Genomic DNA, 144,179 nt, shown 5'->3' on the forward strand with positions numbered 1-144,179 from the left:
TCCTTTGATCAAGTTACTCCAAATTCTAGGATTTTTCCCCTCAAGGAAATGATCCAAAATATATAGAGAACTCTGTGTGAATGAAAACTCATCGCAGTTCTAATAGTGAAAAAATGGAAAAACCTGTGTGATACATCCACTCCATGTAAACTTTAAAAAAAAAATTATCCTCGTACATACTCTCTCATCTTGCTGGGGTATAGGTTACATGGATGTATGTATTTGTCAAAATTCATCTGTATAATACTTAAGTTCTGTGTATATCACTGTTTACCAATTGTATACTCTCTTTTTTTAGATTTTATTTATTTGTCAGAGAGAGAAAGAGAGGGAGAACACAAGCAGGGGGAGTGGCAGGCAGAGGGAGAAGCAGGCCCCCTGCTGAGCAGGGAGCCTGATATGGGACTCTATCCCAGAACCTGGGATCATGACCTGAGCCAAAGGCCCACGCTTAACCGACTGAGCCACCCAGGCACCCCATAAATTGTATACTCTTGAAGAACATGGTGGCCGGGGTGGGGGGGGGGCTTCCCCTACCAGATATCAAGATTTACTAGAAAGCTTAAGGGGCTCCTGGCTGGCTTAGTTGGTAGAGCATGCCACTCTTGATCTCAGGGTCATGAGTTCAAGCCCCACATTGGGCATGGAGCTTACCTAAGAAAAAATAAAAAAAATAAAAGATTTACTATTTACTGTAAAGCTTCAGTCATTTCAACAGGGTAGAGTTGGCATAGATCAATGCGTCAAAATACAGAGTGCAGAAACAACCATGTATTTATGGACATTTAATCTGTGATGGAGATGGCACTATAGGCCCCTGGGGAAAGGATGCACTCAGTGGCACTGGGACAACTGCTTATTCATATGGGAAAAAAAATGAAACAGAATTCCTACCTCATACATATTTGAATCATAAAACTTTGGGAAGACAATACAGGAGAAATTCATAAATCATAAACCCGGAGAAGATATCTGCAACATGTTCAATTGGTATGTACCCAGAATATGCAAAGAATTCCTATTAATTGAAAAGGAAAAACAAACCATCTATTTTTAAATGGGCAAGACACAAATGGAACTTTTACAGAGAAAGGATCGCAGATAGGATTCATATAAATGAATAGCATATGAATAAGTGCTCAACCTCATTAGTAGTCACAGACATCCAAATTAAAACCACAATGAGAGATCATTTCATACCTGCCAGGTTGGCAAAAAATAAAAATTGATAACAGGATATGCTGGTAATGGGACAGAACAATAATTTTTATCCAGAGTTGGTGGGGGTATAGACTGATGCAACCACTTTGGGAAACAGTTTCGTATTACCTAAGTTGGACATGAGCATACCTGAAGAATGTTAGGGCAGCATTATTTGTGGTAGAAAAAACTGTAACAACTCAGGGCCCATCAACAATTTAATGAATTGTAAATTGTGGTGTATTCATTCATACAATGGATTATACAGAAAATAAATGAACCATAGCTACACCATTTACACAAATGACTCAAAAACATGTTGAGAGAAAAGCAAGTTGCAGAAGAATATATACAGTATGATTTCATTTATACAAAAGCAAAAAGCAGTCAAAACTAAATTGCTGTTTAGGGATAGTCACATAGGTAGTAAGGCCCATTAAGAAAAGCAAAGGAAAAAAAAAAGAAAAGCAAAGGAATGATTAAGACAAAATTCACTGTAGCAATAACTTGCAGGGTGGGGAGAAGGGGCACGTGATTGAGAAGGGAAACAGGTGGCTTCTGGCATAAGGCACTGTTTTAATCCACGGACACATGGATCAACTTGACACAAATGGTCACAACAGCCATAAGTGTGGGTGAAATGGCAGAGGAAGGAGCAGAGCAAGAGGAAAAAGGAACATCTAAAGGCACTAGAGAAAGAGGAAGCTGCTAAGGTCAGAGAAGGAACTGAGTGAACTGGAATAAATACTGGGAGGAGAGACAGGAAACAGAAAGCCAAAGGTCTATTGTGTTGCTGCAGGGGGGTGGGAATGCAGGCTGAGGCACATCTGTTGGATTCAGCCAGGTTTCCTGATGACCTTGGCTGCAAAAATTTCAGCCAAGACCTGGGGGTAGAGGCCACATAGCTGAGAACTGAGTGGGAGGTGAGAAGTGCAGATCCAGAAAGGGACAACTCTGAAAAAGTTTGAGAAGGGGAGGAAGAAAATGGACAGCAGCTGGGGGGTTGGGTGGGGGGGTAGGGTTCCTTGAGAGATGTTAAAGGGTCTTCAGGTGGCCAGTTAAAAATACAAGGAGATGCATTTTCACATCCATCAGGGCAACAAAAATTTGCTAGACTGACAAGTGGTCACAGAGATATGGAAAAACAGGCCCTCTCAGGTAATACTGGGGGGGTGGGTGTGGGTGGTGGTAAATGGTAAAACTACCTTGGAAAGCAATTTGGCAGTATCTAGGAAAGTTACAAATATGTCAGCCCAGAAACTCCACCCCCGGGTACATTTCTGCCCCAGAGACACCTACACGTGTGCACTATGAGACAAGTACAGAAATGTCCATTGCTCCATGTATGCAATAGCGATAGACTGTATATAACCTGCACATCAGCAAATAGAACAGATAATCATGGAACATATATATGAAATGCTGTCCAGCAGCAAAAGTAAAAATAAGTACATTTTTAGCTATATGCGTGACTCGTACAAATGTAATATTGACAGAAAAAAGCAAGTTGCAGAAGGCTAAGTACAGTATGGTACCATTTATATAAAGGTCTTAAATACAGAAAGAATTCTATGACACGTTTAACGACACACACATATGTAGTAAAAGTAGTAAAATGCATGCAAATTTACCTAAACTCATAATAGTAGTTACCTGGAGGGGAGGGTGGAATTATCTGGGATGTGCTGGGTACCTGACATATTGCAACTTTACGTATAATCCGTTTGGTAGGTATCATTCGGTCCATTTTACTAATGAGGAAATTGCGGCTCAGGGAGGTGAGCTGGTTAGAATAGCAGTTTCACTAGGTTTTGACTATGGATTTCCCGGCTGAACGAATGAAAGAAAGGGAGCCTCAGGTTTGCTCTCAGGCCTCTCCCGGAGCTCTCTTCCAGACCCACCGCGGACAAAATCGGGTTTTTTTCTCAGCAGGATTCGAAGTCTGTTCCAGCCCCTGCGCCCTCCCACCTTGCGTTGGGCCCCGCCCCGGACCACTCAGCGCTAGCGGGACTCATGAATATGCAAGATAGAGGAGGATATTTAAAGGCGCCAGCGCCTACCGCACATCCCTGCCCAGCGCCGCCCTTCCTGTGCCAGTCCCTAGCCCCAGGGCCAGCTCCCTTCGTCCATCATTCTGTGCGGAAACTCTGCCAGCATGTCGGACAAACTGCCCTACAAAGTCGGTGAGTTCCAGGAGTGCAGCTAGCTGGGTCGGCTCCGCGCCCGCCGGGGGTCTCTCGGGGAGGCGGCCGCGGGGCCCTCGCGGGGCGCTTAAGGTCCCCTGAATCTTTGGCTCGGCAGATCTTGGCCGCGCGAGGCCGCCTGGGGGTTGGAGTTCTCGTGTTGCAGCGAGCGGGTCGTCGGAGGCGGCCGTGGACTACAAGTCCCGGCGTGCCGCGCGAGGCCCGGTGCACGGGCGCGGGCTGCGGAGCCGCCAAGTGGCGGCGTGTCGCGCTGGAGGAGGCTGGGCCAGCCGGAGAGCGCGCACCTGGCCGCGGCCTGGGACTGTTGCCACCTGCAGGGACCTACTCCAGGAGGCCAAGATCCTGCCGTCTGGGCCTGGACCGGCCCCTTGGCCAGCTGGGTGGACCCGAACAAGTGCCTACGCCGGTCTGGGCTTCCTGTAGGGAAGGCGAGGGCACTGGAGTCCGTAAGGCGTGTGCGGAGGAGAGGCCTGGAGAGCGAGCCAGAGGCCGGCACTAGTCCACCCACAAGGGACTTTGGGCTCGTTACTCAACCTCTGGGGTCACTCTCCTGGTCAGCAGGGACAGTCGTGCAGAGAATCTCGAAGAAAATTGGGAGTGCTTAGAAAAATCCTTGCTGTCCTATGGATTGAGGTTGATAAACTGGCAGTTAATGTTTCATGGGCGTTTACTATGGGATGGGCACCACCTTTGACCTTTATTCTACATCAATTCATTTTATTCTCACGGTTTTTTAGGGAAGGGACTATTACTTTCTCATTTGATGATGAATATGCAGAGAAACAGGAATAAAGGTAGCTTGCTCAAGATCGTACAGCTGGGAGGTGTTGGAGCAGGGTAGGAAAGTAGGCCTTGAAGGCCTCTAAGCACACGTTTTCACCACTGTATATAAGTGAACACACTTGGAGCAAACCTAATGAACTCTCAGCACGAACCTGTTCAGGCTGCTAGCAGTTTTTAAAGTAAATTCAAGACACCATTTAACCTAGAGAAAGGCATCAGTATTTTTGGAGCACTTGCAGTGTATTTGGTGATTTGCATGTGTTTACAAAATAGTCTTTGGAAGTGGACTTTATCCCATTATACAGAGGAAGAAACTGAGGCACTAGTAGGAAGGACTCGTAAAGATTCTGTGGAAATAGGGCACCTGGGTGGCTAAGTGGGTTAGGTGGCTGCCTTGGGCTCAGGTTATAATCTCAGGGTCCTGGGATGGAGCCCCGAGTTGGGGTCCTGCTCATTGGGAGTCTGCTTCTCCCTTGCCCTCTGCCCCTCTCCTGGCTTGTGCTCTCTCAAATAAATAAAATTTTCAAAAAAAAAAAAAAGATTTTGTGGAAATAGTAGCTTATCAAGTAGCCAGTTGCCCCCATGAAACTGAAGCCCAGAAAGGTTAAGTCAAGGTCTCATCAGTGCCTGAGCTAGAATGGGGGCTTGTCATACTGTGGCGAGATCAGCTGGTTAGGGTTGAGGGCCCATTTGGAATGTTGCTGATGGGCTGGAAGAGGGGGAGGCAGTGAAAGGGGAAAAGAGGAATCAAGAAATCTTAAGATTTTGGGTGGAGTGGCTGGTCAAATGGTGGTTTCATTTCCTAAAATGGGAAGATTGGGGAAGTAAAAGTTTGAGAGGGAGGAGGAGTCCCAAGGGCTCAAATGTGACACATAGTAGATCCAGCTGGGTGGGTATCCAAGTAGAGATGCTGAGTAGATAAGTTGGATTATAGGAGTCCTAAATCCCGGGGAGAAGTTTGGGCTGGAAATGACATAGGAGTTGTTGCCGTAGGGAAGGTATTTAAAGCTGTAATGTGATGAGCTCATCGGTAAGAGAGGAGAGGGAGATGATGGAGCCCCGAAGTCTTCCAAACATTAGAGTCAGTTATAGGAAGAGGAGGCAGGAGGGTAGGAAGAAAACCACAGGACGATAGGCATAATCCTCAGGAGGACATAATTAGTGGGAGCATTGCTTCAGGGAGAAACATGAACATAGATAATTGGCCTTTAGATGTAGGATCAGGCCAGTCTTGGGAGACCTTGAGAACAGATTCAGCGGAGTAGTGAAGTTCTGAAAGGTGAGAGGACAGGGGATCAAGCCCCATCCAGCAGAGACTGTTCTCTTAAAATAAGAGTGCTTGATGTATTGTTACGGAGGAGGAGGACTAGTGGATTGCATGAAGGAAATATGGCATAGTTCTGAATTCTTCTCAATGAATTCTGAAGTGAGGTCATTAGTTGATGAGGAGAGGTGTTAAGGGTTTGGACAGAGTAGGAAAAGATTAAATTTTTCTTTTTTTTTTTTTTTTTTTTTTTTAAGAGAGAGTATGTGTGCACGCAAGAGAGTACAAGGTAGGGGGCAGAGGGAGAGAGAGCGTCTTAAGGAGGCTCCACGCTGAGCATGGAGCCCAACGCAGGGCTCAGTCTCACAACCCTGAGATCATAACCTGAGCCGACCTGAGCCGAAATCAAGAGTTGGAAGCCTAACAGACTGAGCCACCCAGACGCCCCCACATAATGCATTTTTTAAAACAACTTTATAGAGGTATAATTGACATACCATAAAATTCACCCGTTTAAAGGTACAATTCAATGATTTGTAGCAAATTTATTGAGTTGTGCAACCATCATCATACGGTTGTGATTTTCCTCCTGCTGGGCTCACTGGCTTGGGTGCAGTGGAGGGTTGGGTTTAACTAGGGTGGGAGTTTTGCCGAGGAGTTTTCAGAGGGAACAGGGGAATCTTAAAACTGTGGAAGAAGTTGAGAATAGAAGGTGGTGTGGTGAGGGACTGTGGAAATTGGTAGGATTAATGCATTAGAGGTTCTGACCTGATCAACTTTGCCCTTATTGGAGTTGGGGCTCCAGAGGGAGAGGATTGGAAAATGGGACATGGCCAGAGTTGGTTTTGAAATCAAGATTTCCAAAGAGGGGGGGCGCCTGGGTGGCTCAGTTGTTAAGCAGCTGCCTTTGGCTCAGGTCATGATCCCAGGGTCCTGGGATTGAGCCCTGCATCGGGCTCTTTGCTCTGCAGGAAGCCTGCTTCTCCCTCTCCCACTCCCCTTGCTTGTGTTCCCTCTCCGCTGTGTCCCTCTCTGTCAAATAAATAAATAAAATCTTAAAAAAAAAAAAAATTTCCAAAGAGGGGTCAGAATTGGTGATGGCCTGCCAAGGTGGATGGGTGGGGGTGGGGTGGGAGGGTGAAAGGGGAGGGGGTGTATATTGAGGCACTGTGGGAGTCGTCCCTCCCATGAGGGAGGAATATTTTCTTCTCTGAAATTGTTTAGAGGTACAGTAGGAAGCGGACTTAGTTTTATTTATTAATTTATTTTTTAAAAGATTTTTATTTATCCATTTAACAGAGAGAGAGCACAAGCAGGCAGAGTGGCAGACAGAGGGGGAGGAAGAAGCAGGCTCTCCACTGAGCAGGGAGCCCGACGCGGGGCTCGATCCCAGGACCCCGGGATCATGACCTGAGCCAAAGGCAGCCACCTAACCGAATGAGCCACCCAGGCGCCCCATGGACTTAGTTTTATTATTTGTTACTATTAAATTCTCTACGGTCCTTTCCCTCCCACCCACCACCTCTTGGGGTGATTGGCAGGATCTAAGTTTCCCTAAAGATAAAAATCACCAGGAGTCCCCTCATCCTAGAACTATTGAATCTTTTTTTCCAGGGGAGATTTACAAGTATGCCTGATGACTCTTATCAGGGAAGTTTGTAACCACTGACCTAGGGAATGGGCTAGTGTGGCCTGGGAGAGAGAAAGGGTGAGATTATTAGAGAGAAGAGTATTGAGATGGTGAGAGAGCTCATTATAGTATTCTTCTTTCCTGTCTGAGAATTTGGACAAATTTGAGACATTTGGGGTGGCAGATAGAAGCCAAAATATAACTCTCATTACTGATAACATCAAAGCCAGAGGCTTTGTAGATGAGCGTTGCAGTCCGATGATCCTGCTACCAAACTGCCAAATTCAGCAGTTACCCTCCGGGTACAGGCAAGGGGAGCTTAGGTAGGTCTCCAGAATGATGACCTGGAAGATGGAGCGCCGGGAGCCAAAATCTTTAGGGAATGAGGGAGTTGGTAGGTGACATCAGAAAGGGTAGTGGGGGGCACCTGGGTGGCTCACTTGGGTGACTGCCATCAGTTCAGGGCTCCCTGCTCAGCGGGGTGTCTGCTTCTCCCTCTGACCCTCCCCCCTCTCATGCTCTCTCTCGCTTTCTCATTCTCTCTCAAATAAATAAATAAAGTCTTAAAAAAAAAAAGGGTAGTGGGAGGTATGTTATAGGCTGATAGCTATTTTTCAAGGGGCACTTACTTGTGTTGTAATTTTCATATACCTGTGTGATTCTTTGTTTACATGTGTTCTTCCACAAGGCTGTAAGCTGGGGTTAGGCAGGGACCGTGTCTGTCTTTGACTGCCCTGGCTCCGTAAGTCCTTGTTGAATGAGTGAGAGTGCGGTGACCAGATGGCTCACTTTAGTGTTTTGTGTCCACAAGTGGATGAGTGAGATTGGTGGTGGTTTGTGGTTGGGAGGAGGCGGCTCATGGAACTCCCATCCATCTTGGCCCTGCAGCCGACATCAGCCTGGCCTCCTGGGGACGCAAGGCCCTGGACATCGCGGAGAATGAGATGCCGGGCCTGATGCGCATGAGGGAGATGTACTCGGCCTCTAAGCCCCTGAAGGGTGCCCGCATCGCTGGCTGCCTACACATGACTGTGGAGACAGCTGTCCTCATTGAGACCCTCGTGGCCCTGGGTGCAGAGGTGAGGCCCTCAGCATTTCCTGTGGGGGGTGGAGAAGTCCAATGTGGTGCCCCTGGGGTCCAGCAGGGGCTCCAAGCTTGTCACAGTGCCACCACCCTTTGTGGTGACTATTCTTATGCATATTTTCGCCCTGACTGGAAGATAGTTTGAGTTCCTTCAGCTCACATCCTCCTGACTGAGGAGCTCTGGGTAGCAAAAACTCAACGGTGATGTCCCACTGAGTCATCTAAGGACTGCCTCTCATTGGCCCTCCCAGGGTCACATGCCCGCCATGGAGCAATCATGGTGCCAGAAGGATGGTGCGCTCTCCTTGTTTCAGCCTGGGTTGTAAGTACCAATGGCTGGCAGCTCTTCTAAGCTCTCTGGGAGTTTTGGAGTAAGATGGTTTCCCAAGACGGGGCAGGAAGAGCAGCCAAAACCAACTAACAGAGTATACCAACATTCAGTCCTTGGACCTCTTATTTCTTTTCAACATTCACACTCAGTGGTCTGATTTTATGGCTTTAAATACGGTCTGTATGACTCCCAAATATATGTGTATATATGTAGCCTGGACTTCTCCCTGCAACTCCAGACTTATGTATCCAGCAGCCGATGTGTCAGTCATCTCCACTTAGAGATCTAATAGACATCTCAACCTCAACATGTCCAAACTCATGATTTCCTGTTCCCCTCCTTTTCCTGCAGTCTTCCTCATGTAAGTAAATGGAAACACCAGCCTTCTAGGTTCTCAGTTCATCCCCGACTCCTTTTTATCTCTCACCCCAACAACTAATCCCACAGCAAATTCTGTCATCTCAACCTTCAGAATAGACCCATCATCACCTCCACTGCTACCATTGCATTTCTGGTCTGAACTCTTACAGCACCTTCTTCACTTGTCTCCTTGCTTCCTTGTGGAGCCCTTTGCCCTCCACACAGCACCAGGTGATGTTTTAAAACCTAAATTGGGTTTTGTTAATGCTCTGGCTCCAGTCCACTCACCAGTTGTCCCCCAGCCTATGGTTGAAGAACCTGCTGGGCCTCTTCCCCCTCGATGCAGGGCTTTGCTTGATCTCTACCCAGTGGATAAGCTGTCTGTGACCAGCAGCCGTGTCTTGTTGGCCATTCTAGGTGCAGTGGTCCAGCTGCAACATCTTCTCTACCCAGGACCATGCAGCTGCTGCCATTGCCAAGGCTGGCATTCCAGGTGGGTCCTGTTTGCTGCCGAGGGATGTGGGAGTGCGTGCTGGGGCTCTGCTTCTCCCTGTTTGCTTCACTGACCCCCACTGCGACAGGTTTTCCCATGGCGGGGGAGAGGAGTCATGGTTGAAGAATTCTAGTCTAGTAATTTAAGGAAAGAGTTGTTTTGTCCCACTGTCATCTAAAATCCTATGAAATGCACTTATTGGCTCATCTCAAATCATGTATCCAGGGAGGGTGGGATCTTATGATTGGGAACCACATGATGTTGAGGAGAGGAAGTTCCTTAAAGGAAGATGTAGGCCTATTTCCAAAAGAATCAGGGAGGGATACCGGGCAGAAAAAGAGCCTCAGAGGTCCGCTGCCTAGGGTCTGATGGTCTAGGGGGCTGAGGAAAGACTTTATCACAAGCTGCTAGAGAAACAGGCACACGTCTGCTGGGATTTGGGGAGGGAAGTGGTTAGCTCTGATGGTGATTAATTAGGACATTCACAATTCCCTCTAACCAGCCACAGGTTTGGGTGGGGGAGGAGCCTTCCAGAGCCTGGACTGGCAGGTCCCCCACTCCTTAGCCTTATTTGGCTCCATGACCCTTTTCTGGGAAAGGCCTTGTTTTCAAGACCACTGTCTGCTGTAGTTTGGGGGAGGGGGCAGCTGGGCCTGTTTGGCCAGTTTCATTTGCTCACAGGAGATTCATGGGAGCCCAACATCAATGACCCAGTCTGGGCTGGCAGTTAGGAGTCCTGGATTCTGGAATGCCCATGCTGAGTGACCTGGGCACCTTTTAGCCCCTCTCTGGGCATCTGTGAATGATAATGATGGTCATGCCTGCCTCAGAGTGTTACTGTGAGGAAGGATGAGATGGAGCATGAGGTCGTCGGACTAATGTCTGGCACAGAGAAAGTGCTCCATGCATAGTAGCTGCTATTAATAATTCTTTGGCCAGACTTAGCCCAGGACAACCCACCACAGAGACTGCTGGGCCCTCAAGTCCTTCCAGTGCAGAATGCATCTTGGATCTTGGCTCGTGGGTCCACTTAAGTGTGGCTCACTGATCCTATAGCACCTTCATTCCAGCGGTAGACATTGTGGGTGGGAGCCCCGGTCACTAGGCTGATGTCCCAGTCCTTGGGGCCCAGACAGAAGCGGGTAGGGAAGGAAATAATTATTTCCAGATACCTATATCTGGGGGGCTGTACTTGGCTTCCATCTCACTTAAGCAGTACTATTGGAGATGAAGAAACTGAGGCTCGCAGAGGTAAAGTGATTTGCTCAAAGTCACACAGCTGGTGAATGTAGAACCAGGATTTGCACTCAGATCTATCTGGTTCCAAGTTCTGTTCTTTTCACTGCCTGAGTCCTCAGAGGGGCTGGAGGTGGCTGGGGATGGGAATTTGGTAGGAGATTGAATTGGCTGTGCTCAGGTGGTTCCCTGGAGCAGGCATCGGTGGGGAGGGCCAGGCCCTGATGTACTGTGCCGCTCAACCTCCAGTGTACGCCTGGAAGGGTGAAACGGACGAGGAGTACCTGTGGTGCATCGAGCAGACGCTGTACTTCAAGGACGGGCCCCTCAACATGATTCTGGATGATGGAGGCGACCTCACCAACCTCATTCACACCAAGTACCCACAGCTCCTGTCAGGTACATGGGGTAGGGTAGGTGGGTGGGCAGGGTGTTGATAGTCTAGATGGGGCCTGCTTGCCCATGTGAAAGCAGCAGGCCTGGCAGAACTCCACTGCCTAGAGCAGCCCATTCTGTGGAAAATGGGAAGATGGCAGGCTCCTGCAGACATGTTGGGGCCTGTCCTCCTGATTTCTGATGGTGTGGGGCTGAGGCAGTGGGGGGAGGCCTGGCTCAGGTCTGGTTTGAGGGCAAGCATAAGGCCAGGGCTGGGAACAGCTGGGAAGGAGTCAGCTTTGTTAAATCAGGGTGGGAAGGAATGTAGAGGGGGGGTAGTGAGTACAAAGGCCCTGAGGCAGGAAAGGATGGACTATTCCGGAAACTGAACGGAAGCCAGCTTGGCAGCTTCCTTCACTGGGGAGAGTTGCAGGGTGTGGCTGGAGCTTTAATTAAGGGCAGATGTGTAAGGACTCAACAGGCCAAGAGAGAAGAGTTTGGCTTGATTCTGAGAGCAAAGAGAAGTAATTGGGTGGTATTAAAAAGATTTATCTGAAAATATATACATTAAAAATGGCTGCTGGCTTCTGTGTAGAAGATGGGTCGTGGCTGGGAGACCAGGCAAGAGATGATGGTGGCAGGGACTAGGGCGGGGGCAGTAGGAATGGAGAGCTTAGGGATTGCTGGGAGACAGAATCCTTAGGCCTGGTGATGGTGGTGACTCGTCTTGCATGCTGGCCTGGAGGATCAGGTGACTGGTATCAGTCAGAGATGGGAACCCAGAAAGAAAAGCAGCTTTTGGGGGCAGAGATGAGGAATTTGGGTGAGTTGAGGTGTGGGCTCTTTGAGGCTCTCGGGGTCTCATCCCAGAGGCACCGCCGTTATCCCTTCCTGGCCTTAGCCTCATCCCCTCCTCTCTTGTCCAGGCGTCCGAGGCATTTCTGAAGAGACCACAACGGGGGTCCACAACCTATACAAGATGATGGCCAACGGGAAGCTGAAGGTGCCTGCCATCAACGTCAATGACTCTGTCACCAAGGTGAGTCTGTGGGGCAGTGTCATGTTCAGCTGTTCGTTCCCAGTGCAGCTCAGGAGTAGGCCTCTGAAGAAAGGCCCCTGGGAAGGCTGTAGGCTAGGGACTTGAAGCCCTCATTTGAGGGGGGGTAAAGGGGTAATAAGTGACTGAGGGTAATAAGTGCATTAAAGAGGGAAGAACTATACCATGAGTTTTAGAGCTGGGCAGCAAGAGCTTGAAAGTGAAGCAGATTCTAGGCAATCTGTCTTAGCAGTTGATCCTTAGGAAGCCTTCTAGACTGGCATAGAAAGGCGAGGGAGAACGTCTTGGGCTGATCCGAACAAGGGGCATATGAGCACATTAGCTGGTGGGGAGAAGTCACGAGAAGTGATCAGCCCAAGACCCGCTAGGCCAAGATGCTGAGAGCAGGTCCGAGGCCCCAGGGCCTTGCCTGCCCCACCACCCCTCTGCCCCCTCTTCTTTCAGAGCAAGTTTGACAACCTGTATGGCTGCCGGGAGTCCCTGATAGATGGCATCAAGCGGGCTACAGACGTGATGATCGCAGGCAAGGTGGCGGTGGTGGCAGGCTATGGCGATGTGGGCAAAGGCTGTGCCCAGGCCCTGAGGGGCTTTGGGGCCCGCGTCATCATCACGGAGATCGACCCCATCAATGCACTGCAGGCTGCCATGGAGGGTATGATAGGGCAAGGGTTGGATGTCAGCCACTGGGGCCAGAGGGGCAGGGCCACCCTGGATGACCCGTGGACACCGTCTCTGCACAGGCTATGAGGTGACAACTATGGATGAGGCCTGTCAGGAGGGCAACATATTTGTCACCACCACAGGCTGTACTGACATCATCCTTGGCCGGTAGGTGCCACGTTGGGGGTCACAGGGAGCGAGGAGGAAGGCAGGCTTGGGGCTGCTCTTTGTCCCTGACAGTCTTCCATGGGTCGGCACTCCCCAACAGGCACTTTGAGCAGATGAAAGATGACTCCATTGTCTGTAACATTGGACACTTTGACGTGGAGATTGATGTCAAGTGGCTGAACGAAAATGCTGTGGAGAAGGTGAACATCAAGCCCCAGGTGAGAAGCCCCAGCAGGGTGGGCAGATGGAAGACGGGGGGATGTGTTTGTGGGCTGGTCACCAAGGAGGGTAGATGAGGAGGCTCTGCAGCCTGGGCAGTGGACTGGGGGAGGACGAGGGCCTGGTTTTAGGGCCACTTAAATCAGAATCTTAGAGTGACACCAAGGCATCCCCATTTTTTTTTTTTAAAGCTCCCAAGATGATTCTGCTGTGCAGCTAAGGTTGAGCACCACTCCAACTTTGACTAAGCATGATGATTGAGAACATGGGATTTGTCTTCAAAATGTCCAGGCTCAAAGTGCAGCAACTTAACCCTTTAAACTTCAGTTTCTCTATCTGTGAAATGAGGATAATAATAGTACTTAAATCATAGGGTTGTTAGTAGAATCAAATGTGATAATTACACACACACACACACACACATATATATATATACATATAAAATTAGTTTGTGAATGCTCTTAGCCCAGGGCACATGGCAATAATAATAACAACATTAGCTAATACTTACTAAGTACTTAGTATCTGCCAAGCCATGTGTCAAGTACTTTACACGTGTCAGCTCATTAAATTCTCACAGCAGACCCGTGAGGTCTGTAGCTCAGAGCTACAATAAATATTAATAAACATTATATCTTAATAAATATTAATATTCTTAATATTAATAATATTAATATCTTACTAATGGTGAGTGCCAGGCCCTGTGCTGGGGGTTGTTCTAGGACAGTCCAGTCCCTTCACAGACACTGTTGGAGGCAGGAAGGCCTGCTGGACAAGAAGGTAGGATGAGGCAGGGATGGACATTGGGAAGAGTGTCCCGCCTACCCTCACTGCTGCTCTGCCCATTGCAGGTGGACCGCTACTGGCTGAAAAATGGGCGCCGGATCATCCTGTTGGCCGAGGGCCGGCTGGTCAACCTGGGCTGCGCCACGGGCCATCCCAGCTTTGTGATGAGCAACTCATTCACCAACCAAGTGCTGGCACAGATAGAGTTGTGGACCCACCCAGACAAGTATTCTGTTGGGGTCCACTTCCTGCCCAAGAAGGTGGGTTTGCATTTCTGTCCTCTTAGGGGTCCTCCCAGGGTCCTCCATAGGGCAGAAATCATTCTCTCCATTTAAAGGAAGAGGAAACAGGCCCAAAAGCAGGGAATGACTCCCAGAGAGTGGCTGTTGTCATCTGAAAGCTTGACTGGGGCTGGAAGATTCACTTCATGTCAGTGTTGGCAGGTCTCAGTTCCTCACCGCATGGGTCTATCCCCATTGGGCTTAAGTGTCCTGATGAGGACCACCACATGGGTTTGTCCCCATGGGGCTGCTTAAGTGTCCTGACGAGGTGGCAGCTGGCCTTCCCCTAGAGTGAGTGATCTATGGGAGAGCAAAGGAGGAAGCTGCAAGTGCCTTTTAGGACCTAGTCTCCAAGTCTCACAACATCATTTCCGCTTTATTCTATTCATTAGAAGTGAGTCACTCAGAGAGTGAGGAATTGGCTCTACCTCTTGAAGGAAAGGGTATTATCAGTTTATGGACAAAGAATTTAAGGATATATTTTAAAACAGTCACAACCATTTTAATCTAAAAGGGAACTCTTGGCTATATAACAGAGGAGTCTAAGAGTCAGACAGTGGACCTAGGGATTCATCTTCCTCTGTGTCTTGGCTGTTTTCTTTATGTTCACTTCACTTGTCAAATAGACTTGCCACTGACGAGCTGAGACCCATACCTTCCCTGTTTAAGATTCACTCCCTGTTACAGAAATTGAAGAATCCCTGTCTCTGTCATAGAAAATATGTTCTGTCCATAGATAAATTCCAGAGCAGCATTTGGCTGGTTGCTTGGGTTGGTGGAGGGTGAGGAAGGAGATGTAGTTGATGGTCTCACCAGGGCTACTTGGAGGGGGGTACGTTGCATGATTCCCTCGTGAGGAAGGGGATCTGGGCAGCCAAAAACCACATCCACTGAGGCTGGCTGTGAGGATAGAATGAGGTAATATGTACACATACGTGTTACAACATGTATGACAGATACTTCAAGAGTAGTTCTTGTCTCTGTTGGTAGCTGGATGCAGGTAAGGGGTCCCAGAGCATGGCACTGATTCTAGATCTTCCTGTGTTTCTCTCCAGCTGGATGAAGCAGTGGCTGAAGCCCACCTGGGTAAGCTGAATGTGAAGCTGACCAAACTGACTGAGAAGCAGGCCCAGTACCTGGGCTTGTCCCGTGATGGCCCCTTCAAGCCTGATCATTACCGCTACTGAGAACCAGGCCTATTGTTTGCCTTATAAGTGCTGGCCTTGCTGGGGTCCCACCTCTCTTCCCCAAGAGCAAATGGCACCAACTTTGAGATAGTTTTGTTAATGTCCCCCACTTACTGCCCAGAGCTAGTCACTCTGTCTTTGGCCTCTGGTGCATCCCTCATACTGTTGTAAGTGTGGCAGAGGGAATTGAGAAGCCCCTTCTCAAGCCCTGGTCATGATAGAAGTACACAGGAGATACCCACAGGGCACCATGAGCTCAGGGGTTTTGGAACTGCTCACTTAGTCCTTACTTGGGTTGGAAGTCAGCAATGGTGGTCACAAAGTGCATGCACTTTACCATCTAGGCCCTCACCTGGCCTATGGACTTTGTACACATGTTCTTAGTTTACTGGTTCACTGGTTCCTCAGCCCATGACAGATGAGAACAGGGAGGAACTTTTGAGAGTTTGATGCCCCTGAGAGCCCGCCTTAGTGCTGGGGGAGGTTTCACAGAACAATGAGGTTAGTACTTTCAATTTCTATTTTACAGAGGTTAGAATATACTGTTAAGGGACAGCCAAAAAAGGATAAGAGAAGTGACAGCCAGAGGTTGAGAGAGGCCAGAGAATCATTAAAAGCAGGCATAGATCTACCACCTCTTTGTAACATGATGGTTCCTATCACAACCCTGGATCAAAAAGATTAATTTGGTTTATAATGTTTAATTAACGTTTATAATGTTAAAAGAGAGCAGGAAGGTGGGTAAATAAAAATTTTGGTGCCTAAAAGAATTCTGAGCCTTTATTATGTAGATAATCTACAGCCAACAATATATGGCATGAGTAAGAAGTAATAGTTGCGTGCTGATGAAGACAAGGGGTTGTCTGCAGTGTGGGGTGATAAAGGCTGCAGGCAAATCCTTGGACTTGGAAGAATGGGTAAAGTGAAGAGAGAATTCTCTCTTTAGGTATGTCTTGTAAACAGCCTATTTTTTAACCTAATCTATCATTTAATAGGTGAATTTAGCCCACTTATATTTACTGTAATCCCTATTCAAATTTTTTCCTCTACCATATATTTTTGTGTGTTCCATTCATATTTTCTTTTTCTCCCCCTTTATACTTTGGGTTGATCCAGTGCTACTTGCCGGGGGGGGGGGGGAGCTATTATTTATTGAGCATCTATTGGATGCTAGGTGCTTCATAATTGATTTTCTTTATTCTCACAATAAGCTTAGTAATAATGTTACCCTAATTTTATAGTCGAGAGTGGAGACTCATAGAGATTAAATGTCTTTCCTAAAGTCCCACAGTTTATAAAAGGCCACTTACAGGAAATTGAGGTCCCTCCTATTTGCTGAAATGGTCATATATTGAACTCTGTGCTGGTCTTGGAAGTCAAGAACCCACCTGGAAAGGGTAACTGGAGACTATTCTAAGGGTCATTCACTGGATGGAGGGCCTGATGGGGATATTGGGATATTTGAGACCTGACCCTAGCCTTCTGGGATCTCAAGCTAGAGGGAGAATGCACTTCCAAAACAGCTGCCATCTGCTGGCATTCCTTTTTCTCTGCCCAGCTTTAGAATTCAGTCCCTGCCAGTAGTAGGAGAAAGGCAGCAGGGAAGAGGTGATGCTTGAAATGGATTTTGAAAGAACTGATGATTTTTAACAGGAGGAATTGATGGCAAGGGCATTCCAGGCAGAAGAACCGCTAAGCAAGAGTGAGTTGAGGGGATGGGGTAGGAAGGAGTTGTTTGGCTGTAGTTAGGGGGAGCTCTGAGGTAAAGGGCTCGAAAGGTGGCCTGGGGGATAGGAAGGATAGGCTTTGAACACTAAGATGAGATCTCTGGTTTTAATTCTTGAGCGGCACGGACTCCTGAAATGTCCCTACTTGACTGAACATTCCACAAATGTGGTTTGTTCTTTTTTTGTATTCTCAGCCTCTGGCTATGAGGTGGTATTATTATTCCCATGTCCTCCTAATGAGGGCAGAGGTTCAGAGAGGCCAAGTGGCCTGACTCCGGATCATAAGACGTTGTATGCATATATGATATGACTCCACTGTAAATAATTTTACGAATTTTGGTACTTCAACGATTACCAGTAACAAATGACATAGGACCCACTTCTCAACTGATTGCGACACTAATGGTCAAACAGAAAGATCCATTACCATGCCCACCGCTGTTTCTTGCATACCTAATTGTTCATCAGGCATTGTGCTAAGAAAGTGCTTATTTATTCCTTGTGATAACCTCGTAGGGACTTGAATTCCTGTTTTACAGATCAGGAAACAGGCTCTGAGAGGGGCCATGAGAGTGAACTGGCTTTTGTACTAGGTAGGATTCTGAGCCCCGATCCAAGCCCTATCCATACCCACGATCCAAGCCCTATCCATACCCACAGGCCCAGATTTAGGACTTCCCAACATTTGGATCAGTAACTCTGGAACTGTAATACAGATCCCCTAAAGGCAAGACTTCCACTAGAGAGTGCTGCCCACAGCACCCACCTCAGCAACTCTACCATGGTGGTGGTCTTTGGGACAATGACTTCTCAGTGGAAAAGAGGGGCAGGCCACTGTTGCTCTGAGCCAGAGGTTAGACACGTGGCAGTCATGCTGCTCCCTCCAGGAAGCCCCTGCCTTTGTGTAAGCACATTCCCTTCCCTCAAGTGGGCCTCCTCCCAGACCTAGGAAATAACCTTTCTAGAGTTCCCTCCTGTGAGAGCCCATGCAGTCCCCCACCTCCAGTCTCCCAGGAGTTCTGGTTTCTGTTATCCAGGCCTTTTTTTTTCCCTTTCCTCTTTGGAAATGTCCTGCCAGTTCTTAGAATCTTTCTTCTTAAACACCCTCTCCTACACTGTGTATAAGTATCTTTCGAGCAACATCCTCACTCATTAAGACACAAATGTTTGTACACTTACATGTAGAAATGGGGATGGCCTCAGGTAAACTCAATGAAACTACACTGTGTATAAAAACAACCCCCTCCTTTTACATCTGGTCTCAGCCTTGCCTCTGATCTCAGGTCTGCTAATCTGTCACATGTCTAACACTGACCAGGTACCTAGAGTGAAAGATGATGTGTCTCTTATGTCTCCAATCCCCACTCCTGATGTCTGGGCTCCACCATCAAAGCTTCATGGGGAGAAAAGGAATTGGCTAAGGGTCCTGTAGTATTTAACCTGGTCATGGCTGTTTCCGCATCCCCCCCCCCGCCCCAGGAAATGGAGAAAGGGGGTTAAGGCATTTGGGGGTTGGGTGGGGGTTGTGGAGCAGGGGGCTGGGCTTTGAAAGGAGGAGACGTGGGTCTGCTGTTAACACCATGTGACTTGGGGCAGGGACAAGTATCTACCTCAGGTGGCTGTTTTGAGGGTCAAATGATGTAACATGTATGAAGAGTTTCATGTCAAGTTTTTAGTGTTGTGTCAAGCCCAGTGGGTGTGAAGGAGCAGTTTTGAGGGCAGAGAATTTAGAATACTTGGAAAATTAGACAACACTTTAGAAAAATCATAGGCTCTTAGAACCAGGAAAGGCCTTAGAGCATCTATAGAGCCAAATCCAGCATTTGTATATAGAGAAGTCGAGGCTCAGAGAGCTTAAGTGACACGCAAAGTCAATCTGCAGATCCAGGTGTCCATCTTGCCTCCAGATCAGAGCTCTTTCCTGAATACCAACCAGGCCCCTCTGCCCACATCCCTGTGGTGACAGGGCCCTACTAGGCTGGGGTCTAGCTGGCATCCTTTTCAAGTCGTGTTGGGGATAAGTAATGAGCTTGGAGGGGTCATGTGGGCCTGTTGATACCAGTGGGAACTAGAAGAGACAGCAGGCAGGGGTCACCACTGTTTTTTGGGGGGCTCCAAAGTTTCAGGAAACCTCAGGAATCCAGATTCTTGTTCCTGAGACCCACTCAGGATATTCAAAATAGAATTACCACATAATCCAGTAATCCCACTACTCAGTATTTACCCAAAGACTACAAAAACACTAATTCAAAAGGATACTGCACCCCTATATTTTATTGTAGCATTATTTACAATAGTCGTATTATGGAAGCAGCCCAAGTGTCCATCAATAAATGAATAGATAAAGAAGATATGGTACACACACACACACACACACACACACATACACACACACACCTCAGAATATTTCTAAGCCATAAAAAAGAATAGAATCTTGGCATTTGCAACAACATGAATGGATCTAGAGGGTAAAATGCTAAGTGAAATAAGTCAGAGGGAGACAAATGCCATATGACTTCACTCATATGTGGAATTTAAGAAACAAAACAAAAAAGAGGCAACCCAAAAAACAGCCTCTTGACTATAGAGAACAAACTGGTGGTTACCGGAGTGGAGGTTGGTGGGGGGAAGATGGGTGCAACAAGTGAAGAGGATTAAGAGTACCCTTATTTTGATGAGCACTGAGGAATATATAGAATTGTTGAATCACTGTATTGTACACCTGAAACTAATATAACACTGTAGGTTAACTATACTGGAATTAAAATTTTTTAAAAATTAAAAAAATAAATTTCATGAGATTGAATTTTTATTAAAAAGAGAGGGGGAGGGAGAGAGAGAGAAAGGGAGAGAGAAAACTTTCCCCCAAAGTCACAAAGCTCTGCTTTTTGATTTGGGGAAGAATCAGTTCACCTAATGGCTTACAAATGTGATCTCACCAAATTAGGTGACTTGGAAAAGTTATTTTTTATCATCATCATTATCATTATATCAGTATTTCTGGAGCTGTCTAGTATTGTTCTGGCAGTTTATGCAGCCACTGGGTCCAGGAATTCTAAAGAGGAGTTCTGGAGAGTGTGGAAACCTTCAGGCGCTTAAGGAGTGAAGCTATTTGCTGGGCTCCCCAGGCAACAGGAAGGCACCACCACCACCATCATCATCATCACCATTAGGTGGTGCCACCTCCCAGATTCTACAACTCCCATAGCCAGTTGGGAGAGCTGGCAACAGGAACTGTCTCTCTGCAAGCCATTAAGGGAAAGCTTTCTGGAGTGAACATAAGCATTTGATGATTTTTACCAATAAAACAAAGGACATTCCTGCCCCAGCTTCAACCCCTTCAACACATACACCCCACTCCCATTGTAACTATATTTGGTGCATGGTGCGTGGAAGAAGAAAGAGGTGAGCAAGTTTATTTCAGGCTAATCTGAAATTTACTACAAATGATTTGGCTAATTCAGTTAAAATCAAATTCTTTTCTTCCCCTATCCTGCCCCGTTCACACATAGAATTTAGCTCTTGAAGTTAGAATCCTCCATAAAGTTTCTATGGTATGACTGGGGGGTAACGTCGTGACAGTGGGTGGAGATGCTACATCTGCGGTTGTTCATACAGATGAAGGATCTTATAATAAGGAGCCAAAGATTGCCAATTAGGTTGGCCTATGGTCCACAATCCAGGAAGGGGTTTGAGGCCCTGAAGGTCATGGTTTTTGAAGAACATTACTTCTGTAGAACCATAAGCTTCAATTTCTACTTTTAAAAACATTGAAGGGGCGCCTGGGTGGCTCAGTTGGTTAAGCGACTGCCTTCGGCTCAGGTCATGATCCTGGAGTCCTGGGATCGAGTCCCACATCGGGCTCCCTGCTCGGCGGGGAGTCTGCTTCTCCCTCTGACCCTCCCCCCCTCATGCTCTCTCTTTCATTCTCTCTCTCTCTCAAATAAATAAATAAAATCTTAAAAAAAAAATAAATAAAAACATTGAAGACTTTTAGAAGATGTAAAAACTTGCATGTTTTATTATTGTTCTGGCAGTTTCTTCTTTTATTATTGCATCCAAATTTTAACACATTGGAGACCCCCTGGATCAGATTTTGAAATAAATTATTTGCTCTTTCTCTTTAATAGAAGATTGTTTAGCGATCACAGGGTGAGCTGTTAAAACCTTTTTGCAGTAACTTCTCTGTGTGAGTTAGATCTTTCTCAGTACTGTGCAACCAAAACAAGACAGAAACAAACTGGTTGCTGAGGCTGACATAGGACGCAACTGTTAATCTCGAATCCCCAATTTCAAATTTTTGTGTGCATCATTATCATGTTTTACTAACTTGAAACTGCTTTATTATACAATGAGGATCCACCTTAAGATTTCAACTGAGGAAGGGTACGTCTTTAAAATTAAAGCAAAGCAAAGCAAACCATTGCTTCAGGTTATGTTGCAGAATTTCTGGCGCTGGAAGTATCCTCAGAATGAATCCGGAGTCTAGCTCTCTCATAGTGACCAGTTGCAGATTTTATCCCCCAGCAAGTCTATCTTTGATTTTTCTCTTGGAGAATTACCCCTCCTACATTACAAATAGGGTTTGTGGGACTGTTCATCAAAATGGACCACACGTTCCTGGGCACCACTTCAGGTCAGTCAGATCCTCTCTCCTGGGAATTGGAATTATGCGTGGTCCAATGCAAGAACTGAAGTGGTTGGAGCTGACTTGTCCTATGGCCTTGCCCTGAAGACATTGTCTGCTGGTTTCTTTGACCTGGCTCTCTTAGCACCCCTTAGGGTACTGTCCTTTCCAAGGCCTGTCATGTGGCTTTTCCTTTGATTCTTTGAGGTCCCCAGGTCACTCCAGTAAATTACTGCCCCCCCCCCTTTATTGTTTGCTTAGGGTAGGCAGAATTATTTCTGCTGTTTGCAATCATAACACTGAATGATTTACTCTTCACTTTGCAAACGGCAAAGTGGTAGTAGCGTCAAGAAGTCAATAACTTGTCCAAGGCTATATTGTGAGAACTTTGGGCACAAGTTTAAGGCCATGTCCTAGAGGAAGAAATTATTCTGAATCAGTAACCACAAAAGTAGAACAAATCTTCCCAGGACAGAGTTCACCCTGTGTCTGTATGAGAGACAGAAAGAAGATGTGTGTATGGGTCGTGGAGGGGAGGATGAATGAATAATGCTGTGTTAACTTGGGGAGGGGCAGATCTTCACAATGCTGGCATCATAAGTCTGAGCCACGGATGTGTTTCAGTTCTGGTCATTCAGATAGGGTTTTGCAGAAGCTCAGAACCATGTTATCAGTATCCTAAGGTTTGAGGAAGAATTCTGAAAAGGTGGAGGAATCTTAGGATCTCAAGCTGAAGGAGCACTTGGGTGTATAAATAATTTACCAGGGATCTGAGACAAGGGAAGTGACAATTGAGAGTCTGAGGGAATAGACCATATATGCTAACAATGGTTCTAACCTCTAATAAAGGGACAACGGTTAGAGTATTCACAGCACCTGGCACAATGCCTGCACATAGTAGGTGCTCAGTACACATTCGCTAAATGAGTGAATGGGTTGGACTTCCATGGAGTTGTCTAGACCCAGCAGCCAAGTGATTTTGTCACTAATGGACTGGATCTCTGGCTTTGCATCCCTGGCCTCAAATGGTGCCTGGCTGGTGCCTGTTTTCCAATGTCTGGAAAACACAGGTGCCGCAGCTGCAACATGTTCCCAGTGTTCTCATTACAGATGACATTTCCTCAGTGGCAGCTGTGGTACAAACAGAACGTTCTTGCCCTGTGGGTTTGTAGCCTAAATAACAAAACAAAACAAGCAACTGACAGCTTTTCTGTGTATATGTGTGTTTCTTGTCTTTTTTTTTTTTTTTTTTTTAAAGATTTTATTTAGGGCGCCTGGGTGGCTCAGATGGTTAAGCGTCTGCCTTCGGCTCAGGTCATGATCCCAGCGTCCTGGGATCGAGTCCCGCATCGGGCTCCCTGCTCCTTGGGAGCCTGCTTCTCCCTCTGCCTCTCTCTCTCTCTGTCTCTCATGAATAAATAAATAAAATCTTTAAAAAAAAAAAAAAAAAAGATTTTATTTATTGGGACGCCTGGGTGGCTCAGTCAGTTAAGCGTCTGCCTTCGGCTCAGGTCATGATCCCAGGGTCCTGGGATCGAGTCCCGCATTGGGCTCCCTGCTCCGTGGGGAGCCTGCTTCTCCCTCTGCCTCTGTCTCTCTCTCTGTCTCTCATGAATAAATAAATAAAATCTTAAAAAAAAAGATTTTATTTATTTATTTGAGAGAGAGAGAATGAAAGAGAGAGCACATGAGAGGGGGGAGGGTCAGAGGGAGAAGCAGACTCCCTGCCGAGCAGGGAGCCCGATGCGGGACTCGATCCAGGGACTCCAGGATCATGACCTGAGCCGAAGGCAGTCGCTTAACCAACTGAGCCACCCAGGTGCCCTGTTTCTTGTCTTTTTAAGGTATAGGAAGCACCAATATCTCAGATTTATAATGAGAACAGCAAAAATGATTATTTCCCATTTTACACACAAGTAAATGGAAGCCCAGAGAAACACAGAAACTTAGTCGGTGTGCAGAACTGTGTCACCAGCCTAGCCTGGAGTGTCCACCTTTTTTCTTGTGCTCTCTCCAGTCCAGGGTCTGCGGTTTGCCTCCTCCATTCCATACTCACTATATCACTACCGACACAACCGGGGTCTCTAGTTGGGAAAAGGTCCTTGGAAAGGAGAGAGTTTTAAGGCATTTGAAAGCTGGAAGGTTCCAAGTAGACCAGTGGGCCAGGAGGGGTAGCCTCACCTGTGCTCACCCCACTATCCTCATGTGTTAAGGACAAAGAAACATGGTAGTTATCAGGGCTGAGGCAACTGCTCCACATTATTCTGTCACATAGGATCTTTCTTGTGCACAGGCTTTTTAAAAATCATCTTCTTAGGCCACCATTGTTTGCTGCTTCCTCTTTCTTGCTTATATTGATTTCTTGTTGGAAATCACAGCACAGCACAGATAGGTGACAGCTCAGCTTTTCTCCCTAGTGGCAGGGATGCCCCCAGCCATGAAGTGCAAAGTAGATGTTGTCATTTGGAGCCCTTGCCCCTCAAGCTTCCATGTGACCCCTGACCTTGGCTGGGCCTTCCTCATAGACCCTGCTCCCACCTCTACCCTCTCTCTCCCCAGTATCTCAGGTGCTCCTGCTTCCAGGGTCTTTCTAAAGATACAATGCTTCATTCAGTTTCTCACAGATTCAAAGAATCTCTAAGGACAGAATTTCAGGCAACAGCTTGGGACATTTTAGGTGACAGCGCCTCTGATAAACCAGGACAAAGTTTGCTGCCAACTCACCAAGCCTAGGCTCATTGCCTGGTTACTGGGCTGACAGAGCTGGGGTGAGGAGTGAGGAAGTATTCCTGAACTCCTGCTTCTTACTTGGGAGTACACACTCTGGACCATCAGGGTTAAAAATGCCTGGGACGAATGGTCAGTGTTCATTTTGCCTTGAAGTGGGAGAAATTCCTTCCAGCCCCAGAATCTCTGTAAACTCCTAGGAGAAAGGGAGGAGTGGGCACAAGTGGTACTTTTGTTTAGGAGCCTCCTAAAACTAGGATTCTCAGGCCAGAGACTTCTGGCTGCAGGGACTCATGTCACAACCAGCCACCCCAATTTCTATCTGCAGACCTCCCAGGACAGAAAGCCCAGTGAGACTGTGTAAGGAGTTTTAGCCTTTCTTGTTTTTTAGGGGGGAGGGGCAGGCAGAGGAGCTTCTTAAAAGGGGGAAAGGGTAAGGGACTGGAGGGTCCTTAATGTTTATTTTCTGCCTAGCTGGTCTGCATTCCCTGGTTTTGGAGGCAGTGTACAGAGCAAGATGGAGTCACTCATGTCAATCAAGGGACTGTGTCAAGCAATGATGCAAGCAGCTAAAGGCATTGCAGCTATAAGTCCAGTCACCTTAGGTCCTTTCACACCTACAGTGTATAAGACAACTCAATGGCACATACAATGCTACCTTAATATCAAAATCTGAAGTCAACCTATACTACATAACAAAGGAAGAGATCATACCGATATGTCCATTATAACAATTACGTTCAATACATTTTTACTATCTTTTGGTTAATAAAACCTCAATCATACAAGGAAAATCACCAGCATGGTGGGAAACATTGGGAATTGATTTTAATGCAAATTTAGTGACACATATTGATCCAGATATGCAGCAATATTTCTTTTCATTGATCCAACCATCAGATGCACAAGGCATGGAAAATACATGGTCAGCACAGCACCATATCTATAAGAATATAACCAGAACTGATTCATCTATACCAATTTACACAGCTAAAAGAATCACCTTTGACAAATGTGGTGTACTACCCAATAGTTCAGGCCCATGTATTACTGAGAGAGGATGTTGGAATACTACACGGTGTGTATGAGAATTTTCCATTGGAAGCCACAATGGATGCATGACATGCAACACACCACCAAAACTCAAGCCAATATGTTTGAACCTAATTACTTAACCCTCTGAGAATTGTATACAAACCTATGCCACAGAGATTGGAAATAACCTTCCAAAAGGAACAACTCAATTTGTTCTATTTACAACCCGAATGTAAAATTTATGCCAACATAGGGAGCTAGGAACAACCACCCATGAATGGCCCAACCAACCACCCATCGATAGAAAGCCTACAATCCTGGGTGGGGCTAGGCATTACCTCCAACTTAATTTTCTCTGGAATTCAGGAAGCAGACATCTAGACTCTTAAGCAGGAACTATTTGCATTTAAAAAACATGTGAACCGCTACTAAGTCCAGTAGGATGTTTAGGTTCCAAGATCTCCTCAGCATTCAGAGAACCACATTCCATTGTCTCAACCATGCATGATCATCATGCCCACCAACTGGAATTTGACTATAACATTGACCATAAAGTTCAGGCCCTCCAGCAAAATTTACTTGATCTTAGACATTTCTACATAAGAGAACAACTAAAAAATAATTGCTGCAGAATCAATAACCTACTGGAGAGAGCACAGAATGATATCAGAAGCATTTCGTGAAGCAGGAAAAAGTATTCTTCTGACTGGATGGAGTCTCTCTTACAATTAGACACCTCCAGACCATCAGGTTGTGACAATACAGGACAATGTAAACTTTCATTGTTAAGAAATGAAAGGGGGTCAGGGCGCCTGGGTGGCTCAGTCAGTTAAGCGTCTGCCTTCGGCTTGGGTCATGATCTCAGGGTCCTGGGATCGAGCCCCTGCATCGGGCTCTCTGCTCAGGGGGAGCCTGCTTCTCCCTCTCCCTCTGCCTGCTGCTCTGCCCACTTGTGCGCTCTCTCTCTGTCTCTCTGTCAAATAAATAAATAAAATCTTAAAAAAAAAGACTTTTAGGGGGTCAAAGCTTATTAGCATATGATACAGATGCTGTACCACAATAAATACATTATAGTACAGCACTTCTGGCAACACATACACCCTCATGGATTAATGGATATTTACTATCCAAAGAGATGGTATTTCAATGGTCTAATAACATGTATTATACCTGCCATGAATTGGAAATCAATGCTAATCTTTTTCCTTTAACAAGAACATCTATTGAAAATTCACTTTTGGACATGGGACACTTTAACTGGATAACTTGTGGTAATAACTTCTTAGAGGTCACGTTCTTTTTCTTTTATTTAAGGTTTATTTATTTATTTGAGAGAGAGAGAGAGCATGTGAGCAGGGAGAGGGGCAGAGGGAGAGGAAGAGAGAATCCTCAAGCAGACACCCCGCTGAGTGTGTAGGCCGACTGGGGCTCTATCCCAGGACCCTGAGATCATGACCTGAGCTGAAATCAAGAGTCAGCTGCCCAACTGACTGAGCTACCCAGGTGCCCTTCAGAGGTCATGTTCTTTAATCATAGCAGAATGAATGATACTATCATAACCGCAGACAATGAGTGTGTTAAAATATTGTATGCTATTAGTGTAACATTTAGTAATGTTACCAAAATGGGTACCTTTGTCTCAGAATATTCATATAAAATTTTTTCAACATTTTATACTAATATAACAGAAATACCTTGGGTGAAAATTAACAAAATTGATAAACTTTTAGATGAAAACTTAGAAGGGCTCAAAGCAGCCCATAAAACCTTACCAACAAGCTAACCCACTTTGAACATGATACAAAGGCCATTCAAGCAGCCTCAGCCGTCATTAACACCAACTTAGCTGCATTGAACAAAAATATACAAAACTTATGTAATAAATGTTCCTTTCTAGAGTTGTTAACAAAACCCTTCAAACACATGATTTGTTCTGGCTCATGGTCTGACGATAACCCTTTAAAATATTTAAAGGAATTCTCTCTCTACACGTTTCAGAATCCATTAGGGAAATCCTTCTATTGTTTTTAGCTATTATTTTTGTTATAGTTCTTATTAAACATGCTATTAAAATGTTGTGCTCCCTCAAGCTTAAGTAGGAAAAATTACAAAAAGACTGATTAACCATACCCTCACCGTTCCTTTCTAGATGTGCCGAGAGCCTATGTTGAAGATTCCATATGTATTTCTGTACTTCTATCTGCCTGTAGTTGGCAATGTGATTCTTATTTCATTTATTTGACTGCTTTGTTGATTCGTTAACTTACCTTAATAAAGTTTAGATTTAGTTTTTCTTCTTTTTGACTTAATTCTTATTAGATGTGACTTTGAGTTGGAGTTTTAAAATTTAATCCTTACTTAATTTTGCTTTATTTGACTCAGTTTAATGTATCTAACTTGTTTGGATTTGATGTGATCTTTGTTTTCTGTCAATTGACATTTCATATGATTTGAGATTTATTTGATTTCGTTTGATTCTCACTGAAAACACAATTGAATGATTTGGATTTACCTTCTTCCACGTTAGCAAACTAGTACTGCTGACCCTAGTTTAAGACGTATTTGATTCCTGTATGACCCTTAAAGATTTGTCATGAGGAATCATGGGGTAGAATGTAGAGAGCAAGATGGAATCACTCATGTCAAGCAGGGGCCCGTGTCAAGCAGTGATGCAAGCAGCTAAGGGCATTGCAGCTAAGACCAGATATCACTGAGACCAGCACCAGCTTTTGACACATTCAGAAGTGATAACCAATGGAAACAGAGGAGGTCTGCAAAGGCTCAAGACTGATTAAATCCCTTTAAAAAAGAGGATATTTGCAGCAAACTGTCAGATTCCTCAGACACTGACCTATGTCTGGTCACTTCAAAAACGCAGCTGCTGCTGCAGGCTGCCTGATGTCCAAACAGAACAGAGATCCTTCTTGTGATGTTATGCTTGAACATAATAAGCAGTAAGTGCCAAGAGCTGACCCAGACCGGAGTGAGGCCTTATCTCAATGCTGGCTCACAGATTTTCACCTTTGGCTTGTTAACTTCCTGTCCTCTGTTCTATATTGTTTGTTGTGTGGCTTCTGCTTTGCGTGACCTTTAAGAAGCCAAGTTAAACACGTGGTGAAATGTTACTGCGTTTAGAATACCAAACCTGCTTTATAATTGTTAATCTTGCTCTATGACTGAAAAAGCTGACATTGTGGAAAGACACAGCTCATGTGGGAGCCTTCATAGCGAGCTCCTGACAGGCAGCTTCGTGTGTTCCCAGTTTTATTTTTTTAATTTATTTTTTATTTTTTTTAATATTTTATTTATTTATTTATTAGAGAGAGAGAATGAGATAGAGAGAGCACATGAGAGCGGGGAGGGTCAGAGGGAGAAGCAGACTCCCCGCCGAGCAGGGAGCCCGATGTGGGACTCAATCCCGAGACTCCATGATCATGACCTGAGCCGAAGGCAGTCGCCCAACCAACTGAGCCACCCAGGCGCCCCTTGTGTGTTCCCAGTTTTAAAGGTAGGAAGGAACATCTGGCTCCAGCAGAGAAGCGCTTAAGGAGAGTGCAATCCTAGGGCCGGGGAAAGCGGGTTTCCCAGGCCCAGGAGACAGAGCATGCGCAGTCCACGGGTTTTCGGCTGTGAAGGGGCCAGGAGGAAGGGAAAGGCTCTTTGGGGTCCTTTAAAGAAATAGCCACACACCTTGGAGTAGCCTCCATATGTTTGGGTTTTAGCCCTGCCAAAGCCAGGTCTTCTTGAAGTCCCGCCTCCTGAAAGCTCCGCCCCAACCTAAGTAACTACGCGCGCGCCAGGGTACCGGGGAAGCCACACCTATTAGAAATGACCCGCCCTCTGCGGGCGGCTGGGCGCGCTCAGCAGAAGGGGTTGAGCACGCGGCAGGAGCAGACGCTGCGGAAGAAGCGGCAGTGGCAGGAGGCGCAGGGGTCGCAGCAGGCCGGCGCCGGCGCCTTGCAGCTGTCACGAGTGGCCACGCAGGGGGTGGGCGGCGGGGGCCGGGGCCGAGCCACTTTCTTCATGGAAGCCTCTTTCTGCGGGGAAACGCCGGGGCTGCCCAAGCCGGCCACGCCCACCCCACCCGTCCTCACGTCTGCCTGGGAACTCCTTGGGCAGTGGAGGCCCCAGACCAGACATCCCCACCCGCTGCACCACTGTCCCCTGGACTTCATGTCCACAAGTGGCCCCAGGGGTCCCTGCCTCCCCCAGTCATCCACCCTCTGCGTCCAAACCCATTAACATTTACTTACCTGGATGGACTTGGCCCACTTTTCTCCCTAGGGGATCCCACTCAGTTCTAGAGTTTTCACCACCTCTGCGTCTTCCCCCTTCCAGTGTATTCCCCAATCTCCTGTCAGTCCTGCCTTCACATTAAATCCGGATCCACCCACTTCTTCACCACCTCGCTACCCTAGGCCAAGCCACTATCTTTGGTCTGCTGCTCTGGCCCACGTACAGTCCATCCTCCGTTGCACCAAACGGACCTCTCCGAAGACCTGTGATGGCAACCACTCTGGCTTAAAGCCCCCAGTGGGTTTTCTTTGAACTTAGAATAAACCATAAACTTCACTTTGGCTCTTGAGGCCCTCAGGTTTGGCCCCGCCCACCTCTATGAGCTGAGCTGTTGTTCCCACACTGCCTTCTTTCCGTGCACCAAACGCAGAAAATGAGTTCCTGCTGCACGGCTTTTGAACTGGCTGCCCACTTTCCTGAAACCATTCTTTGCTGTGCTGTTCAATCCACGTAGCCATCAGCCATATGAGGCTACTGAGTACTTGAAATGTGTCTAGTGCAACTGAAGAACTGAATCTTCAAATTTTATTTAATTTTAATTTACATTTTAAAATAGCAGTGTAAAATTTTTTCTTTAAACAATTTTTTGTTAGCACTACAGTTGACTTTATTAAAAATTAGCATCGGAATTGAGACGTACTGTGAGTGTAAAGATGCACCACCAGGTTTCAGACTTAGCACACACACAAAATAAAATATATCACTTTTTATATTGGTTACATATCAAAATGATAATATTTTGGATATATTGGGTTAAATGAAATATTACTAAAGTTAACTACACGTACTTTTTACTTTTTTTAATGTGGCTACTAGGAAATTTAAATTTATATATGTGGCTCACATTGTATTTTTTAATTTTTTTTAAAGATTTTATTTATTTACATGAGAGAAAGAGAGCACAATCAGGGGGAGCAGCAGAGGGAGATAGAGAAGCAAGGTCCCCACTGAGCAGGAAGCCCGGTGTGGGGCTCCATCCCAGGACCCTGGGATCATGACCTGAGCCCAAGGTAGACACTTTAACCCGCTGAGCCATCCAGGTGCTCTTCACATTGTATTTCTATTGGGAGTTGCTGCTTGAGATTACTGAAGTTTTCCATATGTAAGTGCTGCTTCCTCAGGGAGGGCTTCTGAGACCACTCTTCACTTTCATTACTATGCTTTAATTCTTTTACAGTGTTTATTATTATCTGAATTTATTTTACCTATTTATTGGCTTACTTGCTCTTTGTCTATTTTCCCCACAAGAATGTAAACTCCATGATAGTGGGGATATATCTCTCTTGTTCACTTCTATAATCCCCATACCTAGCATACAAATATATTTGTCAACTATGTATTCTTATGTCAATCATCTGATCTGCTTGTTTACAGAAGGTCTAGAGAGGAGCAGGGACTTTCTCAAAATCACACAGTGCCAGGTCTAAGACAGGAATAATGTGTGCATTTCAACAATGCCTTAATCCAGTATTTCCCACAGTGTGGGAACCTGTGCCATGGTAGTATGATTTTAGGTGGTACACGAGTATTAAATGACATTAAATCACATAGTGAGAAAGGATTCTTTTTTCAATCTCTTTCAACTTTAAAGGCTCCGTTTGGTGCCAATATATCATTAATGCTTTCCCAACACTTTCCTATTTTCTTTCTTTCTTTCCTCCCTTCCTTCCCTTCCTTTCTTTTCCTTTCCTTCCTTCCTTCTTTCCTCCCTCCCTCCCTCCCTTCCTTCTTTCTTTCTTAAGATTTTATTAATTTATTTGACAGAGAGGGAGAGAGCACAAGTAGGGGAAGTGGCAGAGGGAGAGGGAGAAGCAGGCTCCCCACTGAACAGGGAGCAAGCCCCAGGACATGGGGACTCTGGGATCAGGACCAGGATCAGGACCTGAGCAGAAGGCAGACGCTTAAGCTTAACTGACTGAGCCACCCAGGCGCCCTTTCCCAACACTTTCTAATCTGACTTTTAATACAGAGAACAAGCCTCAGCTTGAGAGCATTTGGCAGGCAACCCCATCCAGCTAAAATCCACTAATAATGTTTTATTTTCTTTATACTTATTTTTATGGTTACCTTATATTTACGGCAAGTGATATTGACTTTCTATCATACTTACATATTTTGTAAGTTTTAATTTAATTTAATTTTTTAAAAGATTTTATTTATTTATTTGAGAGAGTGAGAGAGAGAGCACAAGTGGGGGGAGGGAGAGGAAGAAGAAGACTCCCCAACTGAGCAGGGAGCCCACTCTGGGGCTCCATCCCAGGACTCTGGAATCATGACCTGAGCTGAAAGCAGACACTTAACTGACTGAGCCACCCAGGTGCCCCTTAAGTTTTAATTTAATTTATTTTTTTTTACTGACTGAGCCACCCAGGTCCCTTAGGTTTTAATTTTAAACAAATATATTAAGTAAATAAGTGAAACTCGGTTATGGCAAAAATTGTGGGGGGGTGCCTGGCCGGCTCAGTCAGTGGAGCACGTGACTCTTAATCTCGGGGTTGTGAGTTCAGGCCCCACGCTGGGTGTAGAGATTACTTAAAAATGAAAGCTTTCAAAAAAAAAAATTGTGGGAAGTGGTTCCGAAATAACTGAGCTTTAGGAAACAGTGCATTCATTCAAAAGAATGAGTGATGGTGATATTTCAGTAAGAGGGCTAGCTCATATAAGATGCTTTTTAGCAAGTAAGCTATTTTGCTTAGTGAACCTTAGCTCTCTGGGCTTCTGTGGGAGTCTGATTCAGGGTTTGAGGCCAGGAAGCCTTTAGACAGCTTTCAGCTTCTTTTGTTCATGTAAGGCTGGAAAATCTTTCATTTAGTTCCCAGCTAGAATTCTCTTTTAAGTCCAGTCCCACCCCCACAATGAGAACTCCCAGTCCTACCTTGGAAGATCTCTTCTTTTCCGCCTCTTTTCTGATCTTTTTGGGTTTCTTGTTCAGCGCTTCAAAGAGAGACAGAGGGAGCAAAGCCAGATGTTTCTGGAGGCCATGAACTGCAGTAAAGTGGGAGGAATCGGAGGGGGCTCCAGGAAGTCTCAGGGTGGGGGAGAAGAAGGATTGGCTGGATAAATCACAACTTGGGACTTAGGCCAACAGGTTCTTGTTAGCCTGGCTGCTAACCTGGAGCCAGGGACTGAAAGAAAAGTGTCCTCTGAGGGAAGGCAAAGAGGAAATCCAAGAAGGCCCTGAAAAATGGATTCAGTGTCATGTACATGGATGGACCTGTGTTTCCTGTATTCCTAATTTTCATTTGTCAGAGCTATGGAGCCAGGCACACCTGATTTGAATCCTGACTCTGCCATTTAACAACTGTGTCTCCTTAGGCAACCTACTTAATCTTCTTAAGATCCAGTTTTCTCATTTGTAAATAGGGTACTGTATTATCCACCTTGCAGGGTTGTCTTGAGGATAAAAAAGATATGTTTATAAAGTGAGAAGTCCAGCACATCAAAGGTGATCAAAGGTGATACTTACTTTCCTGATACATCTAGAATATTCTCTTTTCGTAGTGAGAGGCAAGGCAGTGAGGGACATTAGTTTAGAACTTGGGTTCTGGAATTAAACACCTGGGTTTGAATTCTGGCTCTACCAATTAAGAACTGTGTGATCTCATGTTAGTCACTTAACTTTGCTAAGCCTCAATTTCCTCAACTGTGAAGTAGGAATAAAAAATAGTACTCACTTTACAGTGCCTAGCACACAAGGAGTATATCTGTTACTATTATTTTTATCAGAAGAAGTTGAACTAGAAGATGTTTGATACCAGGCTGTAATGCCCCTGATATTTTCCCCTGAGGGTCATTCTCAATTCTCAACCCTGAAAGGACTAGTTAATCCCACACTCGGTTAGATTCCGCAGCATTCTCTAACATTTTTGTTAGAGTTCTGTGATTCAGTAAGTTTCAGAAATGCTAAATTAAACCAAATTCACAAAGTGTCTTAACTTCAGGGTTTCTCTCAGAGCCTCTAACAGCTGCATATTAGATTAGTGGTATGCAGGGCTTTTTAAAACCATGAGTCAAGGAATACTTTATTCCTCTAGCATTACTTTGAAGAATAAGCACAAAGGAACTCTGATGTATGTCAATGAATCCTGGGGAGCATGTTTGACGTCCTGTAGCCCCCTCTCATGGGCCAGAGTCCAGAGACTAGGCACCAAGACAGGCTACTTACCTACAATAGAGACAGAGGAGAAATCCAACAGGTTCACGGAGGAGTTGCTCCTTAGGCTCATGTCATCCCTGGGCTTTTCCTCAGGTGCCAGGTGGCTGTAGGCAGTGAGGAAGCACAGGGAGACCAGCAGTGTGGCCAGGAGTAGGCGGAGGATATTCATTCTTGGAGGCCTGAGTGGGACAGAGAAGGCAGTCAGGCTGGTGGGCCAGGGGTCCTGGCAAGAGGATGTGCCCTCTTGCTTTCCTTGTGTTTCTTTGGGCTGGTGCTCTGACCGCGTTTTATAAGTGTCCCAGTGGAGCTGGAGGACCACCAAGGCTTAGGACAGGAAAGGGGAGCTGATGAAGGAAGAAGAGAGAAAAGGAGAGGTAGGGAGAGGAAGAGAGACAAGGAAAGGAGGGAGATTGAAGCAAAGAGAAAAGGAATGCATTGCAGTTAGTCTCTGTCATCCAGAGGGTGGGGTGATGGTTTGTTTTTTTTTTAAAGTCAGTGGTCCCAGAAGACCCTAGGCCTGGGCAGAATTGTTGAATGGTCCCCAGTAGTGCCTTACAGTGGCAGAGGTTTTAGTAAGGTGCAGAGGATAAAACTCTTAAGACTCTCTGAGAAAGATGCAGTGATAAATGGCGTCTTCAGACAAGTGTATATGTTGTTGCATATGCCGTATTCCCATGCCCAGAGGGAATGATGCAGGTATGGTTTGTGTGAGAAGGATGGACCTGTTGACATAGGCTAACTGCATTTACTGACTTATTGCTAGCTGGATTTTGATGAAGCAGACAGATCCTAGAGTGGATTTCTTCCCATGCATCCTCCGTTTGGCTTAATTAGGGCAAAAAGCTTCAGTAACATCTTCACCTTCTCTGAGTGTGGGATCCCCACTCCTTCCCTGCTCTGCGCATTGTTCTCTCCAGTCTGGGAAAAAACAGGCTGCTTTTCCAAAGTTCTCTTTGCCCTGCCATAAAGCACCGTGGGTGAGAGGAGAATAAAAACAATCTGCTCATGCTGGTCTTGCCCACTCCTGGGCTCCCCTTACAGCAGCCTGACAATTTCTAGCCTACTCCTTCCAGCCTAATAAACTACAATTAATAAAATACAATTTCTTAGAACCTAAGTAATTTAGTGGAACTATATAACTAAACTGAGTCTGAGAAGGGTGAAATCTCAGTGGAATTAATCTTATTTGTGTGTTGGGAGAGGGCAAAGAATGAGCATTCCTTGCACCAAATCTGGAGAGGGATATGTATGTCCTAAATGTAATACAGGCCCATAATGCCTAGTTGTATTATCATCCTCAGGGTCAGATTTTTTTTTTTTTTTTTTTTAGAATTCAGAATTGTGTGGATTTTAGAAAACTAATATCATCTATATACTATATTAAACCACATACAAGGGGTCTGGGAGCACCCATAATAAAAATTTTGATACTTCTGCAGCAAAAAGGTGGGGATATTCATAATAAACAGGATAAACAAAGACTATGGATTGTTTTGCATCAACTGAGGATAGGTTTTGTTGCCAAGAGACTTCAGGTAAGGTCAGATTTTGCTGCCAAAGGAAAAAAAATACTGACAGTTTTCAAATTTTTGGGATTTTGCAATTTCAGGTAAAGGATTATGGACCCGTACAAACCCTCATTGCTGTTACTATTCAACATGGGACACACACTTCCTGCTATTAATACAGGATAATAACGCTGACAGCAATGACTACCTGTGCAATTGTGTTTCTCAAGAGTAATTTGTCCTTCCATTCTGTCATGGTGAAGACTGTTCTTTGATCTGTGGTATCACTGGAGGCAGTTCCTTCTCTTAAACTCATCATCTGGTTTAAGTTACTGCTTAGGATTTAAGATGAGTTTCTGTTCAGCATGGTGGATAGGTGACCTAACTCCCCTGGATGTACCTGCTATTTAAGTGGCTGTATGACCTTGGGTCCATCTGGGCCTCTGCTCTCTCTTCTGTAAAAAGAGAGGATAGGACTACATGACTTAGTACACATTATGAGGCACAGAGTTGAAACTTAATAAAGATTTGTTTAATGAATGAAAGAATCTTAAAACCTTTCTTAAGACCTTTCTAAAATCCTATGAATCAGTGATTTCTGATTCTTGCTTCCTGGACTTTGGAGCAGGTTAAACAGTTGTACAAAGATTTTGTTAAGGCCACTTGTATATCCTTAAGAGTTAGCAGATTTGAAAATGCATGAATGTGACTGAATCTGATTAAACCCTGGAAAAGAAGGCATGGGAAGTCATGGCTAAATGCAATTGGCTGTGTGTCTCAGGAGTCTTGCTGATGTGTGTGCACATGTGCGTGTATGTGTGTTGTGCGAGCACATGGGTACTAATGCATAATGGCTCCAATTGAGGGAATGTGGGAGACAACAGTATCCAGATCATCTCTGAGTTTGATAAAATGAGTACGCAGTGTATCAGTATTGAGTGCACACTTGCTGTGCACTGCAGCTATCCCCTTAGCTATGGCACTGGGGATAGCCTGACATCTTAATCCTTTAGGGTCAAGGCCTTGGTCCCCAAAGCAAAAGAAAGGATTATAATTTCCCAGTGATGAGGAAGGGCTAACACCTATTGGGACAGAGGTATAGTGAGAGATAAGAGCTGAGGAAGAGGTGAAGGCAGCAGAGTCTTCTTGAAAAGAGTAAACAACATTAGTTGCTGACCATACTAGGTATAAATGAGGTGCAGCCCTGACAGCCTGCCTTGGGTTTTGCTCGTGGCATCAGTGAGGGGAGCCAGGGTGTCTGGGAAGCCAGCAAGTTGGCATTGCTGGGAAGGTGACTGGGCTCTGTTGGTTGTAATAGTGGCTTCTACCAATCTTGCCAAGCACCAATTGCCAGGTACATGGGGGTCTGGGTGAAGCTCATCCCTGTGGAGGAAAAAAGTGGCCAGAAGCAAAGTAGTGTTTGGTAGAGGCCTAACATGGAGGAGCATCTCATACAGGCCAGTGGTGTTGGACGCAGACTCTCCCCTGATCAATCTTTTGGAACAAAACATATACTTGGGAAGAAAAGGAAATTAAAGCAGGAGGGAATCTTAACCTTGAAATTGTCTGCAAACCTTTGCCCAAATATGCATTTTTTTTTCTGGGGAGAAGGTCCATAGCTTTCTCTGGATCTATAAGGGGGTCTCTGGCCCCTAAAAAGCTCAGAACTCCTTCTTTGCAATTTGAGTGAGGCTCATCCAGAACCACAGGCACATGAGAACAGAGGATACTGTCATTTTTTTTTTCTGTTCAGGCAATAACTGAGTTCTATACCTGGGAAAGTGTGCTTGTTGGAAGGGGCATATCATTCCAGTACTGGTATAAAATAAAGAAATATAATAATAAAGCAAACAAAAAAATATAAACACTATAGTTCCATTTGTGAACAAATACCAAAACTCCCTCAAATGTAAATATGCTTACATATGCAAAGAAAAAAGAGTGGAAGGATACACATTAAAATTTTAATAATGAATACTTCTTAGGAGTGGAATTGAGGATGGGGAGTGAGGTAGAGACATGTACTTCTTCATGTACTTCTGTATTTGAATTTCCTTTTCAAGAATGTTATTACTTTGGGGCGCCTGGTTGGCTCAGTTTGTTAAGCATCTGCCTTCAGCTCAGGTCATGATCCCAGGGTCCTGGGACTGAGTCCTGCATTGAGCTCCCTGCTCAGCGGGGACTCTGCATCCCCCTCTCCCTCTGCTCCCCCCTCTTTCTCTCTCTCTCAAATAAATAAATAAAATCTTAAAAAAGAATGTTATTACTTTGTAATAAAAAAATAAAAGATGATAGAAATAAAATACTGAATGCTACTTGACATAACATCAAAGGATTTAAAAAAGATGGTTGGAGAGTTCTATTTGATTCCTGACATTGCGGCTGTGGAATTTGCAGGACCCTCCTCCCCATTTGTACCTCAAATTCAAGGTACAGTTTGCTCTCAGCACCTACTACTCTGTCACCAAAATTTAGGGCTTTCTCATAGCATTATCTTCCTTTTACCCTTCTCTGTCCTGGAAAGATCTCAAAGCCTTTTACCGTTCCGGTTCATCAGCCACTGTTTCTGATATGCCAAAACCTAGGAGAGGTAACACACAATTTTTGTTATGGTTTTGTTTCTCAGCCAAATGAGCTATACCAAATACTGAACGTCAGAGCTACAGGAGAAATACCTCTCATTCATAATTACCTAGATTCCCCCCACAAGATGTTCAGTGGCTGCATAGGGATCCTACCACCCTACACATCTTTGACCCATTTGAGCAACAGGTGATATGCATCCACAACAGGTGTCTGGCTGTGTTGAGCTTAGGAGGCTCCATTAGGGCTATCGGTTCATTCCTTAATGTTCCCTCAGGCTTATCAGTGATGGTAATTTCTGGGGTAACATGAAGGTTCACCTGTCATTCCCTTAACCCTAAATGTTCATTCCCTGGTCTTGAACTTGATTCCCTCAGCTCTTCATGTGGCTGGATCATTGGCAACCTTTGGATCTTTATACAAATATCACCTCTTTCTTTGACCACTTTATCTGAAAGTGTACTTTCTCCAGTTTCTGTCTGTCCCATCATCCATTTCTTTCATAGCTCTTACAAATTAGCAATTATCTATGTTTATCTTCATAATGGCTTTCCTTTTCTTGTAGAATTTAAACTCCCGGAAGGTAGGGACCTTGTTGTCATATTCATTTTGCTGCCCCCGCTACTAGGCAATGCCTGGTACATAGCAGACTCTCAATAAATATTTGGTGAATGAGTGAATGAATGAATGCGTAGCAAAGAAGACCAACAACAGAAAATCTTTAGATTTGCTGGTTCCTTCAGGCCGACAGGACAGGTTACATGTCAAATTTGATTGTGATTCAATGTCTTTTCCTTGACCTTTGTTCTATCATACTGGGGCTTGGACAATTCTTGAGTTTCATCAGTATCCTTTATCTGAGTGCTAGGATAGGACTCTGGCTTTTCTTAATATCTTTGATCTTGTGCTTGACCAAAAAAGGTAAAAGAGACCATTTACTTTGTGGATAAAAGTGCCTGGCAAGGGGGCCAAGATGGGGATATAAGAATCTTAGGGCTTTAGAACTGGAAGAGACTTTAAGGATCTTGTCCAAGGAACTTAAACCTGGCTATGCATTAGAATTATCAGGGGAGTTTTTGCCACCATGCCCACAATACTGTGTTAAGATACAATTTACATACAGTAAAATGCGCAAATTTTAAGTATCCAGCTTGATGAATTTTAACTTATATATACACTTATGTAAGCATTACTCAGATCAAGGTATAGAATACTTCTTTCACTCCTGAATGTTCCCCTGTGTGCCTCTTTCTAGGCAATATCTATTTTTACCCCTCAGAGGTAACCTCTATTCTCACTCTAACCACCATAGATCAATTTTTCTGGTTTTTGTATTCATATAAATAGAATCATACTGAATGAAATCTTTTGTGTGGGACTTATTTCTTCTTTTGCTCAACATATCTTTGAGGTTTTATCTACTTTGTTGCATGCATAAGTAGTTTCTTTCTTTCTTTCTTTCTTTTTTTTTGCTGACTAGTATTTCACTGTAAATACATCACATTTGTTTATCCATTCTCTTGGGGAGCTTGTACAAGAAGTAAACCCAAACCTTGTCCTAGGCCCACTGAATCTGAATCTCCAGGAATGGACCCTGGGAGACATATTTTTGATAAGCTTCCTGGTGATTGTGATATACAGCCATGTGCGAGGAACACTAATTTTGCCCATCTACCTTGGTTCTACAGATAAGAAAACTGAGGCTCAGAGTAGGAAAGGGGTTCTCTAAGTAGACACTTGAACCAGTAAGAGGCAAGACTAGAACTTCTTCTACAATGCTACTCTTCCCACTTCAAGACAACTCAAACTGCTAATTAGTGACAAAGGCAGGGATGTGAATCATAATCGTTTCCATTTATTAAGTACCGGTATATGCCAGACACATTATGTGTCTGCCCTAGGCACATTATGTACATTTAATGCTCTTAATAAACTACATATCATAGCTGAGGAAACTGAAACCCAGAGCAGCCCAAAGGACAGAAATAGTGAGTACACAGAGAGGCATCAATCCCAAGTCTGCCTGACTCGAGTCACACAAGAAGGCTGGCACCTTTTCCTAAAGTGGAAAGGAAGAACGCTACAAACTCGTTGGTTTGGGGGCCTGCTGTCCTGGCCCAGTCCAGCTTGCTATGGTAGAAATAAACAAAACCAAACAAAACAGTATTTACCTTGCTTTTCAAGCCCTGGTTTTAGAACTCCTTCAGTTCTGTATACTCGCTGTTCCATCAGTGAAAGTTGTTGACTGTGAGATTAATTAAAAATGTTGCAGCTAAGGAGAGGGTGATATGTTTTCTTAGCCACTTGCTCTTCCTCCTCTACTGACAAGTCTCCCAGGGTGAACAGGGGTGGGGACTACAAATGCTGCCAGTGAGTCTGTCAGGGATGCCTCTCCACATCTGGAGATCATGTTTCCCGAAGTGGGGAGGGCCTTGACTCTTTCACCAGGGAGTAAACTGACCCTAGCAATCAGGAACTGGAATGAGTCAGAGACAAATCTGCTAGTTGAGATGTTGAACCTGGAGTTCTGAGAGTCTGGCAAGCCCTGTTTTTCAATAATGAGGGAGGTATAAGGGAAGGGCCAGCTGAGGAAATAGAGACTTCTCTTTTGTGTAGCTGGTGGGATTGAAGGAACAGAATGGGAAAGGATGGGGAAGGAGAGAAGAAAGCTTGTGGGTATTGACAAAGACTCTCTTCCTGATCAAACTTTAGGCTCCTCTGAGGCTTCTCAACTAGGCCTCAGTCTTGGCCCTCATCCTGTCTTTGGCCTGCCTAGCATAGTTTTAGCAAGAATCCTGTCAATTTAGTGAGAATCTCCCCACCCGATACCTGATCGAGTTCCTCATCCCCCACCTTTGATGTATAAAGTTGCCTTTAGCAAGAATGCTGTTAGGTCAGTTTAGCAAGAATTCCCCCATCCTTGATATTTCTTTTTGGGTAATTTTCCATCCACTGACCCTCACTCTACTCCTTGGCTATAAATCCACAACTATCTTTGCTGTATTCGGAGTCGAGCCTGATCTCCATCCCTTATTGCACTATCCCTATTGAAAGCCTGTTTTGTTTTTTTTTTTTAAAGATTTTATTTATTTATTTGACAGAGAGAGACACAGTGAGAGAGGGAACACAAGCAGGGGGAGCGGGAGAGGGAGAGGCAGGCTTCCCACTGAGCAGGGAGCCCGATGCGGGGCTCGATCCCAGGATCCCGGGATCATGACCTGAGCCGAAGGCAGACGCTTAATGACTGAGCCACCCAGGTGCCCCCCTATTGAAACAGTCTTGAAGAAAATCTTCCTTACCATTTTAACAAGCATCAGAATGATTTTTTCTTTAACAATACAAAACAATTTGATCTCTTCCGCTGTTTCTATATATGCAGACAAATTTGACTGTTGTGACTGAATTGACTAGTCTAATTTTTATGCCTAACAGATGCCAAATTGGATAATATTCTAATGGGTGGTTTTGGTCTTAGGTGGACAGCCTGCTTCAGGACTCTTCTGCAGAGATCAAGAACCATGTGGCAGGCCGAGGATCTGCCTAAGGGTCCCTGAGTTAGAATTTGAGAGAAGGCTTAATTAAGGCTCTGTTCCTCCTCAAGAAGCAAAAAGACACAAATCATCCAGGCAGCTGCTTATCAGCATGAAATATGTCTCCATGTTCTACTGAAACAGGGATCAGAGTCCAGGCTTCCCGGATATTCATTCCCACAGTGCACCAGGAATACAATGCTCGTAGGAACTGCTAAAATGATTACTTTGATCTCCTGACATCATTCCCCTAAGTCTGATTTAGTGCTTATTACTCAACAAAGACCTTAATGGGGACTTCACTGATTTTGTTTTTGTCTTTCAGAAACCACTTCTCTTCCATTTCTTTGCCCAAGACCATGCTGTCTTCTGATTTTCTAAATTCCTTTGACTTGGGGAACATTCTGAACTCGCTAAGCATGGCCTGAAGCTAGGCTGATGGTCTGCTATGGTTCACAACAACTTTACAGCAGATAGAAGGGAGAGGCTTTGATGTCAAATGAAATTTTCTGCAGAAAAGGATCAAGGCAGAACCAAGGAAATACAGCTGAACAAATCTTTTTTTAAAAAAGATTTTATTTATTTTAGAAAGAGCGCAAGCAGGGGGAGGGGCAGAAGGAGAGGGAGAGGGAGAGAATCTCAAGCAGATTCCACATGTTGAGTGCAGAGCCCCTTCGGGGCTCAATCTCATGACCCTAAAATCATGACCTGAGCCAAAATCAAGAGTTGGATGCTTAACTGACTGAGCCACCGAGGTACCCCAGAGCTGAACAAATCTTAAGACTATGTATGAATTAGTTCCAAGAGAAAGTAGAACAAGTTTTGAAACAGATACCCATGCAAGTGTTTCTGGAGTTGATCAAGATCTTTTGATCCCACAAAGTCCTCTAAAATAACCAAAGAAAACCAAAAGTGGCTCTAGCATGCCATTCCTTCTCCTAGCGTCTCTTCAGTGGAAATGGCAGAACAAATGTCCAGTGTTGCTGAAGTGGAGCAAATTCAGCCACAACAGAAAATATTAACCTGAGCTTTCCTCTGGGCCAATAAAATGTGCCAAAATGGGAATCCACTCTGAAAACTCAAACATTTAGAAAGGAAAAAGAGGCTTTGCCATAAATGGACTTTTGGTTATCTGTTTTGGCTTTAATAAATATGAAACAAACCAGTTCTACACAGGCAGATTGACCCCAAATCCTAAATTCTGCTCTGTGACAATCATTAGAAATCTGATACTATAGGTGACTTTCTGAAGACATTAATGAAGTGCTAAAATTTGACTCTGGAGTCAGAGTTGAGATTTTGGAGTACTTCTTCCTAAGGACTTAAAAAAATTTTTTTTTATTGCTAAGAAATGGAAAAAGCAGAGTAAAGAAAAGTAAGAAGCTACTAGTTAGCAGAAGGTAAACTGCTTCGACTAACAAGTTCTTCAAACTTTCCAAAGTAGTAGCAGCTTCACTCATTCTGAAAGCATATTTAAGTTGCCAACTAAACTCCATATGCTTCCCCTCAAAGAACAGAGGCCAAAGGAACTTTGTTTCTGACCTTGTAGCAGAATAGCCTTGCTGCTTGTTTGTCTGCAATTTCAAAGACAAGAATAAGAAAACAACCAATCATACTACAAAAATTATTCCAAACTTTACTCTATCTCATGGGCAGGAAGATTCTCACTGATGCGCAGTGAAAAGAAGAACTGTTTCATCAGCTGAAAAGCATCAGTAAGCAGACCAAGAGAGCATGCCAGGTTTTACAAGAGAAGCAAAACTGAAGGGTAGCATTTATTTTACAGAGGGGCTCTCTAACAACTCAGGTCATTTGAAACTTAAGCCCAGAGAAGAAGATGGGATCTCTGCAGGCAGCAGAAGAAAAGTGCAACTCTTGATCTCTGAATTGTAAGTTTGAGCCCCACGTTGGGTGTAGAGATTACTTAAAAATAAAATCTTTAAAAAAAAAAGAGGAAGTATTCTATTTACCTTTTCTACCATTCCAACTCTTTAAAGGCAGTGGGGTGTGCTGAAAGAGCAAGTGCCAGAAAATGTGAGTTTGAACTCCAGCTCTGCTAGTGGTGTAATTTTGGACAAGTTAATGAACCTCTCTGACTCTCTCATCTGAAAATGGGGTATCTTACATTGTTATTGTGAGAAATTCATTCATTTACAGCTCCCCCGCACAGTGCCAGGCACATAATAGTTGCTTAATAAATACTAATTTCCTTCCCTTTCTCAAAGTTGGTTGAGGTCTTACAGATATCTTCTGATGCATTCCATTGTGGTTTTTTTATGGCTCTTGGTACAAGTATAAATAATTAAACTCTCCAAGAATACTGACATTTCAATTAGTTTTGAAGACTCTCATGGTTTTCCTATATTGGGTAGAGTTGAGTGTCTCCTTTCTCAGGAGGCTATTGGCTAGTTTTTATAGATGGGCTATAATGCAGGTGAGCAGATAACCTCTAATAAGTGTGAGTTTTGAGAAGTTCAAGATCAAGGAGCATGTCATAGGGTTGTGAAGGCCTGATGAGGGGATGCTTGTGAACTACCTCTAAGACCTCTGAAATGCTGACCTAGTGCACCTTATTTCTAGGAGAGACTGAACAAGCCATTGGGCTGCCTCATTCAGGATATAGTTTCCTGTGTGGGGTGAGTTAGGTAGGGGTCATGTGGCCTGCCTGTGGTGGTGATGGCACTGTTTCTGCACCATATTTAGAACTGACTGGAATAGTTTTTCTGGGGACAAGACTGCCTCTGAGGGTCATACTCATCTCTCCTTAGTTGGAAAAAAGTGGCTTTGAAAGGTGAGGCCTGAACTTCCCTTAAAGGGGTAAGAGCCTAGACCCCCTCTGGTGCTATTCAGGAGGCCCAAAACCTTTTATCAAAAAATATCTTCCTTAATGAAAACTTACTTCTATCTGGAATTAGCACCACCCTTTAAGGGTCTTCTAGGGATTACAAAATTACCACCTTGATTTTCAATTGAATAATTCCCTTGCTTGCTTTTATGGCTTACCACATAATGAATCTCTAAACTATATTTAATTTTTTTTAAAAAGTAGGCTCCATGCCCAACGTGGGGCTCCAACTCACAACCCTGAGATCAAGAGTTCCATGCTCTACTGACTGAGCCAGCCAGGCACCTCAACAATAGTTTAATTTAATTTGTTTTTGAACTTTATCTAAATGGAATAATATTGTATGTATTATGGGACTTGCTTCTTTTGTTTTACCTGCTGATGTGTGAAGTTGTGATTTAGATATTTTTACTGCTATATAGTGAATATCTTGCAATTTATTTTTGCATATTTTACTGTGATCATCATGTGAGTTGCTCCAGTGGGGACCATTAAGAACAATGCTCCTTGAACATTCTTATACAGGACTCCTGAGCACACATGTAGTGGTTACTCCATATACTGAGAAATGGAATTGATGGGTTATAAGGTTATGTGTATGGGGGCGCCTGGGTGGCTCAGTAGGGCGCCTGGGTGGCTCAGTTGGTTAAGCGACTGCCTTCGGCTCAGGTCATGATCCTGGAGTCCCGGGATCGAGTCCCGCATCGGGCTCCCTGCTCAGCGGGGAGTCTGCTTCTCCCTCTGACCCTCCTCCCTCTCATGCTCTCTGTCTCTCATTCTCTCTCAAATAAATAAATAAAATCTTTAAAAAAAAAAAAAAAAAAAAAAAAAAAAAAGGTTATGTGTATGGTCAACTTTATTAGGTAATACCAAACTGTTTTCCAAGTTCATTTTACCAATTTTATACTCTAGTCAGAAGTGGATATGAATTGCTCTTGCTCTTTATGTCACCAACGTTTGGTTATTTTTTGACTTAAAAAATTTTTGCCCCTCTGTTTTAAAACAGTATTTCATTATAGTATAACTTACATTTTCTTGATTACTAAAGAGATCAAGCACCTCTTCATATTTTTATGAGCATTTGAACTTCCTTTTCTGTGAAATTCTAGCTCATGTCTTTTCCCCATTTCCCCATTGACTGTCTTTTTCTCATTGATTCATAAATATACACAAATCCTGTGTTGGTTATATGTGCTACAAATCTTTTCTTCTAATTTGTAGCTTGCCCTTTTACTCTCTTTATTATATCTTCGGAAGAATCAAAATTCTTCATTTAATGTAGTCAAATTTATCAGTATTTTTCATTTTGTATATTTAAGAAATCTTTTTCTATCTCATGGTCATAAAGATATTTTCTTATATTGCCTTCTAAAAGTTTTCTATAGTTCTATAGTTTTGTCTTTCACACTAAAATCTCTTTAACTTTTATAGTGGAGAATTCCAAATATATACAAATTAGAGAAAATAGTATATTAAACCCCTATTTCTCTTCACTCAGCTTCAAAAATGTTCAAATCACGGCCAATCTTGTTTTATCTATATTGTTAACAACTACACCCCTCAAAACATAGTATTTTACCCATTAATATATAAGAACTATTTTGAAAAACATAACTGTGATACTAATATCATACCTAAAAATATTTAAAATTTCTTAATACCATCAAATATCTATTCAGAGTCATGTTTAAATCTTTAGTCAAACTAGTATTTTTTGTATATAGTATAAACTAGGAATATAATTTTTCCCATATCATAACAATTGTCCCAGCACAATTTATTGAACAATCCCTCTTTTTCCTTCCTTTCTGCAATGCTACCTCTGTCATAAACCAAGTTTTCACATATGCATGGGTTTGTTTCTGGGAATTCTATCTGTTTCATAGTGCTATTTGTCTTAAGATACTGTCATAACTACTATTGCTTTATAAATCTTGATATCTGGTAGGGCTAGTCCTTTGATTTTGTTCCTTTTTTAAATTTTAATTTTATTTATTTATTTTAAAGATTTTATTTATTTATTTGACAGAGAGAGAGATAGCGAGAGCAGGAACACAAGCAGGGGGAGTGGGAGAGGGAGAAGCAGGCTTCCCACTGAGCAGGGAGCCCGATGAGGGACTCGATCCCAGGACCCTGAGATCATGACCTGAGCCAAAGGCAGACATTTAACGACTGAGCCACCCAGGTGCCCTTGTTCCCCCCTTTTTTTTTTATTTGACAGAGAGAGACACAGCGAGAGAGGGAGGACAAGCAGGGAGAGTGGGAGAAGAAGAAGCAGGCTTCCTGCAGAGCAGGGAGCCCGATGTGGGGCTCAAACCCAGGACCCTGGGATCATGACCTGAGCCAAAGGCAGACACTTAACAACTGAGCCACCCAGGCGCCCCTGATTTTGTTCTTCTTCAGGAATGTCTTGGCTATTCCTGGTCCTTTGCTCTTCCATATAAAAATCATAAAAACAGCTTGTCAAATTCCACCAAAAAAGACTTAGGATTTTTATCAAAATTGCATTAAATCTATAGATCAATCTGAGGAGAAATGTCACTTTATATCTTTTTTTAAGGTAAGCTCCACACCCAGTATGAAGCCCAATGCAGGGCTTGAACTCACGATCCTGAGATCAAGACCTGAGCTGAGATCAAGAGTTGGGTGCTTAACTGACTAAGCCATCCAGGCACCCCTACAATATCTTTTCATGTGAACAGATCTCTCCATTTATTTAGGTATTCTTCAACATCTTTCTATAGGGTTTAAAAATTTTCTCCATAGGAATTGCACAACGTTTGTTAGATTTATTCCTAAGTATTTTTTATTTTTTGTTGCTATTGTTGTTATGTTATATAAACTCAACTTACTAATTATTGTTGCATGTAGAAAAGCAATAGGATTTTATAAACAGATTTATACCCATCAACCTTGCTAAATTCTCTTAATTCTAATAATTCACCTACAGATTCTTTTGGATTTTCTGCATAGATGAACATACATCCTCCAAAAAACACCATTTTTTCTACTCCTTTCAATCCTTATATCTTTTATTTCTTCTTATCTTATTGTGTTGGCTATGGACTTCAGCATGTTGAATAAGGTGAAGAATTTTTGCTAATCTTTCAACACAGGATATACTTTCAACATTTCATAATTATATGTGGTATTAGAGATGCTTTTTATTAGATTAAGGAGGTTCCTTTCTGTTGCTTTTTTTCCCTCCTTTTTAAGCCACGAACAGATCTTGGTTTTTCTTCATCAATTGGTACAAATGGCTTTTATCCCTTAATTTGTTAATGTGGCAAATTAATTTATTTTCCACTGTTAAACCAACTTTGCATTCCTAGTATAAATCCAACTTGGTGATGTAGTACAGTGTTTTTTTCCTGTCCTGTTTTCTACCACTATCCTTGCTTGGTTTTGGTATCAGTTATTCTACCTTCATAAGAGGAACAGGGAAATGTCCCTCCTTTCTTTTTGTAAGATTTTATTTATTTGAGAGAGAGAGGGCAAGGGGGTGGGGATAGGGAAATGAAGAAGCAGACTTCCCGCTGAACTGAGAGCCCTACAAGGGACTCGATCCCAGGACCCCAGGATCATGACCTGAGCCGAAGATGGATGTTGAACTGACTGACCCACCCAGGTGCCCTGGAAATGTCTCTCCTTTAAAAAAAAAATTTTTTTTAAATTCTTTGGAAACTTTATGTAAGATTGTCTATTCCTTGAAAGTTTGGTAGAACTTACCATCCAGGCCTCTGAAAGAACATCATACAGAGTATGGCAAGATTTTTAAACTATGATCCAATTTCTTCAGTGGTCATAGGACAGTTCAGGTTTTCTTTCTTTCTTTCTTTCTTTTTTTAAGATTTTATTTGTCAGAGAGAGAGAGCACAAGGCAGGCAAGGGAGAAGCAGGCTCTCCGCTGAGCAAGGAGCCCAATGGGGGACTTGATCCCAGGACCCTGGAATCATGACCTGAGTTGAAAGCAGATGCTTAACTGACTGAGCCACCCAGGCATCCCTACAATTCAGGTTTTCTATTTCTACATCAATCAGTTGGAATTTATCTATTTCATATTTTCAAATTTGTTGGCCTGAAATTGTTTATATTATTCTTTTATCTATTTAATCTCTTCACTGCCTACCGTATCACCTTATATCATTTATAGTATTGTTGATTTTCACATTCTCTCTTGTTTACTTAATTAATCTTACCAGAGATATTTTCAAAACACCAAATTTTGGCTTTGTTGATCTTCTCTATTTATGTTTACTTTCTTTTTCATTAATTTATGCTTCATTTTTATTACTTCTTTTGCTTTGAGCTTATTCTGCTATTTTTTTCCTTAATTTCACATGTTGAATGCTTAGTTCTTTGATTTTAAGACTTTCTTCCCTTTTCTTCCTTTAAGGCTATGAATTTCCCTCTAAACAGTGCTTGGTTGCATCCCACAAATTTAGATATATAGTAGTTTTTCTACTGTTTAGTTATAAGTATTTTCTAGTTTCTATTATAATTTAATTTTTAGCCTAGAAGTAGTTAAGAAGTATGTTTTTAAAATCCCAGTATGGGAAGTTTTCCAAATTTTCCATTAATTATTGGTTTCTAACTTAATTGCTTTGTGTCCCCAGGATATGGTCTGTGTGATACTAATCATTTAAAAATTTATAGACTTGGGGTGCCTGGCTGGCTCAGTCAGTGGAACATGCAACTCTGGATCTCAGTACTGTGGGTTTGAGCCCCACATTGGGTGTAGAGATTACTTAAAAATTAAAAGAAATCTTTTAAAAAATGAAAAAATAAAAATAACTTTATTGAGATATAATTCACATAACACAAAATTCATCCTTTTGAAATGTACAATATAGTGTTTTTAGCATATTCAGAGTTGTTCAACCATCAGACAATATGTAGTCTTTTGTGACTGGTTTCTTTTACGTTACTTACATGCTCCATGTTGTAGCATGTATCAGTACTCATTCTTTTTCATGGCTGAATAACATTCCATTTTATGGATGTACTATATTTCATTTATGCATTCACCTGTTGACAGGCATTTGGGTTGTTCTCACTTTTTGGCTGGTATGAATAATGCTGCTATGAACATTTGAGTACACGATTTTGTGCGGATATATGTTCATTTCTTTTGGGTATACACCTAGAAGTGGAATTGTTGGGTCATTGGTACCGCTATGTTTAACATTTTGAGGAACTATCAAACTTTTCCAAAATGGCTGCACCATTTTACAATCCCATCATCATCACATAAGGATTCTAATTTTCCCACAATCTTGCCAACACTTGCTACTATTTTTTTGATTGTAGACATCCTAATGGGTGTGCAATTCTACCTCATTGTGGTTTTGGTTTGCATTTTTCTAATGACAAATGATGTTGAGCATCTTTTCATGTACTTTTTGTCCATTAGTATATCTTCTTTGGAGAAATGTCTATTCAAATTCTTTGCTCATTTTATTTTTTTAAAGATTTTATTTATTTATTTGAGAGAGAAGGAGAGAGAGGGAGCACACAAGTCGGGGGGAGGGAGAGGGACATCAGACTGTGCTGGGCTTGGAACCTGACACAGGGCTTGATCTCATGATCCGAAGATCATGACCTGAGCCAAAATCAAGAGTTGAATGCTTAACTGACTGAGCTACCCAGGTGCCCCAATCCTTTGTTCATTTTAAAATAGGGTTATTTGTCTTTCTGTTGTTGAGTTATAAGAGTTCTTTATATATCCTGGAGAAAAAATCTTTATCAGGTAAATGATTTGCAAATATTTTCTCCCATTCTGTGGGTTATCTTTTCACTTTCTTTCTTTCTTTTTTTTTTTTAAAGATTTTATTTATTTATTTATTTGAGAGAGCGAGAATGAGAGAGAGAGAGAGCACACGAGAGGGGGGAGGGTCAGAGGGAGAAGCAGACTCCCTGCTGAGCAGGGAGCCCAATGTGGGACTCGATCCCGGGACTCCAGGATCATGACCTGAGCCAAAGGCAGTCGCTTAACCAACTGAGCCACCCAGGCGCCCCTCTTTTCACTTTCTTTATGGTGTCTTTTGAAGCACAAGATTTTTAAATTTTGATGAAGCCCAATTTATCTATGTTTTCTTTTCATTTGTACTTTCGGTGTCATATCTAAGAAACCACTGTCTAACCTAATGTCATGAAGATTCCTATGTTTTCCTATTATTTCTATGTTTTCTTTTTTAAAAGATTTTATTTATTTATTAGAGAGAGAGAGTGAGAGAGAGCACAAGTGGGGACGAGGGAGGGAGGGAGAGGGAGGGAGAAGCAGACTCCCTGCTGAGCTGGCAGCCCGACATGGGGCTCAATCCCAGGACCCTGGGATCATGACCTGAGCCGAAGGCAGATGCTTAACTGAGTGAGCCACTCAGGTGCCTTTTATTTCTATGTTTTCTTTTAAGAGTTTTATAATTTTAGGTCTTACATTTTGATTTATGATCCATTGTGAGTTAACTTTTGTATGTGGTGTGTGGTAAGGGTCTGACTTCAATATTTTGCCTATGGTTTTCTAGTTGTCCTGGCAGTATTTGTTGAAGACTGTTCTTTCTCCCATTGAATGGTGTTAACATGCTTGCCAAAAATCAACTGACCATGGATTAATTGATTTATTTCTAAACACTTAATTCTATTCCACTAATCTATATGTCTTTCCTTATGCCAATACTATAATTTTTAATTTCTGTGTCAACTTGACTAGACCATGGGGTAGCCAGATATTTGGCTGTTATTTCTAGGTATGTGACTGTGAGAGCATTTCAGGCTATGCATGGGCTCAGCAACATGGACTTCCACTCACCAAGACCAACCTGCCTATGGCCACCACTGAGTCTCCAATCTGCCAGCAGCAGAGACTAACAATGAATCCCAAATATGGCACCATTCCCTGAGATGATCAACCAGCTACCTGGTGGTAGGTTGATTACATTAAACCACTTCCATCATGGAAGGGACAGCATTTTGTTCTTACTGGAATAGACACTTAATCTTGATATGGATTTGTTTTCCCAGCATTTTACTCTTTTTGATGCTATTTTACTTGGAATTATTTTATAAATTTTATTTTCATGTTGCTAACTGCTGATGTATAAAAATATAATTGATTTTTGTATTTTAATCTAGTATCCTATAATCTTCTGAACTTGCTTATTAGTTCTAATAGTTTTTTTGTGGATTCCTAGGATTTACTACGTACAAAATGATGTCATGGAGGAATAAATCATGTCAATGGAAATAATTTCACTTCTTTCTCTCAAATCTGGACATTTTATTCTTTTTCTTGCCTAATTGCCCTGACTAGAACCTCCAGTACTATGTTGAATAGAAGTAGTTATGGAATGGATAAAAAAAAAAAAATCAATTCAAAACAATTTCTTTTTTTTTTTTTAAAGATTTTATTTTATTTATTTGAGAGAAAGAGAGCACAAGAGGGGGTAGGGTCAGAGGGAGAAGCAGACTCCCCACTGAGCAGGGAGCCCCATGCGGGACTCGATCCCAGGATTCCAGGATCATGACCTGAGCTGAAGGCAGTCGCTTAACCAACTGAGCCACTCAGGCGCCCACAATTTCTGATTCTTACCTCTCTTAACTCTCCTGGTCCATACCTTAGAAAGGAGGTTTGGTTTTGGAATATGACTTCCTTTAGAAAGGAATCATCTCCTCTTAGCTGCTTACTGGTTAATGATCAGGGTGAATGGAGTGCAGAGTTTATAGACCTATTCTTGAAATTCAGGAGTTCTGCCTGGCTATTCCTGGGCATAACGTGCCTTTCTTTCTGGCAACAGCAGCTTCAAGTCAGGTTGTTATACCCTCCTGGGGATAGCCCAGCCCAAACGATGTCTGGGGTATTCAAACATAATTCTGGTTAAGCCATCTAGATTTTCTAGTCAGACTGACATAGTCCTAAATCATGAGAACAATGACTACTTGTTCAGTATGCTACTCATTAAATCTTCCTGCAGTTGCCTGAGCAGGCTAAGGTGGGGACATAATGTGTCTCCATTGATTTTTTTTTTTTTTTTCAAAATGACCTGTCTCACATTTGACTGTTTGAAATGAAAAGTTGGGTATGAGTAGGAAGAACTGGAAAAAGGTGAAAAGGGACAGGACATATTGATTTTGTGGCTATAGAAGGAGAGTAACAACCCTGGCATCTGGAGAAGGAACATCTTAAGCCCTAGGAAATGTGGGGGGCAATTAATGTTCTGCACTATGATTTAGCACTGCAACCTGGCAAAACAATCATATGGTTTGTGTGAGGCAGACTGCTTTATGCTGGCAATCTCACCTCCTTCCGGGCTTGTCTTTCCTTTTCATGTGCTATGAAAACAAAAAAAACTGATGTGGACATGGTCTAACACTGTGTCTTTTGTGCCTGATGCTATCAACATCAGCTCCCATTTTTGCTTTTGTTTCCCTTGCCTTTGGAGACGTGTCTTGAAAGAAGTTGCTGTGGCCGATGTTGAAGAGATTACTGCTTATGTTCTCCTCTAGGATTTCGGTGGATTCCTGTCTCACATAGAGGTCTTTCATCCATTTTGAGTTTATCTTTGTGTATGGTGTAAGAGAATGGTCCAGTTTCGTTCTTCTGTATATAGCTGTCCAATTTTCCCAGCACCACTTATTGAAGAGACTGTATTTTTCCATTGGGCATTTTTTCCTGATTTGTCAAAGATTAGTTGACTATAGAGTTGAGGGTCTATTTCTGGAGTCTCTATTCTGTTCCATTGGTCTATGTGTCTGTTTTTGTGCCAGTACCATGCTGTCTTGGTGATCACAGCTTTGTAATATAGCTTGAAATCAGGCAACGTGATGCCCCCAGTTTTGTTTTTCTTTTTCAACATTCCCTTGATGATTCAGGATCTTTTCTGGTTCCATACAAATTTTAGGATTTTTTTTGTTCCAGCTCCTTGAAAAATGCCAGTGGTATTTTTTTTTTTTTTTAAAGATTTTATTTATTTATTTGACAGAGAGAGACACAGCGAGAGAGGGAACACAAGCAGGGGGAGTGGGAGAGGGAGAAGCAGGCTTCTGCCGAGCAGGGAGCCCGATGCGGGGCTCGATCCCAGGACCCTGGGATCATGACCTGAGCCGAAGGCAGACGCTTAACGACTGAGCCACCCAGGCGCCCTTGCCAGTGGTATTTTAATACAGATTGCATGAAAGTGTAGATTCTTCTGGGCAGCATAGACATTTTAACAATGTTTATTCTTCCAATCCAGGAGCATGGAATGTTTTTCCATCTTTTTGTGTCTTCCTCAATTTCATAAGTGTTCTGTAGTTCTAAAGTATAGATCCTTTACCTCTTTGGTTAGGTTCATTTCTAGGTATCTTATGGTTTTGGGTGCTATTGTAAATGGAATTGATTCTTTAATTTCTCTTTCTACAGTTACATTATTAGTGTATAGAAAAGCAACTGATTTCTGTGCATTGATTTTGTATCCTGCCACATTGCTGAATTGTTGTATGAGTTCTAGTAATTTGGGGGTGGAGTCTTTTGGGTTTTCCACATAAAGTGTCATGTCATCTGTGAAGAGGGAGAGAGTTTGACTTCTTCTTTGCCAATCTGAATGCCTTTTATTTCTTTTTGTTGTCTGATTGCTGATGCTAGAATTTCTAGTACTATGTTGAACAATAGTGGTGAGAGTGGGCATCCCTGTCGTGTTCCTGGTCTTAAGGAAAAAGCTCTCAGCTTTTCCCCATTGAGAATGATATTTGCTGTGGGCTTTTCATAGATCGTTTTTAGGATATTGAGGAATGTTCCCTCTATCTCTACACTCTGAAGAGTTTTAATCAGGAAAGGATGTATTTGTCAAATGCTTTTTCTGCATCAATTGAGAGGATCATATGGTTCTTGTTTGGGACTTCATCAAGATAAAAAACTTCTGCACAACAAAGGAAACAGTCAACAAAACTAAGAGGCAACCCACGGAATGGGAGAAGATATTTGCAAATGACATTACAGATAAAGGGCTGGTATCCAAGATCTATAAAGAACTTCTCAAATTCAATACTCAAAAAACAAAATAATCCAGTCAAAAAATGGGCGGAAGACATGAACAGACATTTCTCCAAAGAAATACAAATGGCTAACAGACACATGAAAAAATGTTCAACATCACTAGCCATCAGGGAAATACAAATCAAAACCACAATGAGATACCACCTTACACCAGTTAGAATGGCAAAAATTAACAAAACAGGAAACAACAAATGTTGGCGAGGGTGTGGAGAAAGGGGAACCCTCTTACACTGTTGGTGGGAATGCAAGCTGGTATAGCCACTCTGGAAAACAGTATGGAGGTTCCTCAAGATGTTAAAAATAGAGCTACCCTACAACCCAGCAATTGCACTACTAGGTATTTACCCCAAAGACACAGATGTAGTGAAAAGAAGGGGCACATAGCAGCAATGTCCACAATAGCGAAACTGTGGAAGGAGCCAAGATGCCCTTCAACAGATGAATGGATAAAGAAGATGTGGTACATACATACAATGGAATATTACTCAGCCATCAGAAAGGATGAATACTCACCATTTGCATTGACATGGATGAAACTGGAGGGGATTATGCCAAGTGAAATAAGTCAAGCAGAGAAAGACAATTATCATATGATTTCACTCATATGTGGAATATAAGGAATAGCACAGAGGACCATAGTGGAAGGGAGGGAAAACTGAAGGGGGAGAAATCAGAGAGGGAGACAAACCATGAGAGACTATAGACTCCGGGAAACAAACTGAGGGTTTCAGAGGGGGGGCTTGGGGGGATGGGATAACCGGGTGATGGATATTGAGGAGGGCACGTGTTGTGATGAGCACTGTGTGTTATATGCAACTAACGAATCATTGAACACTACATCAAAAACTATTGATGTACTATACAGTGGCTAACTGAACATAATAAAAAAAATAAAAATAAAATTATATAATTCAAATACTTTTTTTAAAGATTTTTATTTATCTATTTAACAGAGAGAGAGAGAGAGCAAAAGTGGGCAGAGCAGCAGACAGAGGGAGAGGGAGAAGCAGGCTCTCTGCCAAGCAGGGAGCCCGATGTGGCGCTCGATCCCAGGACCCTGGGACCATGACCCAAGCCAAAGGCAGACGCCCAACCGACTGAGCCACCCAGGTGCCCCTAATTCAAATACTTTAAAAAACAAAAATCAGCTGCCAAAGATGGATACCCCATTCCCCCCCTGCATATTTGTGAAACACAGACTGGCATAACCATGTTTCAATCTGACTGGTACAAAATCATATGCCTCTTCTGATGTCCGAGTGGCCTTGGTTGTGCTATGAATGGTAACTGAGACTAGCCCTAGACCACATTCTGGCTGTCTGAAATACAACCTGTTGATCCTCTCTGAGACTTATTCATAGTTGGCTGAGTCTGGAATCCTGGGGGACATAGCTGAGGTTAATGCTGTAGATTGGCCTCATCCTGCTGCTTGGGAGACCTGCTGACAGTAGCCTACACTATAGGAGATAAACTGAATGGATTTGGTTACAGCCCCTATCAGTCAAATTAATCAAAGTGGCCAAGAGAGTGACTTACTCATACGAAAATCCATCAGAAGCCAAGATGATGTAGAATGGAGGGTGGATGTTGTTGGGAGATACTCTGCCATGGGTCTCCTATGCTCCTCCTCATCTTTTAGAGTATTCCAAGAGTGCAAGGTATTCTTTACCTTTACGCAGCTCTATATCCAGGTTACAGCTCAGGACTGTCTTTGTAGCAAGCAACCTTAAAGTATGAGGTGATCCCTCCATAGGATAAAAAGGCTTGCTTACAGTGGATTGCCAAAGCTCACAGATACAGAGAACAGATTGGTGGTTGCCAGAGGTGGGAGTGGGGGGGGGGGGCACAGTGGGAGAAGGAAGTCAAAAGATACAAACTTCCAGTTATAAAATAAATAAGTCAGGAGATGTAATGTACAGCATGGCAACTAGAATTAATAGTACTATATTGCTGGGGCACCTGGGTGGCTCAGTTGGTTAAGCGTCTGCCTTTGGCTCAGGTCATGATCCTAGGGTTCTGGGATCGAGCCCTGCATCAGGCTCCCTGTGCAGGGAGCCTGCTCTCTCTACCTGCTTGTGCTCTCTCTGTCAAAAAAATTAATAAATAAATCTAAAAATAATACTATATTGCATATCTGAAAGTTGCTAAGAGAGTAAATCTTAAAAGTTCTCATCACAAGAAAAAAAATTCTGTTACTATGTAGTGATGAATGTTAACTAGACTTATTGTGGTGATCATTTTGCAATATATACAAAGATCAAATCATTATGTCATACACCTGAAATAAATATAATGCTGTATATGAACTCTACCTCAATAAAATTACATGATATATAAATAAAATAAACTGTAGATGTTGCAATACAACAAAACAGTGGGTTCCCCAAGCTCAGTGTTTCTCTTATGTAAAATATTTCACCATGCTTGCAGACATTTATTTTTGACAGAGAGAGAGAGTGTAGAAGCAGGGGAAGCAGCAGGCAGAGGGAGAGGAAGAAGCAAGCTTCCCGCTGAGCAGGGAGCCCGATGTGGGGCTCGATCCCAGGACCCTGGGATCATGACCTGAGCCAAAGGCAGACGCTTAACTGTCTGAGCCACGAGGCGCCCCTGTAACTGGACATTTCTAAGGTAAAAACAGATATCCTAGAGGTAAACATTCCTTATATCCACAAACTCTGTCCATTCTTTCTTTAAAATGTTCCCTACTCCTTTCTATTCCGGCTGCCATACCCTAGAGACCCTTATCACCATAATTAGACACAGCCTTTTGTTAGTCTGTACGACATCAGTCTTCCTTCTCTCAAATCTTTCTCCCCCTGCCCACCTGCTCAAAAGCCTAAAAGGACTCTTGATATTAACCATATCAAGTCTAAACTCCTGTTTGTTTTGCAGGCCCTTTACAATATATCCTTTTTTTTTTTTTTTTAAGATTTCATCCATTCATTTGACATAGATAGAGAGAGGCAGAGCACAAGCAGGTGGAGTGGCAGGCAGAGGGAGAGGGCGAAGCAGGCTCCCCGCCAAGGAAGGAGCCCGACATGGGGCTCGATCCCAGGACCCTGGGACCATGACCTGAGCCAAAGGCAGACGCTTAACTGACTGAGCCACCCAGGCGCCCCACAATGTATCCCATTTTGCTTTATTTCCCACTATTGCACACATGCTTTCCATTTACTGCCCATACACACAGCCTGCTCATTTCAACCCATGGGACAGATTTATCTCAGTGTTCCCAAAGCATGGTATGAGGAGTCAGAATAGGGGTCCAGTAAATGTGAGCCAGCAGTTGGCATTTGTCTCCCTTTTGATGCCCTCCCTTTTTATATTTAATCTCACAAACCATTCAAGTATCATATTCTGCTTACAGACTTCCTGAGTTTCTCTAGCTCTTATGGCCTCCATATTTATTAGGTAGAGAACAAACAAACAAACAAAAACAGAAACAAAAAGAGTATAAAAGGGAGGGAGGGAGGCAGGGAGGAAGAGAGGAATGAAGGGAGGAAAGGGGGGAAGAAAAGTTCCCCACCACAGAGAATTGGCTTTAGGAGTTACAAAAGCAAAGGGAAGAGAAGGAAAGGCTAGTAGTCTGATAACTTCCACTTTGAAGCTATTCAGGAAACAGTTCAATTAGGAATATTCATTGGCTTTCTATAGCGCCATATCATCAGTATCATTCTGTTCAGAACACATATACTATCAGTGTTCCTTGCTAAGTGTTTCAAATGCATTCATTCTGCTTCCCCCATGTTGGTTCAGGATTCATTTCTTCCTGCTTCCCTGATGGCCCATATTGAGCTAAATGCCCCCTTCTCCATGCTCCCACGAGAACCTGGTGTTTCCTTTTAACTCAATATCTTATATTGAAAGTGTTTGTTTGTGAGTCTGACTCACCCTTAGACTATGAATTTCATGAGACAGGCTTACTTGTCTTTGTATTATCTCTATAGACTCTGTACATGTAGATGCTACAGAAATGGCCCCTGAAGTAACTAGGCTGTAAGCTTCGGAGGGTAGGAAACAAGGGTTTTACACCTCTTGTTCTTATATTGTGAATAACAAGCTCAGTGTTTAGGTGTTAAGAAAAAGCTTGTTAATGTTAACATTTCTGTGCTCTGCTCCTCTCACCACCCACTCATAACCTTACCCTTGCCCATCAAACCCCAGTTACTGAGCATTTAGTAAATGCTCAACAGACTCTTAACAGGTTAATACTGATGGCCAGTGTGAGAGAAAAACAATAAACAAATTCTTTAATTATACTTCTGTTTAGAAATTTGTGCATAGTCTAATTGTCAATAAGAACTTCTGCCACATTTTCATACTTTCAGAGAATAGGCTTTAGAGTCAGGCAGAATTAGATTTGCCTGGCTCCAAAGCTTATTAGACTCATGGCTCTGCAAATGCACTAGTTATTTGATCTTTGGTAGGGCCTTTTAGAGCCTTAAATTAAAAATGGAAATGACAGGGCGCCTGGGTGGTTTAGTGGTTAAGTGACTACCTTTGGCTCAGGTCACGATCCCAGAATGGACAGAATCTGTCTAAGTAACTATGTAGGAATTTTAAACTCTACTGAAGGCTTATGACTTCCAGGGGAAAGCTCGCACAGTAAGTTGTGCTTAATTTTGGCTCTTAGCACAGTAGCAGTTACCTGTGGCAGACAGCAATGCACATGTTCCTGGAGGAGCTTGCACTTAGTTTGCTGAACCAGGGTGGGCAAAAAAGAACCCTGTCCTCCAAATATCAGGATCTGTGCTCTGATTGCTGATTCCTGCTTCTGGTCACAGAGGTACAGACAAAAAGGTGGGTGGTCAATGTTGTTGCACTTCCCCACGTTGTTGCAACCCCCTAGCTCTATAGTCAAAGTGACTTTCGGTAGATTTAAAGGGCCAGCACCCATTCCCCCTTTCATTTCTCTCTTTTTCCCTTTTTGGAAGTCAGACATTATGGAAGTCATACTAGGACATTCAAAAACAACCACATATACAACCACATATGCAAATTAAAAAGTGACCATAGAAAGGCTTAGGAAAGACCTAAGAAGACCTTAAGTTTATGCCTCAGGCTGATCCTGGGCAAAGAAACAGCCTACCACAATCAATAGAACAAAATAAAAAATAACAAAAACAGCAAACCTTGGAAAAGGAAGAGAATGTGAATTCCAGAGATAGCACATTATTAGATTGAAATGTCCAGTTTAAAAAAAAAAAATCACAAAGCATATAAAGAAATAAGAAAATATGGCCATTCAAAGGAAAATAAATAAATAAATCAACAGAAACTGTCCCTGAAAAAGACCTGATGTCAGATATACCAGCCAACTTTAAAACAACCATCTTGGGCGCCTGGGTGGCTCAGTTGGTTAAGCAACTGCCTTCGGCTCAGGTCATGGTCCCAGGGTCCTGGAATCAAGTCTCACATCAGGCTCCCCTGCTCTGTGGAAAACCTGCTTCTCCCTCTCCCTCTGCCTGCCACTTCCCCTGCTTGTGCGCGCTCTCTCTCTCTCTCTGTCAAATAAAAATAAATAAATAAATAAATAAATAAATAAATAAATAAAAATATTAAAAAAAATAAAACAACCATCTTCAAGATGCTTGAAGAACTAAAGGAAGATGTGGAGAAAGTCAGGAAAACAATGTGTGAACAAAATGGCAATGTCCACAAAGAGTTGGAAAACCTAAGAAGAAATCAAAAAGAAATTCTGGAGCTGAAAAATACAATAATAGTAAAGAAAAATTCACTAGAGGAATTCAAAGGCAGAAGAAAGAATCAGTGGGGACGCCTGGGTGGCTCAGTCGGTTAAGCGTCTGCCTTCAGCTCAGGTCATGATCCCAGGGTCCTGGGATTGAGTCCCACATCGGGCTCCCTGCTCCGCGGGGAGCCTGCTTCTTCCTCTGCCTATGAATCTCTCTCTCTGTCTCTCATGAGTGGATAAATAAAATCTTTAAAAAAAAAAAAAGAATCAGTGAACTTGAAGATAAGATCGTGGAAATTATCTTATCTGAGGAACAGAAAGGAAAATGATGGAAGAAAAGTAAACAGAACTTAAGGGACCTGTGGGACACCACGGAGTTGACCAACATATGCATTTTTTTTTTAAAGATTTTATTTATTTATTTGAGAGAGAGAATGAGATACAGAGAGCATGAGAGGGGGGAGGGTCAGAGGGAGAAGCAGACTCCCTGCTGAGCAGGGAGCCCAATGTGGGACTCGATCCCGGGACTCCAGGATCATGACCTGAGCCAAAGGCAGTCGCTTAACCAACTGAGCCACCCAGGCGCCCCAACATATGCATTTTAAGAGAAGGGGCATGAGAAAGAGAGAGGGGTTGGGTTGGAGAGGGAATTGGGTAGGGGGAATATTTGAAGAAATAATGGCTGGAAACTTCCCAAATTTGATAAAGGGCATGAATATAAATGAGAAGTCCAACAAATACAATGAATTAAGATGAACTCAGAGACCCACACCAAAACACATTTATAATCACTTTCAAAAGACAAAGACAAAGGCAGAATCTTGAAATTAGCAAGAGAGAAGCTACTCATTTTATACAGGGATCCTCAATAAGATAATTAGCATCTTTCTCATCACAAACTTTAAAGGCCAGAAAGCAGTGGGCAGATATATTTGAAGTACAAAAAGAAAAAAACCTGTCAACTGAGAATCCTATTTTTGGTGAAATCATCCTTCAAAAGTGAGGTGGAAATAAATTCCCAGATAGACAGACCCAATTCCTAGATAGATAAAAGCTGAGGAAGTTTGTTACTACTAGACCTTACCCTGCAAGAAATGCTTAAGAGAGGCCTGCAAGGTGAAAAGAAAAGACACTAGACAGTACCTTGAAGATGTATGAAGAAATAAAGATTTCAGTAAGAGTTAATGCATGGGTGTTATAAAAGCTAGTATTATTGTAACAATGGTTTGTAATTCTAACTTTGTCTTCTAGATGATTTAAGAGACATTTGAAAATAATTATTAGTCTAAAAGCTGGTATTACTATAACTTTGGGATAATTCTACATTTTGTTTATAACATAACTTAAGAGACTAATGAATTTAAAAGAATTAATAGTTTATGTTTTGGGGCACACAATGAATAAAGACATAATTTGTGGGGTGCCAGGGTGGCTCAGCTGATTAAGCATCAGACTCTTAATCTTAGCTCAGGTCTTGATCTCATGGTCATGAGTTTAAGCTCTATGTTGGGCTCCACACTGGGTGTGGAATCTACTTAAAAGAAGACAGAATTTTGTGACATCAACAACCAAAAGGGGTAGGGATGGAGCTGTAAAGGAGCAGAGTTTTTGTATGTTATTGAAATTAAGCTGGTATAAGTTCAAATTAGAGTGTTATAACTTTAGGATGTGAAATGTAATCTCCATGGTAACCACAAAGAAAACAGTTATAAAATATACCCAAAAGGAGTGAGAAATAAATTTAAACATTTCACTACCAAAATTAACTAAATACAAAAGGAGACAGTAATACAGGAAATGAGGAACAAAAAAGCTATAAGGCATATAGAAAAGAAATAGCAAAATAACAGAATTAAGTCCCTCCTTATCAGTAATTACTTTAAATGTAAATGGATTAAACTCTCCAATCAAAATACAGAGATTGGCAAAAAATAAAAAATAAAACAAAAAAAAAAATACAGAGATTGGCAGAATGGATAAAAACACATGATTCAACAATATGCTGTCTACAAGCAGCTCCATTTGTATTCAAAGAGACACACAGATTGAAAGTGAAAGGCTAGGAAAAGATATTCCATACATATTGTAATCAAAAGAGAGCAGGAGTGGCCATACTGATATCAGACAAAATATACTTTAAATAAAAAAAGGCTACAAGGTAAAAGAAAGACATTACATTAATAAAAGATTCAACAAGAAGATATAACAATTATAAGCATTTACTTACCTAATGACAGACATATCATCAAAATTATGAAGCAAAAACTGAAAAAACTGAAGGGAGAAATAGACATAAAAATAATAGCTGGAGACTTCAATATCCCACACTCAATAAATGATAAAACAACCAGACAGAAGATAAAAAGGATTTTAAACAACACAATAAATCAACTAGATCTAATAGACATATACAGAACACTCTATCCAACAAGAGCACAGACATTCTTCTCAAATGTACATAGGACATTTACCAGGATAGACCATATGTTAGGCCACAAATTAAGTCTCAGGAAATTAAAAAAGGTAGATATCATACAAAGTATCTTCTCTGAACACAATGGGATGAAGTTATACATCAAAAACAGAAGTAAAATGAAAAAATTACAAATCTGTGGAAATTAAACAGCATATTTAAACAACCAACGTTTCAAAGAAGAAACTACAAGGGAAATACTTAGAAATGAGTGAAAACAAAAACACAACATACAAAAACTTATGGGACGCAATGAAAGCAGTGCTCATGGGAAATTTATAGCTATAAATGGTTACATTAAAAACAAAAAAGATCTAAAATACAATTTAACTTTACAGGAACTAGAAAAAGAACAACAAACTAAACATAAATTTAGCAGAAGGAAAGAATAAAGATTAGAGCAGAGATAAATAAAATAGAAAAACAATAGAGACAATTAATGAAACCAAAAGTTAGTTCTTCAAAAAGATCAGCAACATTGACAAACCTTTAAGTTACTAAAATCAGAAATGAAAGAGGGAACATTACCACAAATTCTACAGAAATAAAGAAGATTTAAGAGAGTACTATGAACAACTGTATGCCAACAAATTGGAGAACCTAGATGAAATGGACAAATACCTATAAACACAAAACCTATCAAGACTAAATCACAAAAAAATATGAAATCTGAATAGATCTATAACTAATAAGGAGATTGAATCAATAATATACAATCTTCCAGCAAAAAAAGCTCTGAACCTGATGTCTTCACTGGCAAAATCTACCAAACATTTAAGACTACCAATCCTTCTCAAACTTTTCCAAAAAATTAAAGAGAAAAGAACACTTCCTAACACTTCCTAACTGTGAGGCCACCATTACCCTGACATCAAAACCAGACAAAGACACTACAAGAAAACTACAGACCAATATCCCTTATAAACATTGATACAAAAATCCTCAACATGATACTAGCAAATCAAATTCAGCATATTAAAAGATTATGCCACGACTAAGTGGGATTTATTCCTGGAATGCAAGGATGGTTCAATATACAAAAACCAATCAATATTATACAGCATATTAACAGAAAGAAGGAAAAAACCTCTACTTGATCATCTCAAATGATTCAGAAAAAGCACGTTTCAATTCAATTCAATACCCTTTTATGATTAAAAATAAAACACTAAAAAACTAGGACTAGAAGGAGACTACAATACAACTTCATATATAATACAGTTGCATATACAATTTCATACATTTCAATATAATTTCATATATGGCTACAATAAAAGCCATATATGAAAAATCCACAGCAAACATCATACTCAATGGTAAAACACTGAAAGCTATTACTCTAAAATCGGGAACACTTCTATTTAAAAATATTACTGGAATGGGCACCTGGGTTGCTCAGATGGTTAACTGTCTGCCTTCGGTTCAGGTCATGATCCCAGGGTCCTGGGATCGAGTCCTGCATCAGGCTCCCTGCTTAGCAGGGAGCCTGCTTCTCCCTCTGCCTCTGCCTCTGCCTCTCTCTCTCTCTGTCTCTCATGAATAAATAAATAAAATCTTAAAAAAAAAAAAAAATTACTGGAAGCTCTAGCCAGAGCAATTAGGCAAGAAAAAGAAATGAGGCATCCAAACTGGAAAGGAAGAAGTAAAATTATCTCTGTCTGCAGATGATATTATCTTATATGTATAACACCCTAAAGATTCCACACAAAACTGTTAAATTAATACATGAATTCAGTAAAGTAGCAAGATACAAAATCAACACAAAAATTAGTTGTGTTTCTAAACACTAACAATGAACAAAAACAATATCCCATTGATAGCATCAAGAATAAAATACTTAGGAGTTAACTTAACCAAGGATGTGAAAGACTTCCTAACACTTACAATTACCTAACAATTACATTCTGAAAACTATAAAACACTCAGGAAAGAAATTGAGGAAGACACAAAGAAATGGAAAAACATTCCATGCTCATGGATTGGAAGAACAAATATTGTTAAAATGTCTATGCTAATGTCCACAATAGCCAAACTGTGGAAGGAGCCAAGATGCCCTCCAACAGATTAATGGATAAAGAAGATGTGGTTCATATATACAATGGAATATTACTCAGTCATCAAAAAGGATGAATACCCACCATTTGCATTGACAGGGATGGAACTGGAGGGGATTATGCTAAGCGAAATAAGTCAAGCAGAGAAAGATAATTATCATATGTGGAACTCATATGATAATTTCACTCATATGTGGAACATATGGAATAGTGTGGAGGACCACAAGGGAAGGGAGGGAAAACTGAATGGTAAGAAATCAGAGAGGGAGACAAACCATGAGAGACTCTGGACTCCAGGAACCAAACTGAGGGTTACAGAAGGGAGGGGGTGGGAGAATGGGGTAACTGGATGATGGGTATTAAAGAGGGCATGTGTGGTGATGAGCACTGGGTGTTATATGCAACTAATGAATTGTTGAACACTACATCAAAAACTAATGATGTACTATATGCTGGCTAACTGAACATAATAAAAAAAAGATAAAATGAAAAAGAATGTCTATGTTACCCAGAGCAATCTATACATTCAATGCAATCCCTATCAAAATACCATCAACTTTTCTCACAGAACTGGAACAAATAATCCTAAAATTTGTATGGAACCAGAAAGACCCCAAATAGCCAAAGGAAGGTTGAAAAAGAAAACCAAAGCTGGTGGCATCACAATTCTGGACTTCAAGCTCCATTACAAAGCTGTAATCATCAAAACAGTATGGTACTGGCACAAAAACAGACACATAGATCAATGGAACAGAACAGAGAACCCAGAAATGGATCCTCAACTCTATGGTCAACTAATCTTCGACAAAGCAGGAAAGAATATTCAATGGAAAAAAGACAGTCTCTTCAACAAATGGTGTTGGGAAAATTGGACAGTCACATGCAGAAGAATGAAAGTGGAACACTTCCTTACACCATATGCAAAAATAGACTCAAAATGGATGAAAGACCTAAATGTGAGACAGGGATCCATCAAAATCCTAGAGGAGAACACAGGCAGCAACCTCTTCGACCTCGGCCACAGCAACTTCTGGCTAGACATGTCTCCAAAGGCAAGGGAAACAAAGGCAAAAATGAGCTATTGGGACTTCATCAAGACAAAAATTTTTTGCACAGCAAAGGAAACAGTTGACAAAACCAAGAAACAACCTACAGAATTGGAGAAGATATTTGCAAATGTCTCATCAGATAAAGGGCTAGTATCCAAAATCTATAAAGAACTTATGAAACTCAACAGCCAAAGAACAAATAATCCAGTCAAAAAATAGGCAGAAGACATGAACAGACATTTCTTCAAAGAAGACATCAGACACATGAAAAAATGCTCAACATCACTCGACATCAGGGAAATACAAATCAAAACCACAATGAGATACCACCTCACACCGGTCAGAATGGCTACAATCAGCAAGTCAGGAAATGGCAGATGTTGGCGAAGATGTAGAGAAAGGGGAACCCTCCTACATTGTTGGTGGGAATGCAGGCTTGTGAAGCCACTCTGGAAAACAGTATGGAGGTTCCTCAAGATGTTAAAAATAGAGCTACCTTATGACCTAGCAATTGCTTTACTAGGTATGTACCCCAAAGATACAAATGTAGTGATCCGAAGGGGTACCTGCACCCCAATGTTTATAGCAGCAATGTCCAAATAGTCAAACTACGGAAAGAACCCAGATATCCATTGACAGATGAATGGCTAAAGAGGATGTAGTGTATATATATATATATATATATATATATATATATATACACACACACACACACACACAATGGAATACTACTCAGCCATTAAAAAAAAAATGAAATCGCCATTTGCAATGACATGGATGGAACTAGAGGGTATTATCCTAAGTGAAATAAGTCAATCAGAGAAAGATAATTATCATATGATCTCATTCATATGTGGAATTTAAGAAACAAAACAGAGGAGCATAGAAGAAGGGAGGGTAAAATGAAATAAGACATAATCAGAGAGGGACAAACTATAAGAGACTCTTAATCATAGGGAACAAACTGAGGGTTGCTGGAGGGGAGGTGGGGGCAGGATGGGATAACAGGGTAATGGGCATTAAGGAGGGCATGTGATGTAATGAGCACTGGGTGTTATATACAACTGATGAATCACTGAACTCTACCTCTGAAACTAATAATACACTATATGTTAATTAATTGAATTTAAATTTTAAAAAATGAAAACTACAAACACTGCTGAAAGAAATTAAAGAAGACATAAATAAATGGAAACATATCCCATGTTCATGGATTAGAAAACTTAATATTGTTAAAATGTCAATACTACCTAAGGTGATCTACAGATTCAATGCAAGCCCTACCAAAAACCCAATGATGTTTTGGCAGAAATAGAAAAACATCATCCTAAAATTCACATGGAATATCAAGGGACTCAAACAGCCAAAATAATCTTGAGAAGGAAAAACAAAGCTGAAGGACTTATACTTCTAGATTTTAAAACTTACTACAGGAGGCTGGGAAGATAGGAGGGAGTAAGAAGACCCTAAGCTCACCTTGGTCCATGGATACAACTAGGTAACACTCACATCAGCATAAATAACCCAGAAAACAACCTGAAGACTGGCAGAACAACTCTACAACAAAAGGTAAAGAAGAGGCCACATTGAGAGGGTAGGATGGACAGAGACATGGTGGGGAGCAAAATGGACCTCCGCTATCAGCTGGATGTGGGGGGTGGGCCTTGGGAATGGAGAAGGGAGAGAAATAGACTATCACACCAGAGCACCCACAAAGGGAAGACAAATCCCCATAACATTTGGTTTTGAAAGGGAGGGGCCAAATTTCATAAGGTCTTACAATCAGTGGGACTTAAAACCTGGAATTTTAAAAATCAGTGGCTGGTTCTGGGAGAGCCTGGAGGGTGATAGGAAGCTGAGTACCCACCCTTAAAGAAACCACAAGACATGGCCTAGGAAAACATCCTTGGATTACAGGAGATGAGACTATTTTAGGCCTTATGAATGACATCGTAGGAGCCCAATGAGAAAGAAATAGGTCCTAATGAATGGTTTAACTGCTAATTTATATCTTCTACTGTTATCCTTTTTTAAGCCTATACCAAAACGGTATAAAATTCTGGAAGCCAAAGCCTTCCCTTCAGATCATTATGCTATTGAGTCACATCTTCAACTTCATGGTCTTAACACTGAGAAAAGTGTGTGGATGATAAAGCCAAGAGAGGGGGAAGAAAACATTGAGAATAGAGGATATCCTTGAAGTAATTGAGAAGGAAGGAGACTCAATTGCAATGATCCTGTTCAGTGGGCTGCATTTTTACACTGAACAGCTCTTTAATATATTTGCCATCACAAGAGCTGGAGAGGCAAAGGGTTGTTTCGTTGGCTTTGATCTAGCACATGCAGTTGGAAATGTTGAACTCCACTTACATGACTGGGGAGTTGATTTTGCCTGCTGGTACTCCTACAAGTATTTAAACTCAGGAGCAAGAGGTCTTACTGGTGCCTTTGTCCATGAAAAGCATGCCCATACAATTAAACCTGCATTAGTGGGATGGTTTGGCCATGAACTCAGCACCTAATTTAAGGTGGATAACAAACTGCAGTTAATCTCTGGGGTCAGTGGATTTCGAATTTCAAACCCTCCCATTTTGTTGGTCTGTTCCTTACATGCTAGTTTAGAGATCTTTAAGCAAGCAACTATGAAAACATTGAGGAGAAAATCTTTTTTGCTAACTGGTTATCTGGAATACTTGATCAAGCATTACTATAACAATGATAAAGCAGATACCAAGAAACCATTTGTAAACATAATTACTCCATCCCGCATAGTGGATCACGGCTGCCAGCTCACACTGTTCCAATAAAATATGTTTTCCAAGAACTAGAAAAAGGAGGAGTGGTATGTGACAAGCGAGAACCAAATGGCATCCAAGTGGCTCCAGTTCCTCTCTACAACTCTTTTCATGATGTTTATAAATTTATCAATCTGTTCGGTTCTGCATTTCAATTTGCAGAAACAAAAAATAGCAGTGTTTTCTAGAACAACTTAAGCAACTCTTACTGAAAGCTTCTATGGTTATATTATTATTATTTTCAAATTTTAATAATTGGAAGTTTTTCAAAACCGCTTACACACAACTGGCAATGAATTACATACCTCACAGAAAAATCTGATATATTTTTTCCAAGAGTCTGTGATTCTGAGAAATCCACATGTCTGTCCAATTTCTTCATGCTTGGTGGATAAAGTTTTCACTGATCCAAGTATTATGTACACAGTCTCATCTAGTTATCACATTTCATGGTCAGTGAATGTTTTATGTTGATTTGATTTATAATTTGACTGACAACTTCATAATATATGTGTAATTTTTTGTGTCAATTTTAGAAATGTTATTTTAGTTTTAATTTACAAAAAAATTTCTTATAGACACTGTGATTTCACAGTCTGATAATGTGTATGATTTTGCAATATTCCATACAACTCTAATCTAAGGAACAGAAAATACATTTTCTTTTTTTTTTTTAAGATTTTATTTTATTTATTTATTTGACAGAGACAGACACAACGAGAGAGGGAACACAAGCAGGGGGAATGGGAGAGGGAGAAGCAGGCTTCCCGCTGAGCAGGAAGCCCGATGCGGGGCTCGATCCCAGGACCCTGGGATCATGACCTGAGCCGAAGGCAGATGCTCAATGACTGAGCCACCCAGGCGCCCAGAAAATACATTTTCTAGAGCATTAGCTTTCAAATGTTTTGGCTACTATCCACACTAAGAAATATATTAAATATCAGAGACTAGTATTTATATGTATTTATGCCTTATTTTATTGATTCTAATATACAAATTTTTATCATATTTTAACATCTGTGAAAGAAGAATTTTTTCTCAATTTTCAATCAACAATTCTTACAATTGCCATTGACCATTCTTTCATGTTACCATCCCTGATGTTAGCATGCTTCTCACAATGAATAGATGATTTTTTAAAAATGGTGTATATATATCAAAAGCAGAAGTGTCATAAATTATTTGTCTGTGCTCTGCTATTTATTATTCATTTTATCTCATTACAACAAGTATTGTTCCTTACATGCTAGTTTAGAGATCTTTAAGCAAGCAACTATGAAAACATTGAGGAGAAAATCTTTTTTGCTAACTGGTTATCTGGAATACCAGTTACCTAATTTAATACCATTAAATTTATCTCCCCACCAACTCTTGGGTCCTAATCCATTTTATAAAGTTGTCCCTTTATTTGTTGTTAGTGTAATTTCTTATTTTTTTAATGGGGACTTGCCCTGATAGAAGACTTTAGATGTTACCCTATCTCTAAAATAGTGAAACAAACCATTCCAAGATACTTGCGATTGAGAATTAGAATTAGCAAATGAGTGCTTCATCTCTCAACCTCTAACCTGAATCTATGGATCTTTCTTTCCACTAGGAAAACTACAGTTACACTCAACCTTATTGGACTTGCCTGGTTTTCAGCTGTTGATGCTACAACCACTATTCATGAATTAGCAAAATAGTTTACATTTATATACCTGGACAGCAAGAAAGAGTGACTACAACATAACTCGTGCCCCTGATGAACAAATTTGAATGAAATTGACTTAGACAACCACTAGAGTTAAATAAAAAGATGCAGAACTGACACCAATACCAGCATGTACTGATATGTATTGAGTACTCACCATGTATCATGTATTGTGCTGATCTATTTGTACGATACCTTACTTATTTGAGTGGTTGCATAACTGCTTTAGCAAAGCCTCCCCCTCCAACTTTTGGCAAAACTCATATCTGTGGATGGAAAAGTTCTCAAAACCCTAGAATTCAACCATATGCAACTTCATGTAGAAGAAATCATTTTGAATCTCACAGTGGTAAGCAAAACAGACATGGTTTGAGCTCTCAGGGAACATGCAGCTTAGTGGGAGAAATGGATAGTAAAACATCTAAACATCCAAGTAAATATATGATTACAAATTGTAGGTTTTATGAAAGAAAAAAAGAAAAAAAAAGAATATCATTTTATGATACTCTAAAAGAAAAATCTCAAGGGTATTAATTAGATGGTCAAGTAAGGGAAGGTGTATAAGGTGCTTACAAGTTTAAGTTCCAAAAAATCATGCTAAAATTTTTAAAAATAAAATATCATGCTAATCACATTAAAATTTCATCAAATTATATATATAAATTATTCAAAGAATAATCAGCACTATGTCTTCATCACACAGGTTAGGAAACAGAGCATTAGAAATTCCCTTTCTCCCTGCTTGCATTCCCTTCCTCCCCAAATCCAGAGATAACCATCAAATCATATTTTGTGTTAATCATTCCCTTACTTTCATTGAAGTTTTACACCTATGTATGTACCCATAAAAATATATAAGCCAATTTTGCCTGTGTGTGGAAAAAAAGAAAAGAAAAGAAACCACATGACAAGGGAAGGGGAGAATATAGTATACAGTATAAAGTAGCAGTTTGCAAAACGCCTGGGGCATAGGGGAGGAGGAGTAGTTTACTCATTTCAAAGTGTGTCCTAAGGAGCAGGGATCACACAGAGGGACTTCTCCAGGAACAAAGGAGTTAGCAAGGGCCATCTCTCTCCCCTGCTCCCCAGCATAAACACACAGCCCTTTGCAGGAACCAGCACAGTGCTGACACTCACGACCTAACTTGCTTAAGCAACCCTCAACTTAATATAGACTGCTATATGCGGAAAATGTTATATACAAACCTAATGATAACTACAAATCAAAAACAAGTAATAGATTAAAAACAAAGAGAAAGGAATCCAAGTATATCACTAAAGAAAGACAGCAAACCATGAAAGAGCAAGAAAAGGATCAGAGAAGAACTACAAAAACAACCACAAAACAAGTACCAAAATGGCAACAAATAAACTCTGTATGTTAAATAACTGGAATTAAAATAAAAACTTAAAAGTGGCAATAAATACATATCTACCAAATAATTACTTTGAATGTAAATGGATTAAACACTCCAGTCAAAAGACATAGGGTGATGGAATGGATAAAAACCAAAAACCAGTATAGATTATGCTGCCTACAAAAGACTCATTTCAGACCTAAAGATACACACAGATTAAATGAGGGGATAGACAAACATTTGTAATGCAAATGGATGTCAAAGAAAGCCAAGGCAGCGATACTTATACTGAACAATAGATTTTTTTAAAAAGATTTTATTTATTTATTCATGAGAGACAGAGAGAGAGAGAGAGAGAGAGAGGCAGAGGGAGAAGCAGGCTCCCAAGGAGCAGGGAGCCCGATGCGGGACTCGATCCCAGGACCCTGGGATCATGACCTGAGCCGAAGGCAGATGCTTAACCATCTGAGCCACCCAGGCGCCCCAGAACAAAACAGATTTTAAAACAAAAACTATAACAAGAGATGAAGAAAGACACTATTTAATAATACAGGGGAAAATTCAACAAGAAAATATAACAATTGTAAATATTTATGGGAGCACCCAATTAACAACAAACATAAAGGAATTAATTGATAGTAATATAATAATAGTAGGGTACTTTAACATCCCACTTACATCAATGGACAGGTCATCCAAACAGAAAATCAACAAGGAAACTTTGAATGACACATTGGACCAGATGGATCTAACAGATACATTCAGAACATTCCATCCTAAAATAACAGAATACACATTCTTTTCTCTCTCTTTTTTTCTTTTTTCTTTTTTAGAGAGTGGGGAGGGGCAGAGGAGAGAAAGAAAGAATCTTCAGCAGGCTCCATGCCCAGCACAGAGCCCAGTGCTGGGTTCAATCTCACAACCCTGAGATCATGACCTGAGCCGAAGTCAAGAGTCCACGGTTAACTGACTGAGTCACCCAGGTGCCCAAATACACATTCTTTTCAAGTGCACACAGAGCATCCTCCAGAACAGACCACATATTAAGCCACAAACTGTTTCAATAAATTCAAAAGGAGCAAAATCATACCATACATCTTTTCTGATCACAATGCTATGAAACTGGAAATCAACCACAAGAAAAAATATGGAAAGAGCACAAATACATGGATGTTAAATAACGTGCTACTAACTACCGACTACTGACTCTTGGTCAACCAAGAAATCAAAGAGGAAATAAAAAAGTATATGGAGGCCAATGAAAATGAGCACACAATGGTCAAAATCTTTGGGATGCAGCCAAGGCTGTTCTAAGGGGGAAGTTTATAGCAATACAGGCCTACCTCAAGAAAAATCTCAAATAAACAACCTAATCTTAAATCTAAAGGAGCTACAAAAAGAAGAACAAACAAAACCCCAAACGAGTAGAAGGAAGGAACTAATAAAGATTAGATCAGAAACAAATAAAATTAAAACTGAAACAATGACAGCAACAGAACAGATCAATGAAACCAGGAGCAGGTTCTTTGAAAAGATCAACAAACTTGAGAGGGCCCTGCGCCGCCTTTCTCCAGTGGCACCAGAGCCGCTGCCTGTCCCTCCTTCCCGGCCATGGCGTTCACGTTCGCGGCCTTCTGCTGCATGCTGGCACTGCTGCTCACTGCCGCGCTCATCTTCTTCACCATCTAGCACGTTATAGCATTTGATGAACTGAAGACTGATTACAGGAATCCTATAGACCAGTGTAATACCCTGAATCCTCTTGTACTTCCAGAGTACCTCATCCATGCTTTCTTCTGTGTCATGTTTCTTTGTGCAGCAGAGTGGCTTACACTGGGTCTCAATATGCCCCTCTTGGCATATCATATTTGGAGGTATATGAGTAGACCAGTGATGAGTGGACCAGAACTCTATGACCCTACGACCATCATGAATGCAGACATTTTAGCGTATTGTCAGAAAGAAGGCTGGTGCAAATTAGCTTTTTATCTTCTAGCATTTTTTTACTGCCTATACAGCATGATCTATGTTTTGGTGAGCTCTTAGAACAACACACAGAAGAATTGGTCCAAAGTGCATGCAAAAAGCCACCAAATGTAGGGATTCTATCCAGCAAGATCCTGTTTCCAAGAGTAGCCTATGGAATCTGATCTGTTACTTTAAAAAAATGACTCCTTATTTTTTAAATGTTTCCACATTTTTTGCTTGTGGAAAGACTGTTTCCATATGTTATACTTGGATAAAGAATTTCAGTGGAATTATGTATAAATTAATATAAAATGATTACCTCTGGTGTTGACAGGTTTGAACTTGCACTCCTTAAGGAACAGCCATAATCCCTTGAATGACTGCATTAATTATTGACTATCCTTAGTCCATCAGAAGCTTTTGTTATATATAGGAACTTGTAGGGCTCATTTTGGTTTTATTGAAATGCCATCTAATATAAATTAGCTGTAGATATCAGGTGCTTCTGATGAACTGAAAATATATATCTGACTTGTGGGAAACTTCATGGGTTTTCTCATTTATCATGTATGTGATTATATATGGACATATTTACAAAATGAGAAGAGTGGGATTTTTTTCCCTCCAACTTGAATATTATCCCTGTATATTGCATATGAATGAGAGATTTCCCATATTTCCATCAGAGTAATATACTTGCTTTAATTCTTAAGCATAAGTGAACATGATATAAAATTATATGCTGATTTACTTGTGAAGAAGGCATTTAAAGCTATTATAAATGTGTTTTAATTTGTAAGATATCACTTATAAAGAAATTGGTTATTATACTTAACTGTTCTAATCTGGTGGTAAGGGTATTCTTAAGAATTTTCAAGTACTTTAGATTTTCAAAACTGAATGAGAGAGAACATTGTATAACCGTCCTGCTGTTCCTTTAGTGCAATACAATAAAACTCTGAAAAAAAAAAGATCAACAAACTTGATAAGCCTCTAGCCAGACTCATCCAAAAAAATAAATAAATGAATGAATAAATAAATAAATAAATAAATTTAAAAAAGAAGAGAGGACTCAAATAAACAAAATCAGAAAAGAAAAAGGAGACATAACAACTGACACCACAGAAATACAAGAGATTATAAGAGAATATTATGAAAAATTATATCCCAACAAATTGGACAACCTAGAAGAAATAGGTAAATTCCTAGAAACATATAACCTCCCAAAACTGAATCGGGAAGAATAGAAAATTTGAACAGACAGATTACCAACAATGAAGTTGAATCAGTCATCAAAAAACTCTCAACAAACAAAAGACCAGGACAAGATGGCTTCACAGGTGAATTCTACCAAACACTTAAAGAGCACTTAATACCTATTCTTCTCAAACTATTCCAAAAAATAAAAGAAGAAAGAAAGCTTCCAAATTCATTCTACAAGGCCAGCATTACCCCGACCCCAAAACCAGATAAAAACACTACAAAAAAAAGAGAACTACAGGCCAGCATCCCTGATGAACACAGATGCGAAAATCCTCAACAAAATATTAGCAAACCGAATCCCACAATACGTTAAAAAAATCATTCACCACGATCAAGTGGGGTTTATTCCTGGGATACAAGCATGGTTCAATATTTGCAAATCAATCAGTGTGATAAATCACATCATCATGAGAAAGCATAGAAACCATATGCTCATTTCAATAGATGCAGAAAAAGCATCTGACAAAATAGAAAATTCATCATGATAACACCCTCAACAAAGTAGGTTTAGAGGGAACATACCTCAACATAATAAAGGCCATATATGAAAAACCCACAGCTAACATCATTCTCAATGGTGAAAAATTGGGAGCTTTTCCCCTCAGATCAGGACAAGGATGTCCACGCTCACCACTTCCTTTTTTTTCCCCAAAGATTTTTATTTATTTATTTGAGAGAGGGAAAGCACGAGCAGTGGGAGCGGGAGAGGGAGAGGGAGAAGCCGACTCTGCACTGAGCAGGGAGCCTGATGCAGGGCTCGATCCCAGGACCCTGGGGTCAAGACCTGAGCTGAAGGCAGATGTTTAACTGACCGAGCCACCCAGGCGTCCCTCACCACTTCTATTCAACATAGTACTGGAAGTCCTTGCCACAGCGATCACACACACAAAAAGGAATAAAAGGCATCCAAATTGGTAAGGAAGAAGTAAAACTTTCGCTATTTGCAGATGACTTGATACTCTATATAGAAAACCCTAAAGACTCTACCAAAAACTACTAGAACTGATAAATGAATTCAGTAAAGTTGAGGATACAAAATCAATGTACAGAAATCCATTGCATTTCTATACACTAATAATGAAGCAGAAGAAGAGAAATGAAGAAAACAATCCCGTTTACAATTGTATCAAAGAGAATGAAATACCTAAGAATAAATTTAACCAAGGAGGTGAAAGACCTGTCCTCTGAAAACTAAGAAATACTGATGAAACAAACTGAAGACAACACAAACAAATGGAAAGACATTCCATGCTCATGGATTTTAACAAATATTATTAAAATGTCTATACTACCCAAAGCAAAGTACAGACTTAATGCAATCCCTGTCAAAATACCAACAGCATTTTTCACAGAACTAGAACAAAGAATCCTAAAATTTGTATGGAAACACAAAAGACCCCAAATAGCCAAAGCAATCTTGAAAAAGAAAAACAAAACTGGAAGTATCATAATTTCAGGTTTCAAGTTATACTACAAAGCTGTACTAATTAAAACAGTATGGTACTGGCACAAAAACAGACACACAAGTCAATGGAACAGAATAGAGACCCCAGAAATAAACCTGTGATTGTGTGGCCAATTAATCTTTGACAAAGGAGGCAACAATGTGCAATGGGAAAAAGACAGCATCTTCAATAAATGGTATTGGGAAAATTGGACACCTACATGCAAAAGAATGAAACTGTACCACTTAAAAAAAAAAGATTTTATTTATTTATTTGAGAGAGAGAAAGCACAAGCACAACTGGGGTGGGGGGCAGAGAGAGAAGGAGAAGCAGATTCCCTGCTGAGCAGGGAGTCTGATGTGGGGCTCAGTCCCAGGACCCTGAAATCATGACCTGAGCCAAAAGCAGAAGCTTAACCAACTGAGCCACCCAGGTGCCCTGAAACTGTACCACTTTCTTACATCACATACAAAAATAAACTCAAAATGGATTAAGGACCTAAATGTGAGACCAGAAACCATAAAAATCCTAGAAGAAAGCACAGGGAGTAATTTCTCTGGCATTGGCCATAGCAACATTTTCTAACTATGTCTCCTGAGTCAAGGGAAACAGAAGGAAAAATAAAGTTGGGATTACATCAAAATAAAAAGTTTCTGCACAGTGAAGGAAACAATCTTGTTAGACTAAAAGGCAACCTACAGAATGGGAGATATTTGCAAATGAAATATCTGATAAAGGGTTAGTATCCAAAGTATATAACTTATAAAACTCAAAACACAAAACACAAATAATCCAATTTAAAAATAGGCAGGAGACATAAACAGACATTTCTCCAAGGAAGACATACAGATGGCCAAAAGACACATGAAAAGATGCTCAACATCACTCATCATCAAGGAAATGCAAATCAAAACTACAATAGGGTGAAAAAAAACTATAATGAGATATTACCTCTACCTGTCAGAATGGCTAAAATAAAAAAAACACAAGAAACAGCACGTGTTGGAGAGGATATGGAGAATAAGGAACTCTCATGCACTGTTAGTGGGAATACAAACTGCAGTAGCCACTCTAAACAGTATAGAGGTTCTTCAAAAAGTTAAAAATAAAATTATCCTATGATCCAGTAATCACACTATTGAGTATTTACCCAAGAAATACAAAAGCACTAATTCAGTGGGATACATGAACCCCTGTGTTTATTGCAGCATTATTTACAATAGCCAAATTATGGAAGCAGTTTAAGTGTCCATCAATAGAAGAATGGATAAAGAAGATGTGATACACACACACACACACACACACACACACAGAGGAATATAATTCAGCCATAAAAAATAATAAAATCTTGCCATTTGAAACAACTTGGATGGAGGCAGAATATAATGCTAAGCAAAAAAGTCAGTGAGAGAAAGAGAAATACCATATGATTTCACTCATATGTGGAATTTATGAAACAAAACAAACTAGCAAAGAAGAAAAGTGACACAGAGAGAGAAACCAAGAAACAGACTCTTAACTATAGAGAACAAACCGATGGTTACCAGAAGGGAGGTGGGATTGGGATGGATGGGTGAAATAGGTGATGGGGATTAAAGAGTATACTTATTATGATGGACACTGCGTCATATACAGAATTGTTGAATCACTACATGTACACCTGAAACAAATATAACACTTATGTTAACTATACTGCAATTAAAATTAAAAACTTAATAAAAAATAAAAATTAAAAAACTGGACATTAAAACATGCCAATCATATAACTATAATAAATATAAAATAATAAGGAATCAATCCAATGAATGATATGCCAGACCTCTACACAGAACTATGAAACTATGAAACATTATAAAAAAATGTTAAAAAGATTTCAATGAATGGAGGACTATACCATATTCACGGGTAGGAAATTTTAATATTGTAAAGATTCCCATGTTGATGTATAGATTTGATACAATCCCAATAAAAATCCCAGGAGGGCTTTTTTTTTTTTTTTCTGGTGGAATTTGAAAAGTTATTCTAAAATTTATGTGGAAACACAGAAGTTTAAGAATAGTCAATACAATTTTGGGGAACACCAGAAAAGAAGTTTTTCTATCATGTATAATAATTGTAACAGTATGGAATTGGCACAAAGACAGACTAACAGACAAATAGAAAAGAATGAATATTCCAGAACCAGATTCACATATAAACAAATGGTTAATTATAAAAGTAAGGAATTAACAGTCTTTTCAGTACATGATGCTGGGTCAATTGGATATCTATAAAGAAAAAAAAAAGGAAATTTCACATCATGCCATACCCCAAAATTATTCCAGGTGGACAGCACTGTCAGACTATATTGCCATTAGCCACAATTAATTAATTTAATTAAAAGTGAATAAAATTTAAAATTCAGTGCATCAGACATACTAGCCACATTTCAAGTGCTCAAGAGCCATATGGGGCTAGTAGCTACCACACTGGACAGCACAGCTACAGAACAGTTCCATCATTGCAGAATGTTCTATTGGACAGCACTGTTCTAGAAGTCATAAGAGAATATCTTCATGAATTTAGATAAGAAAAAATGTCCTAAACAGAATTTTTTAAAAAAAGATGTTAACTATAAAAGAAAAGCTTGAATAATTGGACCTCATTAAAATTAGGAACTCCTGGAGTGCCTGGGTGGCTCGGTCCATTAAGCGTCCGCCTTCGGCTCAGGTCATGATCTCCGGGTCCTGGGATCCAGCCCAGCATCAGGCTCCCTGCTCAGTGGGGAGCCTGCTTCTCTCTCTCTCCTTTTGCCCCTCCCCACCCCTCATTCTTTTCTCTCTCAAATAAATAAATAAAATCTTTAAAAAAAATTAGGAACTCCTTTTCAACAAATAACACTATAGAGAGTGAAAATACAAGACACAGAATGGGATAAGAGCCAGGACTAGGGTGAAGCAAGTGAAGTACTTGGCTTGGACACAAATTTTTAAGGGGATGCCCAAAACTCGGTAATCAAGACAAGTGAGATGTTAATGCAATATTTTTAAAAATCATAATTAATGCAAAAAACTGCCATGATAAACAAAATATCAAAATTTTAAATAAAGATAAGTATCAGTATTTCTGATGTTTTCTTTTGCCTCAAGCCCCAATATGACTTGACAACATTATGGGAAATGATATTTGCAACATGTACACAACAAGTATCTATAATATTTAAAGAACTCTTATAGACCGATAAGAATGTCAAACAATCCAACAGAAGAAACAGGCTCAAGACTTGAATGATATTTCATAAAACAAGATATCCAAATGGCCAATAAATATACTAAAAGATACTCAACTTTGTTAGTCATCAAGAAAATTAAAATTAAAAACAAAAGCATTCCACAATGGCTAAATGTAAAAGACAATACCAACTGTTGATGAAGATGTAGAAGAAATAGAAGTCTCAGACATGACTGGTGGGAGTGTAAAATGCTTTTGGACTTTGGAAAACTGGCAGTGGCTATTAAAGCAAAACTTAACATATGTTCTGTGACTCAGCAATTCCACTTCTAGATAACTCAATAGAAATGTACTCATATATTCATCAAAAAGCTGTTCAAGAATGTTCTTGGTAGCACTGTTCATAATAGTCCTCAACTGGAAATCTAACCATCCACCAATAAGGAAATGGATAAACACACTATGGCATATTAATTCATGAAATACTATACAACATTGAGAATAAACAAAATATGACTACATAAAGTAACATAAAGAAATCTTACAAATCAATATTAAACAAAAGAAGTCACACATTAAAAAAGTACATACACATATATATAAAGCCCCTCAAACAAGCAAAACTTAAACATGGTGTTAGAAGTCAGTTAGAGGTTACCCTCGGAAAGGAAGGGACTTACAGGACCTAAGGGGGCTTTGTGTGCTGGTAATGTCCTATTTCTATTTATTTTTTTAAAGATTCATCCATCTATCTTAGAGAGGGAAGGGGAGAGAGTGTGCACATGGGTATGTGCTGGGGGTGGGGCAGAAGGAGAGAAGCAGACTCCCCGCTAACCAAGGAGCACCAAGCCCAACATGGGGGCTCAGTCTCACAACCCCGAGACCACAACCTGAGCCAAAATCAAGAGTCGGATGCCCAACCAACTCAGCCACCGGGTGCCCCATGTCCTATTTCTATATCTAGGTTTTGGTTTCCTGAGTGTGTTCACATGGTGGAGACTTTTTTGTTCAATAAAAACAGAAAAATTTTCAATGAAAACTTTACTTAAAAGAAAATAAAAGTATTTCCAGACCATTCAGGAGCTCAGGGAAGAGGGAGATGAGGATTTTAAAAATTAAGCAATGAAATGATAAAGTCAGCTACCACAACATTCTTTCTCTGACCCGGCTCTCTCTACCCCAGCTAAGGCAGTTACTTTTGGTTGTCCTCTTATCCACAAGCATCCTTGCAAGTAGAGGAAACTAGTCTACTTTTTCCCATTGGATGCTCAGGAGGATGGCAGCCCTGAGCAGGCCAATGACTAGATTAAAGCCTCACAGTCAGTTAGGGGTAGATGTGGTACCAAAAACTGGTCCCCTAATATCTGCTCCTGAGCTTTGTGAACCAGGACCTGCTACTCCTGTGAGCCAGGCCACCTGACCACTCTGAGGCTAGGCTCTAAGCCATGAATGCCTTCACTAGGGTCCAGGGAGTTTTTCTCTGTGTCCTTAATTTATAGTGATGGCAAAGATGGGGATGGCCTCCTAATTTATTCCAGTTGAACAGACTTAAAGCAGACATAAAGCAGATATCCAGTCAGTTATCACTGCATACACTTCCCTGGAAGCAAATGTCAAGTGGTGCAGCTACAGAACATAAGGAGAAAATTTGAAATAACCACTTTTCTCCCTTCTCAAAGCCCAATTACTGACTATTAAATGAGGCCTGATGGCACTTGAGAACAGAATAAACCTAAGGAAGAGTAAAACACTTAACACCCGTCTGCCTCGACTATTTCTAAACAAGTGAATAGGGTTACACTTCTCATCTTTTCATCTTTTAAACAAGATTCAAATTGTGATTTAGAATGTTTTGAATGTAGTACTTTTGCTTCAAGCTAATTCTTTTTTAAAAACACCCGAATATAAAAAAAAGAATCTGTAAGCAAAGTTTTGAGGAACAGATGGAGACAGAATTGGTGGCTGCCTAGCAGGCAATTTATGGCTGAAACCTGCCTTGGGGAGGCCATTAGGGGGGCTTATGGAACTCTCCACCCTCTCCCATGCCCCCATTTTTCTTCTTTCACCTCAAGATAGCTGCTTATGAACAACACACAGACTTCTAAGAGGTAGAGGGACTACTTTGGTCCCCAGACCCAGCTACACAGGTATTTAAGTTGGATAACTCTAACTTTACAGTTCTTTCCAATTTCCTCCCTAAAATCTGAATAAATCTTCCCTATCCAACTGAAGTCAGTTTTCTCTCAAATCATAATCTATTTCTTTGTGTATATTTTCCTCTCTGAATTGTATTCTTTTTTTATTTCAATCAAAGATGACACCTTGGGCCCTTCCCCTCACCCCCCATCTGATCTTTTTGGTTCCTATTTTCTATTTCTCTTTTATAAGAACTCTTCTCTCTTTTGGACTAGTGTTGTGGCTCTGGTTCTTTACGTCTTTTGCCCAACTCTGAACATCTGGCTTTGCTTCCCGGTGCCGGGCTGTAACGGCACTTTTGTTAGAATGCTTACCTATATGCAGAAGTGCTTGGAATAAAGAAACATTCATGGTAAAACCAAGAGATGGCAAGTTTTATGTTATTTTAACTTTTGAAATTCCTCTAGACAGTCTTGAAGAACTAGAAACAGCTCTTTTTCTAGAAAGATTGCTTTCTAACCCAGGGCCACTTACACAAAATGGGGGTTATTGCACTCGACAGTAAAAGAGCCAATTAAAAGTAATTGTCTCAATCTGGGTTATACATTTCCTTATATTGTTGAATTTTCAGAGCTCCAAAGCAACAGAATTCCGTATGTGGTTTCCTAGGCCACAGGTTTGCCTTTCAAAGCCTCAACCTGACAGATACTGAAACCAAATACTTCAACCTACAATTTACTTCTTTTGAGGTAAGGGTCGATCTCCTTTCTACATCTGCCTGACAGGATGTTTCAGTGACCAAATCAAAAGGCTATAGTGGGCCCCCCCCCCAATTCCTGGTAATTACCTTTGCATGGGGCCTTTCTGCTGAGGATTGTGCCCAAAGTGTCCCGATCCTTAATGAGATCCCCACGGTTTAAGCTGAAGAGACACAGACATGCTCCTTACCTTCAATGTGAGTCAGAGTCTTTTCCCTTATTTTCAGAGCAGTTTGGTGAAAGGAACTATTTCATTCTCAGGGCTCAGCTTGGTTGGGAGATTTGTAACTTCATGCTTCCAGGGTATCGTTCCATTACTCCCTGGACTTGCTCTTTATTTTGTCCATGTTTTCAGCTCATTGCAACATGGCTGCTCCCTCCATGAAGGTTCTTCTTTCCTACATGTATCTCAATAGAGCTCCAAGTTCTGACGCAGTAAAGGGTAGAGACCTGAAGCCTTCTCTTCTCTGGTACCATCTCACCTACCTGTCTACAAGGCATGGTGGTGGCCAGCTGCTTTTACAATAATTTAGGTGCTTAGATATTTAGAAAAATTCTGCACCCAAATAAGAAACTGTGATTCTGAAACTCCAATCAGTGAAATGTGCCAGGCAAAAATCATCTAGGCACCAAGGGCTTGGGAAAATTTTTACTATAGAAGAAACAAACAAACAAAAAATAGAAGAAGATGAAAAGGAGGAAGGAAGGAGAAGGAGGAAGGAGGAAGGAGGAGGAGGAGGAAAAGAAATTGAGTCCACAGATATACTAAGCATAGATATCGTACTATACCAAAACACCCATTGAGAAAGAGAAAGAGATTTCTTCTTCCCACACTGGGCTTACCTCTCACTATACAGGGCCCTGTCCCAGGAGTCGTCAGTAGCAGCTCTCTGTGGTCAATAACAGATAATTCCAGATCAAAAGAAGGGTTCTGAAATCAAGATGTTGTTTTTAGATCAATGACTCTCCAAGTGAATCCAGGGACCTCTGGTGGGTCTGCAAAGATTCTTCCAATCGTTTTGTGGGCTGGGTCAAAATGCAAGGCGTAGAAGTGTGCTGGATGTTTTTTTTCTTTTTTCCCTTTGAAACATAATTTCCACTGTGGATTTCAATCAAAACTTAAAAGCACCAAAACAAGCATGTTTAAAGGGAGCTACAAATAATTGACAGGATTTCAGCAAAAACACCTCAAAAATGTTTTCTTTTGTTTGTTTGCTGGCTTATTTATTTAAGCTACTAAATGGGTAAGACTCTTTTGTCCCGCTCAAGTAGTCTAAGGACTAAAGCTCTTTTAAGACTCACCAGTCCAGATAAAAAGGTGAACCTTGCAAAGCACATCTTTTCCAGGGGAGGAAAGTCAGGTCCTTTCGTCCCTGTTTCCCATTTCCCAGTGTCATTTACTTCCTGGTCCTCTCTCAGCACTGCTTTTTAGTTCAATGCCCACATCCCTGAAGTCAGAAGCAGCCACTGCCAGGAAGAACCTTTTTCTGCGGCCACAGTTGTCTTTACTCAGGTCTCTCTTCCAGGGAGCAGGAGCTCAGGTGTGGGGTGAAAAGGATGTCAACTGAGGCTGTAGCTTAAGATGATCTGTATTTCCTCATCTTAGCCCCACAGCAAAAGTTAACCCCAATAGAGCCTGGACTGCTGGAGAGGACTTTTTGAGTTACCTAATGACCCAGTTATTAGCCATAAAGCATGACAAAGCTACCATGCCATGAGATAAAATTTAGTACTTATGGATAGGTCTGCCTTTCCTTCTCTAACAGAGCAACGCACACATTCAGCTATTTGTTGGACCAATTTGCACAGCCATAATTTCTTAGAAGGATTTCAAAACAGGCTGACTACCCCATAGGTAAATGGTGTGGAAGCTGTAAATTGGAATGGACTTGGAGACCTCTAATTGGATTTTGCTGAAGTATGTGCAATATTATTTACCTATCTGGATAATTCCTTCATGTGTACAAAGTGCTCTCTGATAATTCAGATGCCACCCTGAATTACCTAGATTCTGTTAGCCCTCTTAATCCTTTGGTGCAGACCCACCCAAGAATAAAGGAAATGATGTTCTTCCCACCATGCTTGATAAGGTGAAAACAACTTGTTCACTCTTTCAGTGTGATCGGGAAAAAAAAAAGAAAGAAAGAAAGAAAGAAAGAAAGAGAGAAAGAAAAAGAAAAAGGAGAAAAACAATCCCAACATCTGGATGGAATTTATTACATACCTCTCTGGGACCCCCTGGCTCTTGAATGTTTCGGCTAATGACTCTCTCTTCCAAAGTCGCAGAGGCTCAATGACTCAGCCTGCCAGAGAATGATACTGTGCTGCCAGTTACTACAAGTTTATTTAAATAGGTTGTCAAGATGCTGTAGCTGTGACCAAATCCCTGGCAGGGGGAGGTGGGGCAGCACATGCCATGTGAGCATGCTCACATATTTCTGTATGGATATCCAGTGGGAGGAGTATTTGCCACTTCTGGAGAACTGGACGTTCTCTACTATATAGTGTGATGTCCCAGCCCTAGAATATGACTCATGCAGGTAAAGGCCACAAACATGTTCATGTCTTGAGCAGTAGATCTATGTTTGATTCCAGTTATGGCTAATGTTTCTGGATTTCTAGGGTAAAGCAGAAAGAGGACCAAAATGTTAGAAGACCTGGTTTCAGTTCTGCCACTTACAAGCCTTGGGATTTTAAGCTAATTTATCTGCTTTCTCTGAGCTTCTGCTTCTTTATCAGTAATGTGGGTAAATATCCTCAGTGGAGGTACTGGGGAATGAATTGAGATAATGGTATGTAACGTGATGGTGGGGCTCAATGCACATGAACAGCATATGAACCTGGGGGAGTACATTATGGCAAAGGAGAACTCTGCCTTGAAAAAGGAAGACCCCACAGTTATAATGGGAACCAAGGAAGGAGTCCAATGACTGCCAAATACTCCTGTCTTTTAATGCAACTTTTCGGAGGATATTTGCTCCTAAGGCAGAATGGAAAAGGTACTAAACAGGAAGTTAGGAAACTGGTGTTCTAGTCCTGATTCTGGTAACAGAGCTAGATAAATTTGGGCAAGTCATTTAGTCTCTTTGCGTCTGTTTCCTCACCTATATAATTGTGATATTCATACTTTCCTTTTCCAAAGCATAGTATAATTGTGAAGCTTAAATAAGATGGGGTCTATACAAGAAAATATAAAACATATAAAAATAAAAATACAACTTGTATTAGTCAAAAACTTCAAAAGAATCCCGTCAACCCAGCAGTGTCTAATATGCTGTGGCAAGCTTGTCTGAAACTTAATTTAATCCTATTTTTGTGGCTGACCAGAATATAACTGGCAATGCCTTCACTGAACTCACCCAAATAGCCAGTCCCTTGGGTTCTGAGTGTAGTCCTTGAAGGGCAATGAGAAATTATACTAGGAGATGAACAAAGACTTGGCTGCAGCTTTTCTAAGTCTCCCATGAGTGCATGTTTGAAGTTGTTTTTTTTTTTTTTTTAAAGATTTTTTATTTATTTATTTGAGAAAGAGAGAATGAGAGACAGAGAGCACGAGCAGGAAGAGGGTCAGAGGGAGAAGCAGACCCCCTGCTGAGCAGGGAGCCCGATGTGGGACTCGATCCTGGGACTCCAGGATCATGACCTGAGCTGAAGGCAGTCGCTTAACCAACTGAGCCACCCAGGCGCCCGCATATTTGAAGTTTTTAAGCCATGTCTCTGACGGCTAGTATTGAGGGGCATGTTTGGAGCCTAATGGCTTCAGGAGATGTTCTCTGCTCTGACCTTAAAATATAGTGGAGCAAGGGCGCCTGGGTGGCTCAGTCGTTAAGCGTCTGCCTTCCGCTCAGGTCATGATCCCAGGGTCCTGGGATCGAGCCCCGCATTGAGCCCCGCATCGGGCTCCCTGCTTGGCAGGAAGCCTGCTTCTCCCTCCCCCACTCCCTCCTGCTTGTGTTCCCTCTCTCGCTCTGTCTCTCTCTGTCAAATAAATAAATAAAATCTTTAAAAAATATGTATATAGTGGAGCAAGTCAGGAGATTTGGCAGGCAGGGAAGGGATCAACCTTGCAACTTTGAGAAGCTTAAGACAAAGTCCTACCCTCAAATCACTCATCACCCAGAACCTTGTAAACACTGACTTTCAACAGCAACCCAGAAGGAGAATGGTCCTGTTTATCAGATTTTTTGTTTCCCTTCCCATCCAAGAAAATATTTATAGAAGAAAGTTAGGAAAACCTAATGTTTGTCTTATTTTTTGCTTCTGCTTTTTCTTCCACGACCCAGCATATTGCAGATCTGCCCTGGGTGAAGAGATTATGGGAGAGGCTTATGGAGCAGGCTATCAATTCTAAGGCACTGAAGGTCTATCCCTTTCTTGTATCAAAGGGCTGCCTGGAATGTTCCTCTCATTTATAGGTCAGCCTGGGCACTAAAGCAAAGGCATCTGCCCCAAACTCTTCTGCATGCACATGGGGACATGTGGACATAGATCTTTGCCCACAAATGCTGCTTTTTGCATGGAGTCACTGAAGCTGTGTGTTGGGTGGGGAGCAGGGAGGTAGTGGGTGGACAGTGAGAATTAGGATTCAACCTTTCCTCAGGTGCCCTGGTCTTGGTCTGCAAAGGAAAAGACACTGCTAGCTACCCCAGTTCCAAGCATGCAGCATCTCCTCCCCAGTTTGTCCATAAATAATTCCTGCTCACATATCAGGAAGGATAGGAACCCACTGGAACCAACACAGCCCTCACATTTAAAGTCCTAAGCAGATCCAAATCCAGGCTCGCCACACTGGGTCCATGTAGTCTACCCTTGTAGAAGGGGTTAGCATGAATTTCTTTTTAATACTTGCGGATTCTCCTTCAGGAGCAGCTTGGAAAAATCTAAGACCCCCTCTTAGACAACCTGAATCTATTTAGATACATGGTAAGCAAGCTGCTTCTTAAATATTTTTAAGATGTGGGATATGTCCGTTCATCAGAGACAAGAGCAAATAGGGACAGTTTCCATTTGGGGGGCATCTGGTCTGGAGGCTTTTAGGGAATCCTGATGTTCTAGGCAGTAGTAGTCCCAATCTTCTATCCTTTATTATTTGAACTTCCACCAGTCTGGGCCTGAGGAGAGTCCGAGTGGGCCAGAAGTTCAAGGACAGGAGGCCCCTTGGCAGGAGGGCTATACTTTTGAGTTCAGGGCTGCTGGGATTAGGGTAGGTGCCTCCCCTTTACCCAAAATCTTGTCCCCTGGCTGGGCCCCCTTCCTCTAGTTTTTCAAGCCCCGTGATCTTTACGGCAAAGCAAACCATATGGTTTTGATTCTGGCTTCTGACTTACTAAGAGCATTTCATGTCTCTCTGGTGGCAGGAAGCCCTCTGGCCTCTTTAAGTAGCTGCTCAGGCATTTAAGAGAGGATGCCAGTTCTTTTGGACTCTCTCACCAGCTGGGCATAAAAGCCCAGTGGAGGGTGACATGCAGTGTGGAGGAGGGGTGCCCAGAATGGCTGTAGGGGTGGGGAGACATTCCTGGGATTCAAAGAGGTGGACTCCAATTTAGCCACCTTTGGGTGTCTGTCTAGGGAACTGACTTTCCCCCCAGATTTCCATCTGAGTCTTCTGATGAGATGACCCTCCCTAGAGATGTGAGAGCAGGACCTAGTGCTTCTGGAAAAGATAGGGAAGTATTGTCTGACATAAGGGACCACACAAAGATTCTAATCCCACAAATTGGTGCTTCAGTTAGCAAAACAGCTGCAGCCAGATTAACTTCGGATGAGCTTCCATGGGGGTCAGTGGAAGAAAATTCTGTGATTTGAGTGGTAAGGAAGGTGAAGGTTAGGGGAAGTTAATCACTTCTCAGAAGTGATCAAAGATACTCTTTTTTTTTTTTTTTAAAGATTTTATTTATTTATTTGAGAGAGAGAGAATGAGAGACAGAGAGCATGAGAGGGAGGAGGGTCAGAGGGAGAAGCAGACTCCCCGCCGAGCGGGGAGCCCGATGCGGGACTCGATCCCGGGACTCCAGGATCATGACCTGAGCCGAAGGCAGTCGCCTAACCAACTGAGCCACCCAGGCGCCCGATCAAAGATACTCTTATGTGAAAGGGGTGAGGGGATGGTGACAGGCTAAGAAAAACTCAGAAGTAACATTTTGTTTATTTATATAATGTTTTATAGTTATTAGTCTTTTGGTCTTGTTTCTGGACCTTTCCACTTGGAATGCTTTTTAAAGCCGGTCCCCATAGAGTTATCTCCTTTTTTTTTTTTTTTTTTGATTTAGCAAAGACTTCAAGCATCTCCTATATTTTGTTAGTTATCTCCTTCTTGTCCTCCAGATTTCAATGTCTCCTCCTCAGAGAGGGCTTACCTAACCAACCTCTCTCAGGTGATCCCTACTTCACTCCCTATCATATGAATTATTTCCTTCCTAAAACTCATCATTATTTGATATTACAGACATACCCCATTTTATTGTGCTTCACTTTGTTGTGCTTTGCAGATATTACATTTTTTACAAGTTGAAGATTTGTGGCAACCCTGCATTGAGCAAGTTTATTGGTGCCATTTTTCCAACAGCATTTGCTTACTTTGTGACTCTGTGTCACATTTTTGGTAATTCTCACAATATTTCAAACTTTTTCATTATTATTATATTTGTTATGGTGATCTGTGTTCAGTGATCTTTGCTGTTGTAATTGTTTTGAGGTGCCACCAACCGTGCTCATACAAGATGGCAAGCTTAATTGGTAAATGTGTGTGTTCTGACTGTTCCACCAACAGGCTGTTCCCTCATCTCTTTTCCTCTCCTCAGGCCTCCGTATTCTGTGAGATACAACAATATGGAAATTGGGCCAATTAATAACCCTACAGTGGCCTCTAAGTGCTCAAGTGGAAGGAAGGATCGCATGTGTCTCACTTGAAATCAAAAGCTAGAAATGATTTAGCTTAGTGAGAAAGGCACATCAAAAGCTGAGATAGGGGGTGCCTGGGTGGCTCAGTCAGTTAAGTGTCTGCCTTAGGCTCAGGTCATGACCTTGGGGTCCTGGGATCGAGCCAGCTTCTGGCTCTCAGCTCAGCGGTGAGTCTGCTTCTCCCTCTCCCTCTCCCTCTGTGATCTCTCTTGCTTTAACTCTCTCTCAAATAAATAAATAAAATCTTAAAAAAAAAAAAAAACCTGAGATAGGCCAAAAGCTAGATCTCTTGCATCAAACAGTTAGCCAAGTTGTGAGTACAAAGGAAAAGTTCTTGAAGGAAATTAAAAGTGCTATTTCAGTGAACACACAAATGATACAAAAGCAAAGCAGCCTTATCGTTGATATGGAGACCATTTTAGTGGTCTGGATAGAAGATCAAACCAACTACAACATTCCCTTAATCCAAAATCTAATCCACAGCAAGGCTCTAACACTCTTCAATTCTCTGAAGGCTGAGAAAGGTGAGGAAGCTGCAGAAGAAAAGTTCAAAGCAAGTAGTGGTTTGTTCAAAAGGTTTAAGGAAAACAGGTGTCTTCATAACATGAAAGTGCAGGGTGAAGCAGTGAGTGATGATGTAGAAGCTGAAGGAAGTTATCCACAAGATCTGGCTAAGATAATTCATGAAGGTGGCTACAGTAAACAACAGATTTTAGATGAAATGGCCTTATATTGGAAGAAGATGCCATCTAGGATTTTCATAGTAGAGAGAAGAAGTTAATGCCTGGCTTCAAAGCTTCAAAGGACAGGCTGACTTTTGTGCTAGAGGCTGCAGCTGGTGACTTTAAGTTGAAGCCAGTGCTCACTGACCATTCTAAAAATCCTGGGGCCCTTAAGAATTATGCTAAATTGGTACACCTGGGTGGCTCAGTCAGTTAAGCATCTGCCTTCAGCTCAGGTCATGATCCCAGGGTCCTGGGATCGAGTCCCGCTGAGCAGGGAGCGTGCTTCTCCCTCTGCCTGCTGCTCTGCCTACTTGTGCTCTCTCTCTCTCTCTCTCTGTGTCAAGTAAATAAAATAAAATCTTAAAAAAAAACCCAATTATGCTAAATTTACTCTGTCTGTGCTCTATGAATGGAACAACAAACCTGGATGACAGCACATCTATTTACAAGATTTATTGAATATTTATTTTATTTTTTTAAGATTTACTTATTTATTTATTTGTCAGAGAGAGCGAGAGAGCACAAGCAGGGGGAGCAGCAGGGAGAGGGAGAAGTAGGCTCCCTGCTGAGCAAGGAGCCTGATGCGGGACTCGATCCCAGGACCCTGGGATCATGACCTGAGCCGAAGGCAGACGCTTAACCAAGTGAGCCACCCAGGCATCCCAATTTATTGAATATTTAAAGCCCACCATTGAGACCTACTGCTCAGAAAAAAGATTTCTTTCAAAATATTATTGCTCATTGACAAGACACCTACCTGATCACCCAGGAGCTCTGATGGAGATATACAAGATTAATGTTGTTTTCATGCCTGCTAACACAGCATCCTTCTGCAGCCCATGGATCAAGGAGTAATTTTGACTTTCAAGTCTTATTATTTAAAAAATACATTTCATAAGACTGTAACTGCTATAGATAGTGATTCCTCTGCTCTGATAGATCTGGGCAAATTAATAACCTTCTGGAAAGGATTAACCATTTTAGATGCCATTAGGAACATTTGTGATTCATGGGAAGAGGTCACAATATCAACATTAACAGGGCTTTGAAAGAAGTTGGCTCCAACCCTCAGGGTTTGAGGGGTTCAAGACTTCAGTGGAGGAAGTAACTGCAGATGTGGTGGAAATAGAAAAAGAATAAGAAGTGGAGCTGAAAGGGGCGCCTGGGTGGCTCAGTTGTTAAGCGTCTGCCTTCGGCTCAGGTCATGATCCCAGTGTGGGATCGAGCCCCGCATCGGGCTCCCTGCTCTGCGGGAAGCCTGCTTCTCCCTCTCCCACTCCCCCTGCTTGTGTCCCCTCTCTTACTATGTCTCTCTCTGTCAAATAAATAAAATCTTTAAAAAAAAAAAAAAAAAAAGAAGTGGAGCTGAAGGTGTGACTGAATTGCTGCAATCCTGTGATAAAACTTACATGGATGAGGAGTTGCTTCTTACAGATGAGTAAAGAAAGAGGTTACTTGAGATGGAAACTACTCCTGGTGAAGATGATCTGAAGATTGTTGAAATGACAACAAAGAACTTAGAATATCACATGAACTTGGTTAATAAAGCAGTGGCAGGGTTTGAGAGGATTGACTCCGATTTTGAAAGAAGTTCTACTGTGAGTAAAATGCTATCAAAAAGCACTGCATGCTACAGAGAAATTGTGAAAGGAAGAATCAATTATTTTGGCAAACTTCGTTGTTGTCTTATTTTAAGAAATGGCCACAATCACCCCAACCTTCAGGAACCACCACCCTGATCAGTTAGCAGCCATCAACATCAAGGCAAGACCCTCCACCAGCAAAAAGATCAGGACTAACCGAAAGCTCACATGATGGTTAGCATTCTTTTAGCAACAAAATGTCTTTTAATTACTGTATGTACATGTTTTTTTAGATATAACACACACTTAATAGACTACAGTATAGTTATGTTACACTATGGTTGAAACCAAAAAATTCATTTGACTTACTCTGAGATACTCATTTATCATGGTAGACTGGAACCAAACCTTCAATATCCCCATGGTATGCCTGTATCTTGTTTGTTTACTTGTTTTGGTTTGAGTTATACAACCATAATGTAAGCTCCATGAAAATATCCCATCTATCTTGTTCACTGCTGCATCTTCAGTGCCTAGAATAGTGCCTGCAGAGCAGCGGATCTTTAATCAATATGTGCCGAACAATAATATATGAATAAATGAGTGGAGTGTAAGGACTGGGAGAGCTAGCCAAGGAAAGCTAAGTAGAATTGGAATGGTATGCATATGGCTAGAAAGAACAGAAATGATCAGGAGAGGAAGTTGGGACCAGTAACCAATCTTCTGAGAAGGGGAAATAGAAAGTAAAAATAAAAGAAAAACCATATTTTGTCTGATACCTTCCAGCTTTCATCATAGTCAACAAACCTTTGGTAAGTACTTCCTGTGTACTAAGAGCTACGGATACAAAGGTGAATGAACTAATAGGTTGAAGAGGAGGGGGAGAGGCTCTTCTTTGAATTTTCAAGCCATTTCCTTGAATTCACCACCTGATACGGAGACACAGAAGAAACAGCTACATGAAAATGGGGCAGAGTTTATCAGGAGTGTTATGGAATTCAGTAAGGGGAACATTCAGGGGAAACTACAGAGGAGATGGCATATGATTTGGGCCTTGAAGATAAGTAAAGAATTCATCAGGCAGAAAGAAAAAGGGTATTCCAGACAAGGAAACAGCACGAGCAAAGGTGTGGAGGTGTGAAAGTACTTGTTATGCCTGGAAAACAGCAGGCAGACCAAATTGTTCCCTGAGATGAGAACAGAGTGTACATGGTAAAATGGCTAGAGATAAGGCTAGAAACATGGATGAAATGGTGAAGGGCTGGTCTTATTATGGGCCATGCTAAAGAATATGGATTTAGTCATATCAGAACAACCCAGATTCTGTAGTGATCTTACGTGACCCCTGATGAGTGGTGGTGTGTTAGCAAGTTCTCTCCATCTATGACAAAAATTAATCAAAGGATTCTTGGCTTGATGCCCAGAGGTCTCAATGCACCTCACCGGTGTAGCCTCAATACAGTCCAGCTGAGGGTCTGGGAGAAGTGCTAGGGCAGGATATTGGGCCCCCAACTCTGACCAAAGGTCAGGGTGATATGGTTTTGTCCCACCAAGGGTCTCACACACAGCTAGGCCCAGGCTACTCCCCACCTCCCTCGAACTATAAGGGCTCCAGGTAGCTAAGGCAGGGGTAGCTGTCAATGGACAGACTAGGGTGAGATAAGCAAGACATGCATCAAAGGTATAAGATTTAAGGGGATGTTGGGGTGCCTGGCTGGCTCAGTTGGTGGAACACGTGACTTTTGATCTCAGGGTTATGAGCTTGAGCCCCACATTGGGTGTAGAGATTACTTAAAAATAAAAAAATCTTTAAAATTTAAGGGGGTGCCAAAAATCTTAGTAATCAAAATAATAATATTTAAATGAATTATTAAGATAAAAATTTATGCAAAAGAAATCAATGATCAGGGAGGCTCTCTTCTATTATTCCATTATCCAGCTCATTATTCAAGGTTTAGATGTGATCTTGGGGTAATTCTTTCATGGGTTCTTCAAACTCTTTCCTCAGATCAGGAAATGAGAAGGCCTAAACCAGACCACCTCCCAGGAATTGGAACCTAGTAGTACCAGCGCGGCCCTCCCCAGTTAATCCGGGACATAGCAGAAGATGGCAGAGCCATTTGCTGCTTACTTCCAACCTGAAACACTCCTCAGTGGCTGGTATGGTATCAGTATGGATCTCCACCACCGGTTTGGCCTACTACCTCTTCCTGGAGATGCCCCACACTCTGGCAACAAGGTATGAGATAGGCTGTTTTCAGTGTTTGACGGGCTAACCTGCTTGAGGAATTAATGGTCTTATTCTCTGTGATATCAGCCAATTTTTTCTTTGTGAAAGAATGAATCATTCCTACCTTTCTCTACACTTCCCACCCCAAAAGAGTGACCAGGGCCTTTTGTTCTGGAGATCAGGACTTTTCTCACCTCCAGAAAACAAACAAACAAACAAACAAATTCAACAGGCTTTTGTTTTTGAAATCAGCCTAGAGTCTCAGAGGTGACAAAGCTGTTTTTACTGAGAGAAGGAGGTGCTTTTAGGATTAGAGGAGGGCAGAGGAGAGAGAATCTCGGGAGCTTGGCTCTGGAGGGAATGGTGCTAAAGGGTATGGCAGTCTTCTTGTACAGCCAGGTCCTGCTCCCACTCTCCAACAGGTCCCTGGCATGACAGAACCTTGAATGGGGAGGACCGAGTGCTCAGGGAGGTGAGCAAAGGCACTGCTCTTTGGGAGCCTCGGCAGAAGTCTCTATGCCCCAGCTAGACTTAGAGGAAAGGTCCTAGAATAGACAATTGTCCTGGGCAAAGAGTTTCAAGGGTGGCAGGCACTGATTACAGAGTTTCCCCAAATACCCATAAGCCCCTGAAAAAGGACTAAGGTTGGATTTTATATCCATTGGTGGATGGGAGCAAAGGATATTTAATCTAGAAAACTAAAGAAATGTGACCCGTATATCATGGAACAAAGCTTTACCTGTTAACAGTGTTTAACACCAGCCTTTACCCCTTCCTTTAAAGTATTTAGGTTTCTTCGTTCAAAGAAACCTCCAATTTGATTTGTTAACCTGCCTCTCAGGAGTTGGAAGCTGGAAGTATTCCAGGATATGTGTGTATGGGTGTGCATGCTGCTCTATGAAAATGCCTATTCCGGTCTGGTCCCTCTCTTACCAATTCAATGGGAGCCTGAGTCAAAGGTAGACTTGACGAAGGACATCCCCTGGAAGTGGGAGGAAAGGTTGCTGGGTAGAGTGGCACACAAGATTGAGATTGCTCAGGACTGGGGCTCCCCAGGCTCAGCTGTGAAACCCATCTGCAAGTCTGCACTGCCCCCAGGTGACCACACCAGAGCTCTGCCCCCCACTTGGTTTGGGGAGAAGGATATCTGAGGTATGTGTGACTCTTCCAGCTCTTTGGCGACCCAGTAGTGTGGAGACAAGGGGAGAAGCCAAGAGATCTGTAATCACCAAATTGGGCACTGAAATGTCTAAGAAATGTCTTTTTGCAATGTCACTATGTAATTTTGGCACAATATAGTCAGAAAAATCAATTCAGTTCACTAGCTAAAATGCTCAGGGATTTGGGGCAAGAGAACATCAGGTGACTGAGGTTTAGCTAAAATAATTTTTCTGTTTCTACTATTAAAGATTTTTTTTTAGTTTTTTTTTAAATTTTAAATTTTAAATTTTATTTTATTATGTTAATCACCATACATTACATCATTAGTTTTTGATGCAGTGTTCCATGATTCATTGTTTGCGTATAACACCCAGTGCTCCATTCAATACATGCCTTCCTTAATACCCATCACCAGGCTAACGCATCCCCCCAGCCCCTCCCCTCCAGAACCCTCAGTTTGTTTCTCAGAGTCCATCGTCTCTCATGGTTCGTCTCCCCCTCTGATTTCCCCCCCTTCATTTTTCCCTTCCTACTATCTTCTTTTTTTATTTTTTTGACATTTTGACATTTATTTTAATGTATTATTTGTTTCAGAGGTACAGGTCTGTGATTCATCAGTCTTAACACAATTCACAGAGATCACCATGGCACATACCCTCCCCAATGTCTATCACCCAGCCACCCCGTCCCTCCCACCCCCCACCGCTCTGGCAACCCTCAGTTTGTTTCCTAAGATTAAGAATTCCTCATATCATGAGATCATATGATACATGTCTTTCTCTGATTGACTTACTTTGCTTAACATAATACCCTCTAGTTTATTAAAGATATTTTTTAAACCTACGAATACCTTTCTGATATTCAATCATTCAAACAATTATTGGGGACTTACTTTATGCTATGCACTATACTAGAAATGGAGGATATAAAGACATTGTCTCTGTCTGCAAAGAGCTTACGGTTCAGGAAAAGAGACATATAAGTATAACGTAATTATAAGAAATCGTAAATAACAATAATAAATGAGGTCTGTGCCTCGATAGAGGTATATATAGATATGTAAGCACCTAATGGACCAGGGGATGGGACTAATCAGGGAAGGCTTCCTTCCTGGAAGAAGTGATGTCTGAGCTGAATCTTAAATGATGAATAGTATTATCTATGTGGGGACAGGGGGTTGATAACAAAAGGAGACCACATTTAAGACAGAAAGGCCAGCAGTAGCAAAGATGATGATGAGGGAAACAAAGGTAGGGGTAGGAGGGGCCCTAAGGGTCAGAGAAGCAGACAGGAAGGGCCTTACACATATTAGATCAATGAGCCTGGATCAAATCCTGTAGTGTTGCTGAAGGGTTTTAAATAGGGGATACATATGGTCAGATTTAATTTTACAAATATACGAGCAGAGGTATGGAGGGGAGATTGACGGAACACACCTGGAGACAAGGAGACCAGAGAAAATAATCTAACTTAAAGCAGAACCATATAGGAGAAAGAAAAATAAGCACCTGAATTAGTGAGTTTGGGGAGGAAACAACAGATCTAAGGGCCTTGGATGCAAGGGGATGAAGCAAAGGAAAAATTAAGGAAGGCTCTCCAGTATCTAGCTCAGGTGACTGTGTGGCTGATGGTATTACCAATTAGATGCTAAATTCCAAAGGAAGAGCAGGGCTTAGTGAGGAAGGAATTGAGTTCTGTTTGCTCTAATGTATCTCTGGGATACACTGAAATAGAGATATCTGGGAATCTGTTAGAAATAAAAGCTAAAGTTTTTGGGAGAGATAATAAGCTAGACATGCGGATTTTGGGTGTTACTTACATAACGATCATAATTAAAACCAGGGGAACAGATGAAATTGCCCAAGGAGAACAGGAATAAAGAAAAGGACAGAGATCCCAGGACTAAACTCTGGGCAAGGAAACCTTTGGTAGTATTGTCTTACATTTTTCTGCGGCTTTGGAGTTTACTAACTGCTTTCGTATCTATACCTTACTCAGTTCTCATCTGGGGAGTTCTGTAAAGCAACTGGTAAAGTCAGGGGTGATTGTGATGATGCCAAGGCTGTAACAGATTCAATCCATTGGATGGGCAGGATGTGGGACCAGCACTTCCCCCGACACTGTCACAGAGGAAATTCCCAGCTATTGACTCGAAGCTCTGGGTTAACATGACAGAGTAGGATCCTAAAGGGACTTGAAACTCTTGCCTAGACTCCTGGTTAGGAACAGAGCTGGCCTGTGACTCTGAGTTAGAAAGGCTGTGGAGGGACAGTGGCAGAGCTGACAGAAGCTCTGCAGGTAGCTTGTCTCCAGAAGCAGAGGTAGTCTGTCTGCTTCTATGTGTCCTAAAGGCAGCAGTCCACCAGCCCCAGCTGAGGAAGGGCTGCAAGCTATGGGAGAGGAACATTTATATCATATCAGTTCACTTGTCATAAAAAGAATATAATCCTAGGAAAGAAAATGAATAAAGCAGTGTTGTTAAATTCTAAATAGCTACTGTTGTCAGATGAAAAAAAAAACCCCAAAAAACTCAAGGTCTGAGGTCTATTTTTTTGGTTGAAAAGGAGATTAGTAAGTGTTAGATTATGTTCATGACATAATGGGCCCAAATGAGAATTTCTTCCACATGTAATTCAGGCTTGAAAGAGGACTGCAAAGGGAATTACTTTCTCATGATATGACTCTTTGTTATTTTATGCTTGTCCATTTACCACCTAAAATCTGGTCCTGTATAAGTCAATGTCATCTCATGTACTATCCTATCACTGGTACATGCCCTAAACTTTTGGAAACAAGGTTTTGATGCATGAGAGTAAATCAGGCATGGGATGTGGGAGATAAAACTGGGGCTATTAGACACTAGAAGTAAATCAACAAAACCAAGTAGAGAATCTTCAAAGGCCAACTTCACTTCCTTTACAAGTTTGTATAAACCCTTTTACAACATTTTATAAATTTTGTAAAATTTATTTTTGCATCATCTCTGGCACCTAGGATAGGATGGCATCCATAATAGATGCTCAATAGATACCTGAGCTGACTGACTGAACAAAATGGTATTATTAGAACAAAATGGTATTATTAGGACAAATTGTGCAAAGAGGACCCTAGGAGCCCAAGAGGAAGACAGGTTTTCTGAAAGGTACTCCCTTATCTCCCACCTCCAACCAATATAGGCTCAGCCTAAAGTCTAAGCAAGGTATGGAAATGCCATAAACCAGCAATGTAGAATCGGTTCTAAGGACTGAACCTTGAAAAGAATAATTCTTTCTCCTCTTTTGAACTTGGAGACCTGGCTTTTGATAAATAACTTTCTTTACTCTTGCAGTGGTCTTGTCCCATTTTCAAGTGGTGAAATAACTTCAAAGTAGGTTCCCTCTCATAATGAAGTGTTCCAGGTGTGTCTTGCATTTAAATCATCAAGGAACACTCCTTATCTGCCATACATAAGAAACTGGTACCCTAAGTTTGTATCCATTCAAGTATATTTTCTTGATTTTGCACAGATAACATGAGTGATGGATAGATAAAATCTGTAACTACTCTTTATAAAATAAAATACCTGAGTCTTTCGAAGTCAGTTTAGGAAATTCAAGGCCATCCTAAGAGAAAGGTGAAAATACCATCATTAGACACTCAGCTCTGAGGAAGTCCACCTTAAAGTTATTAGGCCTGTAGACAGAGATGAAACTGACAAACCTTGCATACTTTGTCCTAGTCTGGAGCAGGGAATTTACTCTTCTTCTGAGAAGGGACTTTAGGTGCCAAAGGAAAACAAAGATTGAAAATAAACCCCTCTCCGAAAGGGTATAAACCAGCTATGGAAAAGATTTCAGAAATCTGGCCAATGAATCTTTCTGCCCACCCTAGTTTAGTGCTAAGGCTCTGTGCCCAGGTACTAACAAAGAACCAACTTCTGTGGCTAGAATTATTTATTTGACTCCCCTTCTCATTGTGGATCATTGATGGCAATATCTAAACAACCAATTGGTCCCTCTTTGTTCCTCTCATGCATTAATCAGTGCATTCCCAAATTTTTATTTTTAACCCAAGTTAAACATAATAAGGAACCTTACTGCTGCCAAATGCCACCCCAAATCTCAAAGTTAGACATAAGAGATTTGGAGGTTGTCTATTGTTTTGGAGAATTCCTGCCAAGTTCCTTGCAGAAAAATAGGTTGACCCCATTAGTAAATCATGTCATCACCATTGGCCCATTTTCTTTCCAATTTTGGTGATGAAATCCTTCTATCAGCAGAGTAGAGTTAAATTGTCAGATTCCTGAAGCAATTCTCCTTTGGACTTACCTGTAGAAATTGCTAAGTGGTAAGGGTCAGTGAACTCAGAGACCAAGCTTTGGTTTGGTGACTTTGGTAGCCCGACCAAAGCTATCCCCGTCTTCCCACTCCTTTTTATGCAACCCTGAGCTGCAAATAACCTCAAGCTGTGGTGCCACCCCTCAAACCACTTTATCTGGCCTCCCAGATCTTCAGCACTCTCAGAGCTAAGGGGCCTCTATATTCCCCTGCTCCATGGCTTCCTCTGCCTCAAGGATCTCTACCTCCCAGGGTGTTACAACTCAGCAAGGGTTTCCCTGGTGTGAGTTATTTTGCTTTAAGGCTACTTTTCTATCACATTTCTAATATGGAAGCAGCCTGAAATTAAAATGCACAAAACTTAATTTTGGACACCAAAAGGATTTGGTGCAATTGAATTTCAGGCATTGTCTGGGTCTCCCTGAAGTTGAGCCTGCTGTGTAGGGGCTTCTTGTGCATGGCTTTGGAGCAGTTTGATAATTTGAAACATCACTTAGCCATGACAGATCCCTGGTACAGCCAGAATCCAACAGATTCCTTCCTTTCATCCCTTCCCCTTCCCCTCCCTCCCTCCTTTCCTTCCTTCCTTCCTTTCTTTCCTTCTTTCTTTCTTGTAAGGTCTATGACCAACATAGGGCTTCAAGCCACGACCCCAAGATCAAGAGTTGCATGCTCTACCGACTGAGCCAGCCAGGTGCCCCCAATAGATTTCTTAATTAGGACTTCATCCAGTGCCATTCTCCAAGTTGAATCAATACCACTTACTAGCTATGTGACCTTAACAAGTTATTTAACCTCTTTGCACCTCAGCTTTCCCAGATGTAAAATAGGGACAATGATACTTCCTTAATGTGAACTTTAAATGAGATATGATATGTGTAATACATGGTAGGTGCTCAGTAGATTCCAGTTCCTTTAACCCTACCTTCTACATTTTAGAGAGAATCTATTCATCTGCCTCACCTCTTGCTTCATAGGTGGTATAAGGCTTGGGCTGAAATATTCCTCGAGGGCACTTCTAGGAAGGATATGGGGTGAATACCCTAGAAAATAACAAGGATTGGTCTCTCTCTTTCTCAGATTACAATGGTAAGACCAAGAGATACTCTGTCTGAATTTAGCTCCACTTCAGAGAATGCTTGCAATGTTCATTTCTGGGACAAGCCTATTAGTAGGCAAGACCAGGACTCATTAACATAGCCCAGCCCAGGACCCTGAAGACAGCAGTGATTTTTATCTTACAGTATAGGGTGGAATGTATGAGGTCATATATCTGGCTCATATATAGGGCTCTTGAGAGCAAAAGTACTTGTCATAAGAACATGACATTACCAAGTCCATGTTCTAGACAATTATTTACATGACTCACAACTCTTTGAAGCAGGAATTCTCTTACTCATGTTTATTTCAAGTATCTACCATATTGCTTTGCACTTCGAAGGCACTCATTAAATTGGATTGACTCAGTATCCTAGAACATGAAACTGAAGGAAAAAAATGCAACTTATAATTGCTAGAGAGCAAGATCCAGACTGACTAAAAGAACCAGGACGAAACCAAAGCTGGGCAGAATATTTTCTTTTTTTCTTTCCTTTTTTTTTTTTTAGTTTTAAAATATTTTTTAAAAATATTTATTTATTTATTTTAGAGAGAGAGTGAGAGAGTGCACGTGGGGGAGGGGGAGCAGGGGGAGAGAGAAAAAAATCTTCAAGCAGACTCCCCGCTAAGTGCAGAGCCCCGTGGGGCTCGATCCCAGGACACTGAGATCATGATCTTAGACGAAATCAAGAGCCAGATGCTTAACTGACTGAGCCACCAGGTGCCCCTGGCAGAATCTTTTCTATGTATCAGACTTTGCTCACATAACTTTTATCTGAGGACCTTCACCATCTACTAGAAAGTTTTTGCACTTAAGAAGACTATCTTTTTTTTTTTTTTAAAGACTTTATTTATTTATTTGACAGAGAGAGAGAGAGACAGCGAGAGAAGGAACACAAGCAGGGGGAGTGGGAGAGGAAGAAGCAGGCCTCCTGCTGAGCAGGGAGCCCAACTCGAGACTTCAATCCCAGGACCCTGGGATCATGACCTGAGCCGAAGGCAGATGCTTAACGACTGAGCCACCCAGGTGCCCTTAAGAAGACTATCTTAAGAATATGTTGTCAGTAGCATAACTGGCTAGAACAGTGGCTGAAATAGAGTCTTGTTCCTGAAGCCATGCCTAGTTACCAGCAAGTGATAAGTAAGACCTTTTCCCCCTACTGTGGGATGGGATAAGACAGTGTGACACCAGCTATTTTGAACTGCCATGGGGCTGGGAGCTTGGTTCAAATCCCCTCTGCCCCGGGGGGATTTGCACAGGAAAATTTAAGTTTTTCAGTCAATTATTACCTCCTCTGTGTTTTGTCCTTGATGCTAATTGAGTGTGTGCTACTGTAATTCATTAATTAAAATTCTCCTTTCCCTTAAAACTCAGTTTTGCTACCTTCAGTCTCACTATATGATTTTTTTTTCCCCTGAGAGCTAAAATGGGAATGTTCCAGGCTGGAGGAGCCAGAAGTAGAGTGACTGGGGTGTGAGTAAACTGCTAACGGGGTTGTCTCCTCCACTAGATTTTAACTCCTGAAGGCACGGACTGTGTCATTCGTCTGTGTATCCCTACTGCCTAGTGGGATTCCATGGTGGCTATTCAATAAATGCTTACTTATTAATAAATGAGTCAAATATAACCAACATTGCAAAAAATTATAGGTGTGAGACTGATAGTATAGGTAATATGCACCAGAGAACTGCAGAAGAAGAAATCCTTGTGGGGCAAGATGGTCAAGGAAGTTTCTATGGAAGGAGTAGGAAAAGTTCCATGGAAGAATTTGACTCTCTGGACAGAGAAGGGATGAGATATGATAAGAATATGGGCTTTCAAATCACTTAAACTCTGTGAGCCTCAATTTTCCCTCTATCCAAAAATTTACATTTAAAAATGGGGACAATAAATCTACATCATACATAAAGAGTAAATGAGATGGCTATATAAAGTAATTAGCATAGAGCATGATGCACACAAAAGAATTTTCTTCCCTCTGTAAGTTATCTTCCTTCTACTAAACTGTATAGTCATCCCATTGGACTTGAAAGCTGTCCTGACAGTATTCTGGAGTTAACAGTGTCATTTCCTTCACCAGCCAAGGAGATTTCTAGCTCCTCTGGTGAAAGATATTCCAGGGAGGATTTGTTCTCTCTCTAAGGACAAATGAGATAAATAACCATGCTAAATACTTTCTATCTTCTATCCTTGAGCACACAGGACTATGGGAGACCTCTACTAAGCAATGCATCTCCAATTTTATTTCCATTTCTACTTCACAGAACTTTATTATGGGAAGAGCTCTTTGAGATAATTTAATATATATATTTCTTTTTATATATTAAAACAAAAACTTTAACCCAGAGCAATTATGTGATTCACTCAGCTAGTTAATGGCAGAACTATCAACTATATACTTGGGTAGTTTTTATGTGGACATGTGTTTTCATTTCTCTTGGGTAGAATTGCTGGTTCATATGGTAACCCTACATTTAACATTTTGAGAAGCTGCAAACTGTTTTCCAAAGTAGCTACACCTCTCTCTCTTTATTTCTGGCACCCTGGGGTCGCAAGGAAATTATGGCTCATAAGCCAGTACTGTGGATAGGAAATAGATACTGCAGAGACACTATTTCTCCAAGCATGTACTACATTAACCATGTGTTTCAAATTCATACTATCTATGTAGTTCAGAAATGTTGAACTGAGAAATTAACATAAAAGTGGGTTTAGAACTGATCAAATACAGAGATGTCCATGGACAGGGTAAACCTAAAAGTCTATACCTAGACAAACTATAATTTAAAAGGAAAAGCAAAATAAATGTATTTAAAGACCTACAGAGGGGCGCCTGGGTGGTTCAGTCGGTTAAGTGTCTGCCTTCTGCTCAGGTCATGATCCCAGGGTGCTGGGATGGAGCCCCGTGTCAGGCTCCCTGCTCAGTGGGGAGTCTGTTTCTCCCTCTCCCTCTGCCTGCGGCTCTGCCTGCTTGTGTGAGAGCACTCTCTCCCTCTCTCTGTCAAATAAATAAATAAATATAAATAAATAAATAAATAAATAAAATCTTAAAAAAAAAATTAAGACCTACTGAGACTTAGAACATTTACCATCAAAACACTCTTTCTGAAAGAACTATTAAGGAATGTACCCAAACCAGAATCAAAACCAAGAAGGAAATAGGGGAGTGCAAGAAGCAATGGTGAAAAAAAGTTGTTAAACATGTTGATACATCATGCTAGCTTATAGGACTAGCATACACTTTAAGCTAAAAAAAAAAAAAAACAAGGACAGTAAGAGAAGAAAAAAAATTACAGGCTAATCTTATCCATGAACATAGTTGCAAAAATCCCAAATAAAATACAAACAAATCAAATTCAATTTCATGATCAAGAAGGATATTAACACAGGAGTGGTTCCACATTAGAAACTTTATTTATGTGTGGGTGGGGGATGGGCTAGGTGGGTGATGGATATTAAAGAGGGCACTTGCTGTGATGAGCACTGGGTGTTGCATGCAAGTGATGAATCACTGACTTCTGCAGAAAACAATATTGCACTGTATGTTAACTAACTAAAATTTAAGTTAAAAAAAGAAAGAAGAAACTTTATTTATGTAATTCAAAACTATATAATCATCTCAATATATACCAAAAAATTAAATAGAACTCAACACCCATTCATTTTGCTCTATCTATATTCATGATTTTTACTCCTCTATATTCTGCCTTTTCCCATTCCCCTGCACAGAGAAAACCCCATACCCAAAATCTTATTAGGCAGGGATCTGTCTAGAGAGTCTGGGTACATTTTTTTTTTTGCAAAAGAGGAAAAGTTATTAGGATATATTTCCTGCTGTTTTCAACTCTGATTAAAGTCTTCAGCAGAGGCTCTTCAGAAGATCAGATACAATGTCTTGAATATAAGTAGTTATGCCCCACATCACAAACTTTCCTTGCCCTCTTCAAGCCCCCTGCCCACCTAATTTGCAGCAGATGACATTGCCTACTACTTTTAAGACCAAAACAGAACCCTCAGTAGTAAACTCCCATAAATTCTTTCTATCTCTTCTAGTCCTTTCTTTCAACCTAAGATTTCCTCCCCCTGTTCACGGCCTACTCTTCCACTAGACCTCTTCGTTGCAGCTTGCCCCATCCTTTCTCTCTCTTCTATTCTTACCTTCTTTCTGGAAATAAGACACTTTGGCTAAGCAATTCAGTCTCATCTTTTCTATTGTTCTTTTCACCCTTTCCCTACCACTCCCCCCACCTTTTTTTAAAAAAAGATTTTATTTATTTGAAAGAGAGAGTGTGAGAGAGCACGAGTGGGGTGGGGGGAGAGGGAGAGAGAGACTCTCAAGTGGACTCTGTGCTCACAGAGCCCGATGTGGGGCTCAATCTCATGACCCTGAAATCATGACATGAGCTGAAATTGTTTGTAGGCAGTATATGTATACTCTAAGTAATTTTCTTCTCCGGCATTTATCAAAAGAGCACTTGTCTTTTTCATGGAAATGGGTCACGTTAGATGCTCATTCATAAAAGAAATTGCCATGTGTTTAAGACATCCAGAAAATACAGCCATTCATAGACATATTAGTATTATTGGTGCTCAATGACATAATAGCCTTCCTTCTAAACACGATTGTCAATTGAAATCTTCTGTGAACCTTAATGAGCTAAAAATTAAATGAAGCCAAAGACAATATCAACAACCTGCAACACCTTGTACTGAGAGGAAACTTTTCTGGCTTCTGAAAGTAAAAATAGTTTCTCTTCAGTCTCAATGTATAGGTACATAATAACAGATTTCCCAGAATGTTGGGCTGTTATTAAATAAAAATAAAAATTTAAATGATAATTTCATTCACTGGAAATATGTATTTGAGCTATGTAGCAGGCACTACATAGAGGAAAGGCAGTCCCTGCCTTCCAAAAGCTTATAGATTACTGGGGACCACAGATTAATAAACCAAATATAGGAAAGGCATTCCCAGACACAGGCAGCAGCACATGCAAAGGCACAGAGATCAGAGACAGGACAGATGTTTCCACAAACAGCTCCATGTGGCTAGAGGACAGGGGCAAACGTAGTTTGGGGAGATGTTCAGGTTGGAAAGAGAAAAAAGGGTCAGATAGGCCATGCTAAAGGGGCTTTATTTGCCATACTACAAAATTTGGATTTTATTCAGGGAACAATGAAGAACTCTCTGATAATGGTGATACGAGAAGAATAGTATGGAAGTAAATTTGAGGTAGGGAGATTAGTTGGAGGTTATAGTAAAAGTCCAGCTAAGACATTAAGAGAGCCTAACCTAAAGGAGTGGGGATGGAGAACGGGGGTTAACACTTTCTCTTTTATCACTAAGTATAAGCAATTTTATCATCGCACACCTTGGTACAGTTTTCTTCATGTTTCCTGTGTTTAGGGTTCGTTAAACCTCTTGGCTCTATGGCTTTATAGTTTAAATCAAATTAGAAAAATTTTCAGTCAATATAGCTTCACGTATTTTTTCTGTACTGCCTTTCCTTTGGGGACTCAAATTATACACATATTAGGTCACCTGAAGTTGTCCTATAGCTCACTGATATTCTTTTTTACTTTTAAGTCTTTTTTCTCTATGTGTTTCATTTTGAATTGTTTATACTGCTATATATTCCAGTTCTTTAATCTTTGCTTCTATAAGGTCTACTTTGATATTAATCCCATCTAATGTATTTTTCATATCCAATATTATATTTTTTCATCTCTGAAAGTTAGATTTAGGTCTTTTAAAATATCTTCCATATCTTTACTTAACATTTTCAATCTTTCCTCTAACTTCTTGAACATATGGAATATAGCTATAACAGCTGTTACATATGTCTACTAATTCTAAGTCCTGTGCAATTCTTGATCTGTTTATATTGATTATTTTTCTCCTCATTATGCATCATATTTTCCTGCTTCTTTGCATGCTGGTAACTTTTATTGGATGCCAGACATTGTGAATTTTATCTTATTGGAGCTGGTACTCTGAGGATTATTCTGGGCTCTTTTCCAGTGGTACTTTAACCAGCCTCAGATAGTTTCCTCAAATCGTGTTCTGATTGGTATTTAGCTGAAGACTCAAGGGAGATTCTCTGTAGATCTCTGGAGTGCTCTGTTTCTGTGTAGCCCTCTTCTCTTCTCAAAATTGTGGTGTGTGAATTCTAGCTGCTTTGGCCTCCCTGGATCTCCAGCTCCATCTTAGTTCAGGGAGATTGCTGAACTCCACCTGAGTTTTCTCTCCAATAGCAGGATTTAGAGTCAAAACATACCATGGAACTAAAATCAACATGACTTGATAAACAATTAGAAAGGGAGGAATGGAGGATGCTGACAGTCTGAATGGTGGTGTCATTCCCTAAGTTGGGGGATTCATGAACAAACACATAGACTGGGAGCTGGACAGGGGAGATAAGGAGATTGGTTTAGGGTATAATTAAGGATGAGGTCTGTATGGGCATAGATAGCTGTATGTATCCATCTCATTCTCAGAGGGAATAAATGAATTAGAGGTGGAGATTTCAGAAGCGTGAGTACACAGTTGAAAGAGGACTTTATCTACCTCCATTTTGACTGCAAACTTTCTAATTGATTAAATTCTTCTCTCCAGCTTATCCCTTAATCAGGCAAAAGACCCTGAGGGCAAAATGTCCCCTGATGGGAACCAAACCTATCCCCTCAAGCAATAAGGACTGCCCTGAACCAGCAAAACTCGTTCATAACTGACCCCAAGACAATGATCAACTTGACCTTCACTGCCCACCTGCAGGTACCCACTGACTTCTGTCCCACATTTTCCTTATATAAACCTGGAAGTATTTTCAGCACTTTGGAGATAGTCTTTGAGACATTAGTCCACTGTCTTCAGGTGCTGGCCTCACTGAAATAAATTCCTTTCCTGTTTTACCACCACTTGTTTCTCAGTCTTTGGATTTTGTCAGCAGTGTGTTGCCAAACCTGGTCTATTTGGGAGCCCCAGAGCCAGGTGCTCTTGTACCCTGTGCCCTAGCTACAGAATCTGAAGCCATTGATTAGGTCATCCAGGGAGCACATACTGAAAAAAAAAAAAAAAGAGAGAGAGAGAGAGTGGAAAATAGAAGTATGGAGTATTCTAATATTTAAGGTTCTGCAGAGGAGGAAGTCAGTAAAGGAAACTGAGGAGTACACAGAGAAGAAGAACGAGGAGAGCGAAGTCAGACTTGTCATTAAAGCCAAGAGACAAGAGGAATTTCAAGAAGGAGACAATATTCTGTAGTGTCCAATGTTCCAGAAAGGTCAGGCATGATAAGGACAGAAAATTGTCTTTTAGCAATTTTAGCAATTTGGAAGTCACTGGTGACCTTAGAGAAAGTTGTTTTTCCTTAGTAGAATGACTTTCATTGACTTGTTGATTTGTTTGTACATTCATCCATTCATTCATTCAAGCCCAAGCAGTGAGTATGCTTAACCCTCTGAACTCCTCATATTGTTAGGCTAACAGAATTGGGTCTGACTAGGATTCCTGGTAGATCTTCAGGAAACAGAACCGTACTCTAAAAGGACTGAAAAAGGAAAATCAAACCTTAAGGGTAGGGCATAGCCAATAATGAGAAGGGTCAAAAATTCAGTTCATAAATAAATAGCCTAGGAAGTCCCTGGATTGTTCTCTTTATTCTTGAATCCTTGCCTTGCTTGCACTGACCAAGTGCTAACCTTGTTCCAGCCCTAAAACACTTACCTCCTAAATCTGTAGGTGATGACCTTATCAATTCTAATCTCATCTTTCTTAAGGGACCACTTTGATTTTCATATCTCATTATATGAATCAGAAGAAGAAAATATTTTTCTTGCACATCTTAGGTTATTTTCAGTTAAAACTACACATTTTTGGTAGCTTGGCAGGGATAATTTCTTTTTTTTGCATAGAAGAGCCCCTCGTCCGTCTGAGCAAATTTAAAAAGAAAGAGTTTAATAGTAGAAGCTTCAAGTTCCCCTATACTCCATCCACTACATTTAACCCCAGAGTAGTCAAATTCCAGCAAGCCTGAGAAGGGAAGACAAACAAGGACAGCTTAGAAAAACCCAACCTTTCTATTGGGCCTTCTTTGGTGGGGCCGGAAGCGGGGGGAGGGGGGGACCGTTTATCTTTCATTGTCTTTTAATGCCTATTTGACTCTGCTGCAGGAAGGAGGAAATTGTCAAACGCTCAGTTACCCCGTAGGAGGCACAAGAACATTTGGCAAATGTTTTTCCCAGCTGTTCTCTCCTCAGATGTTTTCTAGTCAAAGTGAATTTCTTCATCTTTTAAAAGAGCTGCAGCTTTTCTACAAGGGAGAAAACTGGTACCAGCTTCCAGAAAGGAAAAAGTTTAAATCTCACAGAATTCCCTACATCAGGAGAAAAAAAACAAAATCTGCACTTTGAAGTTTTGTTTCTAGGCCTTCCCCACTTGCTTAGAAACTTTACACCATCCAAATCTCCCCTCCAAAGTAGATGTCTGTGAGAAAGAAGCACAAAGACGTTTTTCCAATGGTAATTCCCAGATGTGAGCTGCCCAGAATAAAGTGCAGCCCTGCTGTCAACTTCCAGGACAATCATGGGCTGAGTTCTCTTGACATATGCTTTTATGCAGTTTTAGCAAAAGAAGCCTAAATTTAGGGATGTGATGAAATCTTATCCTTTCCTCTGCTGCCTCTCTTCTTATGCTAAAACTAGACTTTACTCTCCCAGTCATACATGATTTATGTACAGGTTGTGACTAATTCTAGTCTGTCTAGGGCTAAGATAATTAAAATATAACTGTCTCTTAGGTTTTTGTCCTAACTGGTATTTATCCTAATATTTGAAGGTGACAATAAAAACAACAAAATATATAAAGCTCTGTGCCTCCTAGGTGATATAAAGAAGCTTTCTTAGAAAAAGTTGTAAAGAAGACTTGAAAGGGGACTGAGTATGGTGGGAACACATGTGTTAAGTTGTATGACAGGGAAGGAAAGGGTTAAGTTGGACATTTTGCAGGCAGATTTCAAAGTGGAACCTTAGTTGTTGAGGGGAGGTGGGTGGGGGGATGGGGTAACTGGGTGATGGGCATTAAGGAGGGCATGCAATGTAATGAGCATGGGGTATTATATGGAACTGGTGAATCACTAAACTCTACCTCTGAAACTAATAAGACACTATATGTTAATTAATTGATTTTAAATTTAAAAAAAGAAAAAAAACCAAAGTGGAACATTAGTATTTGGTGTTCAAGAGGCTCTGGAGAGGGCACTTAAACCCAGAAGTTAGGAATGGCAATGGAATATAGTTTGGGAAATTGCTATTTTTACCGTGACTAGAAGAGCTACATGTGGGATTCTGGTATAAACTGCGAGTGGACAGGAGGTTGTTTGGAAATATAAAAGCATGATGTGTGTGTAAATCCATGCTGAAGTCATATGACTGCATTCATAATTAATTGCCTATGGGTACTGTAATAGTGTTGTATGGAAAAAGGATTAATTCCAACAAGGCTCTTTTTTAAGGTCTCCTTATTATCAGTCTAGGTAATTAGGTAGCAAAGAGATATTGTTACAGAATGCCAGCTAAGAAGGATTGTGGTATGAACATGTCATTAAATGTTAATTAAAATAGCACCAAATAGACATGGGAGACTTGGACAGAGGGAGGGAAAGGACATATAAAGGCAGAGGAGGGAGAGCTTTTCCTGGACTTTCTTCTTGGAGGAGTAGCCAGCGGGGCATTGGAGGAGACTGCTCATGTCACTGAAAGCAAAGAAGCCAACAAATATAGAGGACTAGGAAGACACATGTTCCTCTGCTCCAGAAGGTTCTAGGGACCAAGTTTAGAGGGTTCCAGTTTGGTCTGCCTGGGAAGAAGGTGAATATGGAATTTTATGGTTGACTTTCTGATTTCTTTTCTTTTTTCTTTTTAAAGATTTTATTTATTTATTTGACAGAGAGAGAGAGAGATACAAGTAGGCAGACAGGCAGGTGGGCAGAGGGAGAGGGAGAAGCAAGCTCCCCCGTCAAGCAGGGAGCCCGCTGCAGGGCTCGATCCCAGGACGCCGAGATCATGACCTGAGCCAAAGGCAGATGCCCAACCAACTGAGCCACCCAGGCGCCCCATGACTTTCTGATTTCTAACATCTCTTTTGCCGCTGATCTCAATATTGGGGGGGAAAGGTGTAAAGTTATAAAAGCTGGCTAAAATGCAAATATTAAAAGAAGCAACCTCAAATGTATGTCATTAGTCACCAAGTATAAAGATTAATACCTTTTACAGTTTTGTTGAAGAAGTCTGGGTAAAAAGAAAGTTGGTGGTTCTTTAGAATCTGAATTTTAAGAAGGGATCAGAGGGGCTCCTGGTGGCTCAGTCGGTTAAGCGGCTGACTCTTGATTTTGGCTCAGGTCGTGATCTCGGGGTCCTAGGATCGAGCCCCGCATTGAGCTCCCTGTTCAGCAGGAAGTCTGCTTCATGATTCTCTCTCCCTCTGCCCCTCTCCCTGCTCATTTGCTCACTCTCTCTCTAAAATAAATAAATAAATCTTAAAAAAAAAAAAAGAAGGGATCAGAAAAAGCAAATGCCTACTCAATGTCTATAAACCATGTTTAAAACTCATTAGCCTTCCAGTTACAAAATAAACAAGTCATGGGATGGAAAGTACAGCATAGGGAATATAGTCAATAACAGTGTAATAACTTTGTTTTTGTTTTGTTTTTTAAGATTTTATTTATTTGTCAGAGAAAGCACAAGCAGGGGGAGCAGCAGGTAGAGGGAAAAGCAGGCTCCCTGCTGAGCAAGGAGCCCGATGCGGGACTCCATCCCAGGACCCTGGGATCATGACCTGAACCGAAGGCAGATGCTTAACTGACTGAGCCACCCAGCACCCCTGTAATAACTTTGTATGGTGACAGATGATAACTACTCTTACCATGGTGAGCATTTCATGATATATGTAGTTGTTGAATCACTATGTTATACACTAGAAAGTAATATCATATTGTATGTCAACTATACGTTAATAATAATAATAATAATAATAATAATAATAATAATAGACAACTATCATGATTAAACACATTGCCAACCACACAACAAGATAAAGAGCCAGGCTGTTTCCCTTGCCCCAACACTGAGGCTCCTTTGTTTTAGAGATCTTGGTTGATTCTGACAACTGACCATTGGACCACTTGTTTTTTCTTTTAAACTCCCATTCTTGTGTTTTAAATTTACCAGTAATGCATGAGCCTGTGAATTCTAAGCCCCTACACAAGAACACCCCAAAAAAAGCAGAACCTCAGGCCAGTGTGCTGTCTCTCTAAGTATCACCTTGCTGTGTGGCCTTAGGTGTGCTGTATAATTTCCAGGTTCTATAAGCAATAAACTTTTATTTTTTCACAGTTTCCTGATGGTTGTTGCTGAAAGGCATTTTGCAATCATAATAAGAACCAGAAGGCCCATCCAACCACAACACTGATTATTGATAGGATGAGACCAGCACAAAACAATCCTTAAGTTACATCCCCACTCCCAATCTTTGTCCTCACCAGGGACAGAATTAGGCCTGGTCTCATGGGTAGCTCTGTTTCAAATGTTAGCAGTTATTTTAGCCTTGACCATACCCCAGACACTTAGCAACTAGTCAGCATGAACTATAAGGATGGGAGAAACAAAACGAGGATCTTTTTTACTGAGCTTTACCTGAACTAGACTCCCAAGATCTGCCACACAAGCCTGCTTTGATGAACCTCACAATGAACTCTTTCCTGTCTCAGGGCTACAAACATGTTGTTTCCTCTGCCTAGACTACTTTCTCTTCATTCTTCTCAGGACTAACTCTCACTCATCCTTCAGGATTCAGTTTAAATGTCATTTCCTCAGTCACCCACACTCAAGTTTCCACTGTTATTCTCATTCATAACACTGTGTTCTTTTCCTTCATAAAAATTATCACAATTTGTAATTATATGTTGCTTACATGTTTATAATTTATTTACTATTTAACTCTCCCACATAAAGGTAAGCTCCATGAAGGCAGGTATTATGTCTGTTTGATTCACCCACTCTACACCTACCACCTGACAAAAAGCCCCATGTTCAATATATATCTGTTGAATGAATGAAAATGGATCCCTGGTCTCATCTGGTGACCAATTCTTTTTTTTTTTAAGTAGGTTCCATGCCCAGCATAGAGCCCAACGTGGGGCCTGAACTCAGGACCTGAGATCAAGACCTAATGAGATCAAGGGTTGGATGCTCAACTGACTAAGCCACCCAGGCCCCCCTCATCTGGTGACCAATTCTTGCCATGTTTTCTAGTTCATAAGAACTTGGGGGATTATCAAGGAAGATTGTTAGTATTCAGCTTCAAGTTTAATAGTTTTCTTATGTGAAAACATTTCAGACTTCTTTGAAGAAACATTCCCCTCTGAGGTATGGTCTTTAAAAGCATTATGTTTAATCAATTAAATCATCTTTTTTATTTTTTAGTTTTTTAGTTTTTTAAAACTTTATTCACTTCAAAACCTTTATCAGAGACACGGTTCTGTCCTGGGGTAAATCATCCTTTTTTAAAAAAATTAAATAAAATCTTACATCAAGGGATATATATTCTTCGTTTTTTCCTTTTTTAAAATTTCTTTTCTGATTTTGCCTTTTGTTTTCATACTCCCTCTTGTGGCTCTCACCTCTTTTTCTCTGCTTTTGTATATTTGCTGCCTTCCCTTTATTTTAGTGATATTTAACACGTCCCCCAAATTCTAGCATTTACTGAAATCAAACTGCATTTCTTTTTCTTTCCTGGTAATCAGATCCAAATAGCCCATAGAAGAGTCATATTTTTCTCAGATATTGATATAACCTCATTGCATGAGGTATATAATTCACAGAAATATTAATTATTATATATAAAAACAAACCCAAGTCAAAATTTCCAGGTATCGTTCTTTCTTTTTCTTTTTCTTTTTTTTTTAAAGATTTTATTTATTTATTTGAGAGAGAACACATGAGAGGGAGAAGGGTCAGAGGGAGAAGCAGACTCCCTGCCGAGCAGGGAGCCCGATGCGGGACTCGATCCAGGGACTCCAGGATCATGACCTGAGCCGAAGGCAGTCGCCCAACCAACTGAGCCACCCAGGCGCCCTTCCAGGTATCGTTTCTTGTGAACAATAGTATTATTAATGAGTTCACATTGACCAGACACATACATAAATGATATGAAAAAGAATAGTTCTTTTCCCTACGCTTGAGGTTCTTTTACTTAAAGAAATGAAAGATGAATATGAAGTCTGAAATAAGAGACATTTTGGGGAAAGTCTTTGTTTTTTCCTTTTTTTAAATTTCTTTTCTGATTTTGCCTTTTGTTTTCATACTCCCACTTGTGGCTCTCACCTCTTTTTCTCTACTTTTATATATTTGCTGCCTTCCCTTTATTTTAGTGATATTTAACATGTCCCCCAAATTCTAGCATTTACTGAAATCAAACTGCATTTCTTTTTTTCCTGGTAATCAGATCCAAATAGCCCATAGAAGAGTCATATTTTTCTCAGATATTGATATAACTACTACCCAACAACTCCTATGACCTGTGGATCCTCTTCCAGAAAAAAGAGATATTCTAGGGCTCACATCTAAAGCTCATAGCAGGTAACTCAATAAATCATAGCCACAACTATGCTTTGTAAAGAATCTCTGCTTCCCACTCCCACCTATAGACATAAAAATATCCTTTGGGGTACCAAGTAGAATAAATAACAAGTGTACAGCTCTTTCAAAAACACTTTTCATGTATGATCTCATTTAATTCTTTCAACAAGAAAGAACTAACATTATTCTTTCAACAAACCTGTGAGCTAGATATTATCATCTCCATTTCACATAAAAGGAAACTGAATTTCAGAGTGATAAAATGACTTTCCCAAGGTTACTCACCTAGTAACTGCCAGAATTAAGGCTCCAAGTAGGACCTCAACTCTATAACTTGTGGTCTTTATCCCACATCAAAAATAAATCTCCAGGGGCGCCTGGGTGGCTCAGTCGTTAAGCGTCTACTTTCAGCTCAGGTCATGATCCCAGAGTCCTGGGATGGAGTCCCACATCGGGCTCCCTGCTCAGCGGGAAGCCTGCTTCTCCCTCTCCCACTCCCCCTGCTTGTGTTCCCTCTCTCGCTGTCTCTCTCTCTGTCAAAAAATAAATAAAATCTTTTAAAAAAATAATAAAAAATAAATCTCCATAACAAGAGTAAGAATAGGAATAGAAACAGTGACAAGTAAAGGAATATGGTCCAAACTTAGGGAGCCTTATAAAACCATATGGTTGAGGAATCCTTCATGGGACTTCCTACTGCCTCATTCTACCTACCCTTCTCCTTCAAAACAAATGTGCAAAAACGTCTTACATAGTAGAATTTGTCCTAGTGGGAAGAGTCATCAACTGCTCATAGCTACTCTATCCAGAGGTGATTTATATTCTAACCAGGTAGCAGTCTGAAAGTAGGCTCTCTAATTCAAGCCCTTGTCAACTCTTGTTTGGACAACTCCAAAAGCCTCCTAACAAGCCTTTATACCTTTATAGTCTTATCCTCCCTCAGTCCCTCTTCCACACTATTACCAGTAACTTTTCTGAAGTAGAGATCTGTTCATGCCTTTCTCTACTTAAAATCCTTCAGTGGCTTCTTATGGGCTGAATTCTGTCCCCTAAAAATTCATATATTGAAGTCCTAACCTCTAGTACCTCTGAACGTGACTGTGTTTGGAGACAGGGTCTTTAGAGAGGTAATTAAGTTAAAATGAGGCCATTAGAGTTTGCCCTAATCCAATCTGACTGGTATCCTTATAAAAAGGGTAAATTTAGACACAGACACGAACAGAAGGAAGACCATGTGAAGACAGAGGGAGAAGACAGCCATCTGCAAGCCAACGAGAGGGTCAGAAGAAACCAAACCTGTCAATACCTTGATCTTGGACCTCTAGCCTCTACAATCATAAGAAAATAGATTTCTGTTGTTTAAGCCCCCCAGTCTGTGGTACTTTGTGATGGCATCTCTCAAAGACTAATACAACTTCCCAATGCCTACGACATGAAATGGAAACTTTTTGGTGTGGCATTCAAGGTCGTTCATGACCCAATTCCTGCTGCTCCAGCATTACTTCTGCCTACTCCCTGTCTTTGACCATATACCCCACAGCACTGAATGTTTCTCGGCTCTATACCTGTGCCTGTGGTGCCCTTGTCTCTTTCTCATTTTATTCTCTAAGATTGAGCTCAGGACACTCCTCACCTCCAGGCTGAGCGAGTGATCCCTGCTCTACTAATGTGATGTCTTGAAAGGGAGAGAGTGTTTAGTTTATTTTTATGTCCCCAAACTCCATCACACTAGTCCATTCACAGGCAGATGTCAATACATATCTGTTGAGGGGCGCCTGAGTGGCTCAGTTGGTTGAGCATCCAACTCTTGATTTCGACTTAGGTCATGATCTCAGGGTCATGGGATGGAACCCCAAGTCAGGCTCTGTGCTCAGTGGGGAGCCTGCTGGAGATTCTCTTCCCTTCTCTCTCCCCCTCCCCCCACTTTTCTCAAATAAATAAATCAGTCTTAAAAAAATATACATATCTGTTGAACTGAATTGAAGATGGGTGGAGAGGGAAGAGTGGTAGGGAAAGACCTCTCCGTCTTAGTGATCTTACTTCACACTGAGAAGTCAATTTACCCCTCTGTGTCAAGGCCCCTGGCTGGCAGTTTCCATGTCTAATTTCAAAGAAAAGGCTGACACTATGGAATGCGGGACATTGAGAACATGATTCATGAATTTCAGCTGTTTCCACTGTGTCCTTCTCTAGCCTCCATTTCCTTCTTTATTAGGTTCTTAGGAGTCCCAATTCTGTCTAAATGTGTGTGCTCCTGTCAGGCATAAGTGATTCCTGGGGACGTAGGGATTCTCTTTCTCTCTCCCTCTGTTCCCATTTCCCCCATGCATCATTTTTATTCTTTCCTACCATAGAAGGGCTTCCTCTGTGCCTCCAGGGAAGAAAGGTGTGACAGCTTCAAGTTTACAGTCCCATTTTTGCATCCCAAGTGGAAAAAAAGATTTTCTTTCTTCTGGAAAAAAAAAACAACAACCCTAACTTTCTTTGGTCACGTGTCTGCTCCTTGGACCAGTTACTGTTGCAGGAAAATGAGGTACTATGATGTCCAAGTCTGAGAAAAATTCTCCATGCTGCCCTCCCTCCACTCCTGGCAACACATACAGATACTTCGGCTAGTGGGGTGGGGTGGTAGAGTCTTTCCAGACAAATTTATTAGCTACAACACATATTAGAATGCTGATGAAGACCTGTAAACAAATGTTTATAGCAGCTTTGTAACAGCCGGAAACTGGAAAATACTCAAATGTCTACCAATAGGTGACTAGATAAACAAATTGTGGGATATAAATGAAATCTCAGCAGTAAAAAAGGATGAGCTACTGTTCTAAAGAACAACATTGGTGAACCTCAAAAACATCATGCTGAGCAAAAGGAGCCAGACACAAGAGTATATACTATATGATTCGATTTAATGAGAGACATACCTAATTTATAGTGAAAGAAATCTATAGTGGTTGCCTCGGTGTGTGTGTGTGTAGGACTGACTGAGAAGGGGGCACAAGGGAACTTTTTGAGGTAATAGTAAAATTCTATAGATTGAGTAGTGGTAGTTACAGAGGTATATATATTTGTCAAGTCACCAAGATATACACTTAAAATGGGTGCATTTTACTGGATTTATACCCAGTAAAATATACCCATTTTAAGATATCACCTTTTAAAGGCATATATATATATATATATGTGTGTGTGTGTGTGTATATATATACACACATATATATAAGTGCAGAGCTGCTATGATAATAATCAAAATCTTGATTGTTCAGTACAAAACCCAAGATCCTTGGACCCCAACTCCTCTTTAGTCAGACCTCTAACTGTACCTGCAGCCCCCTGTCTCTCATTGTGCCCCTCTCCTATATTATACTTTGGCATCTCAAATTAATTGTAGTTTCCTAAAAATTCCAAGCTGTCTTCCCACTTCTGGATCTTTACACATGCTGTTCCTCTGCCCCTAAAAGTTCAGCAGGCAAACAACTTTTCTCTTAGGACTCAGGTCCAGCATCACCTGTGCTGCTTTTCTAGATTGCTTTAGGTAGCATGTACAGTTAGGACATCCTTTTCTCTGCACCATACAGTGGACATTCTATTGCTTTCATTTGTTTGCACATTGACTCCTCTATTAGACTCTGAACTCCTAAGGGCAGGTATGAAAGAAGTTTCTTCCACCAAAATAAGTTTAGGGGTGTTTGAAATACTTGGAAGACAGAAATTAAGACTTCTTAGATGCTTACTGTGTACCAGAAATTGCTAGACTTTTTCACGTCCTGATAGGGACTATTTGGTCTATGTGATATTAGTGTTTCAGAGGGAATCTATAAGCTGAAACAGTACAGTCTAAGCAACATTTTGCATTTCCCTAAAATGTCAAACATTCCCCCCCCCAAAAAAAGTCAAACATTCTCCTAAACATTGTTTTTAATTACAAAGAACTTTCCAGCTAATTATTAAATTCATATGTATTTCAAGGGAAATTGAATCCCTGTTTGATTCATTCACACTCAATCCATCACAGTTTTACTTTTAAGAGCTATTTGATGTTCCAGACACCATTAAAACCCCCATGATGCCAGTTTCTGAGAAAATGAGGGTGTGGGTAAAATTAAGCAAAACCAAATGTTACCAAAATCCTCAAGGCCTAAAGCAGAATCTTTTTTAAGGCAATTAATGTTTTAATATTTTATTTTATTTGGAAATGATCTATATATTAAATAACTTTCATTTGCCCTAAATTACTATAACTTTAAGGTTTTGAGTTACCAAAAAAAATTTGGGAAACTGATTTTATTTAATTTTTGTTATTGAAGTATAGTTGACATACAATGTTATATTAGCTTCAGGTTACAACATAGTGATTCAACAATTCTATACATTACTCAGTGCTCACTGTGATATGTATAGTCACCATCTGTCATCATATGACATTATTATAGTATTATTGACTATATTCCTTATGCTGTACTTTTCATGTCCATGACTTATTTATTTTATAACTTAAAGTTTGTACCTCTTAATCCCCTTTACTTATTTCACACATCTACCCACCCACCTCCCCTTTGCCAACCAAGGGATTAAAGCAGAATCATGATGAAGGAAGTTATGCTACACTGTTTTGACTTTTCAGACTCCAAGAAAGCCTGTGTTGACTCAACAGGCCCTCACATCTTTACTATATATTTTCTCCCAAGGGACTGTGAAGAGATGAGAAAAGGAATAGTGTGATGGGTACATAAATGTTTGGCATTGTATTTCCAGCAAGATTTCAGTCCAGATTGTCTGACAAACCTTTGCTACAAAACACCCAAAATTGCTGACTAAAACACCATGAACATTATTTTACTTTTTCATTAAGTTTTTAATTTTAATTCTAGTATAGTTAACACACAGTATTATATTAGTTTCAGCTGTACAATGTAGTGATTCAACAATTCTATACATTACTAGTGCTCATCATGATAAATGTACTCTTTAATCCCCATCACCTATTTCACCCATCCCCCCACCCACCTCCCTCTGGTAACCATCATTTTGTTCTCTATAGTTAAGAGTGTGTTTCTTGGGGGCACCTGGGTGGCTCAGTCAGTTGAGTGTCTGCCTTCGGCTCAGGTCATGATCCTGGGGTCATGGGATCAAACCCTGAATTGGGCTCCCTGCTCAGTGGGCAGTCTGCTTCTCCCCTCCCTCTCTCCCTCTGCTCCTCCTCCCTCCCCGACTCATGCTCTCTCTCTCTCAAATGAATAAATAAAATCTTTAAAAAAAAAAAAGAGTCCATTTCTTGGTTTGTCTCTCCTTTTTTTTTCCTTTTGCTCTTTTGTTTTGTTTCTTATTCCACATATGAGTGAAATCATATAGTATTTGTTTTTCTCTGACTGGCTTATTTTGCTTATCATTATTCTCTCTAGCTCCATCCATGTTATTGCAAATGGTAGGATTTCATTCTTTTTATGGCTGAATTATATTCCATTGTATATATATACCACATCTTTATCCATTCATCTATCGATGGACATTTGGACTGCTTCCATAATTTGGTTATTGTAAATAATGCTGCAATAAACATAGGGGTGCATGTATCCCTTTGAATTAGTGTTTTTGTATTTTCTTGGTAAATATCCAGTAGTGTGATTACTGGAATATAGGGTAGTTCCGTTTTTAACTTTTTGAGGAAACTCCATACCGTTTTCCACAGTGGTTGTACCAGTTTGCACTCCCACCAATAGAGCACGAGGGTTCCTATTTCTCCACATCCTCTCCAACACATGTTGTTTCTTATGTTTTACAAGGGGATATCTCATTGTGGTTTTGATTTGCATTTCCCTGATGATGAGTGATGTTGAGCATCTTTTCATGTATCTGTTGGCCATTTGTATGTCTTCTATGGAGAAATGTCTGTTCATGTCTTGTAACCATTTTTTAATTGGATTATTTGCTTTTTGGGTTGTATCAGTTCTTTATGCATTTTGGATACTAACCCTTTATTGGATATGTCATTTGCGGATATCTTCTCCCATTCAGTTAGGTTGTGTTTTAGTTTTGTTGATTGTTTCCTTTGCTCTACAGAAGCTTCTTGTTTTGATGTAGTCCCAATAGTTTATTTTTGCTTTTGTTTCCCTTGCCTCAGGAGACATATGTAGAAAAATGTTGCTATGGCCAATGCCAGAGAAATTACTGCTTATGCTTTCTTCTAGGATTTTTATAGTTTCAGGTCTCACATTTAGGTCCTTAATCCATTTTGAATTTTCTTTGTGTAAGAAATTTCTTTGTGTAAGCTAATAGTACAGTTTCATTCTTTTGCAAGTAGCCATCTAGTTCTCCCAAAACCATTTGTTGAAGAAGCTGTCTCTTTCCCATTGCATATTCTTTCCTCCTTTCTCAGAGATTAACCATATAAACGTGGGTTTATTTCTGGGTTTTCTATTCTATTCCATTGATCTGTGTGCCTATTTTTGTGCCAGGACCATATTCTTTTGATTACTACAGCTTACAATATAACTTGAAGTCCAGAATTGTGATACCTCCAATTTTGTTCTTCTTTTTCTTTTTTTAAAGATTTATTTATTTGAGAGACAGAGGGAGAGAGAGCAGGGGAAGGGCAGAGGGAAACTTAAGCAGACTCTGAGCTGAGAGCGGAGCCAATGTGGAGTTTGATCTCACAACCCTGATATCATGATCTGAGCTGAAACCAAGAGTCAGATGTTGAAACGACTGTACCACTTAGGCACCCCTGTTCGTCTTTTTCAAGATTGTTTTGGCTAGTCAGGGTCTTCTGTGGCTCCATACAAATTTTAGGATTGTTTGTTCTAGTTCTGTGAAAAACGTTGTTGGTATTTTGACAGGGACTATATTAAATCTGTAGGTTGCTTTGGGTAGTATGGACATCTTTTTTTTTTTTTTAATTTTATTTATTTATTTGACAGAGAGAGGCACAGCGAGAGAGGGAACACAAGCTGGGGGAGCGGGAGAGGGAGAAGCAGGCTTCCCGCCGAGCAGGGAGCCCGATGTGGGGCTCGATCCCAGGACCCTGAGATCATGACCTGAGCCGAAGGCAGACGCTTAACGACTGAGCCACCCAGGCGCCCCGGTAGTATGGACATCTTAACAATATTTGTTCTTCCAATCCATGGGCATGGGCTATCTTTCCAATTGTTTGTGTTGTCTTCAATATCTTTCATGAATATTTTATAATTTTCAGAGTACAGGTCTTTCACCTCCTTGGTTAAGTTTATTCCTAGGTATTTTATTATCTTTGGTGAAATTGTAAATGGGATTGCTTTCCTAATTTTTCTTTCTGTTGCTTCATTATTAGTATATAAAAATGGCACAGGTTTCTATACATTGATTTTGTATCCTGCAACCTTACTGAATTCATTTATCAGTTCTAATAGTTTTTTGGTGGAGTCTTTAGGGTTTTCTATGTATAGTATCATGTCTGCAAAGAGTGAAAGTTTTACTTCTTCTTTACCAATCTGGATGCCTTGTATCCCTCCCTTTTGTCTGATTGCTGTGGCTAGGATTTCCAGTACTGTTAAATAATAGTGATAAGAGTGGACATCCCTATCCCCTTAGGGGAAAATCTCTCAGTTTTTCACCATTTAGTATGATGTTAGTTGTGGGTATTCATATATGGCCTTTATTATGCTGTGGTATGTTCCTTCTAATCCTACTTTGTTGAGACTTTTTATTATGAATGGATGTTGTAATTTGTCAAGTGCTTTTTCTGCATCTATTGAAATGATCATATGGGTTTTATCCGTTCTTTTATTGATGTGATGTATCACATTGATTGACTTGCAATTATTGAACCACTCTTGCATTCCAGGGATAAACCCCACTTGATAGTGGTGAATGATTTTTTTTTAATGTACCATTGGATTTGGTTTGCTAATGTTGAGGATTTTTGCATCTATGTTCATCAGAGATATTGACTTTGTAGTGTCTTTATCTGGTTTTGGGATCAGTGTAATTTTGGCTTCATGGAATGAATTAGGAAGCTTTTCTTCCTTTCCTAATTTTTGGAATAGTTTGAGAAGAATAGGTATTAACTGTTCTTTAAATGGTTGGTAGAATTCACCTGTGAAGCCATCTGGCCCTGGACTTTTGTTTGCTGGGAGTTTTTTGATTACTGATTCAATTTCATTCCTAGTAATCAGTCTGTTCAAATTTGCTATTTCTTTCTGATTGAGTTTTAGAAGGTTATATGTTTCTAAGAATTTATCCATTTCTTCTAGGTTGTCCAATTTGTTGGGATATAATCTTTCATACTATTCTCTTACAATCTTTTATATTTCTGTGGTGTCAGCGTTTTTCTCAGCTTTCATTTCTGATTTTATTTATTTCAGTCCTCCTTTTTTTATGAGTCTGACTGAAGGTTTATTGATTTTGTTGATCTTTACAAAGAACCAACTCCTGGTTTCATTGATCTGTTCTATTGTTTTTTTTAGTTCCTATTTTGCTTATTTCTGCTCTAATCTTTATTATTTCTTCCTTCTACTAGCTTAGGGTTTTGCTTATTGTTCTTTCTCTAGTTCTGTTAGATGTAAGGTTAGATTGTTTATTTGCGATTTTTCTTGCTTCTCAAGGTATGCCTGTATGGCTATAAACTTCCCTCTTAGAACAGCATTTGCTACATCCCAAAGATTTTGGACCATTGTGTTTTCATTTTCATGTAACATTTTCATTTGTCTCCATGTGTTTTTTTAATTTTGTCTTTGATTTCTTGGTTGACCCATTCATTGTTTAGTAGCATGTTTTTTAACCTCCATATGTTTGTGTGCTTTCCAGGTTTTTTCTTGTGGTTAATTTCTAGTTTCATAGCATTGTGGTGAGAAAAGATGTGTAGTATGACTTTGCTCTTTTTGAATTTGTTGAGACTTGGTTTGTGGCCTAATATGTGATCTATTCTGGAGAATGTTTCATGTACACTTGAAAAGAGGTGCATTCTGCTCCCTTTTAGGATGGAATGTTCTGAATATATCTGTTAGATCCATTTGGTCCAATGTGTCATTCAAAGCCACTGTTTCCTTGTTGGTGTTCTGTTTGGATGATCTGTCTATTGATGAACGTGGGGTGTTAAAGTACCCTACCATTATTGTATTACTATTGATTAGTTCCTTTATGTTTGTTATTAACTGCCTTATATATTTGGGTGCTCCCATGTTGGGTGCATAAATATTTACAATTATTGTATCTTCTTGTTGGATTGTACCATTTAAGATTATATAGTGTCCTATTTTGTCTCTTGTTACAGCCTTTGTTTTAAAGTCTATTTTTACTATACAAGTATCGCTACTCTGGCTTTCTTTTCACTTCCATTTGCATGATAAATATTTCTCCATCCCCTCACTTACAATCTGGAGGTGACTTAGGTCTGAAATGAGTCTCTTGTAGGCAGCATATAGATTGTTATTTTCTTATCCATTCCATCACCCTATGTCTTTTGACTGGAGCATTTAGTCCATTTACGTTCAGATGTAATTGTGGATATGTGTGTATATATTGGCATTTTGTCACTTGTTTTATGGTTGTTTTTGTAGTTCCTCCCTGTTCCTTCTCTTGCTCTCCTCTCTCATGATTAGTTGGCTTTCTTTAGCAAAATACTTGGATTCCTTACTCTTTATTTTTTACATATCGATTACTGTTTTTTGATTTGTGGTTACCATACGGTTTATATATATAATATCTTCTGCATATAACAGTCTATGTTAAGCTGATAGTCGCTTAATTTTGAACTCATTCTTTGCTCCTCTCCCCTCCATGTTTCAGATGTATCATATTTTACATCCTTTTATTTTGCACTTCTCCTGACTCTTACAGATATACTTAATTTTTTTGCTTTTATGCTTCCTATTTTCCTTACTTATGGTTTTTGTTTTCCACTCACAGAATCCCCCTTAACAGTCTTGTAGGGCTGGTTTAGTGGTCATGAATTCTTTTAACTTTTGTTTGTCTGGAAAACTGTTTATATCACCTCTATTCTGAATGACAGCCTTGCTGGATAGAGTTCTCTTGGTTGCAGATTTTTCCCTTTCAGCACTTTGAATATATTGTCCCACTTTCTTCTGGCCTGCAAAGTTTCTGCTGAAAAATCAGCTGATAGCCTTATGGGGTTTCCTTTGCATTTACTGTCTTCTTTTCTCTTGCAACTTTTAAAATTCTTTCTTATCACTATTTTTTGCCATTTTAATTACTATGTGTCCTGGTGTAGACTTCTTTGGGTTGAATTTGTTAGGGGATCTCTATGCCTCCTGAATCTGGATCTCTTTTCCCTCCCCAGATCCAGGAAGTTTTCAGCTCTTATTTCTTCAAATAAATTTTCTCCTCCCCTTTCTCTCTCTTCTCCTTCTGGAATTCCTATAATGTGAATGCTATTATGCTTGATGGAGTCACTGAATTCTCTAAGTCTATTCTCATTACGCAGTATTAGTTTGTCTCTCACTCATTCAGCTTCATTGCTTTCCATTACTCTATCCTTCAGGTCACTTATATATCCCTCTGCTTCCTGTAGCCTACTATTATTTCACCTAGTGTATTTTTTAAAGATTTTATTTATTTATTCATGAGAGACAGAGAGAGGGTGGGGGGAGAAAGGCAGAGGCAGAGGGAGAAGCAGACTCCCCACTGAGCAGGGAGCCCAATGTAGGGCTCGATCCCAGGACCCCAGGATCATGACCTGAGCTGAAGGCAGACACTCAACCAACTGAGCCACCCACGTGCCCCTCATCTAGTGTATTTTTAATTTCACTTATGGAGTTCTTCATCTCTGATATGTTATTTTTTATCTCTTTGTCAAGGGTCTCACTGATGTCCTCCACCCTCTTCTGAAGTCCAGTGAGAATCTTTATGATCATTACTTTAAATTCTTTATCAGGCATATTACTTATTTCTGTTTTGCTTAGATCTCCTTGTGTGATTTTGTCCTGTACTTTCATTTGGGACACAGTCTTCTGTCTCTTCATTTTGTCTACTTCTCTGTGTCTGTTTCTATGTGTTAGGCAAGTCAGCTACATCTTTTGCTCTTGAAAGTAGTGGCTAAATGAAGAAGAGGTTCTGTAGTGCCCTGCAGGGCAGTGACCCCTCTTCATCAGAACCTGGCACTTCCAGGGAGTCTCCTTTGTGTGTTGCTTGCATCCTGCTGTTGTGTTTGTTGCTTTTTCTTTCAGTTCAGACATCTGTGCTGACTCTCTGCCTGTTGTGGGCTGTGCTTGTTCTCTGTGGTGTTAGTGAGAACCCAGCAGGCCAGCAACTAGGGAGCATGACCACAGGAGGGCTCAGGGGCAGGGCAGGGCAGGGGTGTTAGCAAAACTTGCACTGAGCCAATAGTCCTAAGCCAGTCCCCTGAAGCACAGTGGCTGTGGTGGTCTGTGGTGCAGTGTGTGGTGGTGGCCAGGGGCACACTCGCTGTGTGGACAGGGTACACACACATTAAAATTTTCACTTAGCCCAGGGCTGAGGCCACCAGGCTTGGAGTGGGGAAGTTCTCAGGAGAACACATGGGTGGGGCACACCGCTAGCAGGTCAGGTAGCAAGTGTTTGTGTAGGGCAGCCTCCCACAAGTGTCTCTGTGTTTATGCTGGGGTCGGGGAGGAAAATGGCACCTGCCAGCTCCTTTGGTCCCAGAGAAGTCCCCCAACACAGTCTGAAATCAGTATAAACAGATTTCCTCCCATTTGGCCTAGGCATTGTGCAAACTGTTGCTTCTATGTTGCCTCTCCATAGACTACTCTCTAAGGGTGGGGACCCAGCATTCACTCACCCTCCAGGCTTGCCCAGCACTGGGCCAGCTGACATTTAAAGCTCAAGGCTCCAGGTCAAACTCATGTAATTCAGCCCCTCTGGTTTTCAAGCCAGATGTTATGGGGATTCATCTTCCCTGTGTGGGCTCCCTGGTGCAAGGGGCCATTTCTTTCCCCCTCTCCATGCCACAGCTCTTTCCCTCCTGAGGGGAGCTCCTGACCACCATTTCTGCCCTTCTTAACCTCTTGGATACAGCTTGTTCTCTACATTTAGTTGTGGAGTTTGTTCTACCAGATTTCGTATTGCTCTCCAGTTTACCTACATGGATGTGATTAACATCTAGTTGTAAATGTGGGCCCTGGTGAACTTAAGGTCTTCCTACTCTTCCATCTTCCCAAGCTCCTCCCATGAACATTATTTTATTTTATTTATTTATTTTTAAATGTTTTATTTATTTATTCATGAGAGTCAGAGAGAGAGAGAGGCAGAGGCAGAGAGAGAAGCAGGCTCCCTGCCTAGCAGGGAGCCCAATGAGGGACTCGATCCCAGGACCCTGGGATCACAACCTGAGCCGAAGGCAGACGCCCAACCATCTGAGTTACCCAGGCGCCCCTATGAACATTATTTTAAATGTGTATTTGAACTTCTATGAAAGTAATAGTCCAGGGACTCTTTTCCCTCCTCCCCCCAAGTCCTGGGACAAAAAATAAAGGAGCTAAAACTATAGGATGAACATGAATTGATCCTATAGATGGTGGAGTGGAGGAGATTGCTTATCTTGGTAATCAAGGACCTGGTTTTTTAAAAGACACATGAACAGAAAATAAAGCAGGATGCTCAGGGAAAACTGGGACCTTTAGTCAAAGAATGAACCAGAGTTCTTTCATCATTACAGAGAAATAATAAGAGGGTATATCTATTTTAGCCTTGCTCTGCGTGAAAAAACTCTCCCTCAAGAATTTGCAACAATAGGCCCACCCTCAGTTGGGTTTGAGAATCACATTTACCCTAACTACATGTTTTTAGGACCTTAAAGCCAAAACATTAAGGTAAAAAACTGGTCCTATATTGAGGCATTTGACAAGAGCAAATACTAAACCTCTCCAGAGAGGACAATCTCAACTTAGATCACACAAAATCCACACAGATAAAGAAAGCCCTGCCAAAGATGAGCTCTTAAAAATTACAAAATGTGCAATAAAATATTCCACAATAAGCAGGAGTCAGTCGAATGAGCTTATCAACAGACACCATTAAATAAGTGAAAAGGCAAGCCACAGATTGGGAAAAAAAATATTTCCAAAACATACATCTGTTAAATGACTTGTATCCAGAAAATGTGGTAAAATCAAAAACAAAGGGAGACCAGTGCTTGCTTCGGCAGCATATATACTAAAATTGGAACAATACAGAGAAGATTAGCATAGTCCCTGCACAAGGGTGACATGCAAATTCATGAAGCATTCCATATATTTTTTAAGACTTTTTTTTAAAAAAGATTTTATTTATTTATTTTACAGAAAGAAAGAGAGAGTTAGCAAGAGCAGAAACACAAGCAGGGAGAGTGGGAGAGGGAGAAGCAGACTCCCCGCTGAGCAGGGAGCCCGATGCGGGGCTCGATCCCAGGACCCTGGGACCATGACCTGAGCCAAAGGCAGACGCTTAATGACTGAGCCACCCAGGTGCCCCTATTTTTTAAGACTTTTAAAGAAAAAAAACAGCAAATGGGCAAAAAATAATGATCATATGAAACATCCTACTTTGTGGGTTACTCAGTTTTATGGATTCTGAAATATTAGGTGAAATACAGCAATTAAATCTTTAAAAAAATTTTTTTAAAACCAAAAAACCAATAGGAGGCCAGCCTTGAAAATTCTCTGAGCAGACAAAACCAGTTTAGTCATACCACAAAGCTTAATTTAGCTTATTTTACAAGATTAACATGACCTGGGTCATTTCTTGCTTATGCCTTGGGAAATCTAAGCAAAACTTAAACTGTTTGTCAAGATGGATATGAGGTAACTACTAACCAATTCACTATCACTTAAAAAAATTCTAATATTATAACCAGTCACTGTGAAGAATAAACAGTCATTGCTTTCTCACTATATAAGCTACATTATATACCCCTGAGCTTCATTCCATGCTTTGGTTTCAGTGCTCTTGGTTTGCCAACTGTGTTTTTGGTATATGCACAATAAACTTTAACTATTTACTACTTCAGTGTTTCACTGGTTTTACTTCTGTTATTTCTGAACTTCTGATAATGATAATATAAAGAATTCCTAATAATCTATAAAAAAAAGAGAGAGAGAACAACCCAGTTAAAAAACTAAGCGAAGTCTGAAAACGTCACAAAAGATATCCAAGTGGCCAACAAATATATGAAAAGGTGCTCAACATCATTCCTCGTCTAGGTAATGCAAATAAGAACCAAAATGAGATACCACTACATGCTTGCCAGGTTGGCTATAATTAAAAGACTGATAATATCAATTGTTGATGAATATATGGAATCACTGGAATGCTCGTACATTGTGAATGGGAGTGCAAAATTATATAACCATTTTAGAAAACTGATTGGAGTTTCTAATGAAATTAAACATTTTTCAAAATTGATGTAGGAAATAAAAACCTCAGATATAAGAAGCATAATGGATACTGAGCATATTAATAAACCTAAACCCATACCTAGATACATTACAGTGAAATTATCAAAACCTAAGGGAAGATGTTAACACAGAGAAGGTCTAGAAACTATGACCTACCCAGTAGTAATAAGAATCCTTAATGCCCTGATTGTGTTCTTAAAATACCATTTCCCACTAAAAGAAACTAGGATGTCCTAGAGAAATAGTTGATTCTAGATCTGGGACTGGAAAAGTATGAGGCAAATTTGGAAAATTTTTTTACACCATCTGGCAAGAAAGGTGTCAACAACAACTGGTCGTGCCAAAAGGCCTTAAGAAACAACTTAAGCTCTCACTGAGCAAAAATGGGACAAATGGATTGTCATTATAAATAATACATGGAATGGAGTAAACTTGATTAAATATGCTAAAATCCTTGAGCTCATAATGATATTTTAAAAAACTGGGCAATTTGGAGTATGATAGGAAACCAATTGATTATCTTGAATATTGGCAAATAAAGGAAATGAATCAAGCATTTATCCTGCCTGTCCTTTATGAATTGTACCACTGGGTAAGTAAATAGTAGATTTTTGAAACCATCTCTTTACAGAAGTATTTCAGAAAATAAATAAAAAAGAAAGGATTAGAAAGTCATGTTTCTAGTCCTCAATGAATTAATGAATCTAGGGAAAGAGCATCAATGGCTGCTAACACCACCAAAAAAAGGGACAATCAGGCAACCACACATAATGGGTAGTCTTGTCAAAGATGTCAAACCTGAGTCTGATCAAGCCTCTGCATCTAGCTGCTAATTTTTAGTCAATACAGAGGACACAGTACAATGCTGAACTGCACCTTGAATATGAAAGTGGTAAAATCCAGAGTGTGGGAATTCTACAAGTCAAATGGACCAGGTTCTTCAACAGATAAACTCTAAGGAAAAGAGGGGGATGAGAAAAATAAATTAAAAGAGATTTAAAGACTAAACTGTAGTATCACACACAGGTCATAAGACTATAAAAATGCAAGGAAACGACTACTATAAAAGTCTGGAGAGTAGTTATTTTTGAGAGGAGGAAGGTGCTTATGACTGGCATGAGGTACAAGGAGGGCTTCTAAGGGAACTAACAAAGTTTTATTTCTTGACTTGGTACTTGTTAAAGAGGAGTTCACTTTATAATAATTCATTAAGCTCAGTATGTGTGTGTGTGGGGGTTCTGCATTTGTGTTTTATTTTATTATAAAAACCATTAAAAACAAATATAAAACAACCAGAGATGGTTTATGTTGCACAACATAGTAAATATACTAACACCACTGAAATATAAATATTAAAATGGTTAATTTTTTACATAAGTTATGTGAAAGCAGACTGGTTTCTTTTTAAGATTTAAATTCAATTAATTAACATATAGTGTATTATTAGTTTCAGAGGTAGAGTTCAGTGATTCATCAGTCTTATATAATACGCAGCGCTTATTACATCATGTGCCCTCCTTAATGTCCATCCCCAGTTACCCCATTCCCTCACCCCCTTCCCCTCCAGCAGTCGTCAGTTTTTTTCCTATGATTAAGAGTCTCTTACGGTTTATCTCCCTCTCTGATTACATCTTGTTTTAATTTTTCCTTCCCTTCCCCTGTGATCCTCTGTTGTTTCTTAAATTCCACATATGAGTGAAATCATATGATAATTGTCTTTCTCTGATTGACTTATTTCACTTAGCATAATACCCTCTAGTTCCACCCGCGTCCTTGCAAATGGCAAGATTTCATTTTTTGATGGCTGAGTAATATTCCATTGTATATTTATAGACCACATCTTCTTTATCCATTCATCTGTTGATGGACATCTGAGCTCTTTCCATAGTTTGGCTATTGTGGACATTGCTGCTATAAACACTGGGGTGCAGGTGCCCCTTCGGATCACTACATTTGTATCTTTGTGGTATATACCTAGTAGTGCAATTGCTAGGTCATAGGGTAGCTCTATTTTTAACTTTTTGAGGAACCTCCATACTGTTTTCCAGAGTGGCTGCACCAGCTTGCATTCCCACCAACAATGTAGGAGGGTTCCCCTTTCTCCACATCTTCGCCAACATCTGTTATTTCCTGACTTGTTGATCGTAGCCATTCTGACTGGTGTGAGGTGGTATCTCATTGAGGTTTTGATTTGTATTTCCCTGATGCCGAGTGATGTTGAGCATTTTTTTCATGTGTCTGTTGGCCATTTGGATGTCTTCTTTGGAGAAATGTCTGTTCATGTCTTCTGCCTATTTCTTGACTGGATTATTTGTTCTTTGGGTGTTGAGTTCATAAGTTCTTTATAGATTTTGGATACTAGCCCTTTATCTGATAAGACATTTGCAAATATCTTCAATTCTGTAGGTTGTTTCTTGGTTTTGTCAACTGTTTCCTTTGCTGTGCAAAAGCTTTTTATCTTGATGAAGTCCCAATAGCACATTTTTGCCTTTGTTTCCCTTGCCTTTGGAGACATGTCTAGCCAGAAGTTGCTGTGGCCGAGGTCGAAGAGGTTGCTGCCTGTGTTCTCCTCTAGGATTTTGATGGATCCCTGTCTCACATTTAGGTCTTTCATCCATTTTGAGTCTATTTTTGCATATGGTGTAAGGAAATGGTCCACTTTCATTCTTCTGCATGTGACTGTCCAATTTTCCCAACACCATTTGTTGAAGAGACTGTCTTTTTTTCCATTGGATATTCTTTCCTGCTTTGTCGAAGATTAGTTGACCATAGAGTTGAGGATCCATTTCTGGGTTCTCTGTTCTGTTCCATCGATCTATGTGTCTGTTTTTGTGCCAGTACCATACTGTCTTGATGATTACAGCTTTGTAATGGAGCTTGAAGTCCAGAATTGTGATGCCACCAGCTTTGGTTTTCTTAAAGTGGTAATTTTTATGCTATGTGAATTATATACACATCATATCTTCTTTATCTATTCATCTATCGATGGAAATTTGGGCTTCTTCCATTTCTTGACTGTTGTAAATAATGCTGCAATAAACATAGGGGCACATACATCTTTTTGAATTAGTATTTTTCACTTATTTGGGTAAATACCCAGTAGCAGAATTGCTGGATCATATGGTATTTCTATTTTTAATTTTACAAGGAATCTCCATACTGTTTTTCACAGTGATTGCACCAATTTACATTCCCACCAACAGTGCATGAGGGCTCCCTTTTCTCCACATCCTTGCCAACATTTGTTATTTTTTATCTTTTTGGTATTAGCCATTTTGACTGGGGTGAGGTGATATCTCATGGTGGTTGTGATTTGTACTTTCCTGATGATTAATGAGGTTGAGCATATTTTCATCTGTCTGTTGGCTATTGGTATGTCTTCTTTGGAAAAATGTTTATTCAGGCCCTCTGCCCACTTTTTAATCAGATTATTTGTTTGTTTGTTTGTTTGGTGTTGAGAACAAACTGGTGGTTGCCAGAGGGGAGGTTGGTAGGATGATGGGCAAAATAGGTGAAGGGGATTAAGAGGTACAGATTTCTAGTTATAAAATAAGTAAGTCATGGAGATGAAAAGTACAGCATGGGAAATATAGTCAATAACATTGTAATAATGTTGTATGATGACTACACTTATCATGGTGAGCATTGAGTAATGCACAGAATTGTTGAATCAATATGTTGTACACCTAAAACTAATATAACATTGTATGTTAATTATACTTCAATTTTAAAAATCTCAGAATTGAATTGAAAGTTGTAGTGAACCCTAAAATTAAGTTAAAATAAGAGCACATGAAATGAAGTATGATTAAAAATTATCTTTGCAAACTAAATATCTACTTTTTTTTTAAGATTGTATTTATTTCACAGAGAAAGACACAGCTAGAGAAGGAACACAAGCAGGGGGGAGTAGGAGAGGGAGAAGCAGGCCTCCTGCTGAGCAGGGAGCCCAACGCGGGACTCGATCCCAGGACCCTGGGACCATGACCTCAGCCGAAGGCAGACGCTTAACGACTGAGCCACCCAGGTGCCCCTAAATATCTCCTTTCAATTAAATGTTTTCTGTTGAGTTTAAAAAAAAGGTTTGGTTAGGGACGCCTGGGTGGCTCAGCCAGTTAAGTGGCTGGGTTCAGTTCGGGTCATGATCCTAAGGTCCTGGGATAGAGTCCGGCATCAGGCTCCTTGCTCAGCACAGAGCCTGATTTAAAAAAAAGAAAAAACCAATTGGTTAAATAAACTACAATATACCTACTCAGTGACATATAGAGTGGCCACAGAGTCTAGAAACACAGATTTATAAAAAAATCAGACAGTCACCCTCTTGGTTACCTCTTCTAGTTTAACAACAGAGGGGACAATGAAACCAATGCCACAATCAACTGAGGCAACACACTTCAGATGCATATGTTGGGATTGATGGAAATACTGCATTTTATGAACCATGTCCATTGTAATTTGCGCAGTTCATTAAACTAATGAAGGACAAAACACTGAATCATATTGATATGATATTGTAATATATCAATAAATCAGTTATGTGTACTTGCCTATTTTTCCAGATTTTATAGCTTCTTTGTTATGCTGTTCTAAGAAGAAGAAGAAAGATCTGTTAGTACTGACATAGAAAGACCACAATTTATTAATGGAAAAAATTATAGAGTAGAATGCATCTTATGATGCCAGTTCTGTAAAAATATGTGTGTGTGTATTTGTATATGCATAATAAAATTCTGGAGGGCTTTCATATTTTATTTCCACATTGTTTCTTTTTCATGAGCCTTTATTTCCTTTATAACCAGAAAACCAATATAAATTTCCATTATGAAAAACTTGAACAAACAAAGCCAAAGCCATGCTTGAGCTTGAAAGAGAGTTTTCAATGTCTATAAACCGGCCAATGCTTACTCCAAGCTGACTTTGTGTGAATGCTGGGACTAAGGCAGAAGGGAAAGGGGTATTAGTAAAAAATCCTGAAATGAGGATGAAGGAATTCAGGTCTTGAGATAGGGAAAGAGAGGAGTAGCTCTCTTTGTAAAATTGAGTAGTAGAGTCAGGATATAAAGAACTTAGAGCTACCTGGAGGGAAGGTAAGTTTATCAGCATACCGGATCCAATTTTTTTTTCACATTTCTCTCTGACCTCAGATTGTGCACAACCCCAGTGAAGGGTAGAGGAGATGCTGGTGGTATGAATTCTTCATCCTCCTTTCACTTTTCCGACCCAGACTCAGGGCAAATCAAGTATTAATAAGTGAGAGGAATAAGAGAGCAGGGTATTTCTGCATGCCCTGTCCAGGGGTCAGCTCATCTATGGCTGTATGGTCTTCAAGGCTCTCATCCTAGAACCCAAGTCTGTAGGAACTTTTTCAACTTGTCACACTGGCAATACATGAGGTTTACTATCCCTAGATTACCCCTTGTATGAGGGTTAGGTTTTATCACTGTCATTCTTCCCAGATCCCATTTGTAATTTCAGAGCTTGGGGGTTCTGTTTATATGTTTGTTTTTTATATAATTGTCTGTCTATCTTCCTAGCTTCTCTCTGTATCTTCCTGAGCAACTTCTCCAGTGTTCTTGGTTTTCCACTTGTCAGCCACAAATGTAGTCAATATGAGGTCCATTATTTACATAAAGATAAAATTTCTTTTTTTTTTTTAAAGATTTTATTTATTCACTTGACAGAGAGAGACACAGTGAGAGAGGGAACACACCAGGGTGAGTGGGAGAGGGAGAAGCAGGCCTCCCGCGGAGCAGGGAGCCCGATGCGGGGCTTGATCCCAGGACCCTGGGCCCGTGACCTGAGCCGAAGGCAGATACCTAACGACTGAGCCACCCAGGCACCCCAAAGATATAATTTCTATAACATGACCAGTTGTTCCTATATATCTCCACATCTCATATAAAGAGATTTAAGATTGTTGATACATTCAATTAATACAGAAGACTGCAATCACATTATAGATCCAATTATGTATTGAAAGGGCCTGGTACATTGTAGGCCCATTTAAAGGTTAGCTTCCTTCTAAAGAGAGAGTTAAAATATATATTGCTAATTCTAAAAGGAAACATTGCAATCTTGATATTGCCAAAGATTTCTGAAGACAGAAAAGCACTAACTATAAAAGAAAAAGATGATAAACTGGACTTTATAAAAAGATAAAACTTTCTAGGGGCGCCTGGGTGGCTCAGTTGTTAAGCGTCTGCCTTCAGCTCAGGTCATGATCCCAGGGTCCTGGGATTCCTGCTTCTCCCTCTGCCTGCCACTCCTCCTGCTTGTGCGCCCTCTGTCAAATAAATAAAATCTTTAAAAAAAATCATAATTACTGATTTAAAAAAGAAGAAAGAAAACCACCACACCATATGATTTGCTCTGACTAACAAAATTGGTGGCATGTATGAGTTCTGGGTAGAAGCTTTAAGAGCCTGTGAGTGGTCTGCCTGCCTCTTTTTCCTCATCCATAAAACAGGCAATGTTTCAGATAGAACACCTGGGTCCTGCAGTAAAGTTGATGTGGAACAAAGCTGCAGCCAGTTCACAATATTGTGAGTGAGAAATAAACCTTGCAATAAACCTTGCTCAGATGGTTGAGCGTCTGCCTTCAGCTCAGGTCATGATCTCCAGGTCCTGGGATCGAGCCCTGCGTCGGGCTCCCTGTTCGGCGGGGAGTCTGCTTCTACCTCTTCCTCTGCCTCTCCCCACTGCTCCTGCTCTCTCTCTCTCTCTCTCTCTGTATCTCTCTGTCTCAAATGAATAAATAAAAAAAAAAGAAATAAACCTTGCTACTATAAGTCATTAAGATTTGGGTGCTGTTTGTCATTACAGCATAACCTAGCCTATCATGATTAATACAGTCACTTTTTATTGACCACTGCCAAGTATGTTAGGCATAGTACAAAGTACTTAACAAAGTAGTATCCTGTTCAATATTTACAACAATGGTAGGTATTGTTATCCTCACTATATAGAAGGCATAGGTCTATCAGGGTGGCCTTTTCCCCACATTCCACTTCATCTCTCAAATCTTTTTTTTTTTTTAAAGATTTTATTTATTTATTTGACAGAGAGACACAGCGAGAGAGGGAACACAAGCGGGGGTAGGGGGAGTGGGAGAGGGAGAAGCAGGCTCCCCGCTGAGCAAGAAGCCCAATGTGGGGCTCAATCCCAGGACCCTGGGACCATGACCTGAGCCAAAGGCAGATGCTTAACGACTGAGCCACCCAGGCGCCCCTCTCCAAATCTTTAATCTATATAGAAACAGTTTCTGTGGAGCCCAAAATAAACAAGCAAACAAAAAACCTCAAAACCTAGCAGATTCAGAAAGTTCCAAGGTTGGAAGAGATTATAGATCATTTAATAAACATATCCTTTAAGAATCCTGAGTTCAACATCTTTCCTAATTGTGCAGCTTCTGATTGAAACACCACTTCTGATTGAAATAAGAACTTATTACCTAGTAGGGCAGTCCACTCTGTATTTGTTCTGTTAGGATTATGAAAAAAATCTTCCTTATATTCAGCTAATCCTGATGCCCTGCAAATTTTACCCACTGGTCCTGGTCTTGGGGCCAAACAGACTAAGTCTAAATCCTTTTCTATTTGATTGGCCTTCAGATAGTTTAAGACAATTCTACATTATCTTGGCTCTCTCTTTATCACCCTCATCTCATCAAAGTCACAAAATATCTGTCCTGTTTTTATTGCTCTAAGATTATAATAATGGTTTTTTGTGCATTTCCTCCTAGGTAACATTTGTGCATTTTATCGATTTTATTTGTTTATTTGAAGAGAGAGAAAGCGCGTGCAAGGGGAGGAGCAGAGGGGGAGGGAGAGAATGCCAAGTAGAATCTGTGCTGAGCGTGGAGTGTGACACGGGGCTTGATCTCAAGACCCTGACATCAGGACCTGAGCTGAAACTGAGTCCGACGCATTATAACCAACTGAGCCACCCAGGTGCCCCACATTTGTGCATTTTAACAAACACCTTGATCCCAGATAGTCAAACTAATGGTGAGAATTTTAGAATACAAGGAGGTCAGTGAGGGAGATACTACATGCCACTGTGGAAGAAACAAAATTGTTGCAGCCTGGTATTCACAATTGCTCTCAGCGAGTGTGCAATAAAAGTTTACAAGCCTCTTACTAAGCTTCATGTGGTGTATTTTAATGAAATAAAATCTCTTTTTATTCAATAAAACAATGTTTAAATGTTTTAACTGGCCAATAAAGAAACATTAAAGGCAAAACTTTTTTTTCCATAGCCTGTAATATTCAGGAACAGTATCTGCTCTTTCTCCAAAAACAAATGTGTTAATTTAAATCTGTCTGCAAAAGAAAAAAGAGGAAGGAGAAAGCTGTGTTCTGTTCATTGACACCCTTAAGAATTACCATGTTTAGAACAATACTTATAACCTTATTTGGGGTTACACCAAGGAACAAAGCGAGGAAAACAACATAAAAATGAAGTCAATGTGGTAGCACAAAAAGAAGAAATGACTAGGAGACTGTAAAGCGGGAATCTAGTTTCTGCTTTGCCACTACCTAGACGGGTGACGTGCACAAATTGCTTCACTTCTTGGACCTCAATTTAAAGGTCCTGTAAAGTAAAGTGTTGAAATTGGAATAGATGACTTAGAAAGTCTTTTGGCTTTTTTCATAGAAGTTTAAGGGTTTTTTTTAATTTAATTTAATTTTATTATGTTATGTTAGTCACCATACAGTACATCATTAGTTTTTGATGTAGTGTTCCATGATTCATTGTTTTCGTATAACACCCAGTGCTCCATGCAATACGTGTCCTCCTTAATACCCATCACCAGGCTAACCCATCCCTCTAAACCCTCCCCTCTTAAACCCTCAGTTTGTTTCTCGGAGTCCATAGTCTCTCATGGTTTGTCTCCCCCTCCGATTTCCCTCCCTTCATTTTTCCCTTCCTTCTCCTAATGTCCTCCATGCTATTCCTTATGTTCCACAAATAAGTGAAACCGTGTGATAATTGACTTTCTCTGCTTGCCTTATTTCACTTAGCATAATCTCTTCCAGTCCCATCCATCCTGATGTAAAAGTTGGGTATTCATCCTTTCTGATGGCTGAGTAATATTCCATTGTAGATATGGACCACATCTCCTTTATCCATTTGTCTGTTGAAGGGCATCTCGGCTCTTTCCACAGTTTGGCTATTGCAGACATTGCTGCTATGAACATTGGGGTGCATATGGCCCTTCTTTTCACTACATCTGTGTCTTTCGGGTAAATACCCAGTAGTGCAATTGCTGGGTTGTAGGGTAGCTCTATTTTTAATTTTTTGAGGAACCTCCACACTGTTTTCCAAAGTAGCTATACCAACTTGCATTCCCACCAACAGTGTAAGAGGGTTCCCCTTTCTCCACAACCTCTCCAACATTTGTTGTTTCTTGCCTTGTCAATTTTTGCCATTCTAACTGGTGTAAGGTGGTATCTCAGTGTGGTTTTGATTTGAATTTCCCTGATGGCTAATGATGATGAACATTTTCTCATGCGTCTGTTAGCCATTTTAATGTCTTCTTTTGAGAAGTGTCTGTTCATGTCTTCTGCCCATTTTTTTTTTTAAGATTTTATTTATTTGACAGAGAGAGACACAGTGAGAGAGGGAACACAAGCAGGGGAGTGGGAGAGGGAGAAGCAGGCTTCCCACGGAGCAGGGAGCCCGATATGGGGCCTGAACCCAGGACCCTGGGATCATGACTTAACGACTGAGCCACCCAGGCGCCCCTGCCCCCCCCCTTTTTTAAGTTTTATTTATTTAAGTAATCTCCACACCTAACATGGACCATGAACTCATGACCAACCCCAAGATCAAGAGTCACATGCTCTTGGGTGCCTGGGTGGCTCAGTTGGTTAAGCAACTGCCTTCGGCTCAGGTCATGAGACTGGAGTCCTGGGATCGAGTCCCGCATCGGGCTCCCTGCTCAGTGGGGAGTCTGCTTCTCCCTCTGACCCTCCCCCCTCTCATGCTCTCTCTATCTCATTCTCTCTCTCAAATAAATAAATAAAATCTTTAAAAAAAAAAAAAAGAGTCACACGCTCTTCCAACTGAGCCAGCCAGGTGTCCCATAATAAGTTTAATTTTAACACAAAGAGGCATATACAGTTTTCCAGTACAGAGGAATGGGACCAGTGGTATACTGATAAATGCTTGATAATAATATAAGTGTTTAATAATAATTGGCTTTCTGGGAGAAAAAAAGCTCTGTTTTGATGTACAACAAAACAGTGGTGTAAATAATTCTAGCATGGCCAGTTTTCAAGCTACCAACTGTTTAACAGCCTCTAACAAAATTTCTGAAAATTTAATAATTAGCATTCAAAACCAGTAAGAGCAGGCTCCAGCATACTAGCAGATATGACTCCATTTATTCATTTGCCCATTCCATTCATTCAACAAACACTCCCTGAGCATTTATTATTTATGTGCAGGCATTAAACTAAATGGAGTACACAAAGATGTGTAAAATTTGGTTCTTGTCCTAAGAGGTTTAGATTCTAGTAAACAGGAAATGAATACAGGTAACTCTAATGCTAGAAAGAACACGACAAATAATATAAAGAAGGCAGGCAAAAGTAAAGTATTATAAAGGTTCAGAGGAGAAAGAGACTATTGTTTTCTGAGGTTACTGGGTGGAAGGGACCTTGCAGAAGGAAAAGAATAGATTTCTCAAAAAGACTAAGGCTACTTAAGGATATATTTTTTAAAGATTTATTTATTCATTTTAGAGAGAGAGAGTGTATGCCTCAAAAAGAATAAGGCTACTTAAGGATATATTTTTTTAAAGATTTATTCATTTTAGAGAGAAAGAGAGAGAGAGCGCGGGGTGAGGGGCAGAGGGAGAGGGAGAGAGAATCTCCAGCAAGACTCCCTGCTGAGCGTGGAGGCTGACATGGGGCTCAATCTCATGACCCTGAGATAATGACCTAAACTGAAATCAAGAGTTGGATGCTTAACCGACTGAGCCACCTAGGTGCCCCAAAGATATTTTTTGTTTAGAAGAGCTATCTAATAGGAAAGAAGTAGCATGTATGTTGGGAAATTAGGAACCTAAGAAGAAATACTTGGAGGAAGCTAGAAATAAAGAGGCCTAGAAGTGATTATAAGGTGGGAGAATAATAAAAGCCACCAGGTCAGATGGCTCCACAAAGAAGAACAATCTTTTTTTTTTTTTGAAGATTTTATTTATTTATTTGACAGAGAGAGAGACAGCGAGAGAGGGAACACAAGCAGGGGGAGTGGCAGAGGGAGAAGCAGGTCTCACACCAAGCAGAGAGCCCGACATAGGGCTCGATCCCAGGACCCCAGGATCACGCAGGACCCCGGGATCACGACCCGAGCTGAAGGCAGATGCCTAATACCTGAGCCACCCAGGTGCCCCACAAAGAAGAACAATCTTAAAATGAAATGAGTTTAATACCATTCTGAGGAAACTGAAGTACAATTTAGGAAAGAAGATAGTAAGAAAGCCTTGGGTCATTTCTAAGGAGCACAGTTCCACTAGTTTAGAATTTCATTCCAAGGTTCTTAAAAATTTTACCAGTGAGAACATAGAGTTTACTGCCAGTAATCATAGACAATAAGGAATCTAGAAAAATGTAAAAGTGGCCTAAATTATTATACATAGGGAAAAAGTGATTTCTAGAAATGACAGCCCAGTCAGTGACTTTAATTCTTTGCAATATTCTAAATTTAAACAGATGATTTGTGAACACTTGGAGGAAGGTAACAGAGAAATGAGCATGAGTTAATTAAAACAAGTCATACCAAATGAATCACATTTCTTTTATGGATATGGCTGGCAAACAGATGAAACACATCCTCCCTTAGTTAGGTATGATGTACCCTGATTTCAGGTTCATATTTGACAGATGATCTCATGGTGACAGTGGTGATACAGAGGAGAAATAGGTGTTACTTGAGAAGTACACTTAGTTGAATTTGTAGCTGCCTAAATAGAAGGACCATGTGACCTGGACAAAGGTCTATAGTAATGGACCACACATGGCCTTGCCCCTTCAACATTTTTATCAACAAATTAGGGAAAAGTATATAATCTATGTCTACAAAATTAACGTATAGCATGAAGATAGGAGATATAACTAAAATGGTGAGTTAAAAACCAGACTGAAAAAAGATCTTTAAAGGCTGAACTAGCAGTACAACACAGCTGCTGTAAAAAGAAAAAAAGTTCTCACATTAAAAGGACCTACAAAAATCTAGGAACTGATTAGAGCATATCTGGAAGATGATATTTAATTACTTCATCTCTTTGAGCCCACTTTCTTATTTGTAAAATGGGGATAATTATGATACCTATTTAACAGGGTTGTTCGTGATTAAAAAAAATAATACATTAAGGAGCTTAAAAGAGTGTTCAAAAGGAAGCACTCAATAAATATTAGCCATAATAATATAGCCTTAATTGAAAAATTATAATGTTCTAAAATATATGAACAAGTTAGTATTATAAATTTATTTATATTTATTTTATTTTGTTTTTATTAAAAAACAAAATTTTAAAAAAGTATATTTTAAATTTCCAAAGGTGATCTAAAGTTCTAATATTCTAGGTATTGTTGAACAAATTGAGTGTCACTCTGTTTATACTTTTCGAGATCATAAAAACTCTTTTTATATCTCCTTCATCAGGCTTCATCTTTCCATGTCACAGTTTTATTTGTATAGATGGGTCATAAATTCTTCTGTTAATACTCGTAAGAACTGGATAGAAGTAAGAATAGGAATTAAGTTTACCAAATTTTACTTCTGTGTTTCAGATAAAATCTTTTTTACTTTACTTTATTTTATTTATTTCTTTTTAATTTTTTAATATTTTAAAATTTAAATTCCAATAGTGTATTATTAGTTTCAGAGGTAGAGTTCAGTGTTCATCAGTTGTATATAACACCCAGTGCTCATTATGTCACATGCCCTCCTTATGGTCCATCACCCAGTTACCCCATCCCCCACCACCCTCCCCTCCAGCAACCCTCAGTTTGTTTCCTATGATTAAGAGTCTCTTATGGTTAGATAAAATCTTTCTTATAAAACTATAAATCATTAAGGAACTCATCTTTCGTTGGAAGAAAAGAGACTGTTCTGGTTTTACTTTATTGTTCAGCTCCAATTTAAGCCTAAATTTAATAATGAAAATGGAATTTTCCTGGAGCATATGGAACTTTCTATCTTTTCTAAATAGGGAATTACAGGAACATTTAATGACAAACATTTTCCTCACAATACCAGTCAACAAATCTGTGGAAACACTGATTTGTTGCCTATTAGAAGCAGAGAACAGTAATAATAGGATATGGGGAAAATTTCAGAGGCAAAGGTATATAGATGACCCTTGAACAACATAGGTTTGAACTATGTGGGTCCACTTATATGTGGATTTTTTTCACTAAACATACTGGAAAATTTTTTTGGGATTTGTGACAATTTGAAAAAACTTGCAGGTGAACTGTGTAGCCTAAAAATATTGAAAAAATTAAAAAGTTAGGTATGTCATGAATGCATAAAATATATGCAGGTATTAGTCTATTTTATCATTTATTACCATAAAATATATACAAATCGATTATAAAAAGTTAAAATTTATCAAAACTTACCCACATACTTATAGACTGTACATGATGCCATCCACAGTAAACAAATGTAAGCAAACATAAAGCTGCAGCATTAAATCATAACAGGATAAAATTAAGTGTAGTACATACTGTACTGCTATAATAGTTTTGTAGCCACCTCCTGTTGATATTGCAGTGAGCTCAAGTGTTGCAAGTATCCACTTAAAATACCTGATGATGCTAATCAACTCTGCATGTGCAGTTCATCTCTCTAGTAAATAAAAAATGATCCCTCACAGTTCTTGTGTATTTTTCATTGTGTTTGGTGCAATACCGTAAACCTTGAGTAACACGAAAGGACCCATACAAAGTGCCACTAGTGTGCTGGAAGTGCTCCCAAGAAGCAGTCATGATATTACAAGAAAAAGTTGAATTGTTTGATATGTGCCATAGACTGAGGTCTGCAGCTGCAGTTGCCACCATTTCAAGATAAATGAATTCAGTGTAAAGACCATTGTAAAAAAAGAAAAGGAAATTTGTAAAGCCATTGCTGCAGCTATGCCAGGAGGTGTGAAAGTCTTGTACTTGTTGTAAAATATCTTGTTTTTTTAAGATTTTATTTATTTATTTGAGAGAGAAAGAGGGCATGAGCTGAAGGGAGAGGGAGAATCTGAAGCCGACTCCACGTAGAGGACAGAGCCCGACTCGGGGGTTTGATCCCACAGCCAAGAGATCATGACCTGAGCCAAAACCAAGAGTCGGCCGCTTAACCAACTAAGCCACACAGGTGCCCCACAAAATATCTTTTCATTTTTTATTGAAAATGCAGCTTTTATGTGGGTACAGGATTGCTATAAGAAAGGCATACCTATAGACTCTGATTTGAGAAAAAGCGAAGTCATTACATGACAACTTAAAGCAAGAGGAAGCTAAAGGATCTAAAGCTGGAAGAGTCAATGTCAGCAAAGGATGGTTTGATAATTTTAGAAAGAGGTATGGCTTAAAAAGTGTCAAGATAACAGAAGAAGGAGCTTCTGCTGACCAAGAGGCAGCAGAAAAGTTCCCAGATGCCATTAAGAAAATCATTGAGGAGAAAGGATATCTGCCTGATCAGGTTTCAGGTTTTTAATGAAGATGAAAGTGTCCTATTCTGGGAAAAAAAAAATACCACAAAGGATATTTATTAGTAAGGAAAAGAACTGAGCACCAGTATGTAAGGCAGGAAGGGATAGGTTCATTCTACTGTTTTGTGCAAATGCAGCTGGGCTTATGATGAGAACTGTCCTTATCTATACAGCTGCTAGTCCCCAATCCTTGAAGGGAAAAGATAAACAACAGCTTGGTCAGTCTTCTGGTTATACAAGAAGAAGGCCTGGGCAACCAGAACCCTTTCCATCAATGCTTTGTCCCTAAAGTCAGGAAGTACCTTGCTAGTAAGGGACTGCCTTTTAAGGTTCTTTTGAAATTGAACAATAATAACCCTGGCCACCCAGAACCCCATGAGTTCAACACCGGAGGCACTGAAGTATTCCACTTGCCCCTAAACACAACATCTCTAATTCAGCCTCCAGATCAGGGAGTCATAAGGATTTTTAAGGCTCATTACACACAATATTCTATGGAAAGGCTGTCAACACTATGAAAGAGAAGAGAACATCATGAAAGTCGGGAAGAATTACACCATTGAAGATGCTATTGTTGTTATAGAAAAAGCCATGAAAGTCATTAAGGCCCCAGACAATGAATTCCTGCTGGAGAAAACTGTGTCCAGATGTGTTTGATGACTTGACAGGATTTAGGACAGAGCCAATCAAGGAAATCATGAAAGAGGTCGTGGATACGGCCAAAAAAAAAAAAGATGGAGGGTGAAGGGTTTCAAGAAATGAATCTGGGAGAAATTCAAGAGCTAATAGACACCATCCCAGAGGAATTAACAGAAGACAACTTGATGGAGACGAGTGCTTCTGTACCAGTACCAGACAATGAGGAAGAAGACGTAGAAGAAGCAGTGCCAAAAACCAAATTGACATTAGACAATATGGCAGAAGAGTTCTTCTTATTCATGACAGCTTTTAACTTCTTTTATGATAGACCCTTCTACAATAGGGCACTGAAACTAAAGCAAACAGTAAAAGAAGAATTGGTACCATATAGAAACATTTTTTAGAGATATGAAAAAGCAAAAACATCAGGCAGAAATTACGATGTATTTCTGTAAGTTACACCAAGTGTGGCTGCCTCTCCTGCCACCCCTTCCATCTCCTCCACCACTTCCACCTCTGCCACCCCTGACACAGCAAGACCAATTCCTCCTTGTCCT

General features: G+C 40.7%; 2 protein-coding genes, 1 non-coding gene and 2 pseudogenes across 5 annotated transcripts; 4 read left to right on the plus strand and 1 right to left on the minus strand.

Annotated features, from left to right (window-relative positions):
- The first annotated feature begins 3,247 nt into the window (after positions 1 to 3,247).
- On the plus strand, positions 3,248 to 16,085 carry AHCY (adenosylhomocysteinase). Of its 2 annotated transcripts, none has more exons than XM_032419907.1 (10): positions 3,248 to 3,383; positions 7,970 to 8,160; positions 9,274 to 9,349; positions 10,835 to 10,984; positions 11,887 to 11,999; positions 12,462 to 12,669; positions 12,758 to 12,845; positions 12,946 to 13,063; positions 13,916 to 14,110; positions 15,187 to 16,085. In XM_032419907.1, the coding sequence occupies exons 1-10, from the start codon at positions 3,356 to 3,358 to the stop codon at positions 15,316 to 15,318; spliced, it is 1,299 nt and encodes a 432-aa protein (XP_032275798.1). In that variant the 5' UTR covers positions 3,248 to 3,355; the 3' UTR covers positions 15,319 to 16,085. The 2 variants fall into 2 exon arrangements, with proteins under 2 accessions (XP_032275798.1, XP_032275799.1); XM_032419908.1 differs by lacking the exon at positions 3,248 to 3,383 and adding an exon at positions 3,630 to 4,037.
- A 13,166-nt stretch (positions 16,086 to 29,251) lies between these two features.
- ASIP (agouti signaling protein) lies at positions 29,252 to 99,238 on the minus strand. The gene is made up of 5 exons (XM_032419752.1): positions 99,183 to 99,238; positions 84,501 to 84,579; positions 33,896 to 34,065; positions 32,606 to 32,664; positions 29,252 to 29,471 (listed from the first exon to the last, which is right to left on the minus strand). The coding sequence occupies exons 3-5, from the start codon at positions 34,053 to 34,055 to the stop codon at positions 29,295 to 29,297; spliced, it is 396 nt and encodes a 131-aa protein (XP_032275643.1). The 5' UTR covers positions 34,056 to 34,065; positions 84,501 to 84,579; positions 99,183 to 99,238; the 3' UTR covers positions 29,252 to 29,294.
- On the plus strand, positions 67,250 to 68,633 carry LOC116641925 (annotated as a pseudogene).
- On the plus strand, positions 73,108 to 73,667 carry LOC116641800 (annotated as a pseudogene). Its single transcript, XR_004301244.1, has one exon. The product of XR_004301244.1 is annotated as a protein cornichon homolog 1-like (transcript).
- Positions 99,239 to 127,023: 27,785 nt separating the features above from the next.
- Positions 127,024 to 127,130, plus strand: LOC116642097. The gene has a single exon (XR_004301287.1). It is a non-coding gene; the product is annotated as a U6 spliceosomal RNA (small nuclear RNA).
- Positions 127,131 to 144,179: the final 17,049 nt, after the last annotated feature.

The sequence above is a fragment of the Phoca vitulina genome, unplaced genomic scaffold, assembly GCF_004348235.1.
Source record: "Phoca vitulina isolate PV1807 unplaced genomic scaffold, GSC_HSeal_1.0 scaffold22, whole genome shotgun sequence".
Lineage (NCBI taxonomy): Eukaryota > Metazoa > Chordata > Mammalia > Carnivora > Phocidae > Phoca > Phoca vitulina.

Excerpts from the sequence above, each read along its gene's own strand:
- AHCY (XM_032419907.1), top strand. The coding sequence starts at position 3,356 with ATGTCGGACAAACTGCCCTACAAAGTCG. Across the intron at positions 10,985-11,886 it reads GTACCCACAGCTCCTGTCAG|GCGTCCGAGGCATTTCTGAA; the intron begins GTACATGGGGTA and ends TCTCTTGTCCAG. Across the intron at positions 14,111-15,186 it reads TCCACTTCCTGCCCAAGAAG|CTGGATGAAGCAGTGGCTGA; the intron begins GTGGGTTTGCAT and ends GTTTCTCTCCAG.
- ASIP (XM_032419752.1), bottom strand. The coding sequence starts at position 34,055 with ATGAATATCCTCCGCCTACTCCTGGCCACACTGCTGGTCTCCCTGTGC. Across the intron at positions 32,665-33,895 it reads CTCCTCTGTCTCTATTGTAG|CGCTGAACAAGAAACCCAAA; the intron begins GTAAGTAGCCTG and ends CTCTCTTTGAAG. Across the intron at positions 29,472-32,605 it reads AAAAGAAGAGATCTTCCAAG|AAAGAGGCTTCCATGAAGAA; the intron begins GTAGGACTGGGA and ends GTTTCCCCGCAG.